Source organism: Sparus aurata, chromosome 12, assembly GCF_900880675.1.
Source record: "Sparus aurata chromosome 12, fSpaAur1.1, whole genome shotgun sequence".
NCBI lineage: Eukaryota > Metazoa > Chordata > Actinopteri > Spariformes > Sparidae > Sparus > Sparus aurata.
The window spans coordinates 19270776-19414954 of record NC_044198.1 but is presented as its reverse complement, the minus strand read 5'-3'; the positions used below and the strand labels follow the sequence as shown (position 1 = coordinate 19414954).

Genomic DNA, 144179 nt, shown 5'->3' with positions numbered 1-144179 from the left:
ATGAACTCTGGGCAGTGTCAAGGTCCTGACACTGTCTGGAGACACATTCTCACCTACTATAAAATACTCTGTTTGGTTTAGGGTGTTGGTGCCTGGGTAGAGCATGCAGGAGAATAAGCGGTACTCATTCATAATGATGACTGTTTTTGCATTGATATCATACTCAATGTATTTCGACAGGTAATGATAAAGTCCTCTCATCATAAACAATCTAATTAAGCTTGAGCTGCATTCAGTATACAGAAAAGAGAGAGCAGGAGAAGATGTAGATAGAGAAGATAAATGTCTGTGTGGATGAAATCTCTTTGTAGCACAGTCAGAATCATTTGAGATAGTAAGAGCACAGTTTGTTGTATGACGCTGGTTGTAAACGAACCTTTGAAGCCGATGACGTCTCAAACACAGAGCATGAAAACTTAAACAGCAGAGGCGGACATGGTGAGATTAGTGAGCAGTGTTGATGAGAATCCACTGGATTTACTGGACCACCCTTGGCTTGATTCCGTCTCTCACTCTAAGCAGCGCGTACACACACGCACACACACACACACACACACTGAAAATCCTGTTCATGTAATGAAATCCCCTTTTGTTAGCAGAGGAATTTGTCCACGGGTCCAGGATCTATCTGGGCAATGTGAAGCCTTATCAAATATTTGGCAACCCACCCGACAGAGCTTCTTTGATTGTGACCATGTGGAGGAGAGCTGAGGGAAAGAAAAAAACAGTTGTATGGATAGGGGGATGTGCAGGGACCTCCATACAGAGAAAAAAATGACTGACTGTTCTCAGCGGCCACCTACGTACAATAGTCTCTCATACACAAACACAACACCCTCTGGGACTGTGTTGTTCAGCAGAAGTTATTATAGTGATTAGAGCAGTGGACACAATAAGCACAGACACACAGTCTCTTTAAGCCTTGCAGTCCCATCAGACATGAAATCACAACATGCACTGACTGATCAGAGCAGAAACACACTTATGTCAGCTAACTGTACTCTTGTGTATGTTATTGTATGGAAAGAAATATAAAGCAAAACACAGTGAACCACACTAAAATATTGATCCATCATCAGTCTGTATAATGAGTTGCCATCACACTTGACATTAGTGCTGAACAATTAATCGTATTTTCATTGTTGTTACGATAGGAGCATGCACATGATGCAATGAATGAAAAATAAAAAAACGTTATACACCCTGAAGCCCCTGTGAACCATCAGATCAATTTGTGTCACTTTGGCGGCAACTGGGGGTTAGCTAGCATAAAGGCTCGGGAAGAAGGAAGGAGCTAATATGGGCACGCCTGGACTGGCTATTAGAAAGAATTCCCACTGGCCTGGCAAGCTCAATGGTCTGGAGTGTGAGGCCAGCATTAAAATGTTAAATAAAAAAATGGGTGTGCTAAAATCAGCACAACAGTGAATGGAGTGCGAGCGGCCAGTGTGGCAAGGTAATGTGCACCACACCGAAGACAGAGAGAAGGAGAAAAGGTAGAGCTGAGAGGGAGCAGATTAAAAGGAGAAAGGCCTCCAGGGGAAAGTGCAGCTAAATGCTTTAATATTACAGATATCATGAGCAGGGTACACGGTTAGTGTTAAAAAAAAAGACATTATAACAGGGTTGGCCTCAGCGAGTTATATCACAATAGCCTACTATTTCAGAGTTTAATCTATATTTAAACAAATATAATCATGCTATGTACAAAAGCAAAAGATGCATATGCACAGAAAGAACCTGGAAATAAAGACCTGGATACCTGGATGCTGCAAAACCAACACTCCGAAAGTACACAAAAGTTATATGACTAACATGATAAATGATTTATTTATTATGATTTATTCCTTTTGCCTTAATTATGGGATGGCAATTGAACTAAACCACAAGAAAAAGATTTGATATTGGCATAAACGGTAAACATAAAAAAGGATTCAACAAATCGCTTACAGTAAACGTAGTCTGTTGTTAATGGAGTGAATGTGGAGATTGACCTGAAGTTACGTTAAATTCCCGACCTTACTTCTCAAACACCGCTGCATTGACAACATGACTTAAATAAACAAAAAATAAAGTACCCATATTTTACTTTTTGTTTATCTAAGTCATGTTGTCGTTGCAACATTGAGCAATGTTGTCACACATCACAGATTTTCCTCAGTGTTTCCCGGTCTGCTTGGTATGTTATGCAGAGAGGTCAAATGTTTTGAGTACATTTTAATAACTCAGTGTTTGTTTATAACCTTCCTTTCTGTCTACAATTTCAAACTATTTAGTGTAAACGTTCTCCAAGTGTAGCATAAACAAAACTTGACAAATCATAACTAGAAAATTGTTTAATTTGAAGTTGTTTATTTGCTAAATCTTGTCTAATGCTTCAAAAGTGCATTTACATAAACTAGAATTATGTCAGATGCTTAACTTGGGTGTAAGTCAAAGCTGGAATATGCAGAAACTAAACCAGAATGGATATCGGAGAGGGGGATTCAGCTCTGCTGTTGCTAAGCAACTGCATGCCTCAAAGTCCGTGGAATTTAAACAGTGGAAGGGTTCCAATTTTCCTGGGGACTGATTTCAGCGTAGCGCCTATCTTGGAGGTGCCCTGGACGTAAGAGTGGAAGCCCGCCTGAACACTGATGTGCGTGCCTAGAAGTGTGTGTGTGTGTGTGTGTGTGCGTGTGTGTGTGTGTGTGTGTGTGTGTGTGTGTGTGTGTGTGTGTAAGTTGTATACGAGGGGAAAGAAAATCCCACTGCAGCCCTGAAACGCGAGTGAAAGGAGGCCAAATGTAGCAAGGCCATGTGTGTGAGTCTGTATGATTTGGTGCGTGTACTACTGTACAAGCTGTACTAAGACTAGTGTCCTTGTTGCCACTAGAAAAACTCTCCAACTGGTGTGGAGGTGAATGAAAAACAGAAGACTTCATTAGAGCCTTCTATAGACAGACAGTGAATGTGCTGAGCTGACTCTCCTGCTCGTCCAGCTTTGAAACGGTCTTCTCATCTGGCTACTAATGGACGAACAGGGTTAGAATTTGTTTTGCCTCCTCCTCAGGGGTGTTTACTTTCATGACTCAAGCTGAACTGAGCGTTGTGAATCATCAGCGTCACCAACTGATTCAGTTTTTAATTGGAACTCTGAAAGCACCCTCTTGGCTAGGCTAACTTAACTTCCTCAGCAGCTATCGGAAAGAAACTCATCTAATTCACAGTCACAGATGCTGTTTCCCCCTAGCACCAATAGCGCCACAAATGTTCAAAAGTACAATGCTTTGCTTCCCTGTTGGTGCTACGTGCTGCTACTCCACACAGGGGGGAGAGCTGATCGTCATCTATTGCAGGTAATACACTGACTAGGGATAAGTACCTGAACTATCACTTTGAAAAGACAAAAAAGGCGCTGACTAAACACTACAAAAACTAGGGCCATAGATGCTCATTGGCCCTGAATTTGTCCGATGTCTGCCTGTTGGCCTAAAATGAGGACACAACTTTTAACAAAGCTTACTACATAGTTGGCGCAGACTAATATTTGTCTACAAAATGATTGAAAATCTATTGGCTATGTCATATGACCTGTTCTTCACACTATCACACCTCCTTTCCCCTCCATCCAGGACTGTATAACACACCTTTTAGTAACACATGTCAGTAAAGTGAGCCCTCTTGTGAATTCATGATAATGGCGGTGATCCTGTGTCCTACCAGCTGAGCCACACACAAATCCTCCACCATTTTCTGTGGCATGCTGAACTCTTACTGAACCAGTGTACTGCCAGTGGAGCTGAAAAGCACATCCAGTTCACAACATTGATTTCACTCACCCAGTCAATTAGCCGGCCAGTCAGTCATCCAGCCCGCCATCCAGTCATCCAGGCAGCTGGTCTGCCTTTTTTGGAACATTTCAGATGGGTGTTTGGGTGTGAGCGAGCATTAGGGATGAGATTTGAAGAAGATTACCAAGGACCAGAAAGCTGCCTTGGGGCTTCATGTGCTTTTCAACAGAGCTGCCGCTGTCCCTGCTGCATTAGCGTTGGGAAGATGTGGTGTGTGTCACTCTCGCTCCCTCTGTCTGTTTCCGTCTCTCTCTCTCTCTCTCATTCGCTAAGTGGTTCAGACATTGAAAAACATGACTGCAGGGGCTCACAGTGATATCTAGGTCTTCTCGTCTCGTTCTTTGATGACGTTCAACCATTTGTGGTTTGTGTGGCCACGACAACATCACATCTGCACCTCTCGTCGCTCTGCCTTTGACCGTCCTGTGCCTGCCTCTCATGAGGGCTCCCTCTGTGTGTGTCTGCAGTGAACTCTGGGGAAGTAGCCGCGTATTGCTGGCCCAGAACAGGACATCTGGCCTAATTATTCATGCTGCTAATACTCTCATCTGGCCAGGGGACAGTACAGTAGATTACAGTGGCAAAGCTTTGTGCCTTGGGGAGAGGTTGAGTCTGGGGTGACAAGAGTGCTGTTTTTCAAAGGCGTCTGTTTCTTGTCTGTGGTTAGTTATGTGGTGGTTCGAGTTAATAAAGGTGTGGCATTAAGAAGCATGTCATTAGTGGATCTGTTGTGAACATCATAGGCATGTGTGTGTATGGGTGTGTATTGTGGCTATAAGAAAAATAGGGCATCTAGCATGCTTTGCTCTTCTGTTTTTTTAATGGCCAATAATTTGGGATTGCTCTTCCTCAATGTTCGTTCATGTGTTTGTTTGCATTTGGGTTGGACACACCTTGGAGACAATCTTCATAGCGATGAACGTACAGAGAATCATCACCTGAATCTGCAGCTCCTCTTCCACTTCACAGAGCTTTGTAGTTAGTTTAAGATCAATTTTAAGCTGCACAGCCCTCAAATTTACTGTTGTGGTTCACTGACACTGATCTCAAAGCATTTTCAGCCACAGGGTGAGGTGATTTTGACTGAAAAAGCTGTAAAAAGCCAACGCACACTACCTGCTCAGCACCAAACAGCAGAGAGAAACAGTTAGCAACTAGCTAATGAACACAGTGGGAAATTAAGTAGCTAACGAGCCAGATATTTCCCTCAGTAGTCGGTAGAGACCAGAACTGGTAGAAGGAGAATGATTATTGGACTTGTGTTCATCAGGGGGCTAGAAACATGGCTCCAAATGATTGTTAAAGTCAATGTTTCTTTGTAACCGCTGGATGTTTAATTAAGCATCTGTTTACTAACAGCTTCACCGTATCAACATGGGCAATATTTCTTGAGTCCCATTGAAATCATTCTGATTAGAGATTCCAGCTTAACTGTTTTCATGGACGCTAAATAACGTGATCAGAGGAGATTTGTGTTGACATGGCTGAAAGCATTTAATCAGAATATAACTTTACAAAGTGGTTTCACCAGCTGTGAAGCATCTAATCTGTTGCAAATGTAACAGGAGAAGAATAAGAAGGTTTTTTTCCCCAACTTTGTTGAGAAAATTGTATCCATTCATTTAATAATTCAGCCTCAAAATGATTTTAAAAATTGTGTCCAAGGAAAGATATTTGCATTCCTGAATCAGTGGGTTCCGGTTTCATTCATTTTTGTTTCAGTCTTTCAACTTAAATCTTCTAAGATCCCCAACACAAATGTTGGCGCCATGTTTCTGTCCCTCCTGAAAGCAACATTATTCACAGAAAGAATATGTTCATTCCAAAAGGAGAGAAAAACTAGAATTCATTCAGAGCAGGACAGATCTGATCAGTAAGATATTTCTGTTCTGATTGGGCTATTATTCTGATCATTTGTGGAATGTTAGAGCCCATGTAAAGGCAGCTGATGTTGTGGATTTTGTCCCTAAGTGGCCCAAAAAATTAAGTGCTTAAGTAGTTACTGGGAGAGACTCATTCTTAGCCTCAGTGAGCATTTGTGTGTCCATGGAATATCATATTTTGTGCTTGTGTAGCTCTGATCATTTCTAAAAACTATTAGCTGTGTCCAATTTTGTACAGACAAAAGCAGAGAAGTTAGGCCTGGTTCTGATGTAACCAAGGCACCCACACAGGAAGTGGTGTATATAATTGGAGCAGCTCTTTGAAAATGTGCAGCACATCCTTCAAATTAACTGTTGTCAGTGGAGCACACTTACCTGTCCTGCTGCCTTCAGATAAGATGACTGCTGGGGATTTAATCAACTGGAAGTGATGGGTCTCACACCACATACAAACAGCTGTGGATGGCTGATACCCCTCTACCTCAGAACCCACTCAGCCCTGCTGCCATTATGGCCTTAATCACACTCTGATGTGTGTGTAGTCGTGTCTAACTGTTGAAAAATGTATATCAAACTGACAAAGGGAAGCACTGATGTGATTTTGGAGAGCTGCATGTGGGAGCAGCTTTGCTAAGTAAAGCTGTTTTCACAGCTTGGGTTAGCATGTCTCGCTGTCTGTGACGAGACTGCTTTTGAATAGTCAAAGGAGCAAAGGCTGTGTTTACGCCAAAACGACACTGATTGGTACCTTTACTCGTCTGTAGTGTCCTCCGTGCTCATGTTGGCAAAAGAAATGCCAAGAGGAGTCATGAAATTACCAAAAAAGGTGCAGATGGAGAATCATTACTGCTTGAATGAAGCAAGGTCTCTTCACTCTGTCAGTTTTTGTTTGTGAAAGAGACAAACATTGGCATCTATTACAGTCTTATCTGTTCATGTGTATGGTTCAAGTGTATTGAGAAATGATCACGGTGTTTGCTTCAGACATCATGTGAAACCTTGGCTGAATATTCTAACACAGATGAAAACAAACGTAGAAATAAGTCGGATAGTCAACATGAAACCCAATATGTGCCGACGGTGCCAGCTAACCCACAACTGAACCCTGAGTGTGACAGAGTGTGAGAGACAAGAGAGCAGGAGGAGGAAGAGGAGGAGGAGGAGGAGGAGGAGGTGTGGGAGCGACAGAAAAAGCCTGGTGAGAAATGAAGTGGTTTGTGTGTGTGTGTGTGCACGGGTGTGTCTGTGTCACCTCCTCTCTCTCTGCACCACGATTTGTGAGGGCGACAGCCTGTGAGAGAACAGGAAGCAGAGGAGACCGGGGAGGTGTGAGTGTGTGAGTGTTAGTGTGTGAGGGTAAAAGATGAGTGAGCAGTCTCGCAGCTAGCTGAGCAGACCAGCATCCTGTCCTATTATTAGGATCAATACTTTGTGTCTCCAGATTCAGGAAATAAAAACCACATCAATGTATTTGAATAAGAAAACAAACAGTAATTATGTAGCTAGAGTGGCATTTTTAGAGGATTTTTTGCAATATCAAGAGTATCATGTTAACAGAAATATGTTTGTTTTTTTTGCTTTAAACCTTGGTTGTAAAACCTTGGCTGACATGCCAGTGTCAGGGTACTCCGTTTACTTTTTTGAAGGCTACACACACATAGGAAATCCCAGTAATCTGTGATTAAGTTGTGTTTTAACGGAAAAAAGAAATGATCAACAGAATGTGAACAAGAAGAAGAAAAAAATGTATTTTGTGTTTTGTCCCTGATGCACATTTTCTGTGTCGCTCCTACTCCTTGGCAGGCAGTATGCAGCCACCTTTGGATGTGCAAGTGTGGTTATGTCAAGTCTGTGCGCAGGTGTAACTCCACTGGCTGGGGATGGCCTGCCTCTGGTTAATGATGTACTGTAGGCTATACAACCCCCTGTTCTTGTTTTCATAGAGGCAGCTGCTAAAACTGTTAGTCTCGGCTAAGTTCGCTATACGAACGTTAGCAGCCAAAAGGCTACACAGCTGCTACCTGTCAGATATACTCAGTTTCTGTTTACTCGAATGTACTTCAAATAATTCTCTTTTTTTAATTGCAGTTTCAAGGGGTTTTTGCTTTTTTGTAACCCGAAAGTATTCTTAGTACTACTTTACCTTCTTTGTTTCAAGTTACTTCAGAGGTAATGCCACTTAATACTGGATATGATCGACCAGATTGATCGGGTGACCCATGCACACTGTATTTTAAAATCCACTGGTGATTCCCTGAAGCACCTGGTTTTTCCCTATGGGACCAAATTGCTCTCCACAGAGAAACCAAGCCATACTCCAGGTTAAATATTAAAACCACACACGTGCCTTTAAAGGCAGAGATCCACTCAACCATTGTTGAGTCTCCACACGGTTGTTCCTACAAGTAAAAAACAACTGTATTCTTTCAGGTAAAATCCTAGAGTAAATAATGAATTTTATTCAGCTTCAAAGTGTGTTTGCAACAGAAAGAGTATTAGTCTGACCGAATCACTTTTGTTACAATACAAAAAAAAAGAATCTATATGAAACTTTTATTCAAAAAGCATATTCAATCAAAAAGAAATCCTTATCAAAAGCAGCTTAAATATTTTATTTCTTTTACCTATAGCAGCATACGTGAATGCATCACAGGTTCAAGGGAATTTTTTAGTTTGGGTTTTAGGTGCCACGAGTGCATTATTGATGCAGGGGCATTAACTGAAGCTGTGAGTCATATAATTGGAGATCCCCTCGCCAGCTGGTTCCTTGTTTAATAAAGATGAACAGCAGCAATCTGGGCTTAGTTAGCTGGACATTTTTAAAGCTGAACCAAACAAAAAATAAGTTTTAATCACCCACACCACAGAAGAAGGCATCTCCTATGTGTTTTCTAATGCACGACTGTGCTCTCAGAGCTCCCTCAAGGCCTTCTGGGAGGAGGCAGTGGAGCCTGTTCACATAAAACACTGCCAAGATTATTGAATATAAGCTAATGCTGGTGTCTGCTGCTGATCTCATATCAGCTGGTGGTCTTTTTTTAACAGAAACATAACATAACACAAACCAGGGTTTCTGCAGGGTTCTGAGTGTAAAATGTATGGGTTTTTTGTAAGACCCTGTTTAGATCACATAAAATGCAATTTTATATCCGTTCTAAGATCAAACTGTCTAAAGTATGAAGGAAAAACATGAGAGGGTCTGGCCGAGAATGATTTATTATATAACATTTTGTTTCATTACTTTTACCCAGCAATATAAGACAATATTTTTCCATTATATGATTGATTAAATTAATGCAACCAGGAAATGGATTAGTGGCACAAAATGGATGGATTGATTAACCACTTAAAAATGATTTATTCATCTAGGTTCATTTGCTACCAGCTAACAGTATTTACAATGTTTGATGCGAGTCAGACGGTGCAAACGTCACTTAACTGATTGAACAGTTGAACACAATCCACTGTTGCAGCAATCCCATAACATATAAGTAACATTCCTAAATAGCTAATTGCCTTGTTTTAATCTGTTTGTTCATTTAAAAACTGAAATATTTACAAAGCAGAGCATTTTACAGTTGAAAATAGACATGTCATAGCTTCATGGTGGATGTAGTGACACTGTTTCTGTCCCTGAAATGTATCTTTCTTTAATTTTCGTGCAACAATTTCTTACCCATTTCTTACGCTGCATAAATAATCGAATTGCAATACAACCATGTATAGTTTTTGATAAAAGTAAAATGTCTGATAAAACAACATTATAATGAAATACTGTAGTGCTGCATAGATGTCCTGACCTACAAATCTTCTTCTCCAGTCGTGAAAAAAAACATTTGTTTGGTACAGCCCCGAACAAATATTATGTTTTTTAATCCCAATAACCTCGAATTATATCACAATCACAATCTGTTAAAACTAGAGAGGCAATCAGCAGAGTGCATACCTCCGTCAAGGCCCAACAGTCCTGTTTAATTCATCCATCCATCCATCCATTGTCTGTATCCTTTTCAGGGTCACGGGGGGGGCTGGAGCCGATCCCAGCTGACAGTGGGCGAGCGGCGGGGTACACCTCACCGTTTCATCACAGGGCTGACATATTGGGACAAACAACCATTCACGCTCACATTCCCAACTTCAGACAATTTAGAGTAACCGATTAACCTAACTTTTTGCATGGATTGTGGGAGTACGAACCCAGGCAGACACGGGAAGAACATGCAAACGCCCCAGCGCTAACCACTGCGCCGCTGTGCTGCCCTTTAAATCAATCAATCCTAATCCAATTGGCAATAACGGCAATAAGATTTTATTTTTCATATCCTGCAGGCTGATATGTAATTCATCAGCAGATATACACAAAGATGTATCTGCATTAAGCTAATATATCTGGTTGATTTAATCAGTCTAGCGCTAATTAGCAACACCAATCGCTTTCTCACTGCACAAGAAATGGTTAAGAAATTATGCTCATGTTCATGTTAGGGCTGCACGATACGATAAAAAGAAAAATATCACAATTTTGATGAATCACAATTATTGGGAATAATCATTTCTTACCGGGAAAAAACCCCCATAAAAATGATGATAATATGATATTTGCTGCGGTCTGTGCCAAACAAACATGTTTATATTGCACTTGATTATAATGCACACGCAATTCGGATAATGGACTTGCAATTTCGATATTAGTTCTAGTAATTTTGCAGCCTGAGTTTGTCCTCTTTTCTTAAGAATGTAGAGGTGTGAAATATAAGTGGAATTAAGGTAAAATTCACCAAAACACAACGTGTGGCGCTCAAAGAGCTGTGATTCTGTATTCATGACCTGCCCCCAACCAGCAGACAGGATACTGAGCGCAGCTGGCAGCCAAGTGTTGATGTGTGTGTGTGTGTTTGTGTGTGCGTGAGTGTGCGTGAGTGTGCGTGTGTGTGCGTGTGTGTGCACATGGTGGCTGCATCTAAAGTAGCCCCTGTTGTACACTCATGGCACCATGATTCAATTATATAGAGCCAGTGCTTTGCCTGAATATTAATCTGGGGGCCCAAACTTAATTTGTCTGGCGATGGGGGACACAAGCCCATCTGGCTGTATGGTAAGTGTGACACTGTGTGTGTGTGTGTGTGTGTGTGTGTGTGTGTGTGTGTGTGTGTGTGTGTGAGGGGGTTGTCTGTCTATTGTGAGACACAGAGGGACCTGTCACCCTGCTTTGAGGAAGACAGATCAGTTTGTAGGAGGCAGACAATCACTGCAGGAAAAGAAAAACACAAAATGCAGGTTGGATAAAAAAAGTGTATGAACATGATTTCATGTCATTATACTCTCCAACATGGTTGTGATTCACAATATTCTCTGAATAATAATCAAAATATTCTTAAAACTCTTAAAGTAGCACTAAAACATACATTAATCACTTTAACCATACAGTATATTTTGTTAGGAAGAATATTTTTATTACATCACAGATAAGTTATACTAAATCATTAGATTTTCCTACACATATAATGGATAAACAAATGGTTTTAACATCATCTCCCTGTTGTACAATGTGAAGGCCATGACTTTAGCCATTGTGGCAGTTGCTTAGTTAATTCAAAATAAATGAGGAAACCAATAATGGACTGTACGTCTGCAGACTAGAGGGCTTTTTCAAGTCATTCATTTGAGGTTAATCACAATTATCTCGATTCCCGATTGTCCCGATAACGAAAATTCACTCTAATAAACTTAATGCGTGCATTTTTTATTGTGATCTGTGAACTCTTTTATTGTCATATCCTGATGTGAATCTAAAGTTTTATTTTTGCCTTAAACCGAACAAAAAATGCTGTCAAACACCTGATCTTCTAAATCCACATTCAGCATACTGTCAGTATCAAACTTATATGCGCTCAGCCATTGAAAGCATACAGCTGTATATGCTATCTGAACATCCCCAACCCCCTCAGGTCAAGTCAACCCCCCTCCACCCCTCCACCTCGTCCTTGTCACATTGCCTCCAGTCCTCCGGGGACCGACGCAGCGCCCCGGGGCACGAACACAACCTCTCCTTGACCTCCCTGTGTGCAAGTGACCTTCCTCTGACGTGTAAGGTTAGCTTTTATACTGGTGCCGAGGTCAAAGGCAGTGACTGAGAGGAAAGAGGCTGAATGGAGGGGTGGGGGGGCGGATAAAGGGTTGTAATAGAGAGATGGGGGAGAGAGCTGGGACAAAGAGCAGGAGTGTGCGTTTGTGTGATTGTGTGTGTGAAATGGATGGGGGTGGGTTGAAGAAGTTAACAGCTCATCCAGCATGTCTCTCACATTTTGCTTCACAGTTATCTTCTTTTTTTTCCCTTGCTTTGCGCGTCAACAGGAAGTCCACAGGCCAGACGAGGGGTGATAATGCAAAGAGACAGACAAGAAACACACACACAACCACATACACACATTTTACAGATGCTTGAAGGCTCATATTGCAAGGAAGGCGTCCATGACTTCTTGTTGGGGTGGTGTTTTGGTTTTGTGTGAGGGTGATAGACAGAGTGTTTAGGCGTGAAGAGGCGTCTCAGGTGCCCAAAGCGGCTGACTTAACTGACTGAGGATGTCTCTCGTTGTCTCCTCTTTCTCCATCATGTCTGTCTCTGTCATTACGGAAAAAAGTTCTCCCTCATCTAAATCTAACGTTGCACACTTAATTCGATCTTCCCCCCTCTCACCCCCCTCCTCCGTCATCTGGTCTCCTCTTAACCTCATAACTACCTGAAACCTAACCTCCGAAAAGGCAGCATCTCTAAGCTCATCGCCAACATTTTAAAAAGATCCTCGCCCATTAGTCTGACTTTCTTTCTGTCAAATTCTTATCTGATTGGTTATGTCGAGCTCCATCTTTTGCAATCCATGATTACATTTGGGTGGTTTTAATACAAGCTCCTACCCAAAGTTTAAAAGTCCAAATTATTCTAAAAGCAAAGTCTAAGCTTTGAAGGGGACCTGTGGTATTGACCCATTGAATATGATTTATTCCATTAACTACAACTTGTGCATGCTTTGCAGTTCTGCCATCCCCTTTTCAAAAACATTTTTAGATTCATGTCTGAATTCTGTTCAGTTCACAGTGAAAATAAAATTGCAGTCATTTTATTCCATCTTTAGGGCTGCTTGGTTTCTGATTACATTTAATAATAGTGATTTCTCAGAAAACAGTTAAAAAACAATCGCATACTAAAATGCGAGTGGAAGGTGATGTCTTCACATTTTTGGTCCAAGTCCACCAAATGTTTACGTTTACAGTGATATAAATAGATGTAATAGAACTGATATAAAAGAAAACAGCAAATCCTCCAACTCATACGTAGACCACTGAAAGTTTGATCGTCATTGACTCCCAAAACACAAATCACCGTTCCCAAAACAACATGGCCACAGCATGACAGCGTAACATGTATCAGATCTTCCTCGTACGCTCACAGTTTGGTTAGGTTTAGGCTAGAAATATTCTTGGTTTGGTTTGTAAATAAACATAATGGTTTGCGTTTCAATCACTGAATTACTTCCGTTACAAACGTACTTCCGTTACAAACGTACTTCCGTTACGTGATGTATGTGACGCTACATCACTACGTTAGCAGCTAAAACAGCTCACGGTTGACTTCTTGTTTCATACTGCCCACAAATGATTTATCTATCCACCATCCCCCCTCCCCTATACAGATCAGTTGCTCCTCATAGCCCTTCTTCTTACTTCCTTCTCTACAGCTTTAGTAACAACCACAGCTGGCAACAAACGTAAATACAGGCCATAATGACCTGCCTGAATTTTGATTAATTAAGCTGCTGTTTAGTGTCCATGAACACAACGACAGGGAAGATAACTTTTAACAAAAAACAAAGGATGTGTTCCTTTCCTTTCCTTTCTGATTTTATTTCGACGTGTAAATGTAAAAATCCGTTGCTTCAAATGTAAGAAAATGGTACAAAACCCCAAATAGATGCTTTTTAAAAATGGTCTGCAGAGATGTAAAGTAAACACATTTTATAGTTAATGAACTGAAACCACCAGTATTTTTACAAAGAAAAGAAAATAGTAGCACTTGATTTACCTGCTTATGCATCTGGCACTCGAGTGCACGGCCTTTGATTTAAGGTCAACTCTCAGTCAGTATATTTTAAAGGTTTCTTAATGCACACTCAATACACATCAGCCTCTGTTCGCTAGCCGGCGGTTTAAGATATGTGTGTTGACATGGGTATATCAGCCAAGCCTGTGGTTCAGAGGGCCGAACAGGTTTTTACACCTGTATGTTAATTCTGACACTTTGGTGTTTCCTTTGGCTCTGAGGTGAGTGTTAAGACAAACTAGAGTTTAATTACTGGCCAGGCAGTCACTCCCCACACACGTTAGACTGCACTGTAAATAAACGCAGGAGGGAACGGTGGATTCAAGTATCACATGGATGAAAATAAACAGATCTAACTTTTTGGCATGTATCTCTCTCTCACCCACTGACTATGTATTTCATGCACAAAATTACAAATGCTTCTACGTTTTTTTCTTTTCTTTGTTTTTGTTGAAACTAACATTTTAAAAAAGTACTTCATTGAACTTTGAAAATCTTTTTGAAAGAGCACAAATTATTGTACACAAATGTGTGAAAAAACATTTAATATAACCTTCTTTCACATGAGAAAGCCTCACAAACTGATGGCAGAATCACAAGCTGGTAGCTCAAAGCAAAATTGAACAACAGACAAACATTGGCCACTGGCATGGGTGAATGCTGTCTTATTTGCTGATAGGCTGATAGCAGTCAACAAAGCAAATAACAGACACCAATGTTCAGCCCATGTATTGCTGGATCACTACACAAAATATCACAGTAAATATATTCCCATTTATGTCTTCACTGGAAAGTGCTATGGCTAGGTAACAAAAATACATGGTTAGGTTGAGGGAATGGAAATTCTTGGTTAGGGTTAGGGAATTAAATATTTGGTTAGGTTTAGGGAACAGAAATACTGGGACAGGTTTAGGAAAACATGGCTTGGGTTCAAATACACCCTTTCACAATGTTACCACGTGTGGTTGAAAGGACATATCTTCTCCCACTTGTGTATTTTTCTGCCACAAAGTCGCAAAGCTATGGCATTATAAAAAATGTGATTGGTCATTTGCAATTATGGTCCTGGAGCAACATTATGTTTAATGTTCTGGGACCGACATGGTGAAGTCAGATTGTCTGTGCATGTACAAGTAGTCACTGAGATCAAGAGGGAAATAATTCATGTCTGATCCGTCTGCCTGCTATTCTGTTTTCCATTTCTTCACCCTGCATCCATAAATATCCCCTCATTCCTTGTCTCTCTGCCTCCCTTAACATCCCCCCATCTCACCACATCCATAGATCGTTGCTTTAGATTGCACATATGTAAGGAGTGTGCATTATTAATAATTTAGATCAATAGCATCAGCCATTATAAGAAGACAAAACACATGCCAGAGCAGCCACAATGGCCGGGTTCTAAAGTGACCTATCAATAACCTAATCAATCCTGCCGAGAGAGGCACAAATTGATGATGGGCAATCATGTCCAATAATGTCTCACCTTAACTAGCGCAGCATGACTGTATCAATGAGGAACAAATGTGCTTAAAAAAATCAATTATGTCTATCTGATGGTCTAAAGACATTGTCAGTAAAGCCGATTTCAGGTGAGATATTCCTCATATTTCTGATATTAAGATGCATTTTCCAAAGCAGTCACAAAGTAATTGGTTTGTGCTGTCTGCACCTCTTCTGTACCTTAATGTCAGGTGTCATTTTTTCTACCACAGCTATGTAAAAAGCTTTTGCTTGATGTCATCATTAAGAGGAGAAAAAAAAAAAACTATAAAGAGTTTTTTTAAGCATGTCAACCAAGGCTATGACTGAAAGGTCAAACCATGTACTCCTCACCTGCACGCCATAGATAAATAAAAATGAGCGTTTGTTAGACTGCCGAGCCGATCACCTTGAGTGAGAAAGAAAATATGTCGTTACCAAGACAACATGCCTCAAAACACCTACTGCTCCTGGGAAGAGAAACAAGCTTCACCATCACGACTGCTGAACACTATCCGAATGCCAATGTCTTACTTTGTTTCTACGAGTTTGCATCACACACACGTCCTACACCCGTGCGTGTCTCTATGTGCGTGCGTTTTCAGCATTCGGAGCTGGAGGCACGAGTCGTTCTTCCGAGAAGCGTGGCGTAGTTGTGCTGACACCAAATAATGTCACTATTGTTGCACCCTGCTGCCGCCACTCTCGGCGTCAGCCCCAGTGTCTCCAAGAGAGGCTTCGCGATTGCCTGAATGGGACGATGAATGGTCCTTTGTCTGCGGGCCTCATGTCTGAAGAGCAGCCATGGAGGCACTCACACACACTCGTTCACAAAGACACACACACTGTTGTAACGTCCACTCATCCACGAGATACTTTTGGTAGGGTAGAGGCCAGACTGAAACATTATGGCTGTGTTTCATACAGATTACATTAAGTGGAGCGTTTACCAGCAATACACACACATCTCTTAACACACACACATGCGTAGATGCACAGATACCCGCGGAGATGGATAATGAATGACTTAAAGGAGGCAAGAGATGGCCCAGCCCACACATTGTAATTATCATATATATTGTATTGGCATTTTACTCATGGCTCGATGTCAAAAAAAAGGTACATATTTAATGAAAAGTGAAGAGTACAATGTCATATAGAGTGTGTATCATATCTGATCTCATTAAGCATGTTATGATTGTCATAAAGGAGCGGTAATATACATCGTTACCTCAGCAAGTAATAAAGATGCTGTAATGGAAATTCAACGCTTCACTACAAATCTCATTTTTAACATTGGTGTAGCAGACGGCCCTTTTCCACGCAGAGAATGAAATTCAATTCTTGCTTGTTGAAGATATGCTGTTATTTTGTCTCTCTTAACACCATAAAAATGAATTTTCTTGCTCTCGCAAAGTGCCCTTGATCTGAAAATATCCTGATAAAAAGAGACACAGTTGGACGGACTGTGTGCTTCACCTCAATACAGCGAGAGACAGAAAAAAGCCACATTTTGTTTCTCTCAGTCGGTCCGAAGGGAAGGAATTCATGAACAGAGAGGAGACTGCTTTCTGAATTGTTTTTTAGGAACAATGGTACATTGACTGTAAGAAAGCAATGTTGCAAGATAGCTGTTGCCAAGCCTGCTGCCCCCTCGACTGTCTGCGGTTTGGGCAGCACGTGACTAACGCGAGGACCCACCGACCACCCGCTGACATCAGACAATGCCAGCTGAAGTGTGTGTCTGAGTTGCTGCTGTGACCGGTCCCAGTCGAGACCGTGTGACAGGTGAGCTTCTGTTGGTCGGGCTCCAGGGACAGTGTGGGAGGACGTGAAACGGAGTCAGACAGACGGAGTCAGATTTTGGACGAGCTGTGTCTGGGTTTCCCAAAAGGCCTTGGGGCAGTTTTTGCCATATAGACCCACAGTGAGAGAGGATCAGAAATGTCAGCAGGAAGCCTCTGGGAAACACAGATGATAGCAGACAAGTGTGAGGAAAATAACCACCTGTATGGTTTCATGTATTGATGTAGTTTTTATGTCCGCACCGAATGTCACAGCAGTTATGTTGTGGCTATCCCTCAAGGTTGAGGATGATGGTCTTCACTCTGTCGATCTATTTATGGACTCTCAGGAGGCTTTTAAAGCCAAGGATGGAATCCAATCTTTGCTTTGAAAGTTCTTCAGATTCAGAATAAGTAATCCCAGATGGCGGATCAGGCTTGGGGTTTTCCTGCCTTTCTTTTCATTTGCTACTCTTTTTTTGTTATTCTGTGCGTCTCTTTGCTCAAAAAGTTGCTGCATTTTAATGGACAACAGTTCGCCAGGAGTCCCTGTCCTTGGCATCGGTTTCCCAGTTGAAGATGTCAATGTTGCTTTTCGTCATGTTGATCTTTAATACGTCTCTTAATCCCTTCCCTTATCTGTCTCTTTTATGATTGCCTTCTTTCAGACCGGACTAGAGGATTGGTTTTGGAAGATATTCGTCCTTTATCCAGATGACATGACCGCTCTGTCTTACAGCCCAGACACACAAAAAAGACAGGAATTGGTGGCAACAAAGGTCGACTGTTGTCACCTCACATCCTAGTATTTCAGCCAAACAGCTGCACATGAACACCCTGCAAAGACTGCAGGAAGGAAGTGAGAGGCAAAACCCCTCTCTACCTCCAGTGATGGTAGTATGTGTTCATAATTCAAAAAGTGACACAGAGGATCTTTTTGACACCACTCTTAATAATACAGCCACTTCTACATGCTCAATCAACGAAATATTCGCTGAAAAGTGCTGACTAATGCCAATGGTGTTGGACACACCACGACAACTAGGGCCCCAGATGCTCATGAACGGCACCGCCATTGGCTGACAGCTGGCTTTTGCTCAATGTGTCAGGGCCTTTAGTTGGTTCTTGATGATGGCTTCAATGGGTAGTATTCTGTGCTTCATTCAACACACTGACATTGGTTCTCCTGTATTCGCAGCTGATATTTAAGATGTTTAAGGACTCCCTGTCCAGCTGCTATCTGTCTTTTTCAGAAACTGAACTGTGTGACTAGAGGGAGGATAACTGAGCATCTCTGACAGCACTTGCTCTTAGAAGTTGAAATCTTTGGTCAGGTTAAAAAAAGACTGATTTCGAAGGCTACAAAAAAATCCAGCTCCCATTAAATATTTACCAGGAGGTAGCGTGTGTATTTTGATAATATTAACTGGATTTCTTGGATATCCAAGATGTCCTCCAGCACACTCTTCTGCTGTCATTTAAGCTGTAATCTTTGCAGTCTAAAAACGCCGACACTGTTAAGCCCTGCTGTCCTGCTGTTATTACACACGTATCTAAAATAACCCCAGCCGGGACTCGTCCATGGATTTGCATCAGTCTGTCAAGCTTGTGACATCTTTTGGTTGCTAAAAACAGAAATATTAAAGTTGTAATCCGCAAGATTTTTAGTTGATTTGGTGACACCCATAGTAACAGAAAGTGTGGTTTAATGGGACAGCGAACACACCGTGATCAGCAACAAACAGAGGAGCAACCGGCAGATCTGTTTACACTGCAAGCACATAAAGATAGCAAATAACTGCAGTGGCATTCTGATTTCATGCAACACACAGCATGAGTTGTTTTCAAAACAACAGCACAGCAATGAAGAGTTGGATAACTTGCGGGTTTACTTGAGAACTGCCTGCTTTGTTCCATTACTTTAAAATGATCTGGTGTCGGAAAAATGCGTATTAAATGATTGATGTTGATTGGGCTTAACCATGAAGACAGACACGTTGCGTTTCCTGAGGCTGCCTCATAATAAAAGACAGAGTGTAGAACAGAAACATCCAAAACACTTCTCGGAGACTCGCTGGATCAAAATACAAACTGAGAGCACTCTCATATCCAAGAAAAATGTATTTAAAAGAGCAACCTTTAAATTCAACAGGGTTTTTCTTGAGGTATGTTCCCAGACACATGCATTTTATTGATTAATTTAAACAATAGAAACTAAGTTGTGCCATTTTATACGGTGCCCTGTCATTGTTCTGATGTTCCATAATACCAAAACCCTCAAAGTCCGAGAAATGTCCCATTGTACCAAAAGCCCATTTGTCTGACAGCCCGTTATTCTGGAAATACACACTCTGATATAACCAATGTACAAACACAACCTTACAGACGTAACATAAGTATTTTGTTTTGGTAGGTTTGGATTAAACCAACTCCAACGGTTTCACAACATTTGGCCATGTGTTAATTATTTACTGCATGATGGCTAAGATCATATAACTATGATGACGAAGGTCACCTGAGTTTGCTCTTTATGCAAATTCAAGTACACTTAGATAAAGTTCCAGTGAGTGTCTTTTTTTTTGGAAACAGCCCTTTGGAGCAGTGGACTCTTTGGTTATGGCTCTCCTTCCAGTGGGAAATTATTCAGATTTTTGGGGTTTCAGGGAAGAGTTAACGTTGAGTAGCAGTAGTTATCAACGAGACAAAAAAGTGCCGGATAGCAATCATGTATTGTTTTTTTGTGCTCCTTCTTAAATGGGCAATGTTGCAATTCAGTGCCACCTCTCCCAACAATTCTTGAACATACAAACATGGATTGAGAATTCTTGATGATGGTACTTGAGAGTGCTGTTTAAATTGGTTTGTAGAGATGGGTTTTTTAGCTAGCCTCATCTCAGATGAGAAGCTTGCGTCAAAAGCTTTGTTAATATAATTTTGTGTTTTAAATGCAGAAATTTGTATTCCTGCTGAAGTTCCTGAGGCATTTCAAAATCACTCTTTACTGTTATCGCTATTGAATAGAGCGTGACATAATTTTTTTGCCAGATCACCAACCCCTGGCACTGTCGTATATGTTTTTGCAAAAAATGCGTCCATTGTATAACTGATTTTAGATCTATAGGTATTTATTTCTTTAAGTCAGCCGTGTTTGTAAAAGGTTTGTCACACGAACGTCATAAATCAGCCCTGTTTTGAAAGATTTGCATTTCCAGATGTATTTACACTAATGTGGTCACGGTCGCAGTCAGTCAGACAGTCGACGGCGGATAAAACGGCAGACAGCTGCTTTACTGCTACACCGACTTTGGTTACTAGGAGACCAGAAGACTACACGTGCAAAGACGCCTACTGTACCTAATATTTGATATTTGTGCGCGCCTTGCGTGTTTGTGTGTTTTGTGTGTGCTCGGGCTCGTAGGTGCCAAGTGGGCATGTTATTGTTATGTACGAGTAAAAGAGATGCAGGAATGGGAAGAAAGGAGAGAGAGAGAGGGGGTGGGGAGAAGATGAAGGGAAAAAAACAAGAAGAGCTTTCTCAGTGTTGGATCTACTGTAAGATGAAAGACTTTGGAGCAGTTAACCTGCTGGAGTGGAAACAGACAGAAATAATGAAGACAATCTGAATAATTCACACACTGGCCAATTGTCTTTGTGTTCATTAATTCACTTTTCACTGTTCTTTTGTTAGCAGACTTCAAAGCTCAGCCAGAACCAAGTAAACCAAAAAATGTTGTGAACCGATTCGCCTGCAACAGTCGACTTAATTAATTCGATGAATTAGCGGCGCTCTCTGCTCGGTGTAATTACGCAGGCCTATTCTTCTACTACTGGCCTTGAGACGGAGCACATTCATTAACGGGCTCGGTGTTGTTGGAGATTACTATCGTGTTGTACAAAGCCTCTGATGATGAAGTCTGCACAGATGATGTTAAATGAAACCATCAAGTCTTGAAATTGAGAAAGACGGGGTGGAGAGGTCAGGCAGAGTTTCTTCCAACAGTCCAAACACCTAAATTGAGTGAAATTTGGGGCTCTGGAAACAAATATAAGCAAATAAGAGAAAAGTAGCCGACTCGACAGACGACTGGATTGGAAAAGCCAACACTCTTTCCAACCCGCTGCCGATCGTTTACCACGACCCTGAAATCTGAAAGCAGTTGGAGAGTCTGCTGCGACGCCTGAGTTTGGAGACAGAGGACTGGAACCATGACTTCCTGACCGAGCAGAACATCGCCTTCAGCAAGGAAAAAGAGGCTTTTATTATGTCAAAACTTAAAGCAAAAAGTTCGACAGCGGTCCCTGACGGTTGTCCCTGAACGGTGAAGATGTGGCCCTGTTTCACAAAAGCTTTGTGGATATAAAGCAGAGTAAGACGTGCAAATTTGAACAAGCAACGGTGCTGATGTAACTTGCTCACGGCCGAAGTTTATAGAAGCAGTAAAAGCAATAACAAGAACACTTCGCGACCACCCGATGAGAAATAAACCCTGCATCCTAGAAGAAAGACAAGAGGGAGAAGAAGACAACGAAGGACAAGAAAGAGCAAGAGAAGGAGAAGAGGTGGGAGAGGAGGACAAAGTGGGCGGCCATTGATCTAGTAAGACGGCGACAACCACAACCTCTCTTAGAGGAGACAGAAACAATTTTTGCGATTTTAACATGTCAAAATTAAATATTTCACCAATATGATATATACGGTAAAACAAGAAATCTAACACCTCACTAGCACTTGATTATTCTGAAAAGAGATTATATTCATGTGAGATTGAGGCCAGCGGTGGTATAAGTTTAAAGTGAGCGCTCACAAACACAAAAACGTCCTCGCTGATAGTGGATTGTGTAGTATAGCAGCATCGTTTCGACAGAGAGACTACAGTGATGCCCGGAACTTGTGGGCGTGTGACACTCACCAGTCAAAATCACCCTGACTCACACATCACAAGTATTCACACAGTGCCAATACTAATACAGTCCGTACACTAACAGTTATATTTAGTGCCGTTGCGTCGTCATCCCGTAACCTTCTGAATCATCCTCGGACATTTTTAGACATTTCAGGTTTTACCCACTTTTTTAATAACTGTTTTAGCTCCTGAAATGTCAGCGGCTATTTTCACTCTCGGAACTACTGAACATGGCTCTGGATGTGTCAGATTATATGTAAGATGATCAGTTCAGCACAATTAAGGAAGAGAAGAGCCACAGAAGAGGGATCTCTCTCCCAGGACGGACAGATCTGCAATAGATGTCGCAACATATATGTAAAGAAAGTGGTTGGGTGGTTGAGGTGTGTATTGGGAATGTGTTTAGTGTGTCTAAGTGTGTGTAACCATCTGGCTTAGGCAGAGTCTACATGTCCACAGACAAAGCAGCGTCTTGTACAAGAGTCCATGTGATCTACAGGCCGTGCGCTTAGCTCTTTTATGTGTGTGTTTACACACACCGTGCACTGGGAACACGCCTCACACAGCATGCCACCTCACAAATCAAAGGACTGCTGGCACGCAGGGTTAGTGGGGCTGTAAAAGCAGGAGAAGGCAGATGGATGCGGCAGACACACGCTCAGGTTGAAATGTCAGACATCGCTGTGTGTGTTTGTGCTCCATAGCTTCTTTGATTCTCCGTCCACAGACCTCTGTGTTCTTACTGCTTTCATTTTATTTTTCTTGCTGTTCATAAATGGCTGAATCCAATTCTCTCGTCTTTTCTTTCAGTTTCGCTCTCACCGAACAACTTTCCGGCTGTCTGTCACAGAAGTTCAGGTTGCCTAGCAACAGGGTCGAGCTTGTCGCAGCGGGTTGCCACAATGACAGTCGCTAGGCGGGAGTCTCGCAACAAAGACATCAGGTGTTACTTCCCACTGCTCGTCTGCGGACACTTCGTTGACAGTGCAGTGCAGTGTGTGTGTTCGCTTCTGCTCCGGTGAGCAGCAGAGTCTCTGCTGATGTTACCCATGTCCCTCGCCCATCTCTAATTGTGGTGTGTGTGTGCCTGTGTGTGTGTTTGTATGTTGATTTCTGCTTGACTGATCAGTCACAGAGTGCAGCTCACAGCGGAAGCTTTGCTCACGCCGGCTTGTCAGCCACAATGGAAGACACACTTCTGGGTGGCTGGTCTGGTCAGGCTCGGAAATGACACGGGCAGGCAAACACACGCGCGCGCACACACACACACACACACACACACACACACACACACACACAGAGCCATTCCTCATAAATTAAAGCACTTAGCTGAGATGAACCTTGTAAAAGAGAATGCAGTTCCCCTCAGTTTGTTTTCTTTAAACTACCGGTTCCTCTCCGTGAACCGCTTCATTTTCTTCTTCTTCTCCCCTCCATCACCTTCACTCTCCTCTCCTCTCCCTGTATAATGATCTGTCTGTTGACGTTGGCAGCGTGCGTGTTGCTGCTGGCAGGAACAAAGTGAGAGTAGACTTCTGCAGCACACTTCTCAGCCAGGCCACTGCAAGGGCACACATGCTCCTGAACAACAAAGACGTCACGTTTCCTCACTCAGAAAGCGAGCTGTTTTAAGACCTGTCACTGGCATACATGAGGGCGTGCAATTCAGAAGTAATGTTGAAGTGCCAGATGTGATACACTGTTGGTTGTTATGTTCATTATATCACAGAAACTTTGACAAGAACACATCCTGGAGTCACGTTGTCCCACTTTGTGTTTGAGTTCACCAGTGAAAGGCCATTAATAGATGGTGTTTTCCTTTTACAGTCCCAGAAACTAAGAGTTTGGTTAATTTACTGAATCAGTAGGTTCTTCACTAAAACAGTTCATTCAGGAAGTGAGCAGGTCATGACATCATTTCCTCCACCGCCAGTCCAGGAAGCAGGAATACAGCTTTCCAGTTTCCTCTCTGGTTGAGATCACAATTTACTTTTCCTCGAAAAACTCCATCTTGACATAAAAAGCGTGCGTGTGTGCTGTATCCAAGCACGAATGCTTTTTGATCTGCAGCATCACGTTTCTACCATTTCTTGATATTCTGGAGTTTTATTGCGCTGCAGCTGGCTGTTTTTCATATCAATAACTACATCACATTATGCTCTGCTTCCTTTCAAATGCTTATTGTAGCTTGACGCTGAGTCCTTCGGGGATGGCAGTGATAAACAACGCTCAGTTAACAGCAACAGCAGCAGTGCATGGACATACCCTACAGAGCCAACCTCAGTCTTTCAAAGTCTGTGGCACATTTTAGACATATTTTAGGTTGCGTCACACCTAACCTGTGACGCACCCCTAAACCAACCCCTGTTGCATTTTCCCACTTACCGCAGGTCGTCTGGGCTGGTGTCAAAGCTGTCAATCGAACCCTGATGCAGGCCAAAAACAGGATCCCAGACCACTCGATAAAGTCAATCTGATGGTCGTAAACCGCTCAAGTAGCAATGTTCTAATCGATCTGTAACCAAGCTGTGTATTTATGTAAAATCATTTCATGGGAACACATATGCTCCTTGGTGCGGGTATTTTCCCTGATTAATAGGATCAAAGCTGTTATAACTGCTGTGTTTGCTCTGGCTGTGTTGGCAGCTTAGAAAAATGGATATTGACCTTTTACTGCTGTATGTTGCACAGAGACCCACAAAGAAAATCAGAAGGACATGGGTTCAAAGATGAGAGGAGGCAGAAGAATCCAACGCTCTGTTACAAGAGACACATTTTATTCATTATTTTGTATGATTATTATTAATTTATATGAGCCAACATCAGTGTTGGGTGTAACGCGTTACAAAGTAACCCGCAAGGGGAGATGGGATAACAATGGCAGCGTCAACAACACGAGCAGAACATGCTGCTGCATGCGACTTGCCTGAAATCCCCCCGCTGCGTAAAGCCGCTTTTGACGGTTGGAGATACAAACATTACTTTGAATTTGTTGAACGTAAGGAAAATAACTTGATTGTAAGGTGCAAACTTTGTCCGTGTTGGAAACTTCTCTCCACCGCTGCTAACACTACCTCAAACTTAACGAAGCACCCGGAAGCACCTACAGAGACAGCACGCACACACACAAAGCATGTTGCCAACGAACCGTGGAGCAACATGAATGTAACGAGTAATGTAACGAGTAATGTAACTAATTACTTTCTTCAGGGAGTAATCAAGTAATGTAAGGCATTGGCTTGAGTAATGTGTAATGAGTAATACATTACTTTGTTGAGTAACGAACCCCAACACTGGTCAACATCAGTTCTCATGGTGATCATCAAGGAGGACATTAGTGAAGACAAAGCGAACTGCGAGACCTCCAAAGACTGATTGGCGGGTGTGTAAATTCAGATGGATGCTGACTGGCTGCTCTGTCATTCATTCAATACCTTTTAAAAGTGATCCCAACAGCATTATTAACCACTGTTGTTGTCAATGTCGTTGTCAGCCACTGATTTTTAAAAAGATACATTCATACTTATCGTTCTTGGTCCGGACGGCCCTTCAGTCGTTTTATTTTCTCTTACTTTTAGTCACAACCACAGATAATGTCAGGCTCAGCTTTACACTGGTAAAAATAAGCAGAAGTCCAATAGCAAAATGTAAATGTAACGATATAGAGATGGAAATCACAAAGATTTAAATTGGAAGTAACCTTTAAAGACAAGATACTTAACTGACTATATAAATGTAGCCTGGAGATCCACATTAGTCTCCAGAATCAGTACATGATGGCCAACTAAAATAACTGAATCCAAATATAGTTGTGATGGAATCTGTTTTTTGGGTGGTGGAATAAACTCCAGCGTGGTAGCTGCTGCTGAGATGGAAAGGTCAAGAGAGCGAGCTAAAACCACTTCGTAGCCCACAGATATTGATTTCTCCCACAGCAGAGTGTACTGTAGAAACATCTGGGGATGCTTCTGTGTGTTTTAACTCCACTTTGTTTTACACAATATCTGGCCTCTGCACCCCTCGGACCAAACTGAAGAGATTCTGCAGCACTCTCCTCTCCAGTTTGTTTGTGTGCTGATCAAACGCAGCGCAGACGGGAGGGCACGCACACACAAAAACTGAAGGTCTGAGAAACACACATTGTGTGAGCCATCAGACAGCTGACGGTACGAGACACATCCACGAGGAGATACTCGAACGCGGGATCTGCCGGCGCTTGAGTTGTCTAAGTATGTGGGAGAGTGTGTTTGAGTGTGTAAGCAGTTATCCTAACGCGAGTGTCCTCCCTCCTCGGCTTTGGTTCGTCATCAAGGCCAGCTGAGATGCAGCCTGCTTTTGTCTGGCTCAAACAATGGATGATACTGGTGTGAGTCACCCTCCACTCACACACAAATCCATTCATCCATTAATGCCAGCAGGGAGAGCCGGCCAAGCTCAAGTCATGATATGTCGCCACGAAGCACGCGTGATTCAATTTACTCCGGCCGTCTGTAGTAGGAATACAACTAATAATTAGTTTCATCATCGATTAATCCAGCAGTTATTTTCTCGTTGGAGCGATTCATTGTGTGGTCAAGTGGATGGAGACTTGGAAAAAAGCAATTGACAAAAACGTCAAGTGTTTCCAGAAGTCCCAGGATCTCAAACTGATTTGAAAAATAAGTCAGTTAAACTCTCAAAGCGTTGTAATGCTCGAGCCTCCACTTCAGGCAGGGTGCATGCTTGCACTGTTAGCTTAGCAGCTAGCAGTCAAGATTGTGGCCAGTGTAAACATCGTCTTTTTAAATCAATTTGCGATCTTGGAGCTTCCAGAGACTTGCAGATGAGACGATGCCAGACAAGCATACATTTTAGAACAATTCCCCTCCATCTAGTTTAAAATACTGTCTACGAAACATCGTACCACTTAAACATTAGCATGAGAGTCAGTAGATGCTGACTGAATTTACATTATTGGATGAACTTACCCTTTTAAGTATATTGTTTAAAGAAGAATTGATATGGCTCTACTTTATTTACTGTTGTATATAGTAAAGGAAAAAGAACAAATTGTCCAAATAATTTTGATTTGAAAATTCAACTCCAAAAACAGCCTCCTGGCTTGCATTCAACACTCAGTTCTCTCAGTCTTTTAACGTTTCCCTCATTGTGTCACTTTGCTCACAGGCGAATTACACCATCTTGTTGTAATGTGATCTGATTCTAAATCGGAGACAGAGCTACTGTATCTCTATGTTTTTCGGCTCCTGCAGCACAGTCAGCCAGCGAGACATCATCCCTCAGGGCTAACAAGCCTGTTCAACTGTCTGTTTTCACTGCGCAGACACAAATTAACCGTGATGCTAATTGTCAGCCAAGGCCAGCTCTGTCTTTCTTCCACCATTTGCATTTAGCCCTCAATAGGCTCCTATATACTGTCCCAAGATTCATACATTACTATATATATATTCATCTATACGTTTCCCCACTTCATTTCCTCTTGCACATTCACTGTGTCTGTCACCATTTCTTCTCCCTTTCTTCTTATACTACAGCAGCACGAGTTGGTCTATTACTGTATAATCTCTCCGGTATTGTCCCCGGTTTGTGTTGTGTTCAAAAGAGGAGCTTACACATATTTTGATTCTAAATGAAACCATCATCATGAATCCATCTCCGTCAAAGACACAAGAGCTTGTCATGGTGTTGATGGCAAGTTTCAAAGTGTGTCTCACAATGTCAAACGCATTTAAATACTCTGACACATGGGATTATGTTGATTGATGTGGACGAGCGCTGAAGGACGTCCTGTAGGTTCTGGAGACGAGGCGAACCCCCGACACCGAGAGCTCCCGTTGGGATGCCCGCAGTCGGGGAGCCCCAGGCATGTGTCAGGGCTCACCAAAGGCAAATCACTGACCAAGGACGTGCTGCAGCAGACAAACGCACACACACTGTTGTTCCAATCCCGAAGCGTGGTCTTTTTAATGTGTGACGATGTAAAGGCGAAGACATGTAGATGAGGAGTTCCAGTGTGCACATGTATGAATTGTTAGTATAATGACCTACTGCGGTGCTGAGATTAGTTACGGCAGAGGAAACTGTGCGTTTCCTTTTGTGATGTCTTCATGACACCACACGGAAGAAAAAAAAAAAAAACACACCAGTTTGTTACGTCACATCTTTTTTTTTTTTTTATCCTGTTACTTTATTTTTCAGTTGCTTAGAAAAACAAACAAGAGCTCACAGATATTGCCAATCTACAGCTTGCCTGTGCGCCGACCTGGAGCTTCTTCTTTTTTTTTTTTTTTCCAAAATTCATAAGAGTATGCAAATGAAGGTGCGTCTCATTCAATCGTCGAGTGAGTCATGTGACCCGAGCAGAGGGGTCTAAGGGCACGCAGGGTGGGGGGAGGGGGCGGAGGCTCCAGTGCCACAGACGAGGAGGGGGGGGGGGGGGGGGGGAGAGATCTCCACCTGCCCCCATCTGCTGTGAGAGCGAGTCGCTCTTTGCATAATGGAAACTCACCGATGGATTTTTTTTTTCTCTCTTCTCATGAACTAAAACACGGTAATACCACACTTACACACTTGCCAGCAAGCTAGGTATCACAACAGTTTCAGATGTCTTGAAAACCCACCAGATGGGAAAATATATATAAATGAGCGAAGTATAATTTAAATAGAAACCTAGACATAAAAAGACAAAAAAAACAAAACAATAAATCACTTCTTCAGCAGACACACAGTTACAGACGATTAGGCTGCGCCTCCACAAACATTTGTGAGCTTTAAAAATCACCCTTCTCCTCTAACTAATCTTCTGGGTTTGTGTCTCTACCACACAGGATCTTTATTCTTGATGCAAGACAGAGAAAATGATATAAAAAAAACACTTAAAACTGCCCACAAATCCAATGGGAAACTAAGTATGTGTATTCATGTGTGCGATTAACTCCCAAACAACCAGCTAGTTCCTGATAATGCATGGGAAGGCCGACCTCTAGCCGCACAGCCACAGTTTGTACTGTGTTGCTCTATCCCCCCTCCCCAGTTCCTATTCGAATGTGTTTAAATACTTGTAAATATACTGTATGCAGACTATATATAGAGCCCATTTACAAATGGTACATGATTGGCTTGGTACGTCAATATCATAGTTCACACGTTAGCTGGAATAAGGGTCACATATGACTAGCTAATGAGGTCATACAATAATCATTTCATCATTGTCATCTTCAAATACACAGGTTAATATTCGTCTTTTTTTTTTCTCCTCAAAAACAAAGCAAGATCAAATACAGTCAATATTAAACACTTGCAAAATGTCCACGGCAAAGAATGGCTTGAGTAGGAGAAGTTTAGTTTCTCTGTGTGCCATGCTTGTTTTTTTTGTTGTCACATCACTTTTTAAAATTTTTTTTGAGTTTGTTTTTCCTTCAGCAACAGAATGATGTGAATAAGTCCAACTGTTCAGTCCTCTGCTGCCACAGGCCCCCAAACAAGAGAGCTCCTATATAAAATGGATAATTGACAAGGCCACCAGTCCATTGAAACATCCTAAATATCCCTCGCTACGCTCAACTCACATCTCTCACTACTGAGATCTTTAAGATTAATCCTCAAGCACTGCTTCAATTTCAAACTTCTGCTTTTTTTTTCTCTCCTTTTGAAATCTAAAGCAAATCTCCAAACAGTGCAAAACAAATCAAACCTGTGCAATAAGGCCTACTACTATTACCTCAGACATACAGTTTATCATAAAAACGAGACTTCAAAATGAAACGACAACAATAAAAACACTAAATGATTAAAAAAAAATATAATATCATTGACGTGGTTAACAAAGCATGGACATGCACTGCTTAACAGAGGAGAAGAGACATTCCCCTGGAGGACGAAAACAAAAGAATTATCAGACAGCAGTTTTAATGCTTTTCTAATGCTGCCCTCCACCCACCATCACCCACCACCCACCACCACTGCGGTATTCCTAGTGCTTCTGTTGGCGACATCGGGCCAAGCTCGGGGTGCCAGAGGGGGTGTGTTAGGAGTGTGTCGTCGTCTCACATGGGCTCAAGCAGCCATCTGCCACCCTACTCTAGCCAGCCTGATCCTTATCCTCAGTCCAGCCCGGCCCAGCAGGCCCGCTGTCTCATCCCCACAAAAAGGCTTCCTGCTGGGGGGTGTGGTGGTGGGGGCGCTGGGGGAAACAAAGGCAGGGAGGAGCTGTGGGAGCTGGGGAGCTCCACTGCTAAGGGCCCTTTGACCTGGTCCCTGGCCCGGCAGGGCAGACGGCCTAGACAGACAGCATCATGTCTGCTCCCTGCCGCCTCCTCCTCCTCCTCCTCCTCTCTCTTTTATCAGCCACACAGACCCCAGGGGCTGACGGAGAGACAGAAGAGGGGGAGGATGGTGGGCAAATGAACACAATGAAGAGACTGACACGGACTACCCTGACCCCCCTTCCCTCCCTCCGTCCTCCATTCATCTTTGGGTACGGATCTCTCTATTCCCCACGGGCAGGCTGCTGCCCTCTCCTCCTCTCCCCTGTGTGACCCCACTCTTTTCTGTTCCCTCCTTTATCCCTCCGCCAGGCGGGCCACCCCACACTCTGTGTGGCCAAGCTCGCCCCTACTGGCCATATATACGTTAGTGTTTCTCAAATACTAGTCAGATTTTCATTGTTTGAATGCCACATGTAGTGTCAGAGCCAACTGTTTCTGGTTTGTTTGTGGCAGTGGAGAAAATAGCGAAATGTACAGTTAAATAACCATGTAAAGCATGTTTTTATGTAGAGAGAGGCATGATTATTAAAGGTTTTGGTAAAACTAGAGGAGAATGTTCCTCTGGGCGCGGGGGGGGGGGGGGGAACTTGTCTCCTCTCCTCTCCTCCTGCAGGGCAGCTGGCACCTAGGCAGTGGTGGTGAGCTTCTGGATGGTACGGTTGTAATATTGTGTGGTGAGAGCCTCCAGGGGGCTCCAGCGGTGAGCGTGCAGCTCGATGACCTCCATGAGGAGAGAGCGGGTCAGCTGGGACTCGGCCGGACAGAGCATCTTGTCCCTGACGGCCGCCAGGAGCTCCGTCATCATCTCTGGGAGCTGCTCTTCTAGGAGACGCCCCATGCTCTGCAACTAGAGGAGAGGAGAGGAGAGGGAGGGAGGAGGTCAGAGAAGGGGTGTGTGCAAAACATAAAGTCTGGCACCTTGTTACTGTGGATACTGTCAGACAGCAGAGGTTCACACACCCTCTGGCCATGGAGCCGTGTGTGTGTGTGCGCGCGCATGTGTGTGTGTGTGTGTCTGCTCGTAAGTAATCAGGACAAGCAAAGGATGTGGTTGTGTTTGTGAGCATCTGGGAACTGTTTGCCAAGCAGAGCTCACCTGTCTCTGCTCCGTCTCTTTTCTTTTTTTTTTTCAATACATATTATCTCTGTTGGGAGTGAGTGTTCTGCTCCTGCAAAATGAGCTGACCAACTCTGTCTGATTTAATCCATAATTCTACTTAAATTCACCTGCACCGGTTTATTATTCATAACCCTCAGGAGGCTGCTTTGGAATATCAAAGATGTGTGTTTCATTCGTTATAAACAGTACATGCAGGAGAGCACTGTGTATTTGAATACAACATGGGCTCTGTGGGTTTCTGTTGTTGGAATTTGTTTCTTATGCACATTTGTTCAGATGTTTGCCTGGATTTAATTTAGTCAGCCTGCTCTTACAGAGTTAAAAAACTCAAGCATCACAGATATAGATATAATAGATTGGCCGCAGCATCAACTGTTGCTCTTTGCTAGCTATCTCTGACTTTAGCTAGCAACCTTAGCTATTTAACTCGCGGCTCAGTTAGCTGTGGAGCCAGCGAGTTTGTGACACTGAACTGGGTCTGAAAACATGTGACGGCTATGTTATTAAGTCTTTTAAACTTGTCAATTTAAAGCGTACTATTAATATTTCCGATTAGTTGTGCTGTAAATCCTGATGTTTCATTTTTGAAAGACAAATACAGAGCAGAGCACAGCAACGCTTCAAGGAAACGTGCGATGGCGCAGGCAGTAGAACCACGAGTATTGTCTTGAAACAGTTGCAGTCAGCTTTGGTGATCGTATAACGGCTGTAACGCGATTAAAACATGCCCAGTGGAATCTGGGGGTCACTCTGTGAATTGAGGAATTTTTTTCAGCCAAATCAGAGGTGATGTTGGAGAGAAAACCAAGACTGTTTTAACGAGTTTCATTTAGTTTATGTCGAGTTTGAATGAAGTGTGTTTTACGATGAGTTAATGATGCAAAGCTTGTACTTAGTTTAGTAAGAGAAACTTGAATTCCTGTATTTTTCAGTTTAGTTGGGAAGACAGAAGTAAGGGTATTTCATTTCTTGACATTTTGTTCATTTATTAGACTGCCTGCCTGCATATATTACAATTTGCTCTTTAAGTGTGTGTGTGTGTGTGTGTGTGTGTGTGTGTGTGTATGGGGGGGTTCATACCTCCATGGAGCAGCAGAGGACGGCGTCTTCCTTCACATCTGTGGACTCCAACAGCTAAAAGACACAAGAGCAGACACAGTGACTATACTGCAAAGCAAAAAGCTGCACAAAGTAAAACAAATCCCGAGAAAATTAAATGTAGAAACAAAGAAGTCCAGCATAGCGAGGCTTATAGATATATACATATATATTTGGACAAATGCCACATGGGTTGGGAAGAAATTTAGCAAATGCAAGTGTTTGTGTGTGTTTATCAGTTCACAAGAGAAGGGAGGAGAAAAAAAAAGAAAAGAAAAAAAGACCAAATCCTGATTGTAAATATTTTCTACATTAACATTTTAAATCTTGGAAGTCAACACGGCAGGCTTTCATCCTGGCAAGCTAGCTAACCATCACACATCAAGGCTCGCTGTATATCCCCATATACACACAGACGCACACACTGTACACACACAGCGTGGCCAAAAACAAACCGTGGCGCTGGTAAACACGCTAGCTGGCTTTTCTCCCCGACGCTGGCCCCATGCACAGATGGGCACACAACTGGTACTTTCAAACAAAGCAGGGATGGCGACAAAGAGAGTCAGACTGACACCATTTTGGACTGTGAGCATGTGGCGTCAGATTTCAGCAGAGAGGAATTTTGGTTGAATAGTCCCTTTTCCAGCTCGAAGGTTGTTTCCAAACTTTAAATGACCTGACGCAGGTGAAGGATGTAACAGGGAGTATTGTTGCTGGAGTTATGTTTAATTAAATCTGCTGCACGATCAGCAAAATGAGGTATAAATGCTGGGTACGAGCACACAGTTATGGTAAAGTTAATGAGATCATGAGGAGAATACACAGGATTCTCACTGTGCTTAGAAGCATAATCTGTCACTGTCATGTGAATTGAACAGGCTTATATGTAAATTTCTATATCAATGTATTTAATGACGATGTGAAAGGGGTTGCTCAGAGTGACGAACCTACAGAGTAAGTATCACCTATGTCTGCATCTGGCCGGAGCTCCACAGATTTGGAGTGTTTTACAGCTCACTGTTTAGCCGTCAATCAGCTGTTTTCAGTGTGTTTAGCTGGTGAGCATCGTGGAGCATTTAGCAGCTAACAAGCCAGATACTTCAGCCAAGAGGTGGTAGAGACTAAAAACAAAGCTAAAAGAGGGTCGCGGGACTCAAATACAATTTAAGTGTCTCTTTCTCACAATGTTAAAGTTTATACAGCTCAATCATCCAAAATACACGTCTGATGCTCTCTTAATTATCACCTTTGAACTAATGTCAAGCTGAAGTCCTGATTAACCTGTTGGGACACAGACTAAAGAAAATGACAGCTTGAGTTTAAACTTGCAATTAGTCACTAGAGATGTCACCGTTGTATCAAGTAGATTTGATTTATCTAATAAGTTAGAAGTTGTTTGTTTGTAGTCTGCACAGTGTTCAGTAAAATGCAACTGAGAGATCACATTTAGAAACTATTTTACCTTTACATTAAAACCATTAATTATTGGTCAAAGCTCTTTTTATGTTACCCAAGACTGTGAAGAACTGTGAAGTCTAGCTCTATAGCTTTATTTATTAACGATGACTGAGATATTGTGCGATGATGGTTTCCAGGTACATATGCCGCCTCTATAAATAGCCACCGACGACATGTGTAAACAGGGTTGTTCTTGTGCTGTTGAAGATCCTCTTGATGGAACGCAGTTGGTCAAACTGAATTGTGCTGCTTATTTTCTGTTCATCCTGTTCTAATGAGTGGTGGCGCGGGCACAAATATCAATATTCAGGTGCATGTTTGAAGGAGTTTCTACATCCATTGACTGATAATTGTTGAAGTGGAAATGAAACGGTCTCACAATGATTCTGAATTAAACAACAAAATCTGGCGTACGCACAGCTTTACCATTCTGACGAAAATAATATGAATACATCTTCTGTCTGTGTGCATTCGCATAGATTTAGCTGTGAGTGAATGGACCACCGTGTGTAACTATAAATCTTTAAACCCAACACTTACACCTGAGCATGTCTACAGAAATAAACAAGTTTGTCGATTTCACATATCTCTGTAGTTTTCCACCTAAGTGACAGTGATTAGGTCTATTGGACTTATCGGTTTGCTAGAAACACAACTCCAATTGAATGATTAATACCGCTTACATAACTGATGGACGTGTAAATAAGCACCTCTTGCTAACAAGCTTGCCAGATCGACTTTAAAGGATATCAATTTTGTGTTCATGACTTGCTTCCACCGCATCCAATTAGCAAAAAACAGTTACTGCCCAATTAAAATCTAAAAGGATCAAACTAACCTGCTGCGTGCGTACAAGCCAAAAAACTCAGTTCCGTTTCAACACTTGTAACAGAACCCCATACACAAACTAAATCATGTTTAAACACTTGCTTTAAGAAAGGAAAAAAACAACTGAATCTTGATATCTGAAAGAGAAAAACCACCATCTGATGCTGCGGTCCACATTCAGTACCAGCTGGCCTGTTATTTCCACACAGTAAGCTTAATGGTATTCCACCTATCACTCAGGCCCAGCAGTTGCGCAGACGTCAGCTCCTCAGTATGCTCAGACGGGTGTGGTGGCAGTGTGGTTGTTTGATGTGGGAACTCAAGTCCCGTCATTTCCAGCGTCGGAGAGCGATGTGACAAGCAGGATTAGCTCATAATGAGTTCTCTGGGGAGCCGAGCTACGAGTTTTTTTGCTCAGTGCATTTTAAACGATCTAATCTATAGTCATCTATAATCACTTCTCCTATGCACTGCGAGCACTGTTTTTTTTTTCCCCTCTCTGTTCTCCAATGAGACGACTCTCCTCTGCTGCTCCACAACCTTCAGGAGAAACGGTTTCTGTGAGACTACCAAAACGCGCACACAGTCTCTCTGCTGGAGCTGAAAACAGCCAGATCTCTGGTTAGTTACATCATCAACAGACAGAGCTGGCTGCACTGGGAAACCTTGATTTGCATTTACAGTGTTTTCATTCAAAAGACATTTGATCGGGACCATAAAACGCAACACAAACTGGGACAGCTGTGATCCTCGTGCAGCAATGAATGAAGGAACAACACCTCGAGTGACTCAATGAAGTCGACCAGAAAAACATCCTTTAAAAACAAACAACATCTATCCGTCACTTTGACTTGAACTCCAGTATATTTGTATTTGTTGAGACTTGTCATCACACTGCTGGCTAAAAAAGAAAAGACAGGGTGTATACGTGCAGAGAGAAAAACATGTTTCATAAGGATACTAATGACACAGAGTGCTCAAAGTTAAAATTATTTCTACTTCAACTTGAACTTGGTTTCTAATAGTTGCATAGCAACAGCGGGTCTGGCATCAGGACAAGCACTTCCCATAGTTTCATACATAATATTACTCTATTTCTGTCGCCTCAGCGCTGTACTGTATCGAACGCTTGGCATTGCCGGTTATAAATACAACTTAATACAAAATATAACACACTTACTGAAAGGCTTGATGCTCAGAATATTTAAGGACAGATTTTTAAAGGATACTTATGTACCCTTGTCTGAATATACTGTGGGTTGATTGTCTCCGACTGTGAGGGCGAACGCTGATTTTAGATACCAAGGCACTGTTATTTAAATAGTGTGCAACTGACGAAGGCCTTTCTGGGTGTGCAGGTCATCCGCTTCAATAAGATCTGGTTTTATTCACTTAGAGGGCCCAAAGCATGGACACACACACACACACACACACACACACTTAGGCTCCGTTCACACTGCAGTTACAAGTGACCTGAATCAGATTTTTTCGCTCATATGTGACCCATATCTGATTTGCTTTTGACAGTGTGAACAGCACAAGTCGCATTAAATCTGACATTTTCTAATCAGATTCAGGCCACATTTAAATGTGGTACTGAATCGGATACGTATCGGATTTTTTTTTAATGCGACCGCAATCTGAACAGCCAGGTCGCATTTAATGCTACTTTGACATCGTTCTGACCCGCGCTGCACTGTTTTGTAAATGAATGACAAATAAAGTTGATTGAAAAAAAAGTGTGCCACAGGCGGGGGCGAGCAGGAGCCTCTGTACGGATGTTGCCGCTATTGCTCCACATAGAGCCATCATTAAAATATGAATTTTCTTTCTCCTCTTCCTCCTTCATGATATCACCCGCTCACAAATTTGCCGGCTGCCGCCACACACTGTTTTTAGCATTAAGCCGTACAGTCCCACGTTACCGGTTGCCGTTGCCATGTTCGCTTCCTAGAACACCGCTGTGGCGTGATGTCATCAATGATCAACTGCGCATGCGGGTCACTTCAGGAGCGTGAGCTGTTCACACAGCAATCCGTAGACAGGCCGCATTTAAAGAGGTAATGTGAACAGCCAAACAAAAAATCGGATTTGAGCAATAAATCGGAATTGTGCATTAAGACCTGCAGTGTGAACGTAGCCTTAGAAATGATGTCTGGATATAAGGCTGGCTTGGTCATGTCAACCAACCGGTGCTTTCAGTAAAAATAATAGTGATAATAAATGATAAACCTACTGTCTGTGTTGGGGCTCTGTGTCCTGTCAATAGGATTTTGTTATTTGCTGAAAATGAAAGAAACATTCATTCAGCTCAAATTATCTGTGTAAAGCTGCGTCGGGTTCAGGTCAGGCTCGGTTACTACTTTTTCAGATATAAAAGTGAGCTCAGTTTAATAGAAATTTAATCCTACAGATTTCATGAGCATTTTTACCTCCCAAAATATAAAACAGCATTTTATATAATTTCTTCCCCTACAGATATCAGGGGCCATGTTTTACTTTACACTGGATTCATTACTTCCCTGTTTTTCCCTGTGCTGTTTTCATTTGATCCTGCACTTTGTAAAGTTTGGTTTCATTATGAGCTCTTTAGATTAGTCACTGATCATCCTTCTCACGCTTAATAATAATGACGGAGATATCGCAGCGATGATGGTAAACAGGTAAATGTGTGGGTGCTGTAAATATCCTCAGCTGTGCGTAAGAGTCCGTTGGAGAACTTTGCTGATTAGAACAGTCGGTTGTACTTTTTCTTCTTTGCCGTTCTTCCCATTGACCAGTCTAATGAGGAATGGAATGGGCCAGGTACCGATATGCAAGCAGATGATTAAGGGCGGTTCTACATTCATTGATGGATAATTGTGGGAGTGGAAATCAAGCTTGTACTTGTGCCTTTTCTTCAATGGTTGATGTTTATAAAACAGAATCGGGCGTACACGCAGCTTTAGAAATCTGTTGAAAAGAATGTGTTTGCATATTTCTGTCGGTTTTAGCTGTGTCAAATCAAACTTGTGCACCGGATCTGATTTAAGTGCCCTGGTATCTGCCAACTAATTTCCAATAATCATTAGGCTGCACAAAAGTGTTTCTCCTTACAAAATAAATATTTTTCTTCGTTCCCTCTGTAATAATAAATAATCTATTGTCTTCTTCTTACATATGCAGCCTAGTCCAGGATGTGATTTACATATGTTTTATACTCTAAATATAGAGTATAGAGTAAATATTCACTTCTGATTTGCCAGATTTAAACTTTGTAATGGACATGTTCCTTGGCTCAATCACATTCGCCACAAAGTTTCTTAACAACCGACAGTAAGTAACCACAGTAACATGCTGAAACAGCAGCAAGACCAACGAACAAAAGGAAGCAGAAGGAAGGAAAAACCTTTGCCCAACTGATTTCATACATTTTATAGAGCAGACAAATGATCGACTTATCAAGATTATCATTCAACCATGAACATAATCGTTGCTGCTCTAAATGCAATCAATATGTTTATGATTACATTGTTTACAAGATCTTCATAGATCTAGCATCTTAATTCAGCACCAAATTGATTAATATAACTTTAAAATGTACAGACTTTGCTGTTGGGGGACCCAAACATCCCGTGGGAAACACTGTCAAACACATGATTTTACAAATGCTTGGACATTGTTCCTAGTTGTGTTGTGTTCATCAAGCACCATGAGGCTTCACGTGACACTGCTGATGCTGGAAAATGGATGTGTGTTTGTTTATTTCTGCCTGGTTACACTGGACGTCCACACCCTGGGTACTGCTGCCGGGCCTTCTGCTGAGATAGTGCCCCGGGCATACACTCAGACAGGGCGTGGATGGCATTAAGTTGAGTTGATTGTTGTGTTTCTGAGTGCCAGACCGGCAGAGGTGTGGACGTGGGTGGCAAACTACCTTGCCTCAACCCTGCCATTATTTCTTTTCTACCTCTCAAACTACGCATTAAAAACAATTTTCACTCCCAGATTCTGTCATCTCCCCCTCCCTCCTCTGCCCTCCTCTACCTGTTCTGCCGCGAGTACACTTCCTCTGCACTAACTGTCAACCTGACCGCAGTCTCCTCTGCTTCCTCTCACCTCTTCTCTCTCCCCTCCCCTCGCTCGCTTCCCCTTTCAGTATCCCATCTGTCGTTAACCACTTCTGTTTCGTGGCTCGTCTGCTGTGGCTCCACTGGAGTGTGTGTAACAGAGCATGACCAGCTGATGAGAACTGAACCTGGGGTCACATATTTTCCTGGAACTGACGGTGTCCTGACTGGTTGCACCACTAACCAAGGCCCGCTGTGGTGTCTGGAGTCTAGACTGGGTCTGGCCAAAAACAGGAAATTCTGGCCTGGTGCAACTGGACGCTTTTTTCTCTCCCTGGAACTCATGGATGGGATTGGATTGATTGGTTACTGATGGAGGTGCACCTATGCAATATTCTTGGGCGATGTTGATTTCTTAACATAATGTAAAATGACAGATTCTAAATCATTTTGATGGTAAAGTGTCTTGTAATAGGGTGAAAGGTGTCTCTGTCTCAGCCACTCTGCTCCTGTATCACTTGTCTATCACTTCAGTGAGACGGTAGGATCACATCGGTACATACATGATTACTTCAAGATACAAGTTTTCAACACGCAACATTGTTATGATGTAATGAGTTTTGTTTGACGTCAGCACCTACATTACATCTGACAAACTGTTACAGAGCTGTATTGGTTCAGACTACAGATTGTTATCATCAAAGTAAATGCGCTCGTTGCATCTCTAGTTACTCATTTTCTTATTGATTAAAGAAAGAAAAAAGAAACAGGTGTAGATGTGGATACAAACCTCTCTTAGGCAGGTGTAGATGGGACACACCAGCACCCTGAAAGGCTCCCCGGAGCTGCTCCTCATGGTACCGAACACCTCACACAAGAAGGTGATGAAACCTAACCACCCCTCCACGTCTGACTGCTGGAGCTCATCTCGACGGGCGAAGTCCCTCTGCGGGGAGGAAAAACGAAAAATAGATGCTCACAATTGAGGAAAACACACTAAAACACTAGAGTCTGTCCAGCTTTTGTAAATGTGTAATACAAGTTCTGCGTAGGCGGTAGGCGAGAGGATATTTAAGTGTTTCATAAATTCATCAGCAGTGGTGGTAATCGCCATTAACATCTCTGCTATCTCTCTGATGGGAGTTTTTTTTTTGTAGGTGGCACACATATTAACCCCGCAGCTTAGGGTACTTAAAGCCAAAAAGCAGCCGAAAAACACATTAAACAAATTCATGAATTTCTTTTATCTGCCAGGAGTGGAGGAGAATATGTTAATTCGGTTTGAAAGTGAAGGGGTAGTGAACTGCGTCAGTGCTGTGAAAGTGTGGGGGTTAATATGGGTTAATGCTTTATGTGCACTTGTGAAGATGTTATACTGCAGGTTAAACTGAAACTTTATCAACAGTCACGGTGCTTCACAGTTTTTCTGCCAGTTTCTGTGGACTGAAGTGCGATGGAAACATGAGCAGCTTATATTTTTGCTGGCTCGCACACTAAAGGCCTTCTTGTATGCGGACATACACAGAATATACAACTGTCAAAAAACAAACACACCATGCACGCTCGCAAACAACTACACGCAGCTCCTCCACCTCAAAGGACATCTCCACAGCGTTTGACACTCAAACAGCAAGTCAGTGTGTCAAAATGGCAACATAAACACATATAGCAAAACACGGCAGGAGAAAAGACAAGCTTGTTTAATAAAAGAGGATGATGAGAAAGGTGCCGACAGCATTAGCGAGGCCACATGCAACAGTCTGGCTAATCAAAGCAACAACAAACCCCGACGCTTCTCTTTTAATAAGCAGCGTGGTCACAAACTAATTGCCCCCACATTGAGATCCAGGGGTCTGGAAGCAACAATCGGTAATGACAGCCTTCAGGAGCCCACTTATGACATTTTAAAATGTATTAAAGCAAAAAGCCAAAATGTCAGACACAGGGAGGGGGTCTCGAGTTGGCAGGCTGGGAAATGAGAAAATAAAAAGAAGAGGAGGGACCACACAGTGGTGAAAAGGGGGGGGGGGGGGAATGCGGTATATTTTAAAGTGGGATTCAATGCTGCTGAGTCAAGGATAAAGTTACAAACATGTCAAGGGAAAGGCGTTTCAATGGAAATACACAAAAACAAAGGGGGGAAAAAAAAGCGTAAAGTTAAGGAAAATTAAACAGAAGTGAACATGACCGGCAGGCAGCAGGTGGTTTAACATTTCAAGCCTTCTCCTAGACTCTCAGGATGGCGCGAGGGGTGAACGGGAGGAGCATGGTTAGAAAAAGAGAGAGCGATGGGGGAAAGTGTGCAGGGAGAGGTAGCGACGCATTGGCCCGTGTCGTTCAGGGTGAGGGGAGGCAATAAGACTGGGGGGAGCGCAGTAATAGAGAGCTCATGAGGGACAAGGAGGGAGAGGGAGAGAGGGGTAGTGAAATATACAACGGCTGAGAGGATGTTTTCATCATGTGTGCAAGACTGGAACTGTGCAGATTAAGTGGAGGGATGGAGGGTGAAGGGGGGGGTACGGAACGGGTCTTTCTCTCCCCTGGGTGTTTAGATTAGCCGCTCTGCTTGCTGACATTTACTGTACGAAATCACTACGACATCACACACACCCAGAGTTGGCTTCCACCTGAAAGTGCTTTCTCATAAAAAACTAAGGTTGTGTTAAAACTAACACACAAACAAGCTTTAGAAGGTTGTTTGAGGGCATCATGTTCACAGTAATTCATGGATTTTTGGGGACATTTAGGTTGAAGTTAAACAGGGAGGGATTTTTAAAAAAGCAGAAGACTTTAGTGAAAGGAAAAAGAAAGAAAATGAAAAGAAAAGTTTAACTTAAAAGATACAGAGAACTTCAGTGGACATTGTTGCCAGATTTCCTGTTTTTCTTGGTCATCTATGATGGTTTGGCAAAGGCTCACTTACTAACAGTCAACATCCAATGATATTTAATGTTCAATATACACTATATTACCAAAAGTATTCACCCACCCATCCAAATAATTGAGGTAATATATCAGGTATTCCAATCACTTCCATGGCCACAGATGTATAAAAGCCAGCACCTAGGCATGCAGACTATATCTACAAACATTTGTAAAAGAATAGGTCCCTCTCAGGAGCTCAGGAGCTCAGTGAATTCCAGCATGGTACTGTGATAGGATGCCACCTGTGCAACAAGTCCAGTCGTGAAATTTCGTTGCTCCTAAATATTCCTCAGTCAACTGTCATTGGTCTTATCACAAAGTGTAAGCGATTGGAAATGACGGCAACTCAGCCACAAAGTGGTTGGCCACGTAAAATGATGGAGCGAGGTCAGCAGATGCTGAGGCACGTAGTGCGCAGAGGTCGCCAACTTTTTGCAGAGTCAATCGCTACAGACCTCCAAACTTCATGTGGCCTTCAGATTAGCTCAAGATTAGTGTGTAGAGAACTTCATGGAATGGGTTTCCATGGCCGAGCAGCTGTATCCAAGCCATACATCACACGTGCAATGCAAAGCGTTGGATGCTGTGGTGTAAAGCACGCCGCCACTGGACTCTAGAGCAGTGGAGACGCGTTCTCTGGAGTGACGAATCGCGCTTCTCCATCTGGGTTTGGGGGTTGCCAGGAGAACAGTACTTGTCTGACTGCATTGTGCCAAGTGTAAAGTTTGGTGGAGGGGGATTATGGTGTGGGGTTGTTTTTCAGGAGCTGGGCTTGGCCCCTTAGTTCCAGTGAAAGAAACTCTGAATGCTTCAGCATACCAAGAGATGTTGGACAATTCCATGCTCCCAACTTTGTGGGAACAGTTTGGGGATGGCCCCTTCCTGTTCCAACATGACTGTGCACCAGTGCACAAAGCAAGGTCCATAAAGACATGGATGAGAGATTTTGGTGTGGATGAACTTGACTGGCCTGCACAGAGTCCTGACCTCAACCTTTGGGATGAATTAGAGTGGAGACTGAGAGCCAGGCCTTCCCATCCAGCATCAGTGTGTGACCTCACAAATGCGCCTCTGGAAGAATGGTCAAAAATTCCCATAAACACACTCTTGAACCTGTCAAAGGCCTTCCCAGAAGAGCTGGAGCTGTTATAGCTGCAAAGAGTGGACCGACATCATATTAAACCCTGTGGATTAAGAATGGGATGTCACTTAAGTTCATGCGAGTCAAGGCAGGTGAGCAAATACTTTTTGCAATATTGTGTGTATAAAAGACAGAGAAAAGCAGCTGGAACAACAGTGCACTTCACCTTTTTGCATGAGTATTTGATTTTTGACTGAAAATTTCAAGACCAAGGGCCAGATCACTCAGACTCATCACTTCAGGCGTAGCTGCTTTAAAAGCACCTTGAAAAAGTGTGTTTTGGGAAGCGTTGTGCACCTGTGGAACAGGGATGCATGCACAACTGGTGATCATACTACTTCATTAATGGAAATAAGCTGTGAGACTCCATGCCCAGTGCTTAAAATATTCCAACCTTTAAAAGCCACTAGGAAAACGTGTCACAGCTGCTAGAGGAGAGTGCACACTAGGCACGCTGTACGGCAACAGTGGTTTTGTTGGCGTCTCGGTATATTCAGCCCCTAATTGTGACTTAATTGTAAATCAATTGCTGCTGATAGATTACTTGCAGACTAGTCCGAATGTTGTTAGATCAATCTGTAAAGGAGCCGACACACACAAGAAAGCATCGAAATCTATTAACATATCTACCCGCATAAAACTATTTACAGAAGATACTTTTTCCTCTTCTTTAAAGCTGAAGCTCACAAGATCCACTAAGATTCAGAACAGCGGCTCTGCACAGAGAGAAGCAGAGACAGTCATATCACTGCGGTCATTTTCTTTTAACCATGGTGAAGCTGCTCTGCCAGCTCATTACCACAACAGCAGCCTGTTGCACAATCAGCAGCCAGTCTACAGCAACAAAGCAGTTACTTCAGTACAAGCAGAAATATCACAATATACTTTACAGTTAGTTTCTTTGCAAGAAAATGTACAACTTTATTATCCTTTTGGTGACCTCAGGTAAATCCCACATACCATTTCTGGACTCAGGTCAGTACCAGGGTATTTGTCAACCAATCTGTAAATAGCTAAGAATTGGCCAATATGTCAAGGTTGGAATCTAACTGCATCTAAACTGTGTTTTTGTAAGAGATAACTACATTAGCTTGGTGCCTAAAGTATCCGTCCATCAAATCTATTCAGTAAGGAACAGAGTGTTGATATTAATGAAGTCTGAGTAATTTGAACAAAGAAAGCAGAAAACAGTGAAGATACCCTCCCCTCCTTTCACCTGTAGCATGTTGAGGAGCAGCGATCTGAACTTGGTCCCCTCCACCATGAACAGCGCCATCTTGTCACAGAGCTTGGCAGCCGTGGCGGCGAAGCTCCTGTCTGACACAGCCTTGGAGTAGATGGCACTGACCACCTGAGACAGGGTTTCCTCCGACCGCGCTGATAGCTGAGCCTCCTCCATGAAAGACGCCAGCTGCTGTTCAACGCCGCTGCTGTTGCTCCTCATGCTGTTGAGGAGGTCCACCAGCCGGTCCATGCTCTGTGAGCCGGAGCCCGATGCCTCCACACGGGCCTCCTCCTATGGTGGGGGATGGGATACCATGAATTGTGATAATACAGTATTCACTGTCGAACAAAGGTCTGAGTACTACTTAGGAGGGTTTTTTAAGTGAGAAATGAAAAATAAATGTGTGGGGTAATTTTTCACACACATAAAGGTGAAACAAGTCAATCAAACTGTATATTTCATAGTTCATAGGGTGACTTATTATTTTTAAGGTAGTAGTTCTCTAGTTAGAAAAGCATGCATGTATACAGTGGCCAGTTGAGGCCTGAAGGGAGGGGACAGGATTTTTCAGTTAGATACTTTCAAAATTTTGCTTGCTCTTGCTGGTTTTTGCAATCCTATCAATCCCAGCACGAGAACAGTTAATTATCTGAACTTATGTATTGTTTTAGTCGTTTTGGTTTGTTTGAAGTGTCAAGTTTGCAGTTGTGCTGCTGACACTTGAAGTAAAAGAAGAAGCCTCCGCCGTTCAAGTACCCTTGGTTTGGAAACACTGTGCTTATGTCTACAGCAACATGACAAAGGGCACTTTGCACATGACAATGTTTCAATGTTTTTTTACTTGTACCCAGAGTCTGAGATATAGTAAACTTTTAAGGAGCAAATTAAATATTTAACATATCATGAGCTCAAGTTCAGTACACCCCAATGAAGCGAAAGCTGGCTCTTAGACTGGATCCATTGATTCACGGAGGATATGTTTATTAATTCCTGCCTCGCGGCCTGCTGGGGAGTCCCGTGCTGTCAAATCAACCCATCCCTGGTGGTAATGAGTTAGCTGCAGAAAGAGGAAGCTGAGAGCAGCAACACAGTTGGCTGACTCGCCAGTTTAGAGCACACAGTGGAAAACATCAAAAACTGTTAAGCTAATGCCGCTTTAGTTTCTCCGCCTCCTCAGTGAGAACATGTGCCCCCACCCCCCCGGCTCGCTGTGTCAATCTGAACGCTAAAGAACTAAAGTGAGGCAGTGGAAGAAAGTGTGTGTCTATATGCCTTTACATTAATGACAGTGTATGTGTGTGTGTTGTAAGACTAAATGGTAGCGTGTGTTCACATTAGTCCTGATTGCCTTAATACGGACTGACAGGCACTAAGCAGCTTTTCAGTACCTTGTCCTTTAGTCTTCTCCTCAGCCTCTCCTTAGAAGACTGCAGCAAGCTGATTTTGGGCTGGTCCGACCGGCCCTCACTCGCTTTCCCACTTCCTGGTGGGGTGAGAGTTTCCTTATTAACTGTCAGATCTGGGGAGGCATTTGTAGTGGGCGTCGTCTCATACGGGGGTAATTCATGGGGACCCCTTCTGCCGAAGTCTTGAGGTGGTCTGATCTGCTCGTCACCCAGTCTTACATTCTCAGTCTCTTTGTCTTTGGTTGTTCTGGGGGCTACTCCTTTATCACCAGGAGCGTTTGTCTGTCCATGCCCCTGACCTTTCTGATTGTGGTGCCAACGCCGGTTCTGGCTATATCCGAGGTGTGGCGGTCCTCCTTGGCGCTGCCCATGTCCCCCTTGATACTGGCGAGGTGGCCGACCAGCACTACTGTTTCTGTTATCTCCCAGTTCTGTTGAGTTCAGCTGCTGTTGGTTTGGAGATTGTTGTTGGGTTTGATCCCTCTGGTGTTGCGGTGACTGTTGTTGTATCAGCTGAGGTTGGTTCTTCCCTCCTCCTCCTCCACCACCACCTCCACCACCTCCACCACCTCCTCCTCCTCCTCCTCCTCCTCCCTGAGGCCGCTGCTGTCTCCTGGAATGAGAGCAGGTTTCACTTAGTGTCGTTGTGATGAGGCAGCAGCTGGCTTGTACCTTCGGCTCTGTATCACACTGGCACCATGATGGTCCACAGCCTCCTCCCTCAAAACTGAATTTAACTCATCGTTAGTGCTGTAAAAATACATAATTCCTGATTTATCTTCACCTCCTCATGTACAGTGACTAACCAATGCTCTTCTGTAAATATAACTATGACGATTCACAACCCGACACAAACGTTAACCTATCCTCTACATCTACAACCAAGAATTCAAAAGCCCAATGGCTGCTTACATGTGGCTGCACAGTTAGTCTGTGTTTCCCTGTCCTGCATAGCTCTGTCCTGTTGCTGCACTGGCTCTGGGCTTCACAAGCCGCTGACATATGGTCCAGGGGATTAGTCAACCTGGCACCTAGGAGGCAACCTATTATCTGCCTGAGCCTGTGAACTTGCTAAAAACTCAACCAGCCACAGCTAGCACACCTTCGGTCAATTACAGATTGATAGTGAAGTCCACAAATTTTATACGCTGTCTTTTACCCGACAGGGAGTGCAGACAGAAAGTAGCTAGTTGACAGATCTGCTAAAAAGCATTTCGTCTATTTGTGAGACTTGCTCTTTTTAATATGGTCCTTGACAAATTTATTCAATAAAATCATTCACATTTTAACTGACACCAATCCCAGCAATATGTTCCCTCGGTACTATACTCTCTCTGTAATAACAAAAGTGTCATATCAGTTATAGTGTGGTCAAAGAGAGAATCCGGTCAGTACTTTTGTTTTAGACACGGTTTACTTGACTTGAAACAGTAAGTAAGTCCATGAAGACATTGGCACGCAAAAAAACATTCTCCAGTCTCACACACTGTGCATCACAAAAACAATATGTAGAATAACCAGTGATGGAATGTAACTTAGTACAATTTACTCAAGTACTCATGAATTATGTGGTACTTTGCTTGGGTTTTTCCATTTTCTGCTACTTCATACTTCCAATCCACTATGTTTCTTTGAGAACTTTAAACACTTGTTACCTTGCAGATTGGTGTAACCAACTAGACAGTACTCTGGTCTGTATATGCTAAACAGCTGAAGGCACAAGGCTGTTGACCCAGAAAAATGAAAAATCTTTGTTCTAATGCACTCAGTGACAATGCAGTGGGGGTCTTTGTACATCAGAAACCGAACAAAATGCTCCCTGCAGTCAAGCCTTAGTCCCTCTTCCTTTTAAGGGACAACAGTTATTTAAAGTAGAAACAAACAACTTCTGCCCTCCTGACATTTGGTATCATTGGTGGCAAAGGCAACTTGACCGTTTCAATTTTCCTGAGAAGCAGCTGCCAACAACACCGGACAAACTTGAGTTTCTTCATTCATTCTTCATTCTTTAGTCTATAAAGGAGACGAGAACGCCTATAGAAATGGTGCCAGGCTGCAAACTAGCAAAGTGAAAGCGAGGTTTACAGAGAACCAGACCTAAAGCTGACGATGTCATTATTCAAAAGCCATTACATTGTGCAATCAACATTTACTTAAGTGATTATTGAGAAGTTAAAGCAAAAACTTGTCCAGTACCAGTTTAGTAGAGATGGCTCAAAGAAAAATATATCCGTGACATCAGTCGCGTCATGGTTTTGTTCAGGATGGATTGACAAGCAAAGCAAGTCAGTAGCTGTAAAGACTGAGTTCATCAATGTCAAGACTGAAATGAGCGTTTCATCTTTCCTCACAAAAGCCTTTCCTTGCACATTTTGATCTATAAACCTTCAACAGGTTGAATTTCTTTCAACCTGAGGCTGCATTACAAAAGCACGCAAGCTGTTCTACCTTGGGAGAGAGAACTGTGTGTCAAAAGTTTAGCTGCCAGCCTCCGTTGTAAAAACGTTAATTTCAACCCAATTAAATTAACATGAGAACGACCTTCGAAATGTTCTTCAAGTTTCAACAAAGTCTTACTTGCCGGTCAAACACAATTGAGCAGAAATGTGGGTTTTAGAATTTGGACTGAGGCACCGATACATGCTGGAGATAATGGATTTTATTGTAAAAATGTTGAGGCCATGGCATGTGGTACTGTTGTATTGGAATGCTTGATGGTATGAATGTCATTGTCGCCAATCTGACAAAAAAAACACCCTTTTTCATCTGTGGGGTCAACTTGGTCATGGCAAACCAATCCGAATAAGAGAGTGAGCTCTTCCAGGGTGACAACATGTTTCCATTGTTAGATTTAGACCAAGGAGACCACCAATGGGAGAACTCTGAATTGCTGCTCAGATCTCATATAACATGTGGTGCTGTGCCCAATCACAGCTCTTTCTACTGGTTGGAGAAACAGTTGACTGACCAGAGCTTAGTAATAAATAAATGTCAGTCCATTTTATTGAAACTCTGAAAAACATTACATCCAACATGTAAAAGTGCAACTGAATGGTCATCCAGGTTGGATTTGGAAACTTGGTCAAGATCCACCGACCAAATTAATCTGCTTCTACTTTGATAATCAAACCAATGAAGTCATTTCCCAAGCGAAAATGCCAACCACTTGCAAGCTCAAGGTTCATTGAAGTGAGAATTTGACATTTTTTGTTCATGTTTGTTTTGTTCAACATCTTTGGGTTTTCAACTGCAAAAGAAGCCATTAATCGTTAATTAATGGGTAATAAAAATAATCAGTCGTTGGAACCCTCGTTGCTTTTCCTTTCAATATCATCTCCCTTGATATTTGTGTAGTTGTTTCTGTTGACAAGAAGAATCACATGGAAGGTTAAGGTGTCCAAGTGTATTTATAGTCTTTGCTTGAGTGTGTGTGTTTGTTCGGTTTATGTGTCGCCCGGCCTCTCTGCTTCGCTCTCTCTGGGAGGTTGAGAGACAGTTCATCTTCTGACACTCTGCTCTACCCAACAGCCTGCCTCTAACGCAGTGCAAATATCCTCAGCATCGTACTAAGTTAGTTGTTGATACGCCCGACACAAGCCTTTTATCGCATGACTTGACTCGGGTCTTCCAAAGTTCATGTTTCGGGGAACACCCACTCGTCAGGCAACTCCCATCAGCATCCTTCAAAGTCTGTTTATTTCTTTCATGCAGCCGAGGTTTCAATATTTTCACCAATGTTTTACCACAATCGTAATAAAAGTGTAATAGCTCAACGCTGACTGACAGAAATGGTGAGATCTCATTTAATCGCACTGCAGAGGGTGAGATTTGATAATCTTCTGCAAAGCCCCGGACTGCTCAGAGTGTGTCTCTCTCTCTCAGACACACACACACACACTCGCTCCTCTGATGATTAATTTGATCTCTACACTCGCTGTTAGTTTAGGCTCGGCTCTAATAAGCCCGTCTCCTGATCTGCTGGTGATGCGGAGAGGTGAAAGTGAGACAGTAATAAAATGTTAATCATATTTAATGACTGCGAGCTCTGCAGTGGCTCGAGTGTTGCTCGGATTGAGTATCCAGGGAGATGTTTGCATTAAGGATAAATGATGGGGCCGCTGATGAAATTTCATGGTCTATGGCGCGATCAATCATGTAATCAAAGTGATCACACTGCTATTTATTTTTGGGATTAATCAGATTTAAATTAGTATTTGATGTTGCCTGGCTGGGTCCCCACTCTCTCTCTCCATCTTTTTTTTTTTTTTTTTTAAAGTCCCTCTATTTTCATTTTATCTTCTTCTTGTTGTCAGCTATTTGAGTATTTAAAAGATAAGTTCACCCAAAAAATGAAAATTCAGTAATTATCTACTCACCTCTGTGCCAGGCTGCACGGCAAAATAGTATTGTATTTTTTGGGCATTTGTAAGGCTATATTGATAGTACAGCTGAAGACTAGACAGGAAACAGCATGAGAGAGAGAGAGAGAGAGAGAGAGAGAGAGAGAGAGAGAGAGAGAGGGAGTGACACGCAGCAAAGGTCCCCAGGCTGGGATTCCGCTGCAGTGAGGACAAAGCCTCTGTACATGGGACGCCCACCCTACCAACTGAGCTGACCAGCACCCTGGCAAAACAGTCTTGCGGCATTCTCTGCAACAAAAGTAAAGAAAAAAACAAAAAGAAAAAAAGAAGAAAGTGTCTCCATGCAGCTCGTCCGGTGCAAAATCCAGGTCTCTGGAAAATGCCTGAGATCCCAAACTGAAAAGTCGTCACTCACACCCTTGACACGCAGTTGGGCTTGCATATCAACTTCAGCATGTACGCTTTTAGCCTGGAAACTACTGCAACGTTTTCAGCATTAAAAAGGGTGTAAACAACATCTCTTCAAGAACTTTGTGGGATCTATGTGGGTTTCTGGAGTACTGGATTAAGCTGTACGAAGCTATTTTATTGTTTTTTTGGGGGAGTTTTCAAGTCTGTGTACTTCAGTTGTTTGGAAGAATGCTGCGACGCTGATGTTTTGTGGACCACGAAACTTTACTGACCTTACATTGGCATGAGAGTGAATAGATAATGACAGTATTAAAATGTTTGGGTGGACCATTTCTTAAATGAAAAAATAAAAAGTAGGGCACTTTATGTATATATTTTCACCAAATATCAGCTGACCATTACGTTAGTGAGAACAATAACCAAACCACTGTGTCACATGTTGAAAATGTGTTCTGGCACCATTTTGCGCCCAGGATGATCTGGCTTAATGTTTTTCACTGACCTGGCTGAGACTTGTCGCTTTCCCCCAGGGCCAGCAGGCAGAAGTATGGTTAACTGGTCTCGGGAGAACTGATCATTCGCTCTACAAGCAGGAGAGGAGGGTATGCCACACAAATGCAGCAAGGTGATTGAAAAGGATGAAGAGCGATGAAGGATGGAGGAAAAGCGGCAGGACAATTTGTAGAAAATGGTGGGTAATTGTTGAAGGAGGAGTTTATAGAAGATAAAGGAGGGAAAAAAAATAAGCAGCGAAGCAACGAGGGAAACAAACAAAAACACTACAGGTTGATAACTATGTCATTCAAACAACATGCAGAGAACTACAGGAAGTGATGACTAAAAAGGTGAAATGAATTGGCAGCTTTGATCATGGGAGGAGGTAGGAGGGCGGTGATTGATCACGGCTGTTCACTGTGGATGTACTCGTGGAACCATTGGACCGTTGGCTGACCCAGACTACCAAATCAATCGGCCCGGGGGGGAAGAGAAGCCTGCAGGCTAGACAGTCAATAACACGGCCAGAGCTTCACACGGGCCACAACACACTGGTTTAATGGACTGTTGGGAGACAGGTTTTAAATGCCTGACTGCACAACTGCATCACTCCTCACACTGTTTTCTTTTTTTAAAACACGTTTTAAGATTCAAAAAGCCAGAAAACTCATACATAAACTGGTGATAACGTCAATAACTTTGACTCATGTGGCCAGAGGACACGAGCAGGAGGAGGTAAACAAGCAGACTGGCCGTGTGCAGTGTACCTTTCCTTGAGTGCATCCGTACACACACACACACACACACACACACACACACACACACACACACACACACACACACACACAGCAGCAGCAGCAGACGTCATCTTGATCATAAAGCAGATCAGAGTCGGTGCACCGTGTGGTGACATTTAGTCCCACGCAAACTCTTTTAAGAACTTCTCTGCAGCTCAAATGATATTTAAGCACTTGTTTGTTCAACTTATCAGCTTATCACAACAATGTGTGGAAACTGGATGCTCAACGAGGCAGGCAGGCAAGCTTTGTGTGTTTGGCATTGGAATAATGTTTATTCGATTTGCAAGACAGACACAATCAAGTCTCAACGTGCAAAAGCTCCTCAGTAATGAACAGATCATCTAAAAAGGAGCAAAAAGGGATGACCGAGGAGCATATTAGCACCTTCTTTGGCCCTTTTCTGTTTTGGAGTGCAGAGCGGTAAGCAGCACATTCCAGTAAATCACAACTAATTTCAGCCCTGCTTGACGTGCATACTAAAGTAGAAACACATGCACTGCCTCCCCCTTTCTTTTCCTTCCTGCCACAGCCAGCCTACACTTTTCCTTTACTCAATCTCTCACTCTTTCTCTTTCTTATGCTTTATTCGATTCAACACATGTAGATCAACATTTATCTACATATTGAAAGATTGGCTTCCAACCTGAATCGTTTTCCTCTCTTCGTCCAGCTGTGTTGACACATAACGTACAATACGACACAAAATATGACACAAATATCTGCGTGGCGTCTCATAATAATGAATATTTATTGCCACAGGCTATTGGTTGTATTCTGTCAGGGAATTCAAGACGTGAGGGGATTAGAACATTTGATAGACAAACATAAGCAGTTAATGTATTTGACGTGCAAACATGTTAAGCTACATGAAGGACAGCTGTGGAGGGCATTCTCTGTGCCAACTGGCAGCCCTCAACTTTTTGTTCACTGGAAGAGGGTCATTTGGTGAGGTTGGATAGTCCGATGACCCTCATTTACATATGCCCTGGTTCCTAATGAACATGCATAAAAAATGTGCCATGTCCTGTTTTCATTTATCTGTTTTTATTCAAGGTGGCAGCAATGTTTCTTTTATTCCGGACAGATTTCTTAGCATTTATTTATTTCAATTTCAATCGTGCCGTTAGCTTCCACAGTATAGCCAGCAGACATTGTTTCAAGCTTAAGAGACTGAATGCAGCTAAGTTGTGGAAATTAGCGTGGAGACGAAGAGACATTTATGTCGGATGCTCGCCTGGCAGAGATGTGAGAGTTGAACTCGCTCCCTTCGCTGGTGGAGGGAGACGAGAGTTTTTCTCGGCTTGGTTTGACTATTGGACATGGCTGTCAGAGTAAGTGATAGTAATGAGCATCTTCTGCCTTGAGGCAAATTTGAGGGATACGCTACCATATACACAATAACATAACCTACCCCCCAAAAAACCCATGTCGTCCATTTCACTGTGGACATAATCATATGCAGATACAGTAGCCTTTGCCAAAACATCAGACACAGCGCCCCCTTAACGACAATAAAGTTGTTTTTTATTCCACTCTCTTGTTAAAAAAAAAAAAAGAAAATCCCTGCAGAGATCTCGGATCTCTTCAATGAATGATTCAGCCAGTTGTTGACATCTGTAGCTTTGAAAACAGGCACAACTTAACATCTACTTTTTTCCAAAGTAGCCTTGTATGCCTTGATGCAAGCCATGGCTCTGTCTTTGGTCAATGTGTAGCTGATCCTATGCAAGCCACAAACTCTGACATAAGTGAAGCATCCACGTGAATATTTCCCCCAACCCATTCGGCTGTTGGTTTAGAGTCAGAATCTCACTTCATATGAGGAGATACAAACAATAGTTCTTGGTATTGGCCTCAGACTTTGTGGCCACACTTTTATCTTCTGGTTCTACACACATACAGACACACAGACACACAGACACACACACACACACAAGCTACACGATGGTCTCTTTGTTAATATTTCCAGTTCACAAAACCTAAGCGAGCTGCTGTTGGTCCAAGTTGATATTTTTGTTCTTTTCCTATTTGCCAGGCCTGTGCTGCACCCAGTCTCACATCAACACAATAGCTCTGGACAGAACCATTTATTCTCTGTGCTTAAAAACAAGGCTGAAAGTGCTTTTGTCCGTTCCGTACAGCTAAATTTTCCTCTTTTCAACTACAAATACAACCCAAATATTTTCTCTGCGCCTGTCTCTTAGCAACTGAAGAGCAGTTTTCCAGTGACATCAGGGCAGGGAGCGAGAGAACCAAGGAGAGACGATTTTTTTTTCTTTCTCTTAAGGACCTGGTTCCAATGAAGTCAGACTTTGGGCGAAATTAGATTTCAGAGTGTGCACAATTGGAGCAGATGTGCCAGTGTAACATTCAGTGCCAGGGTGGCAGAGTTGGGAGTTTTGGGACAGGACGATGGGTTAAATGTCGGGAGTATTGTCGGTAAACACTGCTGACTGAATAACGGACATAAATTATGTAGAGAGACCCATTATACATGAGAAAACCTTGAATGTCTCCGCTGTGTTTTTTCTTTTCCCTGTCTGCAGTCAAGTGTGGAGCCTGCATTCCTGTCTTGACATTGCTTTGGCTGCCGAGAGATGTTAAGGCTATAGGACTGGCTGTGCACTGACATCTGACATCGACAGAAAAAACATTCCCTCTCACTGAGGTTGGTATGTGTGCAGTGTGTGTGCAGTGTGCGTGTGCAAGCTCGCATTCATAATTACCGTCGGTCATTCCTCCTGCGTCGGAAGAGCTTTTTGGTGTGTGCGATCTCTGCCTCATTAGGAAGGGGCGGGAAGACCTGTTGGAGACAAATCATAGAGTTCAGAGACGGCCGCTGTCAAGAGCCGCTGAGATATAGATCACTTTGTGGAAAGAATCTCTAAAATTGTTAAACACTTTAAGAGTAGACTGTAGAGTAGAGTAGACTTTCCAGTAAAAACAGAGATTTGACAGCCTTTTTCATTGGGAAGCTGTCTATGGTGAGAATTATTGATGCCAGACAAAATTGTGTGCAGACAAACAAGCCACATATCAAGACGTGAAATCAGGTTTTCATGAATCCTTTCATGCCTCCTGAACTGGTAGACTACGGTGGTGAGAACCTCCTTTTTTTGAACGTGTGTTTGCATTACAGTCTACAGCTAGAAATGTCCTTAAAGCTCCGGCATGACAGACTGCATGAACACAGCTTGATCTCTAACAGATGTCCTGTGTCTTGACAACACTATTACCATGGCCACTGAGAATTCTCGATTCTGATTGGCCTCAGTGGCAAAAGTGCTGGGTGCCGAAGTGCAACATAAATCCGAGGGTGTGGTGATTAATAAATGGACTCGCAGGCAGTCACGTCTCTGGTCTCACAGCTCTGAAACAGCTCTGCCAATTCCAGTGGAGCAAGACAAAATAATAACACAGAGCACCGCAAATATGCAGATAAAGGCAGATGATGTACGTTATCTGTCTGTGTAGCCCAGTCTTTGTTAACAGGCGATGATAATATAGGGATTTCGTTTTATTCAAATTTTAGACTTTCCCGAAACTAGACATGATCTTTCAAAAGAGAATTGCGATAGATCTAAGAATTGATTTTCTTCCAACCCCTACTGCCTTCAGCTGGCTTTAGAGATTTAAAGAAGTGAAGGTTTTTATATAGCTACTGTATGAGAGAAATCCTGCTGCTTCAACCCCCATTTAATGTTACTTTGTGATGATTTACCTGCATCTGACCGCCTTAGCTTGCTGTTCGACTGCCTTGCTCAGACTTCTTCAGATTCGCTAGACTATTCACACAACTTTGTTGTTTGTATTCAAGTGTCAAGTTGCTGTCTTTGTGGTTTACACACTGACCAGCAACAGGGGGTCGAGTAGCCAGATATTTAGCCTGCTAAATATCCAGCGGGCATTGGCAACGAGTTTGTGAGCTGCTGGTGAGCTCCTGGATTGTGTCTCCTCACAGTTCACACATGGTAATCGTCGCAAACAAAACCCTGCCGTGAGAACTTAGCTTAAATTAATGGACCGGCATTAAACTTTCGGTCAAGACAGGGACGAGAGGGCTTAGCTAAGGAGTCTCGAGCTTGGGTTATGACTGCCTACCAGAATTGCACAGAAAGAAAGGAGATAGAACGAATCTGCCTGTTAGTATGTGAGAGGGAAAGACAGACAGAGACATACTGCAGGGTTGCAACTAATGATTATTTTCATCACTGTTTAATCTGTAATATGTCATTTGAAATGCCAGAAACTAGTAAAATTGCCATTTCCATGAGGTAACATCCTCAAATGTCTTTTACATTCGAGAAGCTTGAACCAGCAGCTGTTGGTAGTTTTTCTTCTTATATGGTAGGCTCAGTATATTCAAGAGACTTAAAGCAATCAGTGAAATTCCTGTCTCTCCTGATTTAAACATTAATGTAAACTCCAGGCAGAGCTGTGTGAAACATAGTCTTCCTGTTTAACTAGATGTTGCCTAGCAACAGGAACCATTATAATGATATTAAAACTGGAAAAGTGAGATCAGAAGGAGTTATTCAGGCAAACAGACAACAGATATTTTAAATTTGATTGAATATGGCAGCTTGCTGGCATGTGGCTATGGTTTACGATGCTATCATGGAAGACAATGTGTCAGGTATTATCCCTTCACTTCCTGTCATAAGGAAATAAGCCCACCTGCCATCCATTAAACATCAGCCCTGTCAATCAAAAACAGCGCACTCCGCCTTTGCGCAGCATCACTATGTGCTGTTGCTACCATAGTTATAGATTGGCAGGGACAGGTGCTGTTGTGTACACATATAGTATGCAATGATAAATGTTAATGACCATGTAGGTGTTTACCATAGGTTGTCCAAAACATTCCCCACGCTGCAAGCAGATACTGTGCATGGCATTGGTGTGCAGCTGCCCCGTCAACATCCAAAGTCAGTTAGTGTCCGTGTCACCCAGCGAACAAATAGTTGCAGGCTGATTCAAAACAAAAAGCCCCAAATTTCCCCAAATTCTCAACCGAAGGCATTGTGCAAGAAGGTGACCACAGGAGAGGGAGGCGGGGCTCAGTGCATCATTCACTTCTTCCTTTTCGGTTTTCTTCGTAAAAGCATTACAAAAAACAGGGAACTAAAGAGTTTGATTTCTGTGCATCTCGTCTAATGATGAGTAAATAATTTATCTCCAAATGACATATTTATCTAAATCTCTTTCAATGGGAATCTAGACATAGTCACAATGCATATTTGTGACTGTGATCTTTCCTTATTTGTTCTTTAATTAGATGGTACTCTTGTTTTTTTTGCTTGCATTTTTGGTTTCCACTCGTAGAGAAGTGACAAGAGCTTGTGGTTGAATGTGTACAGTCACAAGAAAAAGTCTCGCTTTTTTCACCGAGGCTCGTAGTTAAATATAGAAAAGACAGCGAAAGAAGAAAACGTTAGCGGGAGAGAATGGTTGTAAACTGTTGTGTAGTGTTGTAATGGCTTCTACAAAGCACTCTTGTGTACATATGGATCATACAGCGTACCTGCACAGCAGCGCCACGGTCTTGCATGAACACAAACACACTGGAGTAAAAATTCTCTGTTCGCAAGTGTCTACAGATTTCTCCGTCAGACTCCCAGAAATGCATACTGTAGATATTCAAATGAGTTTGAGAGAGAGAGCTTGATATTTGACACTGCTGCTCTAACCTACTTCTCTCCAAGAGAGGCTGCTGGGGGATCGTCGGGCTCTGATTGAATCCAGATGTGAAAGGCAGAAAGTGTGTGGCACAGTGATATCGACCAAAAAAACAAAAAGGCAGACAACACACTTAAACTGTGTCTTTAAGCTTCAAGGGTTTAAAAAGACTCCACATATAAACCCAAAAGTATTAATATCGATGAAATTCAGCTTTTTTTCTGGACTTCTTGCAACTAGAAACGTCCGACAGGGAGAAAAAAAGGAGGTGGAGAGAGACGGAGGAACTGTTGCATGTTTAGCTACTGTAGTTTTCCTCTAGGATATCATTAGCTGTAATTCTGCCTTCAAATGGTAACCAGATGACAGTGAGCAAACACACACACACACACACACACACACACACACACAGGGTCAAACGATGCACACATCAAAACCACTTAAGTTTCAGTATTTTTCCATCACTATTTCAGATTTTATTAAGTATCTCACATTTTCGAAAGGCATGTTTCGGATGGCAGCGGTGCATCCGAGAAAAAGCTCAAGACCGACAACTGTGCGCAGTTTATAATGCATCCGACACAAGCGGAGAGGGAGGAAGCGAGAGATGTCTTTGTGGCTGAAAGGGAGAGCGCGGTGTGTGTGTGAATAATGCTATCTGCAGGTAGCAGCCAGCACCAGGCAGATCAAAGAGAGGCGTGTGCTGTCCTGGTCCCCAGCCAGAGGACCTCTCACCTCACTGCAGGCAGCGCGAGCCCTGTGGACAAGACAGGGATGAGACTGGCGACGGGGGGGTTGGCTGGGATTAGACAGAACAGACTCTTTTCGTTTTGGTTTTGTTCATATTTGTGTGTTTGCAAGACGAGTGCAAATAATATGACCATTTTCACACCAAAATGAGCTTGTTTATGAGAGTAAATAGGCAATTCTTCCCTTTCTTCTTTCCCATTGCTAGCAGAAGAGCTTGTGTGGTGTTTTTTTTTTCCCCAAGTGGGTCATGTTCTACATCACGATAGTGATGGAACACAGGTAACAGTAGGAAGCAGCATAGAGGCCAGTGACGTGGTTACAGTGGTAACTTTGTTATATCTTTTAATTCAGTGTCCCTTTCCAACCCAACGGCATCTTTCTCTTCTGATTAAAATTACTTCTCCAAGACTACAATGTGTACCTTAAAACAGGGTACGTTTGAGTTGCTAACGGAAAATGCCTCTTCACCCTTTAGTCTTAAGTGATACCGAAAATGTGTGAATGTGTTGCTCCAGCTACACATAAGGCTCTAAAATGTTATCCAGCTGAAGTGATAGACCAGGCAGCAAATAATTATACAGAGGATTTTTATAATAATGGAAATTTTCCACAGCTACAATCACTTTATCCACCATCTTTACAATCACAAGTAAAAACAACAGAATTACCCCATTAACAGTGCAAAGTAATCTACCATCAATGTGTGTTCGCACGTATTTAATTGGCCATCACCAAAGCAGGTATCTGGAGGAGATCGGGAACAAAGACCACAGAGGAGATTAATGAGAAGATGAAAGTTATGAGAGCAGAAAAAGGACAAATGTGAATGTTTTCTTAATTAAAAAAAGGCCGTTTAACAATGAGATTCATGTGAGGTTTGAAGAACAGAATCAAAATGGAGGATGAAAACGACTGAAACTGTCAACAAAGAGGGAGAAGCTCTCTCTGCAGGAGACAAATGAAGAAAATGTCTTCATTCATGTTTTTATATCCTTGAGACGGTTGGGAATGATGTTACTTGAGATTAGTCCGTAGACTCTTGCTAATTTGCTAAAGCATCCTTTTTAAACAAAGTTTGCAATTTTAGTTTGAGGGATCATTTTGACATCGACAACTTGTCCCCAAGTTTCAGTCATAGCTCAACCGACAATCCAAAAGAAACAAAGGTGATTTGTTGTCAGGTTGAAATTGCACAACGCTGATTGAGGGGTGTGTGTGTGTATGTGTTTGTGTGCATTGTATTATGTGCTTGGGTGTTGCAGTTTGGCCTTGAGAGGAAGTTGACATACCCCGTAGCATTCCAGAGAAAATCACAGGTCACTGGGAGAGGCTACCTGTGATGTTAACTCAGAGGATGTAGCCTTTTTACAACCACTCCACGTAGCTCCCAGGCAGCCAGAACATATCGTCTCTGATCGCAATACATGATTTAATTTTCAAATGTTTGACCCATACTGCGACTTTTTACGACATATCCTCGGTATCATCTAAAGAAAGTTGTTATTTTTCCAATGGTTTTTGCCAGAGGGGTCATCACCTTGGGTCAGATAGCATTGTTGATCCATTCATAACAATGATGTTGCTCCAGTGTTAAAAGGGTATGAGTAACAAGGAAGGGAAATAAGGAAATGAGGAAAAGCGAATGGGGATGGAAATGTGATGAATAGAAAACCGAGAAGAACGATTATAGAACTTTCTCTGCAATAGCACAGCAAGTCAAGTGCACGTCTTCCTGTCCCTTCTAGTATATAACAATCCTGGTATGATGCTCATTCAGTCAGCCCATTGTTTCTCTCAGCTTATTTATGTTTCCAGGGCCTTCGGCCAAAAGCAATAAATTTAAAACTGCCCCAGGGGTGGCATTACAGGACAGGTTGTTGAGAGCAGAGGAGAGAGAGAGAGCAAGTATGACAGCAAGAGGGACTGTAAATACAAGATAGCAGGCACATAAAATAGAGAGAGAGGGAAGAAGGAATGTGCGGGCTGAAAAAATTTGGATAGTTTGCTCATTTACCAAGCCTTAATGAATGATGTGGCATTTATAAGGCAGATTTGTACTTATGTTTTCTGTGTCATAAAAATAAGCTTCAGCTGTTCTGTTCGTGACTAGCGAGTTGGAGTTTTGCAATCGGAAAACTAATGAAACTATAACATTAAATAAAACTGTTTGAAAAGTGATTCAAGGCTGCACTAAGTTAAAATGTTAAACTCGATGTAGAATGGCAATAGACAAGTTATTTGCTTAAATGCACCGCGATGAAGTAAAATGCACAACATAATGGCTGAATAATAATTGCGTCTGAATCGTTCCTTACAAAACTTCACTTTCGCGATGCAATTTCCGCCTACCACCGGGCACGAAACCTCCCATAAAAGTTAGGCCTGGCAGGCAAGTCAGTCAGGCTGGCAGCCTGGCACCATTCCTACCTGCTTTCACATCTCTATTAAACAATATGAATAAATAAACTTGTGTTTTGTACCGTGTAGTTGGAAGTTGCTACTCTGAGGAAAAAGGAAATGATCTAGTTCTGTTTGCGTCAGCAACAGCAACAATAATACCACTTAGAAACACCAGTCGGGCAGAAGTAGACTGATCTACTTGATGCTACATTGATTATCTCGTCATTGTCTACATTTGAGAAAGGTATATCTAATAAATTGGCAACTCGGTGTACTACAAAATGTTTTTGGGGTCAAAATGGATTTTTATCATGCTCAAATGTAACAGTAACAGTAGTATTTTTTTCATGTCTTCCTTGTGAAATATTGCTTTATGAAAAAAGAAGGAGCATCTACAACTAATTGACTGCCGCTGCTAAGATGTATTTACGTATCTGCTACGCAACCGCATTCACGCATTGCCCATGTTACGAGGCACATTTATGTTAAGTTGAATATCATTTAGAGGAAAATGTTATTTGTAAACTTCTGTGTAGTGAGTTATGATCATGTTTTGTGGTTTGTGAAAAAGAGGCACACATTACAGTGACATTTAAAAAATGGTTATCAAAGAAATTATGCTCAATTCTGACTGACTTCTGAGTCTTCCCTTTTTTCTCTCTTTCAGACTAGTGAACTAACTTTAAATGTCAGGGAAGTTAGTCATTAGAACAATTCTTCTGAGCTCACTGTGCTGAATTTAAAGTCATTCAAAGCAACATATTATGATACATGATCACCATAGGGAGGCTGTAATAAGACCTGTTTTCCCTAAAGGATTAAGTGACAGGAAGCGCTACACCCTTCAATATTGACTCTGACATACTGCTGTTGTGATCCTGGATGCGTCAAGCTCTATCATGTCAGGTAATAAGTTAACATTTGGGATTTCTCTAAATTGTTTTTCTGTCAAATCCCTGCAGTGGAAGACTTGCTCTGTATTACATGATCCCCTACATTAGGTCTTTCATGTGACTTGCTATGCAGCCAAAAGAAGAGATTTAGAACTGCCACAGTCAGGTATGGTGGGTGATCAGTGATAAGAGGAAAAGATGTGAGGTCCTGACATCCGTGTCTCATTTAATAAGTGATCTGAGGCTGGGGCCACAGCAGAGCACCGACAGATAGACAGGTACATCAAAGAGCTCGGGGGGGGGTCTAGCTGCAGGAGGAGATGGAGCCATTGTGGGATCAAAGTGTCAGAGAAAAAGAGGGAAAAAACCTGTAGTACCCTATAGAAATGTAATCATGCGACAACCACTGTTGCAGCAGCAGGTTCCACATGCCTACAGCTCTGTTCTCGCTATCTCTCCGAATGATGAAAAAAGACTTCAATCATATGTGCTCTCTGTGTTGCCTTACATTGACAGTCACCTTATCTCCTCTGCAGGATCGAGCCTGCTGCTTTGTGTGCATGTGTGGTCTGGTTTGCATTATATTTGCGAATGTCGGCTATTTAACGGACATCTGTTTTACTGCCATTAATTGAGAGGGGATGCACATATATATATATATATATATACATATACATATACACATATATATATATATATATACATATATATATATATATACATATATATATATATATACATATATATATATATATATACATATATATATATATATATACATATATATATATATATATATATATATATATACATATATACATATACATATATACATATATACATATATACATATATATATACATATATATATATACATATATATATATACATATATATATACATATATATATACATATATATATACATTATATATATATATATACATATACATATATATATACATATATATATATATATATATACATATATATATACATATATATATATATATATATACATATATATATATATATATATATATATATATATATATATATATATATATAATATATATATATATATATATATATATATATATATATTTTTTTTTTTCAAATTTTTATAGATTCTAACTTGGAGTTTATGCACACCTGAGGTTGGGAAATGCTAAAATGGAGTAATGAAAGATGGATGATTTAATACTTGATAGCTCTAAGAAGATTTGTTGTTTTTTTTCCATATCTTTATCTTCTTTATCTGTTTAGGAGAATGCTGCAGTGCTGTTTGCTGGGAAGGTCCAGAAAATGTTTTGTGGACTAAGAACCTTCTCTTGACTCTCCATCGGCATGAGGGCGAGTACATAATAACTGATTTTTCTTTTTATTATGACCTTTTCCTTTAAGTCACAGAAAGCAATATGGCTTCATATCATAATCTCTTTTTATCGACTCTAATTTGATTATCGGTCAACAGCTGATAATATAAATTGTCATTGTCAGAATGAGGCTTGAGATTACCTTGTTTCTCTAGGTTTGGCACACAAGTATTATGCCAAGTACTGTAAATAAATCAAATTTAAAGAGGAGAATAAAGAAATTGCATAAAACCGAGTTATCAAATGTTTTCCAATGTGCATTTCATTATTCTGCACTTCTAATAGAATACATTTGATTCATCTTGTTTGCCTGCTCACAGTCTGGCTTTAATTCACATGTGATAACTCACTCACGGACTATTATTGAATATCTCTGTGGAATTCGTTCACAAATTTCCCCAGGTATCCTGCTTTAACATGTACTCGAGTCTCTAGTGTTTCTCCCATGATTGAAGCCTGAGCACAACAGCAAGCAGTGGTGATTAGGCCAGTATGTGTGCAGTTAATAGAGTGCAGAAGCCAAGCAGCAGTAGGACAATAGCAGGAAGAGACTACAGGGAGGGGGCTGCCGGTCACCATGACCCCCTGGATATTGTTCTGCTGCCCACCAACATTTGAAGGATGGAGGGGTGGAGTGAAGGACGACGTAAGGACATGAGGAAAGACGGACGGAACGTATAGAAGGTGGTCGGAGGAGAAGAGGAAAACGGAAACAGCAAATAGGAAGAACCAAAGGGAGACGAGGTAAAAGATGAGAGAAAAAGACGTGCAGCAGACAGGCACGTGTGTTTGATGTGAGCAAAAACATACAGGAAGAGTGAATGTGTGTGAGTAAATACTGTGAGTGGAATGCAGACACATTGACAGCTGACAGACAGCCTGAAAAGCCCGACCCGCCTCCAGTGTCCCTTCTCAACCGGAGTCCTGCTCTACGGCACGTACACTTCCAGACAGAGGGGCCAACCAGTCTGTAATATCTGAGCTCCAGACTCCTGCTTTGTTCCCCTGCTGGACGGCTTTGTTCACAGACCACAGACCGGATGTCTCCTAAATGACTGGCCGCTCTCTCCCTCTCTACTTGGTCTAACCCTACCCCCCTTCAGTTCCTTCTCTGGTGCCCTCCAGTCTTGGAGATATTTTGTCATCGACGCCGTGGAAGCAAAATAGGTCTTTGCTGTAAATCATTTGTGAAATGCAATGCTCTTAATATGGACACAGAATCATAAATGTGCAGGATATACGTGCTTGTATCCAGCCGCAAATAAAACTGCATCACTTGAAAAAGGGGTTTGTTCTTGTGTCTGCATCGTAAATATGAAGCTACAGCCAGGCGCCACTTATATAACATGGCAATGTCGGTCACTTAGCTCCTACATTTTTGTTGTTAGTCTGTTTTTTTTGTTTGTTTTTTTCATTTTTATTCGGAAACGAGTAAAACCTATGTCAGAAAAACATTCATCAGCATTGGAAAAGGAAGTGCAGGTTTTAGATTAAGTGCAGGGGGCTTTAACATGGGATAGAACTACATTAATCCCGAAGGAAATTATAATGCCAGAGAATGCTATGCAGTTTTATACAAATATATATATTAAAAAAAACAATAGAATAATAAGAGATTGTAAAATGACAAAATGCTGAAGAACAAGACAAAGAAGAACAAGAAGAGGAAGATGAAGACAAAGAACAAGAAGAAGAATCTATGTCAATGAATGTTATATTGATTGAATGAATGGATGATTCGAGACGAAACCTGCCCACAGCATCTCATAATTGTCGGACCTGACCAGCCGGACCGCCCCAGGGAGTCACACTAATCCAGCTTGGATTTAAGGCTGCTCGTGGCTAATGTCAGGTCGCAGGGAAGTAAAATGGATGAAATAGGAATCGGGGGGCTGGCCAGGCAACGGAGATGGACAACTGTTGTGCATGCATCTTTACAGATCCCTGTCTCCACTGCAACTGCCTTGATCGAGCGCTTGATGGGCTGAGTCAACAGATTGCACCACGGCGAGTAGGTGACCAACAGTGGCGTTGGCATCGTGAATGCTTGGTGATCAGTAAACACACCAAAACAGAATGATGAGTATTATATTACACGTTTTCCCCAAAATCCTACACACAGAGCCTTTTAGTTACATCTTCAAAGGAGACCATTTTACTTGTAATGGATTGTAATTTTGTAATTTTATGATGTGGCATTATTATAGTTACTTAGGTAAAGAATCTGAATACTTCCACTACTGACCTTGGTAGGAAATACATGATCTCATGGGAAAGAACATCAGGTCACATCAGTAGTACAGAAACAGAAGCACCCACTCGGTTTCCCACAGGCGAGACTATTCTGATCCAATATACTGCTTTAGTCTAATGGCTCTAGAAAGATGTGTGTGAATCATTAATGGGAAGATATTGGTCATAAAGAAAAATATGTAAATCGTGAGAGTTATTTTTGAGATATTCAAGCAGCTAAATAATATCTTTAAACACTGACATTAAGTTAAGTTTCTGACATTTAAAAACTGTTAAAATTGTTATTGCCTTTGCTCTGAAATGACCTGTCTGGGGAACTTAAAAACAAAAAAAAATTGCTTTTTAATCATCACCATCTTTTTTCCTTATGTAGAAAAGTGCAATATTTAAGAATTTGTGTCAACACTAGCTGGTAAGCATGCTAACTAAAACTGTTATTTCTTTACATTCAATTTAAAATGTTAGTTTTTTTTTTTTCATATCTTCAAATTAAATTATTAAACACTTCAACTGTAATTTACTTAATAACACTGGCTTTACAAAGGCGTATACACATGAACATTATTGTTGTTATAATTATTATTATAAGTCAATAAAACAATAAATCATGTTCCTTTGTTTGATGTTATTCAGACCGGTACTGCTCTCTGACCTCTGAATGCTTCTGTCATTACAACCTGACACTGGACATGAATGCAGGGTTATTGTATGAGCAGGTTGACATTCCAGAGAGGCCGGCAGAGGTGCAGCAGAATCTGAGGGCAGGAGGAGGAAGCCCTTTCTCACCACTCGCACACCCACACAGATCACACACACACACACACAAACGAGATGTTTTCCACATCCCAGGGCTATTTGTAAGTCTATTCTGGCTCCTGGAAAGGGGAAGTGAATGTTGGCTGGACGTGTGGAACGTAGACGGGGACTTTGGATGATGTAGCTCTGCCGTACAGTAGCTGGAGGTGATGACTGGGGAAAAGAGACACGTTATTGTTTTTGCTTTGTTACATCTAACATCCGCAATGCACAATTAATGCTTTGAACTTGAGTCAATGATGGAAATCCCAATTCTATTCCCAATTCTTTTTTTAGACCAAGGGCGCAAACACAAAGCTGTTAAAATATTCCGTTACAGGTTAAATTCCCGGAATCAAACTCACACTTGAGTAAAAGTATTCACAGACTCCAAATTAAAAGATGTGGTTCTGCTGTATATTGTCCCCTGTGACTGATAATTTAGCATTTTCTTGAGGCATCAATTTGTTAATTACAAAACATTTTATTGTTGCTTACGTGTAGCTAGCTTTGACTACTTTATATATATATATATACTTCATATACAGTTGAGTAGTGGTACCCAAGCTAGGGGAGGGGCCCTTACAATGGGTCACAAGATAAAACCTACCTGAAAAACAACAGAGGATGCCCGGTCGACACACGGCATTCTTGTATGGGGTCTATAGACAAAATGGTTGGGAGCTATCCAATCCTTATTCTAATTTATTAAGTGGCATATGCTGTAAGATAAATGTATTGGAGTAAAAGGTTCAATATGTCCCTCTGGAATGTAGTGCTATCATGGCTGTACAAGTAAATGTACTTTATAACATTAGAACCCTGCCATGAGCCGACAAGTAAGACACGAAGGCCGGTCATTTGTTTAAGTAGGAACAAATAAAAATCCCCTGTCTCTTAAGATTGTTCTGGTTCCTTACAGTCAGGAGGATCCACGTGTGTGTAACAAAACTGAAAGTGTATCGGCAGAAAGCCACACACACACACAGCATTGATTCAAAGCAATAAACCACAATACATACAATTTCTAACACAAAACAAACTTGCTCTCTATTCCACTGCATCTCACACGCTCACAGATATCACAGATTCCATGATATGTTCTGTATTGCTGTGATTTGCATGTGATTCTTGCCCTCGTCTGAGTCATTTACCCACACAGAGTATCTCCCCACACAGAGTCCCAATCCAATACTAATACGTTCCTACATCACTCCGCTGCACAGAGCACATATGATAGAAAAAACAGCAACAATGAGGACATTAAAGTAAACTCAGATTTTGTTGATGATTTAATTTCATGTTGATACTGGTTAACAATTGGCTTTGAAACTGGGACTTTTGACATGACACGAAACATAACTTCTCTTGATTGCAAACCACTGTGCTTCAGTTCAGCTGAAGTTTACAGTGATTGTGGTTTGAGTGTTTTATGTTACAGTGTGGTCTCTCTAAAACTACTGGCCCTGGGAGTGGAAAATGGAAACGTTATTGCCCCTCATCGTTTTGGGGGCTTATATCGGACCAAGTAGGATATTGTTAGTGGATGGCCTCATCAACAATTGAGCATCAGAGGCTTGGCTACACCACGTCATGACTCCATCTCTATTGGACTTTGATAAAGACTGAAAGATGACAAGTTTTTCATACCAAGCACAGAGACAAAGTGGAAGAGAGGACAATCAAAGACAGAAACAGCTAAGGAGTGTGACAAAGACAGAAAAAAGACCAATGACTCCCCAGCCCTGTGTCTCTGACCTTACCGTCTCCCAGTGCCAACACATTTCCGATCCCAAGCTCACCAGACAAACGCAGTCGACCCCATCTCTCTCTGTTGGCCCTGACTGAATGAACGGAAACGGCAAATCTTGGCTCAGGAACTGTACAATGAGGAAGCCATCTTGGTAGCGCAACGAGACCCATCTTGGCTGAAAACGCTACTGGAGGCGAAACGCAGCTTGGCTCAGAAGCCAAGAGGGGAAGGAAAGAGGAAGACACTGTGGCTCAAACACTAAGAAAGATGGAAGATGTTTTGGCTCAGAAGGCAGGGAAGGAAGAGAGGAGGGTGACATCGGTGACCTGGAGTGAACTCTGCCACCCCAAGTGAATCACAAATCACCTTGGAAAACACAATGCCTGATACCTTGTGGAGTGCAACGGTATACACAGCTGCGAAATTAATTCTACAGATTTATTTCCCTTTGCTGACGCCAGAGACGTCACATTCAGAAATACCTTTAGCTTCAGACTGTTAAATATATGAACAGAGAGAGAAAAGTGTTGACACTAGAGAATCACTCTGCAATCAATCCTTCAGCGCGCCTGTTCAAGTCTGAGTAAATCAAATAAAGCGGACGCTTTTTTCACGTTACAGTCGATTTAGTGTGGATGGTCCGACTGATCATTATCAGCTTACATTTGTTCTAAAAAGTGTGATCAGTTGTCTTCATGCTGGGCACTGCAAATCCATAACGGATGGACAGCAACTCATCTGTTAGTGGAGCGCTGTGGTGTTTTTTTTCTAAGGGAGCTATCGGCTTATTACCGCAGCTGAGATGTTCTATTGAGAGAAACATGATGATTTTAACAGTGAACTGCAGTTTAACGCGACAACACAACAACTTTACAGTACAATACATGTACTAAATAATTCAGCTGAATACAGTTTGAAGTACTTTGATCTTTTCGTTCAAAAACGCTTTACCAAACTCCTGTCAGAGATGAGGGGGTGGAGTGGTGGCTTCAAGACTGAAACAACTGAGACTGAGACACAGAGTCTTTCCTACATTCGATCTGAAGTCGGTGTCCCATTTATTTATTTATTTATTTTTACAGTGTACAGATAACTGTTCATTATGTTTGTGCTGTAGATGAGAAAAAGCATAGGAAACAGTATTTTAAATCAGCAATCTGACCAAAAAGTCTGGTACTTTTTCGAAAAAATGTACCCCTTTCTTCTTCTAAGGAAACAGTGAGGGGGGTGGGGTTTGTACAGACAAGAATGTAACTTTTGAAAATACCGTTGACTGAGCAAAATGCAGACTCCCTTTAACTTGAGCAGAACATCAGATTACTATTTTTCTTTCTTTACTTTTTTCAAACAAAGAGACTACTGTTTGTTCTAAGTCACCTACATTGGACTCACGTTATGACAAAATATTACAGCAACTAATAACTCTCTCAGTCTACATATTTATTTAGGCACATATATATAAGTATCTTTTTCAGATGGACTTGTGTGTTCCTTTTTTTCAAGTTGAGCTCAAACTGACTGAGAAACAGCCACTGTCTCACAGATGAACTTCATCACTTCACTGGAAGGTTCGGTGCCCGTCTGTGATTATTGTACATACAGTTTACCACCAGGGGTCACTATAATATCTTTATGCACTCTTGAGAGTTACAGTTACAACTTCAGTATCTGACCACTAGATGGCACCAAAGGTCCATTTATGACGAGCCAGTCTCACTTGTATATCAAAGATGCAATCTGTGTAGACTGATCGAACATGTAATAGTTGTTCCTTAACAGAGAAGAAAGATATTCTTCTCCTTAAACAGGAGAGCTAATCAGAGTTTTTGCAGTGTTGTTTCATATTCTAGGGCTTTACTAGGGACCTGAGTGCCGCACCCAAGCTCTGATCATTACACCTGTTATTCGCCTATCATGCCAACAGAGGTCACTCTCTACCAACTACTAAAGTAGAGGGTTGCTGTTTTGGCAAGAGGATTTCTGTCAGCAGGTCATAGTCCACTCTGTCTGATCAGTGTTTTTGTAATAATAACTGATTTACCAAAAGGCTAAATGCTGCAGTAAATATATGTACAATAAGGCGTGTTACATATCAGAGTAAGAAAACAATCAAGTAAAAATATAAAAAAGGGGAAAATCTGTGACTTACAGAGCGCAGATGGGGTAAGAATCTCTCTATGTCATTCATGTCTATGCCGTCATCTTCCTCAAACTTGTTTTTGTTCATCCTGAAGCAAGAGAAGCAGGGTTCAATATGTGATAAGGGACAATGTGGGAAACTAAAAACAATATTAAGACAGAGCTGGGCAGCATCAGTAAAACCACATACTGTAGATCGTACCCCTCTCTGTCGATGTGTGGCAGGTGCTTTGGCGTTCCTCGTATGTGTTTCCTGTGGAAATGGCTGAAGTCTAGTTTCTCTGGCTGCACGTCCCAACCAGCACCTCTGAAACCAAAAGGACAAAAACACGGATTAGACGTTACCGGCAGCATCCATGCTTACGCACAAAGAAAGAGAGAAAACTTGTACAAGACAGCATCACGTTTTATACACAAGGGAAAAAAAACTGAGGAGAAAACTCTTAGGTTCATATCCAAATATTTTTCTAACTGAGCACTAATCAAATTTAAAGATGGAAAAAAAACACCAAACAAGAGTTTCATAATTAAAAACTGAGTGTGGTGCAATCAGATGTGATTGACAGTGGCTTTGTAACATAAGCAAACAGCTAATGCCATCACATTGTTTCAAATATAACTAAATCCTGATTGGTTCATGGAAGTGCCTGTTGCTTTAACTAGTTGTTACTGGGCAGGGTTCTCTTCAAACCAGAAAAAAGAAGAGCACAAACCAAAATCTGAACAAAGAAATCTCTCCATGATGCACACTAACCAAAGGATGCCTAACATCCATTTTTGAGCATTGTTTCTGGTGAGCCCCATCATTCACAGTAAGATGCTGATTGACAAAAGAGGCCACTGGCCATCCTCCGGTCGCCCACGCACTGAGCTTCTACCGCCCCAGAGAGGCTTTTAGGGCCTTTAATTTTCCTACTGACAAAGCTTTATGTGAATACTGAAAAACTGGGGTAAGAAAAAAATCATGCACGGTCCTTGTCTTATCAATTATTTCTAGCTAATGTTAGTTGCTAACAATCTCAGTCTTCTTGTCTTACATTAGATTGCAGGTAATGGAGTGTCTGAGCAGAGCAAGATAACTATCATTAAATTGTTCTTGTTGCTCATCGGCTTTTAAATTAAGTGAAATACATTCCAGGTCAGGTCTGTGGTGAGCTGTGTTGAGGAGGCAGCTACATTCAGTAAATGGCTCCATCACTCACCGACCACATGACGCTATAAGAAACCTCCGTCACCACTAGAAGAGGCATCCTGACGAGACTTCACTTCATTCACTCCAGTTAACAAATTGCATAAATGTCAATAAGAACAAGGTAATAAAAGAGGCTCAGGAGTTTAGCAAACCTACAAGTCTTATATTATTTTAGTGATATATTTTTATTCTTATAGTATGAATTTATTGCGCAAAAAGGATAACATTACATCCATTTGGCTGACATCTTTGTCCATTTACCATTTTACCTGTACATACCCATGAGAAGTTGTTTTGCTCAAGGACACTTCCTCACATGGTCTGAAAGATCTGGGCTTCAAACCGGCAACCCTACAATGACTGCCTGAACTACCAACTCAGTAACACTGAGCCTACTAACAAAATTTTTCTGTTTTGAGCCTCTAAGCCACAGCTAAGCCTCTCACTGTAAGGGCCACACAGCTTTAACCAGACTCCTTATCAATGTAAATCAATCACTGTCTGTTATAATCATTCAATGTTCAATCCATACTACACTTCACCTCTGTCTGTGCGCACGCAGGGAGACTTGCTTTCATTGCCCTACTGTGCCAGCTCCTTCACGGTGCGCTCAGATGTGCCAACGTGGCCGGAACTGAGGCTGCCGTGCAGCTGTTACCATGGCAACTTGTCCTCCCTCCAGCGTAATTGATTTATGTCTCACTCATTTCCTTTGGTTCCTTTTTTTTTTCCCACGACAAGTTTTAAAGGTTCAGCTCTTGTTTGAAAAATCATTTAGTCACACAGAAGTTGAAAAAGATTTTTTCCTCAGAATTTATACAGAAACCTCACTTGTTGAGGCTAAGACGATTTCAAGCATTGAGGCTTAATGTTCTCACAGGAAGCAGTATGAGCTTCCAGTGGTTGGATGCAGCATAAGATGTGGATGTTGGCAGAAAATACATGGCTCATCGTCAACGCAAACTCCACTCAGCAGTGCAGCTTTTAATCTTGACTTAAAGTTAGTGTGGGATGAGGAGACTGAGCTGGCTGTGCTGCGATCTCCCTAATTGATTTCATGTTTACGTCCAATCCTGAGGACACCTGCAGTAAATGCCAGGGTTTTAAGTCAAAGCTGGGAAATAACAGAGGAAGTCAAAGACAGAGAGAACAGCAACTGAAGGGTACAAAGGAGTTTGTTAGAAACTACGAGAGCGAGAGGTGAAGGCTAAGAGACTCGCTGTGTCTAAATCAGTCATATGACCCTCCAGAAACTATGGCTGGAATTCAGACCCAGTCGACTGTACAACATACAAGGTTTATGTAACAGCCAGACACGTACCCGCGTGAGTCCATCGTGTTTGCAGCCCATATGTCAGTGCCCAGGATGTCAAAGGAGCCTTCTCTGTTCCCGTTCTACACAGCACGTGAGGAAAAGGAACATATATTAGTAAGTAACATAGCTTGCTGGGTCTTTATTTGACATTAACAATGAGGTGCGACACTGGGAATACTCTGGAAGAAGCGTTTCTTTTCAATCCTAAATAAATCAGTAAGCTGGAAAGAAATAAGTATTTCACCAACTTAGTACTGCATTTCAAGAAAGTTGCGAGAGACAAATTTAAAATAATAGTCCAAAGAGAAGCAGCAGAGATACCCTGACTGAAAACGGTAGATCCTACATGTCCCATAATGCAGTTCAATAGCATTTGTCAGTGCCTTGCCTGGTAAACTTCTTGTCAGAACTGTAAAGGTTAAAAAAGGGCCAATCCTGAGATAACCTGATAATTCATTCATTCACAATAACAGTATAAATGTTACTTTTTCAGATTTCCAAGCCACTTTAAAGCTTCAGAAAAACATTATTAGGGAACAACATAGTGAGAACGTGGCAAGAGAAACTAAACAGATGTAGCCAGAGTATCAGTCCTCCCAAGACATTCCCTTATATCACACACACACACACACACACACACACACACACACACACACACACACACACACACACACACACACACACACACACACACACACACACACACACACACACACGTATCTGTACCTTGGCAGGGCCTTTGAACTGGTTGTTTCTGCCTCTGCTGCCTGAGCGTGAGCCAGATCCTGGTCTAGAACCTGAACTAGGCCTTGAGCCTGTACTGCCATTACTGCTGTGCTCCCACTCGTCCTGCAGAGAGAAAGGTGAAAGAATAACAGAGTGTTTTGTTTCAATGAAAATTCTATTACATTTTCTGTACAGGTCACTGTTAACACCTGGCTCTGTTGGCGTGTTTCACATCTTCTACATTGTTATTTTTAACCATCACTTTTTACAACATCTTGGCAATTGACTGCAGTTTAAAATTAACCAGCTGGCTAACACTGCTGTAAACATTGTTTAATTTCCCCCAAAAATGAATAAACTACATTAATTGAGGTGGTTGGATTCCCTATTTGTCACTGGAGACTAGTTTTCCTGCTGATACGCTTGTTTTGTGTGCGTATTAAAGACATAACAACCACCCTTATTACTCAGACTTTGTTGAACAATGTGGATGATGAGCTGAGATAATAGCACCCATGTTTGTTTTGGTTTTTATTGAATTCTTTCTGACTGTTATTAGTTCACTCAGTTTCACTTACACCTTCAGGGAAGAAAGACCATGAGTGTCGTTTTGTTTCATTGCCAAGCCTTTGATTCTTTATTCTTTCAGAAGCTGAATGTTACAAACAAGCTCCCTAATTTTGCTGCACTGAAAATTAATCTGATGTTTTGATATAAACACTGATATTTCAATTCTAGTCTCCCTTTCTACTTCCTTCATATTTTGGATCACTCCGTTCTCACAGAACTTCTCACCCATGTTGTTTCCACCTCATCGCTCACTTCCCGTTGAATCTCACCAATAAATCTCAGAAGAGCAGTAACACTCCAAATCTCTGCCGACTGTGTAGTCAAAACTGAGCAGTGAGCACACACATACACTAATGTTTAGCAGACTGATCATTCATGTAGGATTATTCTGTTGCTGAATATCTCCTCACAGTTTCCCATGTGAGTCATTAGGAACATCACATACTTTGTCCGCAGCCACCACAAGCGAGCTGAGGAGCTGTGATGGCTTCAGGCTGGTGTTGCAGTCTCTTCTAGTCACTTCCATTCACTTGAGCAGCTGACAGAGACAGGAAGACTTAACCTGAACGTACACAACTGAGAGTGGAGCAAACCTATGCTTTAATCAAAGGGACGCTCCAGTGACCAAAGATGAGTGCAGAAGAAGACCGCGCAGCCGTAGAATCTGTTTACTCACCTCCGGAATTCTTCAAAATAGCATGCATGTATACTTAGCACGTGTTTATGGGTAAAGCTAGGCCTACCCACATAGTTTCTGCAGAACACCACCAATTTATGTGCTCATTAAACCACACAGAAGCTAGCAGGCACACTGTAGCTGCTTTCATGGGTCAGATGAATGAATCAGACCCCAGACATAAGACATTATCAGCTTGACTTTATCCAGGGGGGCGTTTGCAGGTTAGGTTTAGGCAAACTCAAAGATGTAAAGATTTCAACCAAAAAAAAACAAACCACCCTTCAGGGATTGAATAATTAACTGAAATTCAGTTCAAGTAAACCCTTTTCAAAAACAAATAAAAGATGTGTAAAAAAAGAAAATTTAATATCCCCAAAGCCAAGTTCATGCACACAGATAAGTGTCTGGAAGTGCAGTTGCAAGCAGGTAGGCAGGTGGCAGATTTAGAACCAGCTCAGGAGTGATGGAGAACACTCATTAATAAAACTTTCATTTAGGTGCTTACATCAGTAATGTTTGTAAACAAAACAGGGTTTGAGGTGGAAACTGAACTGAAGTTAATGTTACAACACAAGTAACTTCACAGTCAATAAATTAACTTTAGGACAAAAAAAAAAAAAGCGTGGAGGCTTTGAATGCTAATCATTTTAACTAACAACTATAGATGATGATAATAAAGTACCGAAGCAACATTTTGATTTTTTGGAACGGTTTAAATTTACTTCAGGGCGATCAAATTAGGACGGTGGTGAGTAAGTGAGTCTGGAGCCCTGAAGCAAAACGGAACAGTTTCAGTTAGCATCAGTTGAGAAACACATAAAGTGCCGGGAGGAGAAATGTCAAACATGTTCACTCATGAATGTGATCGTACAGCTTTAATTTAAACAAATGTATTCCCCACTTCCCCCGTCTCTTACTGTCCAAACTCTGATCTATAATAAAGGCTGTAAAGACTGAGTTTGATTCGAGATGATGTTTTGAGGACCACTGATCCCTCAATCTACTCATGACGGCCCTGTGATGGATGGCAGGGTACACTTTACCCAACGTCTTTTAGCCTTTAGTAGAAACATAACTGTGCCATGCATAACTAGCCTGTGAATGATTATTCAGTTCATTTATTAAGGCCAACCCTACAGCTGTTAAATAAGCAGAATGCAGACACCAACGCACATACACACACACACTTACTGGCTTAAATGAGCCTCTCCCCCGTGAAGACGTCCAGCTGCCATCTTTCTTGTTGTTACAGTCGTCTGTCCACTGGAGGAGAGAAGTGGGGGGAGAAGGTGCTTTCATTTCAAAGTAACTAACACAGCCAGTTTCTCTGGCGCGTTTCTGTTGCAACTGTTTTAAAAATAGACAGTGGACCAACTTCCTCAGAGCATTTCTCCTGCAGGAAACAGGACAGTTTTATAACCAGTTGCTGTGATGGTGGATGTTCCTCCGTATTGGTCGAAATTTACGTATGCATTACACCAATATGGAGAGGTGTTTTGATGCAGGCTGAACCCTGCCAGAATATTCTGGATGACACAGCCCGGAGACACTACCAGAACCTGTACTAAAAATAACCACTGCTGCTGACAGATATGGGACTAATGAAATCATGTCGTCCATTATAAGAATAAGGCTCTGACCTGTGGAACCTTGCCACCATTGTCCAGTTCCAGGTCTCCATCTGCCTTGTCTCCCAGGAGCCCCTGCACCTGGTACTCCAGCACATAGCTGTCGATGAAGCGCTCCAGCTCTTCGATCTCCTGCGAGCGGGTGCTCCCAGCTTCAGACGATGCGGACGCCACTGAAGAGTTCTCCATGGCAACCGGCGCTGTGATGGGTGGAAGGGGGAGGAGGGGAAGGGAGGGAGGGAAAGTGACCTGAGAGAAAGATACGGAGAGAGGAGTCAGCTAAAAATTCAACCAGACAAGGAGCTTGCATGTTAATAGAAGGCTGGTGTATGTTTAAAATAAGACCTCCAACATCAAAACAACAGCAACAACAACATCCAGTGCTGCTGTTGGATTAGGTTTCTTTTTGATTTAAGAGTTAAGGCAGCGACAACCTGATGAGGCCATACCAAGAGAACTGCAACAATTAGTCGATTGCTGTATTTGTAGATTATATCTGCAGCTAAAAACAATTTTCAGTATCAATTAAACTGCAAATAATTTCTAAATCAAATGATTTTGTCTATAGAATGTAGGAAAATAGTCCAAGGTGATGTCTTTTTATGTTTTGCTTCATCAGGCCAAACCCCAAAGATATTCAGCTCCGCATCCACTCAACATTTTCATCGGTCGCACCAGTGCAGCTGAAATGTAACGGATTATTTTTCAAACGATTGAAGTTATCGTGATTTCTTGTGTGTGCTGTGATTTAAATGAAGAAAAGTTAGCATTTATTTCAGCTTTTATTCCGGTTAACAATCGTTAACATAGTGAGTTAGGAAATTAAAATGTATTATTGGGCACACCTAAATTGTGTGCTGGTGCCCGTACATTAAAAAGTTGAGCACACCAGTCTGAAGATCACAGAGCAAACATTCTCTTGTTTCAGCCACTATAATATGATGATTTTATGGTTGAGTAAAACAAACATCTCCTAACGCTTTGGGAAAATGTACTAGGTTCATCTATATTGAAAATGACAGTAAGCTGCAACCCTAGTCGCCAGCAATAACAACAGGAATTTCTCTCACCTTGGTCCCCCTCAACTTCCCAACACTCAAAGAAGGCATGTAACAACTCACTGTTGTCAACAAACGTCCATATATATACACTGCTTGGGTCCCAAGTGTCCAACGGCAAGACAGAAGGCCCAGGTTGTGGTTTCACTCAGATTACATCAAATCCATGTTTGGAAAGAGAAACCAGCAGAGATGAGTCAGGTTTTTTCTAAACTCCCTCCGGTGTCACCATTCATAAACCTCTCCACGTCCATTTCCCTCTTTGTTTTTCCACCTCTCTCCTGCTGTCTCTCTCTCCTGAGAGTGTGTGTGTTTGTTTGTGTGTGTGTGTGAGTGTGTGATCACCTGACCCCTGGCCAACAGGGAGGCAGCTTCCTGTCTGTTGCTACTAAGCTCCTTTACATCATGGCTTGATCACCAGCCATGCAAAGAGGATTTATGGCCCTGGAGCACGCAGAATGGTATCTGCTGAGCCCTGGGGACTCGCTGGGGAGCCCGGTGCATTTGCAGCCAACAAGTCAGCCACGCAAACTTTAAACCCTTTGTTTTGGTTCGGGCCATGGGGTTATCTAATGTTGTGGTAATGAAGAGTGGGATATCCAAACAGCTCTCTTTATTTCTTACATCCAAACCCTCTAACAGCTGCACCTTGTAGTACCTTTTCAAACAACAAATGTTTCAAATCTTTCTTTATACTAGGGATCTTTATACTCCTTTTTGACCACCAGTAACACTAACAACCATGTTTAGAATGACTGAGAACAAGAGGACAATGCTTTACTGTAAAATGTGACCTCTGGGTCAGATACAGGCCAGCACCCCCGCTGAGCCACTGACCAGAACCTGAACCTGTCTCTGGCTCAAGGACGTTTCAGCACGTCAGAATCTCCCCGCTCATCACGATCCTGCCGTTTTTCTTTAGGCACACTTCTGACTCATGCTTTAACCTCTGCATACTATGCTGCAGGGTCAACCTGTCCTAATCTGACCTACTGTAGTGTCAGTAGTATAATCCATACATGTCAATAGTATAATCCATGCATACACCGTTGTATGGATGGATTATACCAGACAAATCACCAGGCTTGATTAGCCTGGTGATTTGCAGCTAGCAGGCTACAAAAGACATTTTAAATAGTGCTGCATGACGTAAAGGAAAATCTGCAGTGAGCGACAACATTGTTCTATAATGCTAAGATAATAAGGATAATAATAAATACTGAGGTGTGCAAAGTAGCTTTACAGTACAGTATGCTGCTGAAATACATCCCAAAGCTCGCACTTGTATATTCTGCGACAAAACTATTACAGTGGAAACACTGTGATGCGCTCCGTCTTCAGCTACAGCACAACAATGCAGCTAACAGTGTGGCAGGCAGCTCTTTGTTGAAACAGCTGGTTGAATTGAAGGAGCGAATGGGTGGAGACAGGAAGGAGCAGGGGAGGAGTCGGGGTTGGTGGGAAGGGGGACTGAAAGACGGCGTTTGAGGAGGAGAAAGAGAGCGGGACGGACAGACAAAGGCCAGTGCTACAACCCACACAGCGTGATGACCACCTCCACATATCGAGGTTCCACGGACATGACCAGTGTCAGTCTGTCGAATTTCTTTCCTGGTCTGCGTTCTACAGTTTGTTTTAAGCTATGGATCTCACTCACTCTACACCTGCAATAACTGAATAGTTCGTAGCAGGAAAATTAATCGACGGTCCAAAAGACGTGACCTTATGCCCGTTCTTGAGTGCCACGTCTCAGTGCCGCTCTCCGCTCCGCTCACAGAGAACAACAGAAGCAACAGTAGTTTAGGCATCAAGTCAGCTGCCAACACAACTCAGAAGTTCCACAGAGCCCATTGACTTGCAAAAATAGTGGTGAGATTAATTTGAAATTAAAATAATCGTGACGTGAAGCATTAACTCATTCTTCCTTCTGCTTGAGTTTGGAGGAGAGGGCTCACAGAGCAGCACTAAAATGCAAACTATTTTTTAAATGCTCAAGTGTGTGTACTGGCAAGACAACAGTTGTGTTCTGTAAATGTGAGATGCCTTGCGATGCTATTTGTGCTCCTGACCTTGGAGAGTCAGTTTCTCTGTTCAGTCAGAGGGGCCAACAGCCTGCTCTCCTCATTTCTCTGTTTATTTTTCCCACGTACATCTAATACAGTAGCCTTTCTCTGTCTGGGTCCGATATCATCCTTGGTTTAGTCCCAGTCCCAACCTCCAATACTCACTCCCTGCAGGGATAACGGTGGTTTGGGTTGTTGACCGTCACATGCCTGGAACACCAGACTCATATAATTTAAGGAAGTTTCTTCTTCACCAGAAGAACACTGATATCATTGTTACCGGGCTGAAAGATGAAGGCACCGTGAAATAAAACCAACATGAAACCCATTGGAGAGACCACTGCAGGTTTGGAGCAATGTGTTACAAAATCAGCTGGACAGAAAGGACTTTGAGTCAGGTGAGGCCTATGATAAAGTCACAGAATCACAGTTTACTTACTAATGATTGGTTGTTTGGAGAGACTGCAATGCACACACTGGACTCAGACCTGTTTGTCAAGTTTCATACAGAGGCTAAAATAATACTAAGACAAAAAGACGGAGATGAGAGGTGCATTAATGGATGGGTCAATAGCTTTTGGCAGCAGTTTCCCCTCAGGCAGTAATTCTATACTACATGTCAAGGACAAGAGGAGGACATCTGACTGAGCTGCAACCCCGACCAGTATGCAGCAATGTGTTGCAAACATCCAGACTGCTATTACTGAGTGATTCCCCATTCATTTACTAAATTGTGTCTTTTATTTAATGAACCTCCGTTTCATTCACGTCAATATAGAACTATTTACATTATGAAGTGAGATAAGAATTCAAGAACACACGGTTGTATTCAATACTCCTACAATGAACACGTCACTGACACAGACACAAAAAATTAATATTAGCATAACACGGTGCAGGGCTACTGTACTTCATGGTAACTGATACACGATTATCCAGAACCACAATTAAATACAATTTTACAACAACAGCTTCCCTTTATCCTGTTGGCTTTTTGCAGGTTCAAGTTCAAATAATATTCACCAAAAATAAAGCCTCAAGAGTTCAACAAAATAATGCCACCCTTCAGTAAATCAACAATAAAAAACAAAAGACAGAAATTCAATTTGTTACAAAGTTTTGTGTCTCAAATCTGTCCAGAGTATCGTCAGTACTGCCTTTAAAAAGAATTGTGGAAACACTCATTTCGAACAATATCTGATTTACAATTTTTTTTAAAAGCATGCTACCCCTAATATATACACTGTGATTAAATAATGTTAGACCCAGCACTACTGTGCATTATAGTGCACGGTCAACTGTAAATAAAGTTTCACCATGTTAGTGTTTGTGGATATTTGTTCAGTCAGGAGGCTCAGGAGGTTAAACTGGAATGACTGAAAAACATTAGCGTGGTTCTTGATCTCCGGTCTCTGCTCACTACTCTGATTTGTTCAGGGACTCAAATAAATTAAGTGAAATGAAATCAACTTGCACATCAATCTGGCTAGATAATCTGGAATCCGTGTGTGGCATGACTGGAATGACTGGGTGATACCTTTTGGGGGGGAAGCTGAACTGTGCCAGACGTTGGTATTGCAACAGGAATGGTCCTTTTTTGGGGGGGCTGCACATGTTCTAGGAGGAATAGGACACAATAACTAGGCAAGTAGTTCAACTTTGTCAAATGCTCTTATCGGTATCCAAAACCTGCGTACATTAAACAGCCGTCTCTTTAAATTCTATCCTTTTTTAAAACATCGTGTTATGGTGAAGGTAGAATTCACTGAAGGACTCTTGCATTAGACTGCAATAGTTTTAGATTTCTACCGAATAAACTGGCGACTGAGCCTATTCGAGCCGCTGAACAGTTCTGAGGTATGAGCAGTAGGGGTGGTGAAAAAAATCGATTAACGATTAATCGCGATTATAATATTTGACGATTCTGAATCGATTATCAAATTTCCAAAGATCGATTTAAAAAAAACCAAACATTTATTTATTTATTTTTTTTAAATTGTAACACAAACTGGAGTACTCCTCTTACTGGCTTATGCTACATGGTCCACAGTCTGGAGCCAAGATATGTTATTCCATCCCGGAGCTCTTTCACACTTAAATCGATTCCAAATCTTTACAAGGAGACAAAGCTTTCCGTGCAAGAGTCCCTCAACTCTGCTCACAGGGTAGCAATAACCTGCGATGCCTGGACATCCAGAGCTACAGTCTCATACGTGACCATGATTAACCACCCCTAATGAGCAGTGATTCAGAGGTCTGGAAACCTGTCTAAGAATACACAGAGTAGGATACTGAGTTGACTGAATGGTGCACTACAACTAAGTGCCGAGACACAGTACATGTGACAGCCACTGACACTACAGGCCAGCAGAGATGGACCAAGATTGTAAAATTCAAACCAGCATGTAATACAGTACAACCAGACTGCAGACTGTGGCTGAAGCCCAGCAGCATCCAGGCGGATGCTAAAACTGGCCAGACAGACACAGCATGGTACGGGACAGCACACAGTTTCTTTGTTTGAGAGGCTGGGGTGAATGCTACGCCATCCATACTTCATGATAAGATACACCAGACAGCGGGGAGTAGATAGATAACTTGCAAAATCATAATGTACTGCATCTTCCTCCTCAACTATCAACTTGTTTGACACACAGTCTGATAAATGCCTGCAAAGGGGACAAAAATAGCTTTCAAATAGTGTCATAATCTTTCATTTTACTTTTGATTCACTCAAACAAGCTCAACTTAAATAGGGTCAACGTCATGTGTCAATCAATAATATGGTTTTAAGCAAGATCAGAAATTAGTATGCTGTATGTCTGAATAATGACATGCACTATTCCCATGTTTAGTGCCAAATAAATAACAACATAAAAAATTATGTCAACTACCATCACCTGGAGTTCAAAGACGCAATAAGACTACTGTAGACACTTAAAGTCTCCTAACAAATAACACTGGCTGGAACCATGATTTGAAGCCTTTGATATAAGTTGCATAACAAACAGTAATAACTATAATCCACACAACCCAAACAGAGCGGAACATGAGACCCTGTCTCCTCAGTTGGAGTCCAAGTCGATGTTCTCACCCCATGCCGCGAGAGCTGCTAATGCATCTAATCTGGTCTACTACTGAGTGGCTGGCTTAACCAACTCACACTTGGGTTTAAATATAATTTGGAGTAATCTGTTTTTGAGAGCAGGATAGCAGCATGGTGTCTTCCAGGCTAATCATTCAGTTGACATATTTGCCAGGAGATGATGTGTGTCTAAGCAAATAGCCTGCATGGAGTGTCAAACAGATTTTTGCAAGATGACTGCAATCACTTGGAAAAAGCAAACGATCAGAAAGAGACTTTGTTTTTACAATATTGCATACTCTATGTAGGGTTTGCACGATATGGATTTTCTTCAGCCCGACAACGATAACCAATAATTACCTGCTTTTCATGGCCAATACCAGTAAAATTGCAGACCATTTTTTACACTTTTGTATTTTAAAAAGCAGCTCATAACCTGCAGTTTATGCACGCCAGAATCTAAGAGTCGATTTGACAAAAGCAGATCAGAGCCACATCAAAATGCATGGAGCAGATCGGGCAAAACAGGAAGTAAGAAAGCTGAGTGGCAAAGAGCATTCGATAATAATTCAAAATAAAACACTGATATGGAATCCACAGCACAACAAAGTCAGAAACAATATTAAAAAAAGAAAACACTTAAAATGGACAAAAAAACCAAATGATTTAACTACGTGGTCTACTCAGCCACAATGGAAGCACAAACATCAAGAAAAAAGAAGAAAAACCCTCCTCTGCTGGGAGAACTAGAAGAAAAAACAGGTTAAATGTGTTTTTAGAGCTAAAATTACAAGCCAACTTTAAAGCAGTCTGTTGTTGTTCCTGCCTCCCATTCACTGAAACGAGCTTCTTGAGTGAGTAAATGTGTTTACTCATACAGTGTGAGCTGAATGGCCTGAATCTAGATGAACGGGCCAGTAGAAGATCGGCTTCGCATGCCTGCACAGACGGGGGTCCGAGGGCATGTGTGTGTATGTGTGTGTATAGTTAAAACAATAGCCCCGTTGTCCCCCTATGCCCCTGTAGTGACCTAATGGGTCAGGACTGGGCATGTGCGGCACTGATGGGACAATGGTCCAACAATGCTATTCTGTCCAAATCCACACACACACAAACACAAATACAGAATCCTGAAAAAAACAAGTGAGGGCTTCACAGCATTTGTGGAGAACTGGTAGAAGTTCGGAGGCCTCAAAGCTGAATGGCAACAAAGGTGAAAAGAGAGGCAACAAAGGTTATTCTGCAACAGAGCAGTGGCCATTATGGGCTGGGGCTGAACTCATGAGATGATAACAAAACAAGTAACTGTGACAACAAAAGGTTGGTTACAGAAAGGCCACAACTGCAACAACAATCCTGCTTGTTTCCCAAAAAAACCAAAAAAAAACAGGCAATGTAATTTGCTGGAGAACTGCTCTGTGTTCCTGCACAAAGCTAAAGGCCTTACATCCACAACCATCCCCTGACATGTCCTCTTACAAAAGGTATGTTTTCCTCACTCACGACCCGCCTGATCTCGCCACATTTTCTCTCTTCTCACTCACTCATCCATACACTGGAGGCACCGTAATGAGCAGCAGATCCCACTGAAACCGGGCTAGATTTCTGCTCAGCCGGCTGACTCAGGGTGTTCCAGTTTTCTGCAGGCTACTCCCACTCGCTCCACAACATGCAGCTGTGTTCGCTCCTCCTCCTCCACACTCCAAACACTGCATGCATGCGTATAACCGAGGTGTGCGTCAACAAACCCAAAACACGACGCTCGTTTTTGAGGCACAGAGGTGAGAGAAACATGTTGCTACTCCAAACTTTTATTTCCCATCGCAGATTGACCTCCGAGGGCAGAGTTCACAGCTCCATTCTTTCATCAATGCAGCGCCTCATTTGTGCTGGGCCTGCGGATCACTGAGGTGATGACACTGCACTGACTCTGCTCCGAAGGTCTCAATCAAGCTCTGTTTCAGGCCAAGTTCAAACACCAGCAATATTAACTTTCTATTACAGTGCCAAGGCTACTATGATAGCTTTTATATTTTACTGCTCAGTAGCTAACTTTCAGGAGTAAATTGGACTCGTGTGCTGCTGCGATGTTATCAGGCAAGATCCACAAAAAAAGTCAAGCTAAATGATGGGAGCACCTACTAATCAACCCGCGGTCCTTTGATCACAGATTAGATCGGTTTAATGGGAGCAGACCAAACACAAAAACGCTACTTTAATTTCACGTGTCACCTGTGTTATGAGGTGATTACGCAGTTCAGTCATCAGGCACACACCGACATGTAATTATAGGGTTTGGATAACGGCTTTGATTAATTTCTATGTGAAGTCCAACAGAATGTGCAGCTCAGAGGAAAACCTATACACGTCATGACAAGGTCAGGATTAAAAGCAATATTTTGACTGAGCACCTAAGCAATTTGAATCTGAATGAGACCCAGAACATTCAATAATGCTTCATCATGTCATTGTCACAAAATTTATATCACAACAAGTATGATCAGGGTCAGTTACTAAGAAACATAGCATGCCAGATCTTTGCTTTATTCTGATATTGACTATCCGTTTGTTGATGTCACAATCTCTGGTTTCTTTAATCCTCTATGACAGTAAACTGATATCCTGTGGTTGTGAGCATACTGAGACATTTGAGGGCGTCATCTTGGGCTTTAGAAAGCACTGATTTTTCACGACTAATTGTCATTTTGTGGACCAAACACCGAATGATTCATCGAGGAAATGATCAGCAGATTGTTCCATAATGACAACAATCATTACATAGACCCTAGGCCTAGTCAGATAACAGCTGTTTAGCTGAGTTACCAGATGGATACATTGGTTACAGATATCTACATCCCCTCAAATACCGTAGGCCCACATTCAAACACTTGCTTGCTTACATTCATATTATCCACATTAATCAATTAATAAGATAACAAAACAGGACGATTATTAAGAGCCATCTACTGACATTTAATTCATAAATAATATATTGAATCTACACATGTTTGACTGTACTGTGTGGAAGGTATAAAAATAAACAAGTGACTTCATCAGTCTGGGCAGACTTTAGATGCCAGGCACTAAGCCAAGCTGAATGATAAACAATGAAAACAGGGCTCAGAATGAGACACTGGCTGAACCTGACTTGCAACTTCACCGACTGATGAAATTAGCATGTGCCTCGAGGTGAGGCAGGCAAAGCACATGGGAAAGGATCATATACTGTGACGATATCCTTTAATCAACAGAGCATGTTTCCAATCAGCGAGACTGGATTAAATCTGATTAACAATTCATTCATCCATGCTCCACTGAAAAGGCTGCCTGTCTTCAATAAATCATACAAATTTGGTCTTGAGATTCTGCACAAAAGTGCGTCACATCTCGTCTCGTTCGAGTCAGATGGTCACAGATGTGTGACATGTGGTGGCATGCAAACATTCCTCTAAGGTCCCTGTGATCCAATCAAGTCTCTGAGCGGCAGGAATTTGAGGAATGTTACGAGCAAACTGGATTGAAGTATAGAGAGGTGAAGTCATGCCCCTGCCAGCGGACCACCGTGTGAACTTACCGCAGAAAAATATGTGCAAGAGACAAATAGCTTTTTTGACCCCTTTTGAATTGTGCCATGAATTGCAGATATGATGTCTGTCACTTTAAAAGACAATTTCTCAACTCGAGAAAGTCGCAGGTTGTCATTAAACCAATCAAGCATATGACTGTGAAAATAGGTAATTAGAAAGACTACACAACCAGCAGTCAGTGGTCACCCGGTGTTAGTGACATTGTCTTGTTTAACACTTACACAAACACACGACTGAATCCTTGTCTAGTCTCACAGAACTGACTAACTCTCCTTACACATTACTGAACTGTCAATATGTCCAGATTTAATGTGATTTTCACCTCTCTCCATACTCTTGCTTAGCTGATGTGATTGCCATGCGGTATTAAGTGACACCAGGCAGTTCTAACCAACTCTTTATTGTTAAACTGCTGAATGATAATAATAATTTGATTGTCAAATGTGTGTATATTAGCCGATACATTGAAATCAGAACTTTATACTTCCTAATATCGATATCAGTCGAGCCCCATCATTGACTTTGACAATGAGATCCCACCACTTTGCCTCTCTATAATCTAAAAAACACACATCAGAACTCATACAGGGACGTTTTGAAAGTTTGTAAACATACAACTCGTGAGTAATAATGCCTAATTGTACTTGTTTTTAAGGGACAAGGACAAGTTTATTCCTGCACACATTCAAGATGATTTCGATGATTCAACAAGTTTGTCCCATCATCTACAATCTTACAAACAGTACGCACACTAGATATGTAAACGACTGCTTGTATGTGCTTCAGATTTTATAAGATTGATCGTTTTGCTACATATGAGCTCAAGGTGTATCATGTCCCTCTGTTGTGCCACAGGCTACCAGCAGCTGTGCTCCACTCTTTGTTGTTGGGGTCAACAGCTGAGACAGGCTGCTGAACTGCAGCAGGCTCAGGTCCTGATATCCCACATTTTGCACGGCTAATCCTGCCATTCCTGCTCTGCTAGTGTATCATTTCGTTACTGAAACCAAGGTAAAAAGCAAAGGTGATCATGACGAGTCAATCATGTCCATTCGGGTTTTGTTTTGCCTCTTTTACACCTCTATAACCACGCCCATGCTTGTCTGGGATGCTAGCACTGTGTGTTTCCGTTAGCCAAGTGCTGAATCTTGACAGGAACTTCACGGGTACGTTATCCAAAAAAGACTGCTTCATCATGTCCCTGTCAGAGCGACAAAGCCACATCTGGAGGCTCCTCCGCAGCCCGCTGCCCGCCGATCACCGGTAACAATGGTGACGCAAGATTTGCGGCTAGCCAACCGGCTAACGTTAGCTAGCTCTCAAGTAAAGTTACATTAGTAAACAACAGGCCAAACATTACCAATTCAAGCCGCCCTCCGTCCACTGAGCTGTATCAACAGGTCTGCTAATTGCACTCAAAGTATAACCAGGTCATCTCCCAGCGAAGGCAGCTAGCAGCAAACCCAGCGCATCTTATAAAACTGTTATCTGGTTACCACGGTTATAGCTCTCCACCCGACAGACACCTCCAACGGCTTAAGATGAGATAAATCCTCACCCGAAGTGAGATTCTGACTCCTGGGGAACCCGGGATCACCTCCTGGGATCAAATCCGCCGTGTCATGGGTGCGTTTCTCCAAAAGAGAAGCGGGGAAGAGGATTAGCTCTCTAACTGGAAGCTAACTCCGCCGTCCCACACTGAGGAAAAAGGGAATGCAGGAATGTGACGTTCAGTCCGGTCCGCTGGCAGCGGTGACACGTGCACTCAGGACTGAGGCATTGTGGGAAATGTGGTTATTAAGTATTAAAGGAGAAGACAGCTACCTGGTTGATTAATAACTGGTTTGACGTGTCACTATTCAGTGCTATCGCCTCCTTACGGCCCGTGGGGGGACAGTTTGACTGAAATAAAATAAAATAAAACAAGATAACATTTACACTAACTTTCCCCCCCTTTTTTTAATAATTAAAAAACAGACTTAACCAGCTCGCCTTACATCAGCCTTATATGTGTCAAGTATATTCATTATGCCCAAATCATCTATCATAGCTTGGAAGAAAAAATTATGTTTATATCTAGATTGTGATATTTTTGAAAAATAAAAATATAAATCACAGAGTGACAGTGACACACACGTTTAAATTTGAAGTTGATCCAAACATCTAACCACTGTAGAGATAATAAAAAAGAAAAGTAAATTAAATAAATGCAGGAGTTTTCAGGTTTTTATCTGCAAAACAGACATTTTTTAACACTTTGTTTATTATTCGTTTTTTTAATAAATGTATATATGTTATATATACATATATTACATATATAATATATAAATGATAGAAATTATATATATATTATATATTTATACATTATATATAATATATGTATATATAACATATATACATTTATTAAAAAACAAATTTACAATATAAATACAAACATGTTTCTTCTACGACTATTATCTACAACTTCCAAGACAGACATTTAAGCAAATTTTAAACTGAAAAGCTGAAAAAAAAGTAGTATATTGCAGTACTATACTTAACTACTAATTTTGAGGTACTGGTAATACATTTTAATCGGAAGAGAATTTATTTATGCCTAACCCTCCTGCTGTCTTAACATTCTGTATACGCCCCTCGTCCTCCGGGTCAAAAATGACCCACCCTCACTGTAGATCTAAAATTTAATTTAATTTTAAATGCCAAAATCTATTTAGCATTTAGCATTTTTATTGTAACACAGCTGTCATATATGTTTTCTTTACTAATGTAGATTTTTATTGTTATCATTATTTCTTAAGTTACTGCAAAGGTAGTAAACAATATCTTTAATTTTTTTTTATCAAGAGATAGTACTTGTATAGCCCAAGAAAGTATCACAAATGTGCAGAAAGTAGTTTTGAATGCAAATTTACTGAAGGCGCTTCCAACAATAGTCAAATATGAACAACATAATCCAACAAGGCGACCTGAGAGGGCGACCACGACCACTACAGGACAACAAGCAGCCGCTTCACCTGCTGGTCCCAGGCCTGTGTTCTGCAGCACAGAGAGAACTGAGGGTTCTGTCACCTGCAGCACGTTTACACTCTGAATGTACAACTGTTAGTAAACAGGGCCTTGATGGTTGTGTGTGAAACTGTTTGAACTTTGATCTTTAAAAGTTGTGTATGGGGTCGTGGAAAGGTGACGGTACACCTGCACGAGAAAGTTTTAGTTCTGTCTGAGATCAATCAGCACTGTGTGTTTCATAGGCTGTAACTGACTCTGTGACTGGGATTTTAACTTCCAGAACTTCAAAAATGATGGGTGCGCAGGTATTCCAGTGGTTAAGAGCATATGCCACATACCCAGCAGACCCCGGTTTGAACCCTGGCCGGAGGACCGTTGCTGCATGTCACACCCCCCTGACATTTCTTGTCTATCTACTGTCAAATGAGTCTGTGCCTGAAAAAATAATCTTTAAAAAAAAAAAAATAATGACCCGAAGACAATCTTTATACCCAAGTGGTGTACAACTTCCATGGAAACATGAATAAAGGCAATATTTCCCTTTTTCTAATGTCACTTTAGGAAAAGTCATAAAATTTAAACAACATTTAAGGCGATTTCTCTGCTGTTAAACACAGTTTCGGGTAATTTTTTTACCCGAAGACAACAGGAGGGCTTAACAAACTTAATAAACAAACTGTTTAAAATGTGTAATCATCTATTAGAATTGAATAGATGGGAAAAAAAATACAAATATGAAAATAACATTTTTTTCATTGAGGTCTAGCTTCCAAAATAGACCTTTTTTGAAGTTGAAGAAAAAAAAAAATTAAAAAAAAAAAAAAAAGTTTTTTTTTCCATTACTATGTTTAACTACTGCAAATTTTGTTTTACTGGCACTTTACTTTTATATGTCCACTATTTGTGGGCAAATATGGGTAAATAATACCCCCTCTTTGTTCTCTAAAATAATAGGTAAACCTTGGCAGAGGGTTTTTTTGTTGGTCTGTTGGTCTTACATGAGGTGTGAATACAGAGTGAATATACATTTTGACACTATACATAATGAACTATACATTCATAACTCTCAACATAAAATCCTGCCCGAATTCCTGTCACAGAATTACAAGTTAATTTTATTTATGTAGCAAATTTCATATGACACGTGTACTTGTTTTTAAAAAAATACTAGATTAAACATGACAGAAACATTTAAGATAAAAACATATATATATATATATATATATATATATATATATAATATATATATACATATATATGTATATATATGTATATATATATATATATATATATATACACATATATAAAGAACGTATTACATTTATAAAATCTTCAAAAGATTAAATGGGGAAAACTAATTCTAAATTAGGAGTTTTACCCATTAACCATGTACTTTAGATCTTAATAAGAACTTGCAGAAAAAGATATTTTAGCCGATTACGCCTCCAAAAACTGCAGAAGACAGTAAAAACCTGCCAGGGAATCTTCTCAGTGAAATCCCGACCCCTTGTGGACAATAACAAAAGTGCAGCAGTCTTTTTTTCTTTTCTTTTTTTTTTCTAAAGTGTTAATGTGTGACTGTGGTTGTGTCGATGTGTACATGTTGCAAATATACCACTGGGATTCATCAGGGTCTTTAGTCAACATGGCAGACAGCTGGAAGGCAGAGCTCAGGCAGATTGACTGACAGATAGACCTGTGTGTAAACACGACACAGAGCCTCCAGACACAGAAAACAGACAAAATGACACACGGTACAGACAGATGAACTAAACTCTGCATTAAAAGACAGACAGATATGTCTGAGAGTGGACCGGTAGACAAACAGCCGAGTGGAAAATCATCCCCCTTCTGTCCAGATGGCTGCAGACTATGTTCACCAGCAGAGTCAGAGGCTAATTAACTATCATGGTGTGATGGAGACTCCAGCAGGTTACTACACCCCCACACCCACACCCACACCCACCCCCCTCTTCTGCTTCTTGTGTTTCTTCCAGTCAGTCTCCGTTTTTCCTCCCCACACCCTCGCCCAGTTCTGTGTCTATCCTTAGTCGTCCCATAATTACTTTGTTGTCTTCTTCACATCACCCGCAGCGCCTCCCTTCCCATGCTGCTGTGCGCTTTCTCTCCGTTTCCCCGTCATCTCCTCTCACACGAGTTCACCTTTAACTTTCTCCTTTCTCATACGTGCCTGGAAAAAGCCAAACCTTTTTATGTACAATCAAAGCAAAAATGTCAGAAAACTAGAACTTATGCGTTAAAAAAGAAAAAACAAAGGGTCGCTCTCTGTCTTATAAATCTTAGATCTTGTGAATCGACGAGTCTCCGGAGCTGCTCAGGTGGAAAAGTTGATGAGACTCAATGTAATTTGCACTGTTGCCAAGGAAACCATACTGTTGAGCTGCTATATCATTTTCAATTTCTATAAATGTCTGCACTAATTGCAGTGCATGCAGCACTTTGAGCGTTTCATGTGTCCCCTGGTTTTGGTGTTTGTAATAATATTAAAGGTGCAGTATGTAATTTTTGGAGAAGAAATTGGAATCAGAAGAGCGAGATCTTCATCGACTGATTTATTTCATGCCTAAACTTTTATCCCTTTGTTTTCCCGACATAGCAAACTGACCTTAAAGGACAACACAATTTCATACTTTTTACTTTGTTTATATGTGGCGGACCCTGCAACCTTTCTAGCTTTAAACACCTTATTTTCCTCTGAGAATAGATTGTTTATTCAGTTATGGAAAAAAATAATATTTCTCAGTTTGTCTTATTACCTCATTAATAGTGTAAATGTTAAAATTCTGGGTTTGAATTTATTCTCCAAAACAACATGGTGCCCCTTTAACATTATTTTCTACTTCATGTTATTTCCTTGTTAATAGTCAGGATAATATCAAAAACACCCACGCAGGAGATGAGACTGAAACATTTTTGAAATTCGTATTGTTTTAATGCACTATAGCCATAAATGTCGAAGCCAAACAAATCTGAAAGTATAACGATCTCAGCAGTTTCTGAATTTACATTCAAACATAACATCCTGTCACAAGTTTATTCTGTCTGCTCTCTTCTTGTTAAAGTTAACTTCATACCCATTCAGTGCTGGTTTTCACAGTATATTCTGCGGAGCAAGAGAAAGAGAAGCGAAGGCTGAAATTGGCCCTGCTCCTCAGGTCGCCCTGCACAAAGCTGAATCCCCACCAGAGGGATGGTACCAAGGCACCAATTAGCAGTGGAGAGGGCGCATGATGATATTTCCGTGTGCTTGTGGCCTGGGCAGCTCCGTCTGTGCGTTATAAAAGGCAAAACCATAAACATGGAATTAGACAGCACAGGCCCCACAGCTCTTAAGGTCACAGACTCTCCTCTCCTGCGGCTTCTGAGAGCAACGGTGTGATGTAAACAACGCTGGCCAGAAAACCGTTATTACTGTACGTGCGGGTTTCGTAACACGGCGGCTGATTATTTGTTCTCTTCAGTATGTGAAGTTCATTAGGGCCAGCGGGTTGGTGCAGCTGTCCGCTGCAGCTCTGCTCTTTTATTGTTGGGTCGAACGGGTGCAGGAGATAGGTGTGGGAGAAAGATCACTGTGAACTAGATAGAGAGAAACTAAGTGGGTGGAAGTGACTGAACATCTCTTTGTGTATAACACACACACACACACACACACACACACACGGTAACGCTCAGACAAATAAACACACTGAAATTGGCCGGGGTTCAATTTGTTGAGTAACAAAAACATGATAGCTTTCTAACCAGCAGGTGGGGGCAGTAGACAGATCATAGGACTGTAGGACACAGAGCAGCACTATTATAATGTGCTGTAAGTCAGAGATCTACTGTGAGCTACAGTACATAAAGAGGCTGGAAATAAAACCATATATTACGGCATTTAATCTAATCTAATCTACTGAAAAAAGACCGTCAGACATGTATTATTGAATAATTTGGTAATATAATGAACATTAACATAGGTATTCATGAAATTAATAATTTCCTTATCCTTACATTATCAACAAGCAGCAGCCTTTTTAATGTACTTGGGATGAATCCTCACTCAACTTTGACAATTCATACATTATTTGAAAGCACAATGCCTCTTTATCTTTTTCTGTGTGAACTGTTTTAAGATCCCGTACAACAGTGGCAGCAGCTGCTTATTTTGTGGCAGCAGGTTACAGGTACCAAACAGAACAGTAAGAGAAAAGAAAAGTAGAGGGATAAAAACTAAATTTTTTCGTAAAGCATCACTTGTTCTGATTGTCGTTTATGCATGTAGCACCTCAATGAACGATTAATTTCAGTATTTATGAATATACCGCTTTTTTATTGATTAAAACCCCAAAGCTCCAAAATAATCCCTTCAATTTTCATGAAACGAGACCATGTTTTGGAAGCTATTAACGGTCAGCCTCTCAACTGTATCTAAATTCTTTTTATTTCTTACTAACTCTTATTTGTCATTATCTTTAAGTGATATTTTCTTATAATCTGTCTATCGTGTGATATTTCTATGCCAGATGGAGAAAATGTCATGTCCCCAATTTCATATTTGTTCTGAATTATTATCCAGATTGAAAGGAGACAAAGAGTTTTTAATTTTTACTTACAGATTTACTTAAATATTTGAGGGAAAGTAGCCTGATATGCCCCTAAATTAAACATTTCAGTAATTTAATGTTGTCTTTGTTGTTGTTTTGAACTATCGCTGTCAGCTCTAAACTTGTGACAAATACATCGCATTTCCTGTGACTGCTTCACAAAAAAGGCCAGCCCCTGTTTCACCAATCAGATGTTTTAAAGGGGCTTTATGTAAAAAAAAAAAATTTATTATTGGCCATATGTGAGCTGAAAAATGAGTTTTAAAAATGAGACCTTCCCCATCTCGCTCTTGTTACCTGAACAAGCCTGTGGTCAGTTTGTTTAAGCTGGACTGTGTTTTTTTTTTTTTTTGTAAGAGACTCACATCTGAAAGGTAAATTAATGGATAATAGTTGGTCAGTAAAATGTCGCAGAAAAGGCAAAAATATCGTCCAAGCAGGTGACATTCGTAAAGGTCGTGTTATATCCAACTAACATCCCAGAAACCCAGTGAGATTACATTTTCTGTTCATCAAGAAAAGAAGCAATTTCGCACAATACTCACAACAAACAACCATCAAATGTTTGGCATATTTGCTTGAATAAATGCTTAATCAATTACCAAAACCGTTGCCAGCTCTTCCAGTCGACTGGTCGACTAATTGTTGCAGCTCTGCGGACTCAGGAACAAGAAACAGATTTATATTTGTTGTGTAATTTTTCCCGCACAAAAAGAGTGGGAGCCTAACAGAAGTCAAGAGTAAACAGAGAGGCCTATATCAAACGAGATCAAATCAAGTCATGCTGGATTACATGCTGCAGGTAACTTGAGTCCAGTGTGAGAGTGGGGTTCCCCCGCCGGTGTAACATAAAAACAGGGGTTCAGTTAAAAAAGATAAATCAAACTGAACTTGTCTGCTCTTTACTTTGTCCTTGAGCCTCCCTCTCCTGGAGCAGAGGGGCCGCCCTGCTCTTACCCCCACCCTGTCCTGTCCTCGGCAGCATGACACTCCCCCTGCTGTTGAGCCCGGGGTAGAGCGCGGACCGTCTGAGGAGTGCGTTGACAGCTCCGGGCCGTGTGTGCGCCCGCCCGCATGTATGGTGAGCACCCGTTGAGTAGGTGGGTCTGCTGGAAGGGAGTGGGAGAGGTGGGAAAGGGGCAGATGGAACACAGAAGGAAGTTCACCAGCGACACATTAGTGTGTCAGAAAGTGGAGAGGGACGGAGAGGGAGGGGTTTAGAGAGACGTAGAGGGAGGCAAAAAATACATGAATAAAATAAATAAATAAAATGCCGAGAGAGCGAGGGGACAGATATGCAGAGACGGTGAGAGGATGAGGGAGGGCAAGGCGGAGTAAAGGATGGCGAGGGGAGGAGAAGGAGAGGTGAGAGATGTGTCAGGTACCAGAGGGAGAGGTGAGAGAGACGCGAGGAGCAGCAGGGGTAGGAGGGAGGGTGACAGGTAGGGGTGGAGGGTGGAGGAGTTGGGGGGGTGATAATGATGTCAGGTGCAGGAGGGGACTTGGATGGGTGGATGGTGGACGGACGGGAGGGAGGGAGGGACACACTTCAGTGACCTTCAACAATAGTTTGTCATTTTGATGGGAGCCCCTGAACTGTTCTCTCTGTAGACCTTCAGCTTGTGTTAAAATATAATTATACAAAGATAGTGATCCATCCGCTTTAAGTGCCCCAAACTCCTACAGTGTTGATAAAAGTTCATCCGAAAATGAAATTTCAGTCATTATCTACTCACATTCATGCTGATGGAGAGTCGGGTGAAGTTCTGTAGTCCACCAAAGATTTCTTGAGCTTCACAGTCTTTATTTTTGTCCAACAAATAGTTCAAATCCCAGATGATATGCAATTTTCAGTAATGCTCATCAGGAAAACAGGTAATGTTTGGCGTATTTGCTTGAATTATCACTGATTATTAAACGATTATCAACCAGTACTCGAGATCCGTAAAATTACAAACAGTCACACCACCAACAATGAAAAAACACTTTTATTACATTAAATTGAATTAAATTAAGAGACAATAGTTGGATCTATAAAATGTCAGGACAAAAGTGTAAAAGGCAACATTGGTAAATGTTTTGTTCTGTTTGGCATACTTGTTGGAAAAATACTCTCCATTAACAGAGAAGATAAATCGCAATTTAGCAAACTTTGAAGATGCCCTCTGGACATGTGGAAATGAATACAAACATCAGAGCTGTAATAAGTCTGGTGAGAGTAGGGAACATCTAGGACAGAGTAGTTAAACTATTGAAATAAAAAAAATCACTTTTAATAATCAATATGTGCACTGGTGGACACTTTTAGTCGAGTTTCAGTTCTTGTTCTAGCCCTTCACTGGCACAAATCAGACCACAGACTCCAACCTGATCAGAACTGTGCTCTGAGAAGTTGTGTTACAGAAGAGAGGAAGAAACCTATGAAACATCCCGTCATTGTGTTACTGATGAGTGGAATTAAAGCGAAAATAAATTCTTCACAGCGAAGCTCGAACATCCAAAGCGAATGAGAAAAACACAATTTTGCGTAGAGGGGGCAAGAGGACTCCAAGTATGCACTTCGCCAATATAAACCCAGCCTTGTTCTCTCTTCCCATGTGACTTGCAAACAGACACGACCCAACACGATGTCATGTGTTTGTTTAAATTTATCACACCGACTCTGTCGTCTGAACATTTGTGACAGATGTCCGTGGCAAGTTTCCTGTTCGTTTACGCCACCCTTCGGGGATTTTTTTCATTATCCCCCGTGTCAATGTGTTGGCAGTAAGTCTCGCCTCTCTCATTTATGGGTTTGTGTAGGGGCATTATGCTGTCTGGACATGAGTAAGTGCTGGAGACATTTCAGTCATTTGGAAACAAAAAGAAATAAAATAAAAAAAAAAAAAACACGGGATGACGAAGAAGCTTTACAGACCTCTTGAGTGTTTTTTTTTGTGTGCTTTCTTAGCTTGTAATTTCAGATTCCTGGAACAAGCTCACATTGATTGCAAGGATCTTTAATTATTTTGTTAGTTTGCTCTTGCGTACTGATGTGAATGAGCTCTGGTGTGACATCATTAGCTCTGATATGAAGGTATCTCTCTGATAACAGCGTTTTTTTTCCCGTCTTGCTGGCTTTCCCGTGCATGGTTGTGGCCACAATGTTCCACATTCGCTCCTTTTTCTCATGTGTATGGGTGTGTGTGCATGCAAGGACACTTTTGGTGCATGTGTCTGTGTATATGCGCGTGAGAGTGTGTGAGCAGGAGGACTCCGACTAGGGGTGTTAAAAAATGAAATCTCAGCCCACTGACTGACCTTGTCTGAACTGTACCGTGTGCGCACTGATAGCATGGGGTGCCTTCAGGTCAGAATAGGGTGTTAAAATTACCCAACATAACATCTGTGTGTGTGTGTGTGTGTGTGTGTGTGTGTGTGTGTGTGTGTGTGCTTGTTTGTGTCTTGTCTGGGGGGGGGGGGGGTTGAAAGGAGTGTGTCTGGTTATGCCGCATTCATGCCGAGCCAAACTACATCCCACACAAGGCTGAGAGACTGAGGACCTTTTTTTAATTAAAAAACTCCCCACTTTCTTCTTTGTGTGTGTGTGTGTGTGCGTGTGTGTGTGTGTGTGTGTGGATGTTGAGCATGGGTATGTGTCATGGCTATAATCATTTTAATTCATTCAGTTCACACAGATGCTAAAGTGTATTTATTTTCCAGACGTCTCTAATACAGGCGTGTGAGTGTCATTTGTAGCTGTTAATGTTAATGACGTCAAATCTTCTCATTCTTAATAAAAACATAAATGGATAAAAGCTCAGAATCTTCGTGGTTGTATTTATTGATCCTTACAATTAAAAGAACTGAACAATAAGGTGATACTGAATAAGATTAAACACATTCTTTAGTTTATTTTGTATCTTGGTTTTGGACCCGGTTAGTGAAGTTTTGTCTCATTGAGTCCAACTCTTCGCTCCATCCCTCTGCTAGTGACGGCAGGTAACAACACAAGATGTTTTATTCTGGGATGAACTTATCAAATTAAAGCAAATAAAAGTTATACAGCAAACAGATGGCTCTCTTGCTCAGGTGAGCTCTCTAAGCTGAGAGTTGCTATGGTATTCACTTGCGTTGGTCTTTAGTTACTGAAGTGTGAGTTATTTTTGAAACTGTCTGCGTCAGTGTGAGATATAACAACACGCATGTGTCTTTGTGGCAATTAAAATGTGTTTCAATTTGTTTTAAATTAAGTTGGAGTAAAAGTTTCAGTTTTTCTTTGTGCACCTGCTCCGACAGTGAAACGAGTCATTTCGCGGAGTTTGTGACGCTAGAAAAAAAGAAGAATGGAAGTTTTGAAGCCGCTTCTTTCACAATGTAAGCTTATGGGAAAATTTATTTTTGGGCTCCAGCGCATCACATGACGTTGTTGAACCTCACGGTTGGGCCGCTACGACATTCGTCTTCAAAGCCTGGCGCCCCTTCAGGCAGCTTGGGTAACACATGCAGCCTTGATGAGCCGAGTGGATGCAAGGACACGATATGACATGATAACATTTTTTGTCATTCAAGCTTGATAAGATAAGAACAAAAGGTGACACAGGGACACAAAGTCCTGTTATTAAATAAAAACTGACACATTCTGTTGTGTTTTGGGTGAAAATGCTGCCTTGAAATTATAATAGAAAAGAACATTATAATATAAATGTATACTTATTTCTACATTTATGGCATATTTTAATTTATTTTAATAATTTCCTAATTAAACCCCAAAGGGATCAATAATAAACAGACATGGCTGCTATTATTAAGTGTGGACAAAGGCTGAAGTCAGCACTGAAGCACCTGCGGGGCGTCACTCCACATCCAGACCCCTAATAACAGCCCTGCAGAGACACAAGTGTGCAAGAAGTGTGTGTGTGTGTGTGTCTGTGGTCGGCTGCGGCGGTCATGGTGAGGGGGAGGTTGGGGGCTCAACGGTCGTGGCTAAAGATGTGTTCGAGTTTTGTGTGTTGGTGTTTGTGTGTGTGTGTGTGTTTGGCTTCACTGAACCACCCCCATATACCCCACAGTGTGGGTTTCTTTTCATCATGAACAAATGGCACAAAACAGACACACAAAAGTGGAGGGAGACCGCAATATGTGTCCAAGTTTCACATTTCTCTGCACAGGAAGAGGTAAAAACACGCTGACACGACGTGCAAGCAAGCTGATTGGTGTTGATTGCCAATAATCGTTGGTTCCAATAATTTGGACAGTCTGTGTGTGTGTGTGTGTGTGATTGTGACTCATGTTGGAACATGCTTGTGTTTCAGATTTCAGAGTTTTCTAGTCAGTCACGTTCTGCTTGTTGGCAGAAGCAGCAGCTTTATCATCATCACGAATACACACACACACACACACTTGCAAACATACAGTCATCAGATTTAAACGAGGCCACATACACTGTAACATACTCAGCATTCAACAAATTACATTTAACACTCACGTTGAAGAAATTTCAGAGAAATGTTGACTTTCCAGAGTAACCAGGACTTTTTCTCTGCTGTCGAATCTCTTAAATGTCGTTTTTCAGCGGTGTGAGCATCACAAACAAATTCCTGGATATCATGGATATGATCAAATGTATCTGCTTCACACGTATCAGATCAACAACAGCAGCTAGGTGAGTCGGCTACGCATCAAGAGAGAGCTTGGTGTTCCGAGACGGCATTTCCACAATTCTGAGCGTGAAACCACTGGATATTTTTTAAAAGATGTCTGGACAATTTAAAGCCGGCAATCTGGTATCTTAACGAGACAGTTTGACAATTTGCAGCCATGTTTGCGGCGACAGAACAAGGTAATCTGGATCACAAACTTTTTCTCGCCCTAACCAAGTGATTTTTGTGACTAAACCCAACCGGTCCACAGCATTGTCACAACATAACGCTGAAAATGACACCTAATGAAAACGTAAAGTTTATCATATTTCTGTATAAACTTGGACTTATACCTGAGTTACTAACACATCCTACTTCAGTCTTGTACTTCATTATATACTAAAGACAAATATGGTCCCTTTTACCCTGCTACATATATTTTAAAGGTTGAGCTAATTACTTTGTATATTATCTATATACATAGTTAATTAACTTAATATCAGTTAAAACATGAATTATGGTTTGTCTTTATAGAATAAACTACCAAACACTATATAAAACAGTGGCCATTTTTCTATCAAACTACTTTCACTTAAAGTATGAGTATGAATACAGGACTTTTACTTGTAATGGAGTATTTTTACACTGTGGTATTCCTTCTTTTACACTGGTATAAGACATGTGTTGTGAAAAGTAAACAAAAGTAATATTTGATTAAAAGTCATGTTAAAATATAACTTTTAACAAAAGTTATCAAATAAAAGTACTGGAGTGCAAGTGCAATATTTTCCTCGAACATCTCGCTGAATGGAAATCTCAAGATTGTACTTAATGCAGAATTGAGTAAATGTATCTAGTTATTTATTACTACTGCATGTATTTATACAATGTGAACCTTGGGCTGACCGACTGTCAGATCTGATATTCAACAGTTTTCTGATTATCGGAATCATTTCTTAAAAATCAAATGTATTGTCTAAAATAAACACATTTAAAATTGTGCCACTTTGGCTCTGATGCAGCATGCAATCTGCAAAATGTAGTGGAGTAAAAAGTACAATATTTGCCTCCAAAATGAAGTAGAGTGGAGCCAAAAGTACCTCAAAATTGCACTGAAGGACAGTAGTTCAGTAAATCTACTGACATTCCAGTTACATTCCATCCCTCTAAAAGATCTGAATAATTCTTCCACAATTGGACACAAATATCTCGAAACCTCGACAGATAACAACAAACGATCTGCATGGATATAAATGACACAAGGTCCGTTTTTGGTGAACTGACCCTTTAAGTTTACCACAAGAAAATAAGATATACAGTGGCCGGCTGGACTTCTGTAGGCAGGGCCGTCTCATAAAATTTGAGAAATGCTTTTAGATTGTGAGTGACGCACTGAAATATTTCTTTCACTCTGGGTTTGCGGAGAGTGTTTTTAATTCGCAGTTAACCGTGCGGCTGCAGGCCGAGTGGCCACTGCGGTGGTGAAGGCAGCAGTCAAGAGTCCCTTCTTTTTTTTCATGACCTGTTTGGGTGAGGAGCTCTGCTGACACACAACCAACATTTATGTGCATACAAATACACTCATCGGACACGCCCATGCTGCGTGCGCACGGATACACAAACACACACAGCAGGGCGCACACACGCAACACTGGCACACCGCTTCACACTGACAAAACACGTGTGGGGATGTGCACGGAAATATACAGTGGAGTCGACGTATGCATAGATGTACACACACACAGACACACACACACTGGAGACAGACACACACGCACACATGAAGGCACACGCACAGTATTTATTCTAAGAGTGGATCCCTCCCTGATGACCAGTTAGGGTAAGGAGTGCTGCCGGCAGAGCGGACCAATCCAAGTCATTCTACAGCTGATTTACTGTCCCACCACCAGTCCACTACTGTATAATTACACACACACATACACACACACACACACACACACACACACTCAGACACACGCGCACACACACAGGCACAGAAATACACACACATAATTACACACACACAGTCGCACGGCGCAGGCACGCACTTACTGTTCACTCGTATGTACACACAGGGATTAAACGTGTAACACAAGAGAGGGAAGATAAACACACAAAAAACAACACATGAACAAACATGGCTGCTACACAAATGACACAAATCCTTGGGGTTGTGTCTTCCGTTCTAATTTTAAACACTTAATTGTTGTCACTGTATGTGTACGTGTGCACACAAATAAGAGCTCAACTGTTTATGATTTTGTATCTTCTAGCTTTTTAAATATCAAAATTAGGGCTGTCAACACATTAGATTTTCTCCTATTATCGATCATCGTGGCCAAAAGACTTCACGATGACGATATTATTGCGATATGAATCGTCTTTAACCTTTAAACATATTGTGTTTTGTGAGCTGAAACAAAATGGTGGTGGTCCTAGTGAGCTTGTTAACAGTGACTTCTTCTTCTTCTTCAGTCTTATGGCAGGTGGCAGTCACTCATCAAGGTGCATCACTGCCACCTACTACACGCCCAGAACTCAAAGAAGACAGAAATGATTTATTAGGCGCTGGATTATTTGAACAATACCATCATATTTGTATTATTGACACAATATCAATATTTTATTTTTAACGTACCACAGTTGTTATCATCACCACTTATTTGCAACACCCCTAATTAAAAATACAATTAGATGTAAAAATGTAAACAAATGATTTATATATGTTATTAATTTTCATGTTCAGAATCTAGACGTCATCTTAATTTTCTCCAGCTGTAGCCATTTTTAAAATTAAATTTTAGATAGTTTAATCAGTGTAATGGTGCTTTTATTTCTTTTATTACATTGATTCTTATTTTTGGGTCTAAAGCACTTTGAATAAGGTGCTGTATAATTAAACTTGCCTTGCCTTTACTTAAAGTATATCATTAAACAATCATAAGAAGTAAATAAAAACACTTTATTTTGAAATTTTAGGTTGTTTTAATTTGCCTGTTTTGAATTTTACAGAGGTAGTTTTCTAGTTTTTAAAACTTTCTCTATTCTTTTAAAACTATTGTATAATTAATCTTTTTTATATTTTAATTTTTTTTCTAAAATTTAGATGAAAAAATTCCCTCCAATTCCAAAAACACTGTATCAATGTCAAGTTTCTCAACTGTTTTCAGATCTGAAAATAAAATTATCAAGCTTCTCACATTTGATTTGTCGGTATTTTGGACACCGAGTTTTCTGTCTGAAAAATATGAAGCTTGTCGATCTTCACAGAAACAAACAAATCATTATAAAACAAGTTAATATATAGCGGCACCGCGAAGATTGAAAAGTTGACACCCCACGCGTTGAAACCAGGGTTGCAGCGTTATGTTATTTCGATGGTACGAAAACCATCTAAAAAAATGTCATGTCTCCACGGTGTCGCAGTGTGAAGTACTACACAATTTTTATCATCATGATCACTCATAATAAATTTCAATTGTGAAAACAATTTAATTATAATTTCAATAAACATCATGTCCTGACAGAAACTAAAAAACTTTAAATATTTTTTCCATAAGGATAATATTGTAGATAAGCAAATATACACTATGATTATCATCATGTCACATAGCACCTTGAAACCAATATATTGCTGCAACCCTCATTGGAACAGAGACAAAAACATGAACATGAACTAATTTACATTTAAATTTTTCTCTAGACTCATTTATACTTCTGAGTGCCACGGGCGTTTGTAACTTTGGATGGACGGCAGTTTAAACTGATGGACAGGAAAAAAAACTCCCCCGCTCACACCTATTGATAACCTCCACCACACAGGAATGACCATGAGCTACATTCAAATCTGCAACCCTCCTGCTTGAAATGTTTTAAAATAAATGAGTTTTTCCACGTCGTGTGCCTCACAGCATCATTCTTATCTGTGCTAGTGCTACAAAACATCCCTCCCCACTGTAGCGGTTTCCCCTTCTACTCGTGTAATTTTGCCCTTGTCCTCGGCTGAGGCTGCCTGCCTGCCTGCCTGACTGCCTTGCCTGCCTGCCCCAGTCCGATTTGTCACTCTCAAACCTGCAATTGTATTCAAGGCCAAATATAGGGGTGGGAATGCTAGGGTGGGCTGTCTATGTGTCACACAACAAAGCTTCGCACAAGGGTGTAGCCCTCTCCCTTACATCCTCCCACCTAACCGCCCGGCATGGCCAAGTTGTTTGCATGGAAACGCGTCTGTGTGTGTGTGTGTGTGTGCATGAGACTGTGTGTGAGTGTGTGTGTGCAGTCAGGTCCAAGCTCTCCCCACCCTCCTCTCCTCTGGTGAGGCAGAGATTACTCCCTCCTCCCTCCCCTCTCGCTGCTTTATTTGGAGTGTTTCTCAGAGATTCGCGTCCTGTCACTCCTCCTTGTCTGCGGCCCTGACCTTCATCGTCTCCGTCTTCATCTGTCCCTCTCCTTCCTCTCTCTCCATTTTTTCAGTTTCTCTCACCTTTCAAATCCGCCACCTTTCGCAAACCGAAAAAAATGTATGGACAGTTTTTCTCGTCAGCCGCCAGGGCGAGTAAATAAACACCAGCCGGGGGGGGGGGGGGGGGAGCGCCAGCGTTTTGATGGCTATGTGATTTGTACAAAGTTACAAGCCGTTTGTAAGACATGAATTGGAACTTCCCTTTTATTACATGGTAGAAAAAAAATGAGCGGCCTTTAATGTCGAGCGATGGAAAGGGAGATGATTATGGTTTCTGTGCTAGGGCATCCCGATTATACGACCACAGAAACCCATGCTGAGTCACGTAGGTCAAGATAGGATGTGAATGAAGCAAACACACGCAGACAAACACACACACGACTAGAGGGCAGAGCGAAACATTCCCACTGATCAGTTTATCACATGAATGTGCAATATGTTACATATTATTCAGCAACATTCGACCTGTTAGCTGCGAAAAATGACGGGGAATGGTCTGATTAACAATGTGTTAAATATTTAGTGACATGGCTGATTTGGGAATCTGAAACTGTATTGCAGAAAAAATAACTTTTAGGCATATTTGGTGACATCAATGTTGATGTCAATGTTTCTGTTTGTTCAGTATTTGCTTGTTTGCTTTGTTTTCTGTTGTTTCTTGTCTTGTCCTCGTGGAGATATATACGTTTCTCTGTATTGCCTCCTTTGCTTGTTGATGTTTGCATGCTGTGCACTTATTGTGTAAATGTTGATTATTCTGAAAAACCAATTTAAAAAAAGTTAACAAAGAAAACTGAGGTCTTGAGCTTTTCAATTCTGTATCATACAGTTTCAAAACTCAGAAATAAAAACACATTTTCAACAACAATTAAAAAACGTTTTCATCCATCACACTACACATTTTACACAGCGTGCGGCTGTTTGTTCATAAGGGGCATAAAAACATGTCGCATACATTTGCTTTTGCTTTCTTTTCTGTGTGTCACAAATGTCACAACTATTTTGACTATAACTATTAAAACTGTAATGCCAATAATAGTTATCAATACACTGACTTAAAATCATTTTTTTGCTCAAAACTGTATAAAAGTCTGTATCCTCTGTGTTTTTGTGTTCTGTGCATGCTGCGTCTATTGCATGTCTGGCCATCCACTGAGAGGGATTCCTCCTCCGTGGCTTCTTCCTGAGGTTTCTTCCCTTTTTGTCCCTGCTGAAAGGGCTTTTGTTTCCTCACTTGAATGGAGGGTCTAAGGCCACGGTGCACTGTACAAGATAGTAAAGCCCACTGAGGCAATGATACCTGATACTGAATTGAGAAAAAATATATACCAACTCATTTGATTGTGTTAAAATGCACTAAATAAAGCAATGCATACAAAATGACTGTGTAATAAATAAAAAAAAAAATACACGTTTAAACCTTGTACAGACGTTCATGCTCCCCACAGGATTAACTATAATACATGCAGCAATCCCCTGATGTTTTATTTGGCCAAACTAATGACATTTAGATCAGCCTCAGCTTTGTGTTTAGTGCTAATTAGCAAACAGTAGCATGCTCTCCTGCTAAACTCAGATGGTGAACATAGTAAAACTAACACCTGCTGAATATAAACATTTTAGAATTGTCGCTCTGAGCATGTTAGCAACGCAACGTTAGTACTGAGTGCAGCCAAGCAGACCTGCGAGCGTGGCTGCAGACCTGTAAACACAGGTGTGTCGCTTCAAAACATTGCACCAAGTTGCCTGTGCCGACGGTGACATCTGCATTCCTCTATGTGCGTCTGAAAACCACAACAAAAACCCGACATGCGTTACGAAAGAGGTGCACATGTCAGGTGCACCCTAACATAGGAAGATAATGGCTTTGATCCCAGAGTGTTTTCTAGCGATCGGTCTTAGTGTGATCGCCTCCTGAGCCTCGCGTATACATAACCACCCACCGACCCACATGCATTACATACATGACATACAGTATCCTGAACACCCTCAAACATACTGCATGTAATTTAAAATGTGTTTCCCCTTAAAGTCATCTGTCCTTCTACGTGTTGCTTGCCATCTTCAACTTCCTCAAAAAAACACACACGCATCACTTCCTGATCACAAGCCCCCGCAATCAACCACAAAACCCCTGTGATATTATTACATAACCAGACAAAATAAAACCATGAACAAAAATCCAATTAAACGGCGCCATCGTCATGTCTTGGAGAAACATCATATGTGCGGCTTCAAAAGCTTCATATTGCAAACTGCCGCTGCAACCTAAAGCTTATTTCTAAATGCCTCCATGAAGACACCAGGACCCCGATGGAGTCGACACATGAGCCTCAATAAATGGTGACTTTTCAAACTGGCTTGTGCAAGCTGCAATATAAAGATCAGTCTTTTGGGTTAGAGGAGCCAAACTTCTGAACTGTCTGCCCACTGAATCGAAAATGTAACACAACACCTGCAATATTTGTCCCTCTATAGTTTGGTTTTGTATTTTTAGTCTCCTTTTTGTTTTTCCTTTCTTTTCTTTTCTTCCGTCAACTTGGACAGGTGTTGTAAATTATCATCTTGCAGTGCATCCAGTGCTTGTGCATGTTTTTTTAATGTTGCAGCGCCGATGTCACTGCCAGGTCCATGTCAAACTAAACTAAAAAAAAAAAAAACCCACACACACACCAAATTGGCATTGTTTTCACGTGGGTGTAAACATGGCTGCTGGAAAAATGTCCGTCCCTCTTCTTTAACAGCACAGTTGCAATTTTCTCTGTCTTTCTTTCTTTCTTTCTTTCTTTCTTTTCTTTTCTTTTCTTTCCTTCCCACACGTGTCTCTCAACACAACCAACAGGTCTCACTTCTCTGCTTAATTCCGGGCCACACTCCCTGCTCCACACAATGAGACATCAGAATAATTTGTCTGATGAGCAGGGAGGCACATGGCGCGCCCCACGCTCAAGTGCCCCTCCGCCCCGTGATGATACTCCTGAAATATGCAGCGTGTGTGACAGCGGCTACACCTGTGACTCACCTGTGCACACCCCTGAGATATCCCTCACCCATCACTCCCCCCTCCCACCCCCCGACCCACCCCCCGACCCATCCCACACACACACACACACACACACACACACACACACACACACACACACACACACACAGGTCACCAACACCACTGAGGGGCAAGGGAGGGGGTTCAGTCTGGGTTGAGGTGCAAGACGCCGCCTGTGTGCTTTAATTTTCACCTCCCCCACCATGACCCTTCGCGACTGGTGACACGGGCGGCCTCCCACTGCTCGTCTCTCCTGTTTTTCCTCCTCCCCTCTCCTCTCCTGTCCGTCTCATCTTCCTGCCATTCTCTACTTTTTTTCACGGCTATAGATTTTTTCTCATCAAAAGACAAGACACAACAAGTCCTCACTTAAGCCATATGACAAACGGTGAGCAAACATTCGGAGTATTAGGAGACACAAAGAGAGGATTCTTCAGCTCATGTCTTTCTCCGCCTCCTCTCTTTCCTCTCCTCCCAACTCGTCCGCTGGCGAGGTTGCTGCTGTGAATATGCAGATAGTCATATCATCATTTTTTTTTTTTTTTACGTTCGCGTACAGCTGCATGTACTCATCCTTAACTCCCATCTCAAATGTGCATCATATTTAACATGCACGCATTTAAACATTCCTACGCACATGCACTGTTAAGTACGGCGTGTGTTTTTGTTTCTCTCACAATAGTCATACCATGAGGATCTTCAGCCCTGTGTGTGTGTGTGTGTGTGTGTGTGTCTCATCAGCTGATGAGGTGTTTACTAGGTTCTGTCTCTAGCCTGGAGGGAGCCCAAGCACACTCTAGTCCCAGCCACCACACACTAGAGTAATTGGCCTTTTCACACCGCATAAGCTTCATTACCTGCACCCTTATTTGCAATGCAGAATGTAGAGTGGCACAGAGTGTATGGAGTGAATGCATAAACAGTTTTGGTTAAATTCACTTTTTTTTTTTTTTCTTTTTGGGAGGTGGGGGGTGGGGTGGGGGGCTCACAATGAATGATTTAAGGGGGGCTTGCAATAAAAATCCCTCCTGCATTTGTCATTAGTTACTAATGGTTCAGTTTCAAATGTGTCAGTAGGTGTTTGCCATATTTCACTATAACCGCCTCGACTGTGTCTGTTGAGGCGGGTGTTCAGTCAATTATTTATTCAGTTATTAAAAGAGGTGACGGTGAGTTTTTCTTCATCGGGGCCTAAAAACGGTTTTAGCTAAATCTGCCGAGCAATTAAAAGTAAAGCTGGTGAATGAAGCACAGAACGACAACATTTAAACCCGACATCTTCAACCTTCAACCTTAAAAAAAAAAAAAGAAAAAAAAAAAGGGTACCGCTTGCATGAGTGAGAGGAAACGTTTGATACAATCATTCTCCTTTTAAAGCTTCCTTCTGCTCTGTCTGCTCTTTTTAACAACCAGGTTCCTATTTAGTTTGCCTTAAAATAAACTGCTGTTTCGCTGCTGAGAGCACACAAACTATAAAACAGCGAGAGGTTAGAACCATATCAATTTTCAATCCGTTTTTAAAAGACCAGTTTGTCTATATTCATCTTTGTAGTGTCTGTTGTATATCACTCACGAGATGTTTTCATAAACCCTGTCACTTCCTGCATATTTATAACATAGCACGACAGTCTGTGATATTGAATAGTGTTGCCAAACTCACTAAGACAACTTAGAACTGACCTTTCTCAATCGAAAATATATATCGAGTTGTGCATAAAACATAAATACAATTCAGAGATACTAATAACATTCAGAGAAACTTGTACTCTAATCAACAATTAATTTTTATGCTATTTTTTAACTTGTGCTCCACTTCATTCATCTCACAGCTGCAATATAGTAATATTATCATGTGTCAGATGTCGCTAAGTTGTAGCAGTTTTCCCTCTGACCTGCTCAGATGGTTTGATTTAAATTACTGTTTAAATCTCAAAAAGATATAAAACATTTGAGAAAAAAAATTATAACATGATATAAAATACAACTTGTGTCGTAAAACGTTGTTTTTAATCTTTTCCTGTCCAAACCAAGAGGAATACTGTATATGAAGCAGATAAAATTAGCTCCAATTTACTCAAACAAATTGCAGCTCATGTGCTGATTTGTCATCATCCTATAATAAAAGTAATAATGTTATTATTGCTCTTATTATCATTTTTGTATCTTCACACTAGTTTCCTTCCTCTCTCGTGTTTATCCCCTTCTCTCGAGTTTTATGAATAAAGATGAAGGAGTTGACTTGACAATATAATAATATCACATTAACTAAAGTGACACACCCAAACCTGTTGCTACCTTAAGTACATTTTGTTGACAACACATACCTTGTATTAACTTCTCTGAAGGATCTGAAAACTTCTCCCACCTCGGCCTGTGTTGCATCATGTACCCTGCTCTGCCCCCAAAAGACTACTAACGGCTAACCAACAATGTCCGTGCATCCCCTTCTTGATGCCAAAGATCTTTATCTTCTTTACAACGTTTACAAAGCATTTTCTTTGTCTCTTGGACTTTATTCTCAAAGGGTTTCCTGCTTCCTGTGGTCAGCAAGGTGTCCCAACACCTGGAGAATAACTCACTTTTTTTTTGCCAATTATTAAGCTTACACTGAGGAAATGTCTGACACTGTAGTCATATCCTTACATACAGAAGACATATACAGAAAGACTCACTATGTCAACACTTGCTTCTTGTGCCACCTCCTCCCTGTTCTTTTCCCATGTCATCCTCCTCTCCAAGTTATGTCAAACATAATCCAGCATCTAGAGGTGATCTCATTCCACTCCGTCACTGCTGAGGATGTGCAAGATTTGCACCATTTTATATGTTAAAACTAGTCTCTTTACTAAAGGACAATTTTTAGGTAGTGTTTTTTGCTATGTTACACTTACTTCATACTCTACTTCCTTTCAGAGGGAAATATAATGTGGAACATTTTACCCCTATACATTTATCTGACAGCTGTTTTCAGGCTAAGATTTTACTTCAAAACATTATGAAAACATACTAAAATTGAAAACGCTGGTAAAGATTAAACCTGAAACACAACAGTGTTGGTGTGACATGAAACAAAGGCATCCGGCAGTGCTTTCTAATCAGCCACATAACTTGGCAATAACAAACAATTACCATCCCTGTGACATCACGGTTGATCTTATCCTCTGGAACAAGTTCCCCGACCTCACTCTGTCTTCCAAATTTGCATTTTTTTCAGCTTTTTTTGAGTAAGCTGTTCACTGAATTTGAAATCTTCTGCTTGTGAGTCTCACTCATAATCACACGTTGTCAAAATGTAACACCAACAACGTTGGTTCGCTAAAAAGGCGAGGTTGAGAGAAAAGTCCTTTGTTTCTCTCCCAGTAATCATCTCAGATCCTGTCATATTTGTCTTTTCGTTAGGTGTAGGGGCACCGGGCCTTTGTTTGGAACCAAATGACCTGACTGCTTAAATGTCGGTTTATAAAGATGTTAAAATTACCTCTTCGTTGACCTGCTACAACTGAAAAAAGCTGCCTACATATTGAAGATGCAATATTAAAGAATTCGGGTTAAATACATTTGAAATTGTACTAAAATTCTCAACAAAATGTGAAGTTAGCATGCTAACCAGCTCGCCCTCGGCCTGTCCTGGTCCAACACTTTTGTGCTAGTGGCGTAAACACAGAGACCCCTAATCTGGACCGCTCGCTGCATGGTTAACTGAGCTAAGTAGCTAAAGGCAGTTAGCAGCAGTTACTGGCTAGTGGCTAGTTATATGCCCCCCACCCCCTTTTCTTGTGAGAAAGAATCTAATCTTTGCTAATATATTAATGTATCACCCACTGACTTAAACTGTAAAAAATAAATCCATGTGAGCAACACTGTACAAGAGAATTAATGTGCTTACCCAGAGAGAATTCAGTGGCATCACATCTCCCTTTCCTCTTCCTGTTTGGTTTTCACTGAATACTTTTTCGTAAAGCCTGTGCTGTACCATTAACACTCAACAACCATCCTCCTATGAAACAATGACAGGGACAGTGGTGAGGGCATATGTGACTGCTAATAGGCAGAGAGGATGTTAGGGTGAGTAGCCGGTGCTATTTTAGTCTGAGCAGGGATAACTGGCTGGACTGTGAGACAGCCGGGAGGCGCAGTAATGGTCAGCGTCTCCTGGGGGTCTAAGGGTGAGGTCAACGCCACCGGGCTGAGCCTCTGCTTCTCAGGCGGGCAGGAAAGGCATCAGGAGGGGAGGGGTGGACAGCCGGGTGGAGGGATGAGGACATGGAAAGAGTGAAGGGAAACTGGTGAGAGTGTGTGAGAGTGCTGGTCGCTGCACACACACTTGGATACACCTGCGTGTGGACGCACTGTGACACACGTGCACACACACATATCGGTCGCCTGCGGGGAAGTTTCACCCTACATGACACCATTTTAGTCGTCAGACTTTCTTAATCAATTACCCCATGAAAGACTGCGTAATGTTGTTCAGAGTGGTGGACAGTGGGCAGGACATGCTGCATGTAGGAGAGAAAATACTGAACAAACACTGAAACTTTTTCTCAGGAAATATAATCTACAATGATGCTACAGATGTTATGCAAGCAGAGGATAAAACCGTTTTCTGACTTCAAATCTGAACTTTCTGGGGTTGTTTGTTAGGAAGTCCAATTTCCAACAGAGTATGGTACAAGAGTGTTACGTTTTTCAGTCAGCATCATGGGTGAGATTGTATTGAATGCTGAGCTGAAGTCAATAAACAGCATTATGATGTAGCTGTTCTTATTGTCAAGGTTTGTGAAGACTGAGCGGAGGGCAGTGGATATGGCACCCTCTGTGGATTTCTTTTGCTTGTTTACTCAATTTCGGGTGTTGTCTCTAAATGTCCAGTTGCTTTTGCTGGCTAGAAAACATAGGCTCAAGTCTCAGTCCTTACTGGCTCGTAGCCATTCTTCTTTTCTCAAAGACGGGGAAAAAAAACACGTTTCACTAATCGTATTATAAAGCCAATCTGTTGGTGCCAACTCACAGAGTTTGCTAACAACTGGCTCACAAATGGCTCAACTACATTATTTTGGGATCGTAGCAGTAGCATGACATGCTTCTCTTTTCAGTGTTGATGATGATGCAGGTTTTTGAAGGTCACCCAAAAATGGAAATTTGTCCAAAAGCGTTTTTGCACTTTTCTAACAAATAGGACCTTTGAAGGGAACTAAAAGTAGAAAAAAAGATTTCAGTTTGACCTCAAAATTCATGATCAAAGAATCAAGATATAAGGAAAGTACACATACACACAATGAAAACTAGATATGTCCTAATCTAAAAGGTTCATCATCATACACACATCCTTCTCATCTTTACCATCAGTGTGTGACTCAGGTACGAAGTGGAAAGGCCGACCTCAAGATGGCTTGACGCGGTCTACCCTCATTACTGACCCAGAAACTTCAGTTCTTCTTCAGACGTCTACAAAAATCCCAACAGATAACAAAACTCACTCGGTGTGTTTGATTGAACTGCTCAGGCGGTTTCATGTCGAAATTTTCAGCACGACCAAACGTACGATGCCTATCAGAACTTGTCTCTTTTATCATTGTTTAATCATGCCTTAAATTGTTCAAGTTTAGACAAGGTAACGGAAAAGTTAAAAAAAAGAGCAAAACTGAGGCTTCAGAAGGAAGGAAGCCTCTCATATACAGCACTGCCATCGCCAACACATCAAACTGACGTGACATATTTCTCCTCTCCAAAAGCAACCATCATTCTCAGAGCAGTGGACCTGGAGGATCATTGCAGTGCAGACAAGGAATTACATTTTCAATCCAGTTTCCACCGTGTAGTTGGGTCTAATATAGACACGGTTCTAACACCACATCGTAGAAACACTCTCTTACAATTGACAGCTTTGTTTTGTTAAGTAAAAGTGTGTATTATCAGGAAAATGGACTTAAAATATTAAAAGTAAAAGTAATTTACCCCATATCAAAGCAGAGTTCTCTTGTTGCAGTTGGTTAAAGTGCAGCTATTTTTAAACTATTAGCGAACAATAATTTTAATTATGGATTAATTCGCTGGTTATTTTCTCTATTAGTCAGAATGTTATTTGTACATTCACCAGAGCCCAAAGCAAAGGTAGAATTTAACTACTATGTAAGGACATATACTGAAGAACTGTACAAACCTAAAGCTTTATGTTTCTCTATTTAACAAACAGCGGGACCTGACCTGTCAAAATAAATGCAAAAAAAACCTCCCCCTCCACAATCTTCACCCAGCAGTGTTCTCAAAATGTGTGTGTGAAGGTGTCTGCATGCGTGTGAGAGCAATGCATCTGTGTGTGTGTCAGTTTATGTGTTTGTGAGAGGCCCGGGAAGGATTGTGGTGGTCCCAGTGTGGCCTCTTGTGCCGTCGGCCAAAGGCTGATGCCCAAGGAAGTGATCTGATTAGAGATTGTTGCAGCAGCTACTGTACGACCAGAGAGAGACAGGCAGAGAAAAAACTGTGTGCATCAGTACGGAGTAACCAGGATACGGCATGTAAAATACACGCGAGTCGACACTGGGAGAATATTTTTAATCATAATCTAATGGTTATTTTTAGGAAACACTCTTGAGCGTCTTTGTTCTGTCGTTTGATTTCATTTGGTTTAATTTCCGACCAGCTGAAAAAGACCCTCTCACCTGTCACTCATTCAGTATATACTGGCTGAGTTGGTAGAAAATGGGGGAATGTAATCTTTTCTTAAAGCTACCTTTTGTGTGACATTTGTGTTGTGATTAAATAATGGCAAGTCACATGGGCATGTAGGTTACTTGAACGAAAAGCGAGGTATGTCAACATAAAGCTGCTAGTCCAAAACCTGAAAACAGAAGCAACAAAAAGGCAGACAAAAAAACAACAAAACAGGTGAAAACCCAGAGCAAAAGCAAACAAAGAACAAAGAAAAACGGCAAAGTACAAAACAGATATAATGCGAGGAATCAGGAGCCACAAGCTGAAGACAGACGATGAGAAGATGGGACCGAAACAAACAAGGGGTGATTAACTAATGGGACACAGGTGAATACAGGAAAAGAGCAGGAAAACCAACAAAGGGAGGAAATGGAAAGTCAAACATGACACATGAGGAAATAACTTCAAAATAAAACAGGAAATAAATCCAAAAACTCAACTCTGTCAGGGAAAGCTGTCATGTCACACACTGCTACTATGTGCTATGTATATAAATCTCATGTGTAGGCTTTTTAAGCAGTCAAGTATCATATCAAGACCCAACCAAAGGTAATAATTTGAATTGTCTCTGTTTTTTTCAACGTCAAGGAAATAAAAGCTGTTTATTCCAAAACTGTACTTAATTAAAAGTACAGAAATATTATCAGCAAAGTGTAAGTAAAGCATCAAAAGTACTCCGAGTTTGACTATTGTTGTGTCATGTAATAACTTTGTCCCGTTTAATACGGAATCACAAGAAGCAATTAGGTAGCACAAAATATTTCTCCTTCTCATGGCTGATTTAGATAATATATACATACATAAGCAATTTTTGTTTCTGTATTTTAAAATTAAGTTTTTAATCTGGCTGAATATTTCTCCTCCTCCTCCTCCTCCTCCTCCTCCTTCTTCTTCTTGTCTTTATTTATTGATGTACTGCAAACCGATGTCAAGGGTGCAAACAGTCGACTACTGTATGAGTTTTTTAGAAGTTGTGTTGGTTGAGTTTATGAAATCAACTTGGCTTCTGATTGTTGTGTCTATTCATTGGCTAGAATATCCTTGATACTGGTAAATATCTGCTACTGAGTGAACTGTGCACTAAATAGCAAAAGAAAAGAAAAGCCTGTTTTTTAAATCTGTATCACTTTAATGTTTAATATGTGAGGAATCATCTCAGTCTTGTGTGTATCATCCATATGTTTATCGTAAAATTGGCTTATGATTATGAGTGCGTTACTGTGCACACTGCATTCTAATGTTATGGCTGGTTGGTATGGCAATTAAACCCTGCTGGCGAGTAATAAATATGAATATATCATATATTTTTAACTAAATTTGAAATCAAAGTTCTGCTTTTCCTTTTAAAGTGTAATGTAGCTGGGGAAAAATGGCAATAAGTGCAATTAATGCTCTGACCCTGACAAACATGACCGCTGTCCATGTTGCACTTGTTGTCTTTATTACGACAGAGACAAAGACACAGAGACACGTCAGCTTCAGTTTTTTTCTTGTTTTTCTTTGACTCGTCAGCTGTTTACACTGGCTGCAGCTCTTCCCTATGATGCCCCATCCTTCCTTCCCTCTTTCCTTTGTCCTCCTGCGTACACATCAGTGTTTATTTATCTCACAATTTCATAAAGCACCAATGCTTATTTGTGCGGCTGAATGTTAACACCCCTTTTTCTTTTTTGCTTTAATACTCCCTCTGAGCAGTACACTCAATATTTTTTAATTTATTAGCTATATCTAGTTTAAACTAATGCAGTCAGTATGTATGTAGTGGAAAACACAGGGAACACAGACCGTCGCTGTCGTGTCTTCTATCGTGCACCCTAACCAGAGGAAATACTCTTTCATGCACGGAGAGCACGTATTGTCTAGATCCTGGCGATAATGTGTCAAAGTCAAGGAAAAAGCATCACTGACCTCACTCTTTTTAAGTTTGTTATTCAAGATGTCGACACCTGATATGCCTGACCTCAGGTCCTGCAGGGGAAGTACTGATTTATCTCTGAGAAAATGTTAACAGATGATAGTTGACTTAGCGTGCGAAAAATATTAGTGTCAGCCTTTTTACGTAAATGAAGCAGAACAGAAAGGATGACGCCTCCCTCTAAAGTGAATGGAGTCAAATGTATAATTTTGTCTTTTGTAAATGATGAGCCATCAAAATCAAAAATTTTACTTACACGAGGACCAAAACCTCTTTATCCGTTCAATTCCAATCACATTTGAATCGAATTGTATAGTTATTAAATAAATTACACACTGCTTTCCATCGGGGAGGGATTAAACGCACATTATGCAATTTCTGCCACGAGGGGGCGCTCTATCAGAGCAAATCATAATGCGGAAGTAGCATGGGATCATTGGAGTAGCTGGCTTCATTGTCAAACAACCATGAGCGATGAAAAATCGAGCTACTTGACTCAGGCCGCTAGCTCACGGACGAGAAAACATTTTAAAGCAGAGGTCACTAATAGATGGACCTTGAACCGATAAATTATATCTTGATGGACCACTTTTATTTGAACCGCCACAGCTTTTTGTTAGTCGTTATGGCACTGGTTTAGGAAAAGCTAGAGCTCACTTCTCCTACTGAACAAGCGTGGGAGTGTGATATAAGACGGAAATATATTGTTTATACGATAGTTACAAAAGAAGAAAAAAGGAAACTCAAGGTATACTTTTTTATTCAATTTTCCAAAATCAAGCACTTTTTCGAGACAAATTTCCAAAAAGCTCTCGCAAAGTAGCATTTGTTTTACTTCAATTGAGAACAGAACATATCTTAATTGTTGGACTTCTTATTTATATTCCCTACATTTAAATATGAAAACTGACAATACTGTTGCAGTATTATAGAATAGACATTATGAAATTCCGGATCTACGCTTCAGGAAATGTTTTCTAACTGGCTGTCTTTGAATTTTAATTGAATACCAATTTTAAACTTTATTAATCTCATTTTGACTCTCACCTGGAAGTTGTAGAGACAGATGACTAAGTGAAACCTGCAGATATATTGAATAAAATTAGCATTTCTCTTGGTTTGAATATTGTTGGAAACATTTGGTGTTAATACACAACTCAACAAAATATACAAAGAAGGGTTCGTACCCATTTTTCGAGGTCAAATTCAAGCACTTTTCAAGCACTTTTAAGGGTCATTTACAACATTTTCCAGCACCTTATGGCTCGGGTAAAATTCATATCTACAGGAATATATATACTCATGATTTTTTTTTTTACTTTTTATCACAATTATGTACATTGTATTATGCTGTAAACATCTAAAATGATGTTTCGTGACAGCAAAAGCTTTAGAAATTAAAGGAGAACACAAAGTTTTATCCAAAAAAAGGGAAGCCACTTGGTGTTCTTCAGGTACACTTGCACCAGGACAAAGAGAGACCTGAGATCACCCTGTAATTTTCTTTTTTGACATAAACTTTTATAAGCTTCTCGCTTATTCATCAAAGTTTATTAATATTGAACGTGTCATCAGTCCAAATTGCATCAAATTCACCTTCTCCTCAGCCATCCTTCTCTATTACTACCAGGCTGCATGTGTGATGATACACACACACTGATTTTATTTCTCCTTGTAATAAGAAAACTATCCAGTCTGAAGCACTCTCAAGCACTTTCACTCAAATCCAAGCACTTTTCAGACCTTGAAAACACAACATTGAAATTCAAGCACTTTCAAGGATTTCAAGCACCCGTACGAACCCTGACAAAGGTCTTTTTAAACATGTTAATGCAGAAATGTTACATAAAGTTTTATATCTTTACAACATGTTTCACAAAATGTGCAGTAAAGTGGTAGATAGCAAACGAATGAATTGTACCCAAGTCTGAGAGAAGCAGTGAAAGCACGTGCTGATTCTCATCAGTCCCACGTGACTCATGTGTCAGACTTCTGAGTATTTCTTATCTATGTGTGCATCAAGAACACCTCTGGGTCCAACGCCACCAAACTTACTGGAAAAAACTCTCTAAAACAGCAAAGTTGAGTGAGCTAACGTGTGCAGATGATGCAGTCTACGTGGCAAAAATCTTTTTTTTTCTTCACCCTCTTCCAGATATAATCTCTTCAGACTCCACAGAGCAGCACCGCTGAAGCTTCTTGAACTGCTCCGGTTGAAGGATCATCTCTACAAACACTGAGCCACCCTGCTGAGTGCGAGTTTTTGTGATTGGCAAGAGTGAAATACCAGCACCATCTGTCGAACCGCCGAGCTACCTGACAGCACATGACGTCTGTGATCGTGGGCCGACATCAACAGGCATCTCGGTCGAGCATGTCACACGTGTATCTGAAACTTATGATTGTGTTTTCCTGCCTCGCGTCTGTTGCATGCTGGGAGAGGGTCTAGCTCCTCATGACCTCGTGACAGGGAAGGAGGGGTGTTTGATCGTTAAGTTAACCTCTTTGGGGGTTGATGTGTAGTTGAGGTTTCACTTCGCTCTGCTTTGTAAAGTGCTTCTTTTCACTGCACTTATTCCATTTTGTTTTAAATTGCATTCTACTGTAAGTGCATTAGTTAAGCATGTTAGCACCTTTGCTCACATTTGCTCGCTAGCACTAAAAATGAGGTACGGCTGATTCATTTTCAGGTATTTTGGTCAAAAAACTAATTATTGGACAAAGTGAAACGTTGACATGATGACGATGATCATACTGTGAAGCGTTAAGAGATTATCTGTATCGTTGAGACAATTCAGTCAAATCTCACATCCTCAGAGGAACACCAAAGTGGAAAAAGACTGAATTTTCATTTCTGTATGAACTGTTCCTTTAAGAGAATGCTGAATTGCATTTAAATGACATATAAAAATGACAATAAAAACAAAACAAAAAAATGAGTAAATGCTTAAAGATGAAAAACAGATGTACAGCATTTACAAGACAAAACATAAGCAAGTCTATTGATAATTACAGATGAAAAAGAAGTTATGTATCTGATTAAAGAGAAAATAAGAAAGTTTTGTAATTTACTGTATTTACACCACCACAGTCTGCAGTGCGTTTGAGTAAACAACAGAACTTTATGCCTGAAGTGTTGCTGAAGCTCACTGATAACCTCGACCTGATGATGTCATAAAACCAGACTATCATTACTGTCCTTTATATCAAGAGCCATCTCATTTGGATGGTGTGTGGGCAATACACTCGTACTTAATAAGCCGCTGAATGTTAAAACTGAATTCTAATGCGAAGCCCACCAGGTTAAATAATAACAAAACACTGCCCGATTTAAATGCAGAAATGTGCTTTTTCAGACGCCGTCAATCGCGTTAACCATAAGGTTAAATATGATGTACACTAACAAGCCATAAGCTCGTGTCCTCTCGCTCACAAAAATCACCATGTAAAACTGATAACAAGCCCAGAAGGTGAGTAAACTGTTGAGTGTTCAAGAAACACAACAACCATCTGCGATGCAGTTTCCTTTCCACCTCCCCCAGTTCACACACGTCTTGCAACTTCCTTCTGTATATGTGAAAATGAGGGCGATCGATTGAGCTGGAGCCGAGTGCAGGGAGATGTTGATGCTGGGCCCTAAGCGAGTTGTTGATAGGTCGTCAGGTCACACACCCACCCACTCCTCATTTCCCATACTGCACTGCTGACACGGTAGAACTCAAACCAGTGGTAGGCGTTGTGTTTCAAGGTGAGGTTTGGGGTTAAGACTTATCTTTATTATCTGCAACTTATTGGTTTCAGTTTTATGTATATACATATATATATATATATGTGTGTGTGCAAGTGTGAATGTAGTTTTTTGCTGTTGCTGCTTCACTTTGTGTCCACAGCACCGCGTCCTTAGACAGAAAGGTTTAAGGGACAAACGTTCATGTGGCCGCGTGTGTTTGAGGGTATGTGTTCAAAGATAAATCCCTCTTTCATATCTTTGCACACGTCTCCCTGCAGTTCCTCTAACCTCTTTCTTTCACTGAATTACTGTAAGATGAACACAGGCGATGTGCAGTGAAAGGTTACGACTTACTTCAAAGCACCTATGCTATGCCACACAGTGTATAAGCCACTGAATGAATAGTCATATATTGCCCTGGCATACATTTCAAAAACACATTTTGTAGCCTTGAATCATGAAATGCCTGTTCTTTCAATTAAATAATTCAAGGCCAAGGTAAATGTGCATAATGATTGTTATTTTTCTTTTTCAATATGCATAGATTTACGTGGCACTCTTTCTAACCACATTTATTGCATCTATTTAAGCCTCAGGTTTATCATGCGACTGTTGGAGGAGGCCCGACCTTTTGGTTTGGAACAATCGGACTCGTACACATTAACGTACTACAAGGATTTAATCAATCGATTGGTTATTAATATACGGGAATTTTACTTATTCTTAATACCTGTCATCAGGTTGAATTATACCATATCCGGGTCGGAAAGTCATAAAATTGAACTTTTTATGGAGAGCTGAGGATGAATTGAGTAGTCTCACAACCTGATCCTCTGTTGTCTGGCAAGATCAATTTCTCACTAAAGAGAGTGGTTGTGCTCATACCACTTTTGTCCACAGGGGCTGCCAAAATAAACAGAAAAATGACTAATATCAAATATTATCAAATCATATCATATATACTAAAATTGGGAGAATAAACGTTTACTGTTGTTTCTCTAAGTGCTGTTAACACTTCTAATATTTTACTTTTGAATGGAGTACTTTTTTCACTTTTACTTCTTGATGGGTCATACACTAGACTTTCCTCCTGAGACTGAGTTCTAGTGAGTCAATACATCATTAACATTCCTGGACTTAGGTCACGACTAATGTGTTTTGTACCCAGAGTATGATCTTATCCTAAGCCTAACCAAACTACAACTGCTTGACAACATCAATAGCAGTCCAAAAATCAGACAATAACATGTGTTTGACAGCAAGCTTTATTTTGAAAGTCTAACTGGACATCGTACAGGCAGAGCTGAGGTAAAAACATACTGTTTTATTATATATCAGCTGAAACTTTACAATCAGTTCTGTCTTTGTTTTAACCCCTCTGCACTTACAGCACGAAATGTTCCTGTTCACTGAGTGCAAAACACATAACAATTAGGAACCATGCAAACCTTTAATCGGCCATGCTGCGTCCGCATGTGTGTGTCTGAGTGTGTGTGGACGTGCGGGTGTACCTGTGTGTTTGCAGGTTGAACGGGGAGTGCGGTCTATTTTTAAATGACGAAAATTGCTCTAAGGGCACACAACAAAATTGGCACCCACCACGATCACCACAATTGTTCTTGCCATATTCAAAAAGAGCCAATTTTATCAATTTCGTTCGGCGGCTTCAGGAGGACAGCCGCTCCTTCATGGACGTTTATTATAAAGCTGTCGAGGATGCGTCAGCAGATCGACTTCGGGGCGTCTCAGCAAATACTTTGTCGCAGTAGAATTTTTAGGTATCTGTACTTTACTTGAGTATTATTTTTTTTTCCTTTTTCCTTTTACCCCCTACACCTTATCACAAATATCTGCACTTTCTACTCTTCACGGGTTGGTTACTTTAGTTTCAATGCATTTTCCCAAGATCACAAGACTGACTTTAACCTCAGTGCATATCACGCTGCAGATGTAGCCAAATGAAACAACCCAGAGAGAGAGAGATCGGAATGGGGAGAAAAGACGGGTTAGTGTCTCGTACTTGCAGACCTTGCAGCCCCTCTGCCTGGATTTTCTAATTTTTTTAATTTTGTTGCTGTGCTCGGGGTGCTTCACCAACCTAACATGTTGGTATTGGACGTCCTGGGGATGAGACTCAGCAATCAGCTATCTTTGTGGTGCATTTACGAACAGGTCAGATGAATCCGACTGATTCTACGTTTAACAGTCATTGAATCATGACAACATGACATGAGGTTCAGTTTGCTTTGCACAGAAATGGGTGGCAGAAACCTCCTTCAGATGGATACTACTTACATTTACACTTTAAAGACATTTAAGAGCCTGTACTGTCTTACTTTTACTCGACTAAAGAAGTTGAATCAGTACTTCTACTTTCCCTGTGCTTCCGCTTGAGTAAAGACTGTGAGTACTCCTGCCACCTCTGCACGACCGTAAGAAAGTAGTTCCTCTTTTTCGTCAATGAAAGCCTGACCACAATAACGCCGACTGCGACTTCTGGTTAATTAATCCCTGGTAAACAGAGCACAAACACTGAGTCGAGTATGCGCTGTTGTTGTGTGAGTCAACTCCTCTGTTCTTGTGGATGACTTTGTCTTTTTCATCGCTGAGTCATCTCTTCGTACTAATGGCTGATGGATTATTTATACAGTAATAGAATGAACGAGAGAGATGAACTGCTAAACATGTATTCTCCTCTTCAAGATACTGCAACTTTTTGACTCTTGTTGAAACGGCAGATTCTGAATGTACACAGATGATTATTCGCAGTTATGTCCAGTGCAAAAACCTTTTACTCCCTCCAACTCTACTCTGTGACCCCTCTCCATCTTCAGATCATCTCACGAATCGAAAGCGGACCCCTCAAATTGTAGCCTCATGCATATGTGAAATAGTTCTTCCCACGCAGAGACCGTGAACGGGGATAGGTTGTGTCAAAAGTCCGAAAGTTTGAAATAGTAAGCAAAAGACTCGCCAGTGGTAAGAGATTGCATAAAAATGAACACAGTGAAAGAGGTGGGTAGAGGGTAGCAACCAAGAAAAATAGAGACAGATGGAGGGATGGAGAAGGAAATATTAGATGTAGAGAGGAGAGTAAATTAAGAAGAGATGGATGGATGGATAGATGGAGGGGTGAGGGAGGGGGGGAGGGAGGGAGAGAAGGAGGGAGGGAGCGATGGAGAGAAGCACAAAGAGAAAAAGAGAGAGGGATGAGGATGAAGTGTGAGTTTGGCTCAGTGAGAGCAGCTGTATAGAGGACACTGTGGGTGGAAGTGGTAGAGTCGTGGGTGAGCTCAGAGTTTAACTGCCAACCCTCCCTGGTTTCACAAACTGTCCGTCACACACATACACACACTTGCGCGCATACACACACACACACACACACACACACACACACACACACGCTTACTCGCATATACATACACACTTGCGCGCAGAGTTTTTAGCTTGACAACCTGGAGAACTTTCCTTTTCGATTAGTACATATGCGAGACACGAGAGGAATCTGTCCCCGTAACGCTGCTTTCTGTGTCACCCCGCTCGTACTGGCTGTTACATCGGCGGAGAAAAGCGCGTCGTAGCTACAGTTTTGGCAACATTGGCGCATGAAAATGAGGGAATTTCTGTTGTGTGCTTGTTTTGTTTGATGTTTTTGAACAGTTAGTCAGGCAGCGGCAGTGGCGGCGGCGGCAGACATGGCTCGGGTGCGAGGGCGTGGGTAGGGTGGGGGTTCGCCCCGGCTTTTTTGCTCAGTCAATTGTAGGTTGCTTCTTCTTGCCGAGACTCCGACGATGATAAATAATGAGAGCAGCAGATCCTGAAATAGAGTGCTTCCCCCCCACCCCACCACCGCCACCACCCTCCTCCCTTGTCCCTGTGGTCCGCTCTTGTGAAGCTCCCGTCCAGCCATGACTTTTCCAAGCGATCCCCTCCCTGCTGCCTCCTCCGTTATGGTTAGCATGCCGGCTAAATCTGTAGCCGTGCGTCTGTAATTAGGCTTTGCCTTTTGCTGGATTGAGTGCTACACACTGGCAGCTGGCAGGCCGGGGCAATGCACAACACACACACACACACACACACACACACACGCACAGGGACATGCATGGACACATGCACGCAGGCAGACATTTTATCTCATGTGAAATAAGTGGATGGAGGGTATGCCAGGACAGCGCTGTCTGAGAGTTAAAAGGGGGTGAAGTGCTGGGGTTAAAGAGCAAAAGAAGCTAATGTGAAGCAAAAACATTCTCATCATCATCCATCTAACCTTCGCCTTCATCATCCTCTATCTCGTCCTTTTCATCATAATCCTCCTTAACTTATCTGTCCTCCTCTTTTGATAATTCTCCCCGAGTGTCTTTCCTCTATCCCCCAACTCCCTCACTCACTCTTCGACCACCTGCCTGCCATCATTCCTCCCTCCCCAAATTCTTTCTTTTTTATCATTCCCACCTCTCTCACCTCTTCCCCTGCTCAACCCATCCCATCCCAGCATTGTTGAGTGTAGAGTGGGCAGGTTGACCTGGCAACACTAAAAACCGCAGTAGTTATGAGAGCTTTTTACTTCCAGCTATATATATTATCGGGAAAAAAAAGAAAAGAAAGAAAAGACAGAAACGTGTGATGTTACCTCAGCCCTGTTGCCGCCCAGTGAGGGGGCTCCAGTGCAAGGCAGCACGCACATGCAAGCGCACGTGCTCACACACAGAAGCACAAACACCTGCAGGTGTGCACACTCCAAAAAAACAAGTCAAACAACATCAGTGCACAAAAAAATAATCTCTTTATCAATCGCTAGTCCTGTTTAACTCAGCACTTAAACCAATCATACAACAAACATTGGCATCCATTGTGAATGACAGACAGTATGTGTCACACGGTGGAGTTTAGATGAAAAAAGGGTCTTAGATTCACAGTGGCCCTATTTCTTAATTGAGTACTTTGCTTTTTATACTTCAAGGGATGAGCTAAAAATTATAATTCAGTCTACTCAGCGTCACAGTCCACAAAACATGTATTCAAAGCAAAACAGTATGGCAGGACTTTCTGATCCAACAGTAGATGGAGACTTGTTTCTTATAAACAACTGATAAATAACATAAAATTGCTCGAGACACATCATTCAGTGCAATTCAAGCATCTGGAATCCTTAAGACCTTAAATGTACTAAGCCGAAATCTTCATTGTGTAGCTGCTAAGCTAAAAGCATCAGAGTAGATAATCACTGAATTCTCATCTCATTGGATGAACTTATCCTTGAAGCGACATCATCAATCTGTTTGCAAGAAATCTAAGCCAGAGTCACAATGTCAAACTACTTATTGTATTAACAGCCTTGATTCTCAGCACATCTAATTCATCAGTCAATCAGTCTGTCTCAGAAACATCTGAAAATGACTTTATTTCGCAAAGACTTTTAACTCTTCACTTATAATCATGAACATCTATGTAAATGCAGAGTTCCCAAAAGTCATTAAAAGTAAAGATACTGCATTAAAAACTGACTGCGGTAAAATAAAAGTCACCCGTAGAAAATGTGTCCAAAGTAATTTTCTGCCAATAAATGTTTATAAGTATCAAGAGTAAAAGTAGACATAAAATTCTACATCTAGATAGATAGATTTTCCTGTTTAGAACAAGCTAAACTGATACCGCATGTAGCCACAGAGCTGTTAGCCTGCTTATACCTGTATATTATAGTAAAGCTATTTATAATAATTCAATAGTTTCTTATCTCTCCTGGACGACCATCTAAAATACAAAGTCTTTTATCTTATGTAATCTATGTGCACTAAACTGAATTAAACGAATAATTAAAATATATAATGAGTGGAAATCCCAGTCCCATTTGACTGATGATAAAATAAGGCCCTCCGCTGTGCTGCTCAGTAAAAGTCGAGTATCTTCCTCCATCAAACTACCGTGAAGATGTTTAAATAAAACATTTCCTGTCCTTTCAGCGCTGTGTGTTTTTCCTTCTCACTAGCATGGCTTGACACCCGTAACTTGTGCTTTTGTGGCCTATAACTGCCTGCTTGTTTCTGACCAGGGCCTCTGATTCCCTGTTGAGATGAAAGGCATCCAGGCCAGTCATTTGTGTCAGCGTGTGGTTTCATCAACCCTGCCAGGACGCTCTCGAGCTGCTCTGGTCCCTGTAGTCACATGCTCCACCAGTGGTATGGCTATTTTAGCTGCTCTGAACTGCAAAACCCACAATCCTCTACTGACCAGCGCCCTATCCTCTCTCCTGGCCATAATGATTATGTGGATATTGATAGACCAGGGGGATTATTATCATTCACCAAGCGTACTTTTATATTGTCCCGCATGTGACTGGCTCAATCTGACAAACAGTAAATAAGTGATCATGAAGGACAGCTGTGTCTGTCTTTTAATCTGCGTTACATTCCCCCGGGACCTCAACTCACCCTTCAGGAGTATTTTAGATGAAGAGTGTTCAGTTCCTCTATAAAAGCATTCAAAACAAACACAAATTATCCAAATAATATGGTGGGGAAAATAGTGAGAGAATTAATTTATAGTAAACAAAAACAGAAATAAATGTATGTAGAAACAAAGAAGATTCATCCTTCTTTCGATTTGTTCTGCTCTCACCAACAAATTCATCTACATTTATAAGATTGGCCACCCAAACTGACTGCTGCGTGGATCCGAGGTTGATAATTTTGATTGAGAGCAAAACATCATACTTTGTAATCTTATGAAAACATTTTTGATACAGACACTGTTGACGTTTTTTGGGCCACCGGTTAATTAGACGGCTGTGAGTTAGAGTCTGACCTCTAATGAACCGGCGCTGTATGCTGCATTATGTGAAAATATTCTGCAAGATGTTTGAATCTCATTAAGCTCCAATACTGAAACACATCGTTTAGTTAAAAGAGTTGGAAAAGACACAAATCGATTCCGTATGTGACGAGGTGAGATTAGGTAATTTATAAAAAAAAAAAGGTTTCATTTTTTGTGTAGTGAGATACAAACACTTATGTCTGTTTGTTGATCAAGTGCAACAATTTGAATTTGTAGCCAACAGATGATGTATCAGATGATGGTGTCTTCAGCACTCCCAAGAGGTTCACTTTTAAAGCAAAGTGCCTCTAAAATATAAAAAATCTCTTAACGTTTCATAGTGTCATCACCTGCTCAAGATTTCACTTTGTCGCTTAATTTTATTTATGAACAAATTACCGGCAAAATGAGTCCGTCGTACTTTACTTTCAGTGGTAATAAGCAAATGTTAGCAAGCATGCTAACATGCTAAACTAAGATGTTCAATATAGTGAACTATAAATTAGCAAAAACATCAGCATGCAAAGGATAAGTTCACCAAAAAATGAAAATACAGTCTAAGGAGATTGCTGCAGCGCTGTCTACTGTGAAGCTCCAGAAATGTTTTGTGAACTACAAAACTTCACCTGACTTTTCCATCTGAAAAGAGGTGAGTAGATGATGACTGAATTCCTCCCTTATTTTTGGCATATCCTTTAGCATGGTGAGCCTGTTAGCATGCTAATTTTAAGGGGTAAGCTTCTCAGAGCTGCTAGCAGGACTGTTGACAAAGTAAGGGTTTGCTATCCACACATGACATTTTCAACCTAGCCAGCTACTTGAAGAAAGCTCTGGAGGTGATCACAGCAGCTATTCTTTCAATATGTTTTATGCAAGTTGCATTTATTTTTGCTTTTGCCTTTTGCTATCACTTTCTTTCTAATTCGACACATTTTACCAGATATTTTGTTATATGGATTTTTATAACTAGCTAACCAACTAACTGTATTCTTCTTCCAATGGGAAGAGAGCAGCATTGTGGAAATCAACTTTCCCCTCTTACTTTCATTCTAAGGAGGTATTATCTCATCTCCACCAGGGGGGTGTATCTGCTGAGACCCAGAGATGAACACTGTTTCTGTTTAAGGCCCCTGCTGAGAAAACCACAACAGACTGATGGCAGGTATCGAGACCTGCTGATAACAGACACCTTAACCTTTAAAGCTGTCTCTCTCTCTCTGTGTGGAGAGGAATGAATCCTACACCACATCCTGTCAGCCCCACATAATCAGACTGCTGCAAAAAAAAAAAACAGCACGCAATCAGCAGAGCACAAAAAAATGTGGGCCAGGAGAAGGATCAAAACCTCAGAAAGATGCTTCATGAAAGCCCACATTTTTTTTTATTCACTGATAGCAAAGAGGATGAGTATGGATCACATTTCTTGCTGATTAAAGTCGTGTTTTCAGTGAAACAGCCACACTGCCTGTCCCTCAGTTATGGCGTTATTGCCCACCCAAAGCTCTCCCACCTCCTCTCTCAGTGGGTCAGCTGGGCCCAGGGTGTGTGGGATGTTGCTGTATGTTGAGGGAGAGGGAAACTGTGTGAAAACTGTGTAGGAGAGGCTAAGAAAAACATTACGGCCTGGCAGCAGCGTTGTAGGGAGTGGAGGACGAGGAGGAGATCAGGGGGAGCAAGGGAAGGGGGAGTGGAGTGCATGGGTATGGGTATGACAGAGGGGAAGGTAGGAGTGTATGTTTGTGTGCACGCATGTGTGTGTGTAGGGGGGTGGGGGTGGCTGCTGAGGTAATATCTCTGGGAGTGTGGTTAGATCATATTCCTCTCCCTGTCTTCTCATGCTGTGGGTGGGGCTTTTGTGGTGGGGCCGGCTGGAAGAAAGGGAGGGGATGGAGCAACGGAGAGAGAAAGAGAGCAGAAAAGAGGAAGAGAGGTGGGGGAAGCAGCAGTGGCTATGGCAAAAGACGGGTGGAGGGGGTTGAGAGACAGGCAGTGCCGACGGTTCTCACTAAAGCAGCACCAGCGCTACGCCCCTGAAGTGGCAGGACTGGTTCACACGAACTCTTCTCCACCTTTCTCCTCTCTCTCATTGTCTGTCTCTTCCTCTCTCCCACATGTTAACTAATTAGATGCTTATGGTAGTTTAACATAAGTTGGATAATGTACAGCCAAAAGAAATATATCTGACAACAACAAAATGAAGCAGACAGGCACTTACAAGTTGACAGAGATCGCTCTAATTACTCAGGTACGTCCGTAGGCTTTCATGCAGGGGCTTTTTGACGATGACTAAACACATGTGGTAACTTTGAAGATATTTTTAGCCATGCCTTGCTAGCACTGTGGCTGTATGCTGGTCATTTGGCCCACCGCTTTGGTTTCAACAACAATGGATGGATTGCCAAGATACTTGATACAGATACAGATACAGATACAGGTTCTTAACAATGAATCCTTACAACCTCTAACGATCTTGAAGTAGACTTTGGAAGTTATATGTGAAATGGTAGAGCAACTATTGTATGGATTACAATTGAAATTTGGTAAAGACATTCATGTCTCCTCAGAGACTCTGGTGATCCCTTCAGTTTTTAACCAGTATCATCATGAGGTCAAAATCGTGTGTCCAGTGCTTCAGTTTGGCCGCAAATAACTGCAAAACTTTAAACATGAGCATCAGGTATACTTTTTGCTTGTTAGCACGCTAATGGTGAACATGGTAAATATGACCTGTTAAATGCATGCTTACAGCATGCTGTTCTTAGCATTTACCTAGGTACAGCCCCATGGAACCATAGCTGATTGTAGACTCTTCAGCCTCATTCAAACTAGGTTCCGGGTCAGGCAGCAATCATCAGAAGATGTGAAGCAGCTTATTACGATCCATTACGTTTGTCATTAGGTGGCAACCTCTAGCAGCTGTAGAACTTATTACGACAGGGAAGGAGTAGGTTAGGTAAAGTAGTGTAAAGGGGCGAAAAGGTCCACATAAGGAGGAGGTTGGGATAAACAAGCAGAGGACTTTAATCAGAGAGACCACTGTTCATGTCCAGCAGTTACATACGTAACGTTGGTACAGTCACAACCAAAGTAACAATCCAAACCCCAATGTTTTCCTAAACCTAACCACAATGTGACTGTATGATGAACGCAGGTTGCGACGGTCATGTTGTTTTGGAAACAGCGATATACACTATTTTGCCAAAAATATTCGCTCACCTGCCTTGACTCGCATATGAACTTAAGTGACATCCCATTCTTAATCCGTCGGTCCACCCTTTGCAGCTATAACAGCTTCAACTCTTCTGGGAAGGCTTTCCACAAAGTTTAAGAGTGTGTTTATGGGAATTTTTGACCATTCTTCTAGAAGTGCATTTGTGAGGTCACACACTGACGTTGGACGGGAAGGCCTGGCTCTCAGTCTCCGCTCTTAATTAATCCCAAAGGTGTTAACCCTATCCCTAACCCTAACCCATCGGGTTGAGGTCAGGACTCTGTGCAGGCCAGTCAAGTTCATCCACACCAAACTCTCTCAACTATGTCTTTATGGACCTTGCTTTGTGCACTGGTGCACAGTCATGTTGGAACATGAAGGGGCCATCCCCAAACTGTTCCCACAAAGTTGGGAGCATGGAATTGTCCAACATCTCTTGGTATGCTGAAGCATTCAGAGTTCCTTTCACTGGAACTAAGGGGCCAAGCCCAGCCCCTGAAAAACAACCCCACACCATAATCCCCCCCCTCCACCAAACTTTACACTTGGCACAATGCAGTCAGACAAGTACCGTTCTCCTGGCAACTGCCAAACCCAGACTCTTCCATCAGATTGCCAGATGGAAAAGCGCGATTTGTCACTCCAGAGAACGCATCTCTACTGCTCTAGAGTCCAGTGGTGGCGTGATTTACACCACTGCATCTGACGCTTTGTATTGCACTTGCTGATGTATGGCTTGGATGCAGCTGCTCGGCCATGGAAACCCGTTCCATGAAGCTCTCTACACGCTGTTCTTGAGTTAATCTGAAGGCAACATGAAATTTGGAGGTCTGTAGTGACTGATTCTGCAGAAAGTTGGCGACCTCTGCGCACTATGTGCCTCAGCATCTGCTGACCCCGCTCCTTCATTTTATGTGGCCTACCACTTAGTGGCTGAGTTGCTGTCATTCCCAATCACTTACACTTTGTGATAATACCAATGACAGTTGACTGTGGAATATTTAGGAGCTAGAAAACTTCATGACTGGACTGTTGCACAGGTGGCATCCTGTAACAGTACCACGCTGGAGCTCCTGAGCTCCTGAGAGCGACCTATTCTTTCACAAATGTTTGTAGAAACAGTCTGCATGCCTAGGTGCTGGCTTTTATACACCTGTGGCCATGGAAGTGATTGGAATACCTGATTTCAATTATTTGGACGGGTGAGTGAATTCTTTTGGCAATATAGTGTCTCTCATTTTGGGAGACAGTGGCAGTCAACCATCAAGTCATATGCGGTTATATGCCGTTATAAAAATGCATCAAAGAAGATGATGGGGCAAGGCCGGATGTACATATATGGTTTAGAAATCTCTTGTTATTTTCAGCAGCATATTTTTCTCTGGTCCTCTTGTAATGTAATTCATATTATAAAAGTCTGGGACAAGCACAAGTCATGGATTTAAATATGTCACCACCAGAGCTTTGATTGGCTCCGTCGCTCGCTCCATGTACAAGTGTCTTTTGTCAGATGGCTTACCAGCATTTTCCCTAAGGTTTTAAAAGGCCTTGAGGTGGGAAATTGGCAGAACAGATTCCTATCGATCCCCGCTCCCAGTCACACATGACTCCACGCAGGAAGGATAGACTTATTGTGTGAACAGGGGCTATCTTTTTTACACGCGGCTATATTTTTATTAAAAAGGCAAGACATTTCTAAAATGAGACCATTTCTGACTGAGACAAGGGTGAATCCAAAAATGTCTTATATAAATAAATGTCTAAGTGTCAATGTAAGCCTGCAGTAAATACTGCTGCATTTTGTTGTGAAATATATCTGCAGTTCTTACATTTGGTGTACTTGGCAGGATATATGCAGTCAGTACGTGGAGGGTTGCCAGTGTAGTGTCAGATTTAATATGAAGGCCTTGGTACAGCAAATGGTAATCCACAGCGAAGATAAAGGAGGCCCACCACTCTCAGTCCATGAGCTGAAAGACAAGGAAGATATTTCACCGTCATTAATTTTGTTACGGACATGCTAATGTAAACTAAACTGGCTTTGCTCTGAAGGTTGTTTGATTTTGTGCTACCCTGTCAGAAATTGAACAAATAAAAGTGTTAAGAGACCATAAACAGTCCCTGTTATCTGAATAGTATCCATGGCCAGGGTCTACAGGGATCTATATGACCTGATGGAGGTAAAGTCCCTTTTTTTTTTTTACTGAGTCTCCTCGTAGTCCTGGTCGTGAAGATAACATTTCAGAACCTGATGCATGCCTGTAGGGTTGAAACTGAGTTTCACCTACCCAGAAGCTGTACTAGACTATTTCTAAATTAATGTTAGCTACTGTTGCTATCGGCTAGGGGAGTGGAGAGAGGCCCTGGGACGATAGGCTTAAGAATGTGCACAAAGTCACATCCTTGGACGGTTGCAGAAAAAACATCCACAGTCCAGCCATCCACAGGCTTGTGTAGACAACCGGGAGAGTGTGGGTAATTTAATTGTTGAGCATTGTTTGTTAACAGTGGAATAACTATTAACTAAAGTTCAATTAACTACAAATGTACCATTTATTAATGATGGTTACTATAAAGTGTTACCAGTGGCACTGCCAGAGCACCATGAACACCACACTGACATGATTTACAGCAGTGTAGTGTGTAGTGTAACAGGTAGGTTCAGGCAGTAAAGCACTCCACAGTCTCCATGGTGATCTACCTTTTCAGGGAAAGGTTCCAGTACTTCCTTTAAAAATTAATTTTCCTTGAACACATTGTGAGTACCCTGAGTTAATGATGAGTTCATCTCAATTGTAGTTAATTTGCCTTGAGGTTCAGGAAGCCCTAAATTCAGACTTAAATGTCAAAGATCCTGCCCCACCTTCTACAACTTAACATCAATGGTCAAAATAAAAAGACCAATAAAGACTGTGTTGAAATGACGTTCCTCAGTTGAGCTCTTTCCATCTTTGTTCATCCTCACCTTTCCTTTTCTCTGTCGTCACGTCTTTATTTCAAAACAATGTTGGCATTCTCCCCATTTCTGTTGGTAAGGCATGTTAAACTGGTTTTATGATGATCATACTGGCTCATTTATGGTTGCACCTATGGGAAGATTTCTTGGAAAACACGTTTTAGAACAGCCTTTACCAACCTATACCTGCTTGAGCTAATCCCACCTTGTCACGCACACTCCTGGGTGTGCTCTCAGGTCTCACTGTGTGTCTACCATCTGGTTTTACCAAAAGTAGGTTAAGACTTGAATTGCAGGTCCTGGCCTAGTTTTAATATTTAGCACAGTGTCGAGGGCAACAGCCAAAAAAATAATCATATACAAAGAAAGTTCTAAGAAAGGTGACGTTTGAGGTATCTTATCCGAGAATAAAACAGTGATGCCAAAAAAGTCACCAGCCACTTCACTGACATGGCAGGACTTTAGAGTTCAAAATCAGGCTGATCAAAGCCTGAAATCTGGACACTGATTGGAACTATTGACGGTTGTTTGTTTTGCACACCTCCAAGAGGACGTGAGAGAGGACAACAAGGTTATAAATATTTGTATCTGAGTTTGGGTGTCAGGCAGAGGTGGCCTGGTTTGAACCGCTGGAAGTGAAGAGAGCTGCTGATATGTTTGAGATGCTGTTGCATACTGACACCACCCACACACACCTACATACCTCTGACCTGTGCTGCTGCCTCTAGTTCTTGTTAGATTGATGGACCAAAATGTTACTGTTTACAGTAACAGAAAGAAGGGTGGACATATATTTGGCATTCAACAGATATGGTGGAAGAACAACAAACAGAGAATTTATTTGTTGTTTTGCTTATTTTTGTATTGTCGAAAAAACATTGAATATATGCCCTCAGTTCGTCTGTAATTAAATGAAAAACCAGGCTAAAGTGGGTGAACACAGGCAAGAATGCAGAAAATACGAGGAGCAAACACAAAAGTGATACGAGGACCAAAACAGATTAACTGAGAAGCAAGTGAAGGGACACACATGGACTTATGCTGTGTTCATGTGTCAAATGGTCCTATTTGGGAGATCGTTCCTCTGACTTTGGTGTCTTCATGTGTGTCATGTCGGAAGGTGGAAGGAGCGTTCAAACAACACATCGACAGTTGTTTCCAGTATTTGAGTGTCAAGGAAGAGCAAAGGAAGAGAGTCGTGTAAGCCATGAAAAAAATTAAGTCACAAATATACCTTTCAGTTTACTTTCATCTATTGGTTTCAGCGTCATATGACATAAGCTCGACAACTTGTGCACCAAAATTGTTGTTATTGACATGGAAGGGAGTTCATGTGAATTTCCAAGTCATAAAAACATTTTTACGATGATTCCGACAGCATGTGAATGCACAGTAAATATCTTGAAACACAGCTGAACATGAAAAAAGGTGGGAAGAAGACAAAGACAGGAACCGTAAAGCAAAAGATGACACACATGGATAAAATCTACAAAATAAAACAGCAAACAATTCAACTGAAATCCACAAAACCTTTGAAGGTTATTCACCCTCATTATTGATTACATTATCCAATTTGTGTCAGTTTATTTGTTACTGTTTTTCTTGATCTATTTGTCCCCATTTTGTTGACTTTTTCATCACCATATTATACTTTCCTTCATAGCAACCATCTGATCTTTGCACAACTCTGCAAACCATCTTGTAAGGTCTCTGACTTATGCTTTCAAATATGATAAGCTTTTGGTCTGATGCTAGAAAAACTGACTATTTTATTAAAGGAAAGAAATTACTCACCAGAAACCAGGACAGAACTTCACCAATCTCCTTCTTGCACAATAAAAAAAGAATCATTATACCATTTCACTTGTCTCTTGCAAAGTACAGTCAGTACTAAATGACCACCAGTTAATGATTGTCTGTATAACTACATTTACTGTTCTTATCACTGTGTGGGAAGAGGAGAGGAGCCCACAGTATAAAATCCTCACAGCACAACAAAAGCTATTCATAAAATAGATTCCATCACCCAAAACATGGCCTGTGAGCAGAAACAGGTCTATCTGACAGATTTGGTGGATGGGATGGTCACACCCACTCCACAGGTGGCAGGATGAAAGCAACAGCAGCATGTGGGTGTAACTTAGAGTTGTTGCTTTGTGTACTGCAAGCTGTTTTCTCTACAGCATTCAAAGAGGGGTATTTCTATACCCCAGACCCCGGGCTTCATGTACAGTACAACAACAAAAGGAAACATCAGGTTGGTAAACATGAGACGTTATAATAAAATCCTGATTCTAATCAGTGTCGGAGGTTATATGTATGCATGCCGGAGAGAGAACTTGTTTATACGAAAACAGAATTTGCACAAAATTATTCACTTTTAATTTAGCGAGAAATTTTGAATTCTCCAAAACTCTGCCTTTGCTCGGCCATTCTGCCCTTGATGTGTCTCCTCCTGCTTAGTTTTTTTTAAGAAGCCCCAGTAATTAACAGGGTGGTAAACCTTGCCAACGGATTAATGCTAATGATTGTGAATCAGCCCATCATGTGCTTCTAAGGAGGTCTGAGGAGAAGTTTTGGACAATCTCAAAGATTCAGGATTGGACTTTGTGTGAACTTTGTATTGATTTAAACATTCAGTGTTCAGGCCTTGAAATGTGTGCTCCCCTAACAGATCTTATAGATTATTCCCTCTGGGATTCTGCAGTTTGCCAAGAAAAAAAACAACATTATTTTGTATTACAAAATAGACTCGTGGAATAGAATAGTAACTGTACAGCTGGGTAAGTAAAGCAGCCACATGTGAAGACACGGCATGACACTGGACACAAAATAATTAGACCTCTGCTGGGTGTGTATATCTGTAAACAAATGTGGTGCACTTCAGGCTGGGGGCTGAGATCCTTGAAAGACAATTCTAGAAAAGAGTATTCTGAACTCACATTGGTATGTTCTAAGACCTAAATTAAACTCATTCAAACCCAAATCTATCTGCTCATTGCTTGGAAAACTTGGATTATCCTCAGACTCAAAGCTCAACGTACTAGTACGAACCTGTCAAATGAATTCTTGTATTTATATCCTGCATTGTGCCCAGTAATTTTAATGACATTTGGGAAACCCCCATGGGATGTCTTGATGGCATGCTTTGCATAGGAAGAAATGTATTATCATAACAGCTTCATTGATTTGCAATTGTACCTCTCAGTAACAAATGTGTGATCCGGCTCCTTGTTCTACCTACTGAGTCTTCTTCATCTCCCCTATGTTTGTGTTGACTTCCTCCAACAAGTAGCTAAGAAAAGTTCATAACAGACATTGTAATTCATCAAGGCAGGAAAAGCACATGTGTGACCGGTAACGCTAACGATGCTTCCATTCTATATAGTATGACAGTAAGTCTTGTCAGTGAGTGAACACCAGAGCCCTGGGACAAGCTCACCTAAATGGAATGCAGCCTTCATTAATGTTATCAATTCCATCTGTGCTTTTTTCTGCTTTGATAAATCAAATGTCTGCCATGTAAAGTGTCTACAGAGGCCTGAAATGGTAACACTATCCAGTATTGTAGGCTATAGCAAGTGGTCGAGACACCAGTTTGGACTGGTTAGAGCGTTTTCAGTGAAACGGCTGCCTGCTATGGGCTTAAAGGCACCAGTATGGATGAACAGTAAGCCAAAACTCACACTGAAGCTCAGCAAACTCGAGAGGAGCTGCAGATACAGGTGATTATCACAATGAACTCCTTTTACATTGTCACATTTGATACATCGTTATCATAAACATATTGATTATAACCATTTTAAATCAGCTGTTCAATTGTTTTTCAGAAGCAGTACAAGTAATACGGCCGATATATTTACTATCATGTATTGCTATACTGGCCAAATCTCTCAAAGTCTTTTCTCTGGAGCGTGTTTGAGAATCATTAGACCCTGTGATGTCTACTGCTCTTGTATCACCTAATAAGGCTTTCAGCAGGTTTACATCAGTGATTACACCCTCTTATTATATTCCCATTATGCTGCATTATGGGCTTCAGAGCCGCACAATGGTTCTTAGGTCTTGCCAGGTACGAGCTGGTACACTGCAGCACACACCCAAATACACTCAGATACTGTCACCAACACTATCACACGACTCCTTTTCATTTCTCCCCTGATATGTCTTTTGTTCAATACCTGATATGAACCCCTCCAGCTCCTGTTTGGCAAAGGCAAAGACCCACCCACTGGTTCAACCCTGCATTATTCTGCAATAACCTCTTCCCCTGTATTTTCCTCTACCCTGTTTGAAATCTCAGCGCAGTCGTCCAGCTGCACATCAGGCCTCAGTTTGGCTGTTTTATTACCAGCTTCAGTCTCAGTGCTTTGTTTTTTCCAGCTCTCACTCCTGGCTTGGCCTTTGCCCCAGATCTCCAGCCTCATCTCTGGCTCCAGACCTGCAGGCCTTGGTCTGCAGTCCACCACCTTTGTCCTCCAGCACCAAGGCTCAGCTCTGCCTATTCCCAGTCATTACCATACCACCCAGTCCAAGCTCGCAAGCAGGTTTTTAGGCTTGGCCCAGTGAGTGTGAGTGTGTGTGTGTGTCACTCCCCTCCCCTAAGCACAGGTGGACTTGTAGGGGAACGCTGCCAAATACTTTTGGTTTAAGGGGAGGGAGGGGTGTTGGCTGAGGCTGGTGGGTGTAGCAGTTTTTGTTTTGTTGTGTTTCTTAGATAACCGTTTCGTGGAATGGTACCTTTTCACTCCTCCAAATCACTGACACACCTTCAAGAGCAAATTCGAATCTCTATCTCGGCCGCTCTCACTTTCACAAGTCTGCCAGAGCTGAGACGGCGTTGAGTTTCCTGAGAGGGACGAGAGTGCACAAGAGAGGAACTGAAATCAAGACTTCTCTTCTTTAAAGGTCAGTATCATCCAACTGTCTCTTTCACTCTCTTGTCTTTCTCAGTTCAGTGTGCTACGACTTTGCATACCCTAAAAAAGTCATAATGAGAGATTCGTACTTTCTGTGTGTTGTGGCAAAATTTCAAGAGCTGTCGGCTACCCACTGAGCACCAGAATCAGACTGAAGGATGGCTGACCTTTCGTAGAATAAGGTTCCTCCGCGTTCCCATTTTTAGATGCAAATTTGTTCCATGTCTCTAACTTTTTTTTATAGCAAATCGTACTGTTAAAAAAATATAAGTGATGTCCAGTTATTATCAGCGCTTCCAGAAACTCTCAGTGACTTGCAACAGATGTGCACCAAATGAAAGCCTCCCCCTTAACAGCTACACAGTGAGGAGGAAGCAAGTGAAACCATGACAAAGCTAGAACAAACTGGCACACTGATATCGCTTTTACTTTTGTTATTTTAGCAGCAGCTTGTGTAACTAAATGATGATTAACTGTGCATGATTTAGATCTCTATTTTTGTGTCATACTAAAAAATCTGCCAAGAAGTCGTAACATTAAACGCAAGACAGTCTGAGACATCTCTTAATTGTGGTGGCGGAAATAAAACTAGTAATGTGACAAACAGAATGACATCTCTCCTCCTGGAAATCTATTCTTGAACGTCCCTTCCATTCGCAGAGGAGACGCTCATAATCAGATTGAGAATCTATGTCAATACAGATGTGGGGGCAGAGGTGTGACATTCAAAAATATTTCACTCTTCCTGTGACCTTCCCCCAACCCATCAAGAAGCATGAGTAACTGTTAACCTTTAAGACTATAAATATGCATCACAGGCTGATCTATCAGATAATATGTCACTGTATGTTTCTTCAAATCTGAGATGCTATAATTAGATGATTAGTATAATTATTCTAGTATTCTCAGAATTTGCTCTCGGTTGGTGACACTGGTGATAAGTATGCAACTAACGATTATTAGCTCTACCAAGGAGGTTATGTTTTAACCTGTAAGTTTGTTGGTTGGTTGATTGGTTTGTTACCTGGATTACACAAAAACTCATTTATGGGTGGCTTAGAATTAACAATCTAACAGGGTTTACAACTTTGATATTGGATTAGGGACTACTGGGCCTTCACAATTAAACAATTAGTCTACAATGTGTCAGAAATTGTGAAAAATGCTCTTCACAATTTCTTGCAGACCAGAGTGGCAACTATAAATTGACTCTTTTGTCCATCCAACAGTCCAAAACCCCAAATCTCTTAATTTAACACAAATGACAAAGAAAAGCAGGAAATATTTACATTTAGAGGGCTTGAACTAGTAAACCTTATTCTTGAAAAATGACCAAAACACAGCGTAAAAAGTACCCAAAAGTCATACAAAAGGTTAAGATATCGTGTTAAAATATCATTTTGGTAAAAGTGAAAGTCACCCATATAAAGTGACTTCAGTGAAGGTCTTATGTGTTAAAAAATACAAAAAATATATTTAAAAATATATCAGTTCAGCTCCCAGTCGCGGTTTAAAAACAGGTTAAGATGTGATTAATTCAGCTTCTCATCAGGTGAACCATATTAGCAACAGCGTGTTCATACAAGTTTGCTTCTTTTGTCATAGTAAATGAGGGGTAATTAATGAAAAATGGGAAAACATAATATTGTTTCCTCAAAATGTGATAAAGCACGGGGGCACTGATTGAATCGCTGCACTTGCGCTAGGTGAGAAAAACAAGTTTCGGTGTGGAACATTTATCAACCCTCATCATTAACAAGGAAATTACGTGCAGAACATATAGAGTTCTCTTCCTGCCACAGTGAGGGTTAGACGGGGATAAAGTCTAATACTGCCACACCTACTGTCGTCACACACACCCTGACTACAGCCCTCCGCCTGCCTGTATACCTCTCTCCTGGATTATGTGAACTGAATCTGATTCTTTTGGTCTTTTGTTACAAGCAGTCAGTGAGTTTAACAAACGTTACCTGGGGCAGATTTCATTCATGTTTGTACCCTCTCACCTATAGTGTACTGTATATGATAAGCCGAGCAACTCTGTAAAGGAGCTGAGCTTGTGTTTGTACAAAAGTGTGCGTGTGTAAAAGTGTGTGAGAGCGCCAGAGTGCTACTTGATTGAGAGAAAGAGAGACTTGAGTGTCGCGGATGAATGTGTCAAGTGAATGAGGACGGAGTTTCATAATTGCAAAACGATGCAATGTGTTCATTATGAGCCTGACAGAGTGAATGAGTCCGCACGCCTTCTTCCCACCTGACAGCGTGTGGGCATGCCCATGTAACAGTGTTTGCACGGGGATGCACGATCTGATTTTAACCTCCTGTGACACAGATGTCATCTTGTCACAGTTGTCTAAACTCTGTTGGGGTGTTTTGTTTTCAAATCCTAAAAACTGACTGTTATCAGTGCCAAATTAGCCGTCCTCAAAAATGTATTACAACTGTTCAGGTTTATTAAATGTATCACGCATGTCCACAATGGCCCGAGTAGCCTTTTGTGTGTGCATGCCTGCGTGTCCGCCCTCCTCCGTAGGATCGAGCTCCAGGTTTTGTGTGTGTGTGTGTGTGTGTGTGTGTGCGTGTGTGTGTGTGTGTGGAGTTGGGCTGGGTGAGTAAGCCGCCCCTCACAGATGAATAGAGGATGGGAGGAGGCTTGAAGAGGCTGCCGTGGGTGGGAGGCCCGAGCCCTGCCAAAAAAGCTCCTTCTGTGGGATTTGTGTACTTTTGCGTTCCTCACGAAACGCAGCGCCTGGCTCGAACGACAAAGCAGCTAGGGAGGCAGGCACTCGCACTCCCAGAGGTCGGCTCGATCGCACCCCTCGCTGCTTTTCAAGCTATATTCTTTCTTTCCGTTTACAATTTTTACATTTCCAGCACGCTCCTTTTTTTTCTCTTCTCTCTCTTTCCCTGCTGCTACTCGTTGGCACTTTTTTTAGCATTTCTTTTTTCTTTAATAATGTGGCTGATTAAGACACAAATATTGACACAAAGTACACGTGTATTTTGTAGTGTTGGACAAGTTTTTATATATCTTTTAGGAGTTTATCGGCAAAAACTGATTTCTTTCTTTCAGCTGCTCAGAAGAACTTCTCTGTTCATCAAATACTTTTAGTTTAATAAAACAATTTTTATTTTTTGTCATTTATTTTGAAGTCTGAAATGTCAGTGGCTGCCACAATTAGTAATGTGGTTGTGCAACGAAGCATTTTTCATACAAATTGTAGGTGTTTCCAGAATGTTACCTAGATAATAGATAAAAATAAATAGGCCCCCTTGTAACCACTGGCTTCCCACGTGACAAGTGCAAAGACGTGATACTCAGCTTGGCAATCAGGCAAAAATGTTCACCCAGATAATGAGAAAAATTTAAGCTCTACTTTATAAAATAAAACAGAGCTGCGAAGACGTTGCAGGAAACGAGTCGAGTCGAATGTCATTCAGCATCAGGGAGTTAGGTGAAAAAAAAGAAGAAAGGGAGGAAAAAAAAGAGCACGATTTCATAATGTCTAAAAGAAAGATCTGGGTTGAATAAGTGGGTCCACCCACCTGTGTGTGAGAGGCAGCGAGAGAGAAAGCAGGGCTGGATGGCAGTTTTAGAGACATGAGTGTGTGGGTTAGGCTAGCTGGCCTGCTTATGCTATCTAATCACTGGGAGAGAAAGGAGAGCAGCATGCCTTGATCCACCCACCCACCCCAGACAAACAGCAGTTAGCCTGCTAAGTACTATATGTGGTCGCCTGTGGCTCTGGGCCTGAACATGGGGGAACAGAGATAAAATGTGACAGAGTCTACAGGTAACAGATATTCTGCACAATTATGTCTCATTCTGTGCCGGGGAGAAAGAGAGATGTGTCAATCTGGAAGCTACTACGGGTCACGACTGCATGTGAGTGTGTGTGAGTGCGAGGGCACGTTTTGGTCCAACACAATCCGGCAGGTTTCAGGTAGGAATAGAACTAATTAGAGTTCATCTGCTGATTTTTAAAGCAAATTAACCGATATTTTGTTTTAACCTAAGGCTAGCCATGGAAAACAAGTAATGGAATCACCCATGAAACCAGCGTATACACAAAAACATTCATGTATGTTAAAATGTTCTTTGTCTTTAATTATGAGCAGCCTTGTTAGCGTGATTTGTGTGGTCGCTGTGTTCTTCTCTTTCGGGTCACATACAGATTAGTTACCTGTGTGATACCTGAGTGGGTGGGATGAGATTGGTCCAAAAATAGCTGACCTACGCATCACATTCGCGTATTTGCGAGTGTGCATGCGGTTGAATGCAGTCCGCCGCCTCGTGCATGTGTGTGTGCGTGTATGTATGTGTGTGTCATGATAGGCATCTGTCTCCCCTGCCCTGCAGCCTGACTGGTTTTAATTAGGAGGTGCCATAGTGCCCGAGGGCTCTCCTGCTGACACACACACACACACACACACACACACCCACATGCGGGCACACACGCAAACACATGTACGCACACACTCACACACACACTACCCGAGGGCAGACAGAGGCTGTCCCGCCAAGGCTGGCCTCCTTCTCGTTATCACCATAAGGAGTTGTCCTCATTCACCCCACGACCCTCCCAACACGCACACACACAAATATTCACACCAAGCAAATCAAATGAGCGCTGAAAAGCATTCAGATGCAGCAGCGTTGAGGTGGAAGTTCGAGGTTTGACTCCTTGTACATTTTGTTTGCGTTTACGGGTCCAGAATAAATTTCCATTTCCTAAAATAAAAGTGGCCTTAAACATAAAGAACGATCATATTTGTCTTCAACAAACACCAGAACAGACATGCGAGTTATTCTCTCACACACACAGCAGTGAGTTCATTGCGGCCACCTATGAAACACTGTAACTCTGTCTCTGTCAATGTTCGCTGTTCTAAATATGCAGCTTGTGTACTTTGCCTCCCTTCTGGCAAAGCGTCCACTACTGATTAGGATGTTTGTAAAAAAGAAGACAAAACAGGAGAAAGTAGAAAAGCGCAAACAGACAGATCAGCAGGAAGTAAACGCCCTCACCTCACTCACCCGAATGGCATGCTCCAAGGTGAGTTCTAATGACCTTAGTGCAATGACAGATAGGCGTGTGTCTCTGTGAGCATTTGTCTGTGATTGAGCGAGGCAGCGACCGCACAGTAGGCTTGCACACATGCCTGCATATTGCATCTATGCGTGTGTGTGTGTCTGTCCTTGGAGACAGGGGGTGTAGACCTGGGAGGCTGCTGCGATGCTCTATCTCTGGGCTGTGGGGGGATGATTGCCTCCCTTTCCTGCTCCTCTCCCACACTAGGCCACACCTGGTGTCCGAGGCACCGGGCTAAAGGGCATAAGTCAGCCTGGTTGTCTTTGTCTGTCACCGTAGTTATTAATCCAGGGAAGGTCTTAAACACTTCCCTGAACTCTCTTTTTTTGTGTTATTTTGCCTGGTTTCTCTTGTCACATACTTCCAAACCTTTTGTGTACAGTTAAGTCAGCGGTAGTTCACAGCAACCTGGGATTACAGCCGCCAGTATGCTTTATCGTAAGTGTTTGTGGGATGGTTGAACTTCCTTCCAACATCAAAATTAAGAGGGCTGTGGTCAAGTTTGAACTGCAGGTCTCCTCTTTCCAGTGTTGACACTACTACTTCTGCCACTTTGAATGTGTACAAACGAGTGGAACAATATGAATGTCTTCCAGGAGAGACTGTGTGGGTCCTTATCCCAACAAGTCCTCTGGAATAAACCTCTAAATAAAATGTTTGTCCTCTCGAAGGTTTGGTTTAGGCCACTGACTGTATACAGAGATGGACATCGATGTTCCATCGCCTCCCACAATCCCAACTTGTCAAAGACGTTTTGAGATGGTAGGTCGGGCCCTCCACCGACCAAAGCATCAGTATTTGGGTTGACATTGTAATCACGCATTTACTGTTAGTTTGAGCTGTTGCTTGTGTTTGAGTCAGTTGTTTTATTTCAATTGTTTTATTTCATTCTACCATTGCTGACTTTGCTTACTTGGACCTGACTTGACCTGACTTCCTCCTTTGCTCATAATGGACGAGAGTTTAATCATTAAGTACTATGGCTGCTAGAAGGCTCAGTCACGGGAACGTAAACATACTCTATGTAATTTAAGGGCAATTCCTGAAAAAAATGATGCTGTTGATATTTTTTGGAAGACAATCTCAATCATCCCCATATTTACAACTATCACATCTCCGCTATTGGCCTGCTTTTCATTGCTCATTCGAGTGCTGCTGTTTGCGACAACATTAACAAGTCCGATTTGGTCAGACAACACATCAGACAAATGTGTTATTTTCAAGCATAAGCCGACCCTTAGCCAAACTATTGTTTCCTTTGTTTTCGTTGTACAGTACAGAGTAAAGGTCAGTTTTTTGTGAACTGGATTCAGTTGCACTCAGTTAGCAGCACGGAATCCGATGAAGTGGCAACACATTGTGCATAATGATAAAGAGGTGGCAGATCAGAAGAGTGATTTTGAACTGGGGGTTCTGGTTTTGTGTGTGCGATAAGGCCGTCGTGTTTCAAACCGCCATCGTGTAATAAAGCTTTCCAGAGTGAGTAGTAAAGGGGAACCTCCTTTTTTAATCGAAGATTATCTTTCATGACTAATTATATTAACATCATTAAGTGATCAGAATTCGGGGGCTAGTAGCTCTTAAACTTCAAGCACCTTAATTCATCATAATGACAAGCCTGTAAGTGAGTGTGCCCTTTCGTTGTGTCTGTGCTATTACACAGATATTTTGACGAGCTCATATTTTTCCGTCAGTTTTAGATTCAAGATGTTTTTTCCCTTAGAAGTCCGCTGTTTGCTGTGTTTGTGATCGCGTACAGTAAGCCGAGTTGAGTACAGCATCAAAGTCTTCCTGAGATCAACTTTATGTAATGATCTTCACACCCCATCCCCCCTCCAAAGTGCCAATCTGGTGCCCTGCTACGTGCATCTTGCAGGGCGCAGCAGGTGGCAGTAAACAGGTACGTTGAGATGCCAGACAGACAAAACAGGCAGAACAGATGACTCTTACTCAGCCCCTCAAATCCTTCCTAGCACTCAGACTCAGAGACTAACCACTTCACGGTGTAGTCTCTCGAAGGACGGAGGGGATCAATATTTTGCCTGATCATTACACTACAGAAATATAGAACACTGAGCATAATTTTTCATGCTCTTTAGGCAATAATATCATTGATTTTCATGCTTGTATTACAATATAGAAAACTTTTCCAAGCATAATCACGCTGTAAATCTGCCTTTTAGCCATGTTATCCTGCAAGTGGGCTCATAAAAATGAGCTGCAGAGCAAATTAGTGCAGTTCCAACCCTTATTTTGCACCATTAGACCACTGGTTCGTGTCAATCACGACCTGTGACAGTTTGCAGTACATCTGCCTGCAGTTTCAGAACAAAGGAATCCACACAGGTACCACTTACAGTGTGTTGCTATGACGGCAGCGGCGTGTTTAGAATAGATAGCTGATCTTATATGATGGCAAATGTTGTTTTTCTGGCCGTCTGGCTGGCCTGCTTGCAGTTAGTGGCTAACCCTGTTTATATATACTAGATGCCAATGTGAGCTGGCCTCAACACTCACCCCGCACAAAACAGTGTAAACCACCAGGGCATGGGCTGCGGTTTGCTTTGGTCCGTGTTTT

The 144179-nt window shown here is 41.6% G+C and overlaps 2 protein-coding genes and 2 long non-coding RNA genes across 7 annotated transcripts in view; 2 read left to right on the top strand and 2 right to left on the bottom strand.

Annotated features, from left to right (window-relative positions):
* Positions 1-28509: 28509 nt before the first annotated feature.
* Positions 28510-87277, bottom strand: ctif (CBP80/20-dependent translation initiation factor). Of its 4 annotated transcripts, XM_030435558.1 has the most exons (14): positions 87070-87187; positions 80377-80456; positions 75731-75967; positions 75282-75353; positions 72842-72964; positions 72122-72195; positions 69799-69915; positions 69619-69697; positions 54298-54374; positions 45487-46117; positions 44090-44389; positions 39598-39753; positions 32452-32505; positions 28510-31098 (listed from the first exon to the last, which is right to left on the bottom strand). In XM_030435558.1, the coding sequence occupies exons 3-14, from the start codon at positions 75905-75907 to the stop codon at positions 30877-30879; spliced, it is 2082 nt and encodes a 693-aa protein (XP_030291418.1). In that variant the 5' UTR covers positions 75908-75967; positions 80377-80456; positions 87070-87187; the 3' UTR covers positions 28510-30876. The 4 variants fall into 4 exon arrangements, with proteins under 4 accessions (XP_030291418.1, XP_030291415.1, XP_030291417.1 ...); XM_030435555.1 differs by lacking the exon at positions 80377-80456 and having other exon boundaries at positions 87070-87277; XM_030435557.1 differs by lacking the exon at positions 80377-80456 and having other exon boundaries at positions 69811-69915; positions 87070-87277.
* LOC115592600 (uncharacterized) lies at positions 50716-63933 on the top strand. The gene is made up of 3 exons (XR_003986193.1): positions 50716-50967; positions 54118-54239; positions 62559-63933. It is a non-coding gene; the product is annotated as an uncharacterized LOC115592600 (long non-coding RNA).
* A 43088-nt stretch (positions 87278-130365) lies between the features above and the next one.
* LOC115593229 (uncharacterized) overlaps positions 130366-144179 on the bottom strand; it is a 42885-nt gene continuing 29071 nt past the window's right edge. Inside the window, exon 3 of the long non-coding RNA XR_003986268.1 lies at positions 130366-130603. This is a non-coding gene — a long non-coding RNA (uncharacterized LOC115593229). The remainder of the gene's footprint in view (positions 130604-144179) is intronic.
* zbtb7c (zinc finger and BTB domain containing 7C) overlaps positions 136339-144179 on the top strand; it is a 20130-nt gene continuing 12289 nt past the window's right edge. Inside the window, exon 1 of the mRNA XM_030436689.1 lies at positions 136339-136497. The gene's annotated coding sequence lies outside the window, so the exon portion shown is untranslated. The remainder of the gene's footprint in view (positions 136498-144179) is intronic.

What these genes read in the sequence shown, in the direction of transcription:
- ctif (XM_030435555.1), bottom strand. Translation starts at nt 75,907, where the DNA reads ATGGAGAACTCTTCAGTGGCGTCCGCATCGTCTGAAGCTGGGAGCACC. An exon ending in AGTTCAAAGGCCCTGCCAAG is followed by an intron (nt 72,196 to 72,841) that starts GTACAGATACGT and finishes CGTGCTGTGTAG; the next exon opens with AACGGGAACAGAGAAGGCTC. An exon ending in TCTTACCCCATCTGCGCTCT is followed by an intron (nt 54,375 to 69,618) that starts GTAAGTCACAGA and finishes TGTCTCCAACAG; the next exon opens with GTCTTCCCGCCCCTTCCTAA.